At 43.5% G+C, this 125,610-nt stretch overlaps 2 protein-coding genes across 3 annotated transcripts; one reads left to right on the forward strand and one right to left on the reverse strand.

Annotated features, from left to right (window-relative positions):
* Nucleotides 1-52,426: 52,426 nt before the first annotated feature.
* Nucleotides 52,427-87,993, reverse strand: HSF2BP (heat shock transcription factor 2 binding protein). Its single transcript, XM_068395391.1, has 8 exons — nucleotides 87,947-87,993; nucleotides 84,935-85,085; nucleotides 80,034-80,137; nucleotides 75,737-75,886; nucleotides 71,341-71,479; nucleotides 70,038-70,155; nucleotides 61,667-61,770; nucleotides 52,427-53,089 (listed from the first exon to the last, which is right to left on the reverse strand). Exons 1-8 carry the CDS (start codon nucleotides 87,980-87,982, stop codon nucleotides 52,881-52,883), a joined length of 1,011 nt encoding a protein of 336 aa, XP_068251492.1. The 5' UTR covers nucleotides 87,983-87,993; the 3' UTR covers nucleotides 52,427-52,880.
* Nucleotides 87,994-88,556: 563 nt separating this feature from the next.
* On the forward strand, nucleotides 88,557-113,977 carry RRP1B (ribosomal RNA processing 1B). 2 transcript variants are annotated; one of them, XM_068425542.1, is made up of 16 exons: nucleotides 88,558-88,772; nucleotides 93,789-93,871; nucleotides 94,741-94,798; nucleotides 95,543-95,628; nucleotides 96,657-96,718; nucleotides 98,940-99,069; nucleotides 100,543-100,607; nucleotides 101,168-101,331; nucleotides 101,926-102,020; nucleotides 102,837-102,934; nucleotides 103,444-103,463; nucleotides 103,878-104,003; nucleotides 104,813-105,555; nucleotides 108,541-108,687; nucleotides 109,443-109,509; nucleotides 110,621-113,977. In XM_068425542.1, exons 1-16 carry the CDS (start codon nucleotides 88,640-88,642, stop codon nucleotides 110,809-110,811), a joined length of 2,268 nt encoding a protein of 755 aa, XP_068281643.1. In that variant the 5' UTR covers nucleotides 88,558-88,639; the 3' UTR covers nucleotides 110,812-113,977. The 2 variants fall into 2 exon arrangements, with proteins under 2 accessions (XP_068281644.1, XP_068281643.1); XM_068425543.1 differs by lacking the exon at nucleotides 109,443-109,509 and having other exon boundaries at nucleotides 88,557-88,772; nucleotides 110,621-110,737.
* The last annotated feature ends 11,633 nt before the right edge of the window (nucleotides 113,978-125,610 follow it).

The following is a 125,610-nucleotide window of genomic DNA, read 5'->3' on the forward strand; positions in this document are numbered from 1 at the left end:
ATTTATTGGCTAATTTTGATTAAATTTACTGAGAAGCAATGTTATCAAAGATGATTTCATTCCCATAAGAGTTGCCCTGGCCAGGCAGAGAAGAGAATTCATCCTATTTGAGAGACCAGTATAAGCTCACCATTTACCAAGAACAGAGAATCCATGTGTGCACATGCCTCTGCAGAGATGAGGAAGAAAGAGGATGAGAGAAGTGTCCAAACACCAGTAACAGCTCTGGCCAAGCTCAAATGGTCTTAGACATCAAGGCCCATCAAGCACTAGACACACTGTCTTGCTGGTAATGTCTTTGGGAGACATGCGACTTGCAATTGCACAAAACAAGCTCTCCTTTTGCTTGCATGTGCATCACAGTTTTCAAATTGTGCCCTCAGATAGGGTCAGTGCTTCTGCTAAGGTTGGGGGAGCACTGCCCTAACCCCTAACCACCCACCTGCCCTTTCTACTGGGGGGCAGAGCCCTTTCCTGCCTCCAAAGCACAAACATGAAGCTCCCACCTACAGGCGAGTGGAAGGCCATTCGACACGAGTGCTCTCCTCCTGCTTTTTGGCTGTATATAGGCAGTGTTAAAAACCAACCTGCATAAACCACCAGAATAGGAACAGAAAGCGCAACAGAATGATCATATGCCTGGGAGCAGGCAAATGCTGACAGCAAAGAAGCCTATACGGGCTTGTTAACCTACTAAAATAACATAACTCTTTCCCCATCAGCACATTCATACATGACTTTTGCCACAACAGGTCAGTAAAGATTTAATTACCAGGTCTGTGGCACAAAGGGTAGGGAATGTTAGCTGGACCCTGCTGGGAGGCTGGAGAAAAATGCAGTAAACAGCAGCAAACTGTTGTGCTGGTGGTGAGTGTAAGTGCTTCGGTGCTTCTTCTCTTGCTGAAACCTCCGATGGCAGCTATAAACCTTTTGCTGCCACTTGCAGTGGGCATTTATTAATTACAGCATCAGCATGTCTTGTACCTGTCCATGAGTGCTCGGGATAGCCTAGCAAAGGAGCAGAAATAGTTTTGCAACGAAGGCACGTTCAAGGAATGAACGTCTCAGCACTGATGTCTCCACTGCTCTGGCAGCAGTGCTAGGAAACCAAGGATCACAATACAGAGAACAAGGATGTTAATTCTTCCTAAATAACAGACTGCGTTTCCTCTACCCGGCTGTTCTGGGGAGCTAATTACACAGATTCTCAAATCAAAGAAACATAAAACAGTCTGCAAACGATTGCAATGTTGATGTGTTGGCAGTCCAAACCATAACATATGGTCCTTCAGTATGCCATCCCAGAGAACAGGCTCACGAGCAATGCTCTTTACGCAAAATAACGTCGTAAATAACACAAAGAGGCTGATTTTAGAAACATACTTGAGGTGGCCTCCCTGCTTAGCCCCACAAGAAGACAGTGTTTCACAGAGCTGCTGCCAGCCTGGTGATAGGTTCCGAAATGTACATCCCTTGAGGGGGAAGGAAGGTGAATCATACCCAGACAGGATCCCTGCTCAGTCAATACCCACACACAAACTTTGCTAAAACAGCGCTAAGGTTGCAAAGTGAAGTTTTCAGCACCAGCGCTCACTGAGCGCTGTGTATGTTAGTGCCATCAGCCCTGTTCGGGACCACCTTGCGGCAGTGTGCCAGCCCTCACGCCGCTCATCAGCAGGATTCGGACCTCGAAGTTCACCACCGGGACGCCTGCCATGGACCTTGTGGAGTAAGGGATGCCTGCACGGACCATCTGTAGGCCCGGAGGGCAGAGGGGTGAGACAGGAGCACCCCAAGGGCTTTCACACACCTTCACACACGGCAGCCACATGGACGTCTGGTGATCTGCAGTGCTGGCTGAGGAGGTGAGCATTGCTCCTGGTGGCACAGGGCTTGTGCCATTTCCCAAAAGCGAGACCCTTCCTCTCTCCTCCTCCTTCATGCTGCCCTTGCCCAAGGTCTTCCTCTTCCTCCACCCTGGCAGCACCTCACTTCGTACCTTTGCAACCTGACCCACTGTCACCACCCCACCTTGGCCCCCCAGCCAGCTCCCCTACAGGCAGCCTGGCACTAGCCCAGCCGGCACGCCTGGCCTCGAGCAGAAACCCTCAGGAACAGAGCAGCGCTCCTCCCTGGCAAGCACAGAAGTGAATTTTGCCGTGCAAAGGTTAAGGACAGAGCTGATTTATTTTCTCCTTACCCTTGGTGCAACAAAGTTCAGCTGCTCGGCAGCACAGAGCAGCATCCCGGCCTTGAACGGCTTGGGGCACTGAGATCAAGATTTTGGCCCAGAAGACAAGTAACCCAGGCTCCCCTGCCTCCATCCTCAACCCACCCTCCTCCTGCCCCATCAGGACCACAGGGCAGTAGAAAAGGCAAGGGGCAGAGCAACCGCTCCTCCCTTAAGGTCTTCGTTTTGATGCTTGTAGCCCTAGGCAATGGATTATTCTTACATGCCCGACACCTGTCCTGGACATAAGTAATTTGCTGTGGAGTTTATTATTCCAGCAAAGTCTATTATTCCCCCCAACATAAGAAGGACATGGACCTGTTGGAGTGATCCAGAGGAGGGCCATGAAGATGATCAGAGGGCTGGAGCACCTCTCCTGTGAAGAGAGGCTGAGAGAGTTGGGCTTGTTCAGCCTGGAGAAGAGAAGGCTCTGGGGACACCTCATAGCAGCCTTCCAGTACCTGAAGGGGACCTACGGGAAAGCGGGAGAGGGACTTTTTACAAGGGCGTGTAGTGATAGGACAAGGGGGGATGGTTTTAAACTGAAAGAGGGTAGATTTATATTACATATTAGGAAGAAATTAATTCCTGTGAGGGTGGTGAGACAATGGAACAGGTTGCCCAGAGAAGCTGTGGATGCCCCCTCCCTGGCAGTGTTCAAGGCCAGGTTGGATGGGGCTTTGAGCAACGTGGTCTAGTGGAAGGTGTCCCTGGCCATGTCAGGGGGGTTGGAACTAGATGATGTTTAAGGTCCCTTCCCACCCAAACCATTCTATGATTCTAAAGACTGAAGGGGGGCAGTGCCATTGCACTTTCCTGCCTTACTGCACACCAAAATCCCAAATTCTGGTGTGCTGAGGGCCCCAGGTTGCCTTCCTCTCACCCTGCCTGTGTTTGGCCTTCAAGCGGGCAAATATAACTCTGGTAACGGCATAGAGGAAAGCTCAGAGAGGCCACGGGAGCCTTGTGCCTCTTGGGAAGGAGGCAGCAGATAAACAGGATTAGGGAATTTTGCACAGCTCAACTTGCCAATTTCTGCAAAAAGGAAATGTAGGCAGTGCCTGCAGCCCTGATTCAGCGGAAAAGCCTTTGAAATGGCTGCCAGGTGAAACATGTTAAGAGACAAGCTGCTTTTCCTCCGTAACAGGGCACAGTGCAGGGAACAGCCCTCCTCTGTGGAGCCCTGGGAGCCAGGCAAAGGAGGCCTGATCCTGCGTCATGGGCTCCAGCTACTGCTGGGATTCAAACAGGGAGGTCAGCTGCAACATGTTCTGTTACAGACAAAACAAAAAGATTTCACCAGGAATTGGTTTCCTGGGAAAAATCTTGATTTTTTTTCACCTCTTTTTTTTTTCTGTTGAAAAAAAGCAGATCTGAAAACTAAAATATTTGAAATGGGGTAGGAAGGGTTGGATTTGGGGTTTTCTTTGGAGAAAGTGTTTGGATTTTCAGGTGAAAATGGTTAGTTTTCACCTTCCCATCAGAAAGGTAGCTATTCCATGGGGAAATACGGGCATGCGGCCGCTAGCTCTGGCAGTCTCACAGCAGCAGGCGTATTCTGCAGTGGTTAGGGCTTCGCTGTGCGGGAACGTGATATTAGGGGGGGCACCCTAGTGTCACATAACTCTGCCCTCAGGAATCTCGCACCCCAAGCAGGAGAGGACAGGCCTGTAACTTGCCTCGCTCTGGGACAAGGGGAGCCGCCAGTGACTCTTCTCAAAAGCAGAGCCCCCAGCATCCTTTCCCCGATCCTGGTCACGGCACCAGAGGACAAACGCTGATTTTTGAGTGAGCTTTCTGCGAGCAAGCACACAGCAAAGCCCACGAGGGCTCTGCTCATTAAACCCAAGGGGAACATACTGGGAGAAAGGGCAAGAGCACTGTAAAAATAAGTTGCTGCTGTGTGATCAGCTCTGTGGTGGTCCAGCCCAGCTCGTATGGTGTCACTGGATTGCCATGTTGGTAATATTTGGCGTTACCACTAGTGATGTGCCTTTTTGCCCCTCAGGTTGTGCTTGGGATGGTGCCTTGAAACCCCAGAGCCAGGTTAGAGCAGTTTAGTGGAGCTGGGGAGAGGGGGGAGAAGAAAATCAGAGCAGAAACCACCACAGCCTAAGCACTCCTTGTGGCACACCCATAGGGCTGCTCTGACAGGGACAAGGACCCCCAATGAAACAACAGTAACATTCACCACCCCAGCCAGAGGACAAGCAGCTCTTCCCACTGCCTCTGCCACAGAGCCAGAAATCTTCGGCAAAGAGCTGGGGTAGGGACAGAAACTGGCACTAAACGGTGGAGCTGGTCTGGAGCATGGCAAAGCCCAACCCAGGGTTTTCAAGGCAGGACCGACCCATCTCTCGGAAACACGGACGAAGGGATGTATACACAAGGTTTGCAGCAGTATATGTGTCCCCTGGGGTGGGAATGAGGTGACCCGCGCAGGTGTGGTGGTGGTGTGAGGTGGTGGAGATTTCCTGAGTGCCTGGGGTGCTCATACAGGATTTGGCCATGTCTCTACAAGCAAAGGGAGGGGGGCAGACCTTGGGCAGCTGCTGGCGATGGAACATAAGGCTGGCGTTCCCCAGTAGGGATCTCCAGCTCAAGGTGGCCAGTCCTGTCTTTGCAAGAAGGCTGTCTGCAGTCCTTGCACCTACAGGGGCAAATCAAACCCCAGCACATATAAACACAAAATAACGCTGCACTCCTGGAGTATTTAGCTCTAACCAAGTCCAGCTAAAATGAAGAATACTCCAAGATTTTAGTTTTTTCCTTTTTTTTCTAATTATTTATTTGGAGGCAATGATCAGAAAAGCTTTTTTTTCCAAGTTGGTCTGGACAGCCTTTTGTTAAAACTTACTTTTCTCCTGCACAAGTGGCACCCACCACTGGCAAGTTATACAGGCAAGAAAGAATTAAGTGAGGAATCATGTCTGGTTTCCCTGCATCTGACGTGAATTTTCTCTCTTTCGCATTGTATGATATTTGTTCTCTCCCTCAGTGTACTCTTGTCCTTGGATGAGATTTCAGTGTTGCTCTTAAATCCTGTTTGGATGGACTTCCAGCAAGCCCCAGACAGATGAAAGCTTGGTTGCACAGTGTGCGAGATGGTAGGACCATTTGGTACATGGCGCACGGAGCAGGCATGGGGAGAAGCTGCTTCTTGAGACTAAGTCTCACGTGTGGTGGGCAGGTTTCCAAAGCAGCCCACCCCTTCCCAGCTCTCCTGGGCCTGGGGAGCTGCAGGTAACCCAAGTTGTTGGCCCACTCCACAGACCCCCAAGCCCAGCCACATCACTCACCTTCATGGCCCTTCCAGGAGGTCCTTGGGGACACCACCAGCCCCGCAGCCAATGCAGAGTGTTCAGCCAGGCCCTGTTGGTTTTCAGGAGCTGGCAAGCATGATGCCAAATCAGCAGAGCTCAGCAGCACCCAGAGGCAATGCCCAGGGCTGGGAGAAAAGTGGGAGACCTGGGGTGGAGGAGGGGATGGTGGCCCTGACCATGTGGTCTGATGACATGCCCATTTTGATCCTAGCAGCAGTCATGCCCACTAGCAGGCCAAGGGATGTCCATGCTGGTTGGCAGGCCCAGCTATGTCCTGTACTGTCCCAAGCACTGATGCAGTTGCATGCTAAATGTTCATAAACATTGGACCTCAAGCTCTAGCCAGTATCAAGCCCTGAGAAGAAACTCAACTCCTTCTCTGAGTCTTTCTCTCTCAGGTATACTGTATATCAAGTTACATCTATGCAGATATTGCTTAGGACATAAGAGACAGGCAAGAAAGGCTGCAAGTAAAGAAAATTTGTCAAAGGAAAGTTAAAAAAAATATCAAATATCCCACAGCAGTCCAAAGTAATAGCTCAGCTGCTATAGAAAGTGAAATTAAACAGGTCAATCTGTAGAGCTGTGCCATTTTATGCCACATAAAGGAGCTAGTTTGTCATCTGCTAGACTATTTCATCATTTGCTTTTCCAAGAATACATCTCTTTGCTAGTAATGATGTCAAATAAATCTTGACTAAAATGTAAAAATGTTTATGATTGTACTTACTGACCCTTTCCTTTATTAAATGAGGACAATAAGATGATGCCCTGATATTTACTAATGCGTTACTCCCATCTAACCTTTTCTTGTTCATCCAGATCATCTGTTTTCATTTCATCGTACAATAGTTGCCAATAAAATTAAGTCAATTAAATTAAAGGTCTATTATGTTCTTTGAAACCAGGCTGAGACCTTTTTTCTTTCCTCAGTCAATGCTCTGAGAAAGATTTTTGATACAGCAGCTGGGAAATCTGGAGCAGATTCTCATCTGGTTTAACTAAACTGGTTTAACTTTTTTGAAATCAATAGAGCAGCATCAGCATACCCCAGTGGAGGGCCTGAACCCTGATGGGTATGAATAAGCATCAAGCCTGTCCTTGGGCCAAAATTTGGATCTGGAATTACTCCCTCATGCAATCTCAAAGACCTTGTCTACTTATCGAAGTGTTAGCAGTTACCTATACCATAGGTTCTGTAGTTAGGTATAGCATTAGCAGCCAGGTATATAGCACAGTTACACCATGATCTCTTCCCTATGTAAATGCCCCTATTCCAGTATAAAAATGACCTTTTAGATTTAACTTTAAATGTGAGCTATTCCCAAGAGGCATAAGTGAAATCAATAGAAGACTCTAATGTCACATAGTAACATCATCATGAAGCTGCCTGCTTTGCTTTCCTGATATAAAACATTTTACTGCATTTTTTTCAGTGTAGACAAGACCTTAATATCTCAGTCAGTGATTATTTAAATAAAAAGGCAAACAGAGGAGGAATGTTCTACATCCTAACAAAATCCTAAGCTTTAGCCTTGAAATGCCATTCAATTTTCTTAAGAACTAGTACTGGATATTACAACTATAAACAGTCTTAATTTGTGAACAACCCATTCACTTTGCAACCTCTTTGAAAGTGACTTCTCATTTCTGGGCCAGGCTTCCAGTAAATTTTTGCCGACATCAGCTGCTGCTTAGAAAACACCATTTAGCTATATCATCCTTAATGCAAAGGCTAAGGCTGATAAGGCAGGGTGCCCATAGTTTATTCCCCTGCCTTGCTGTGGGACAAATGCTTTGTGAACATGCCCCACAGACAGGACGTGTAAGTGAGGGGAGCCCAACTGCTTTGAATACCCCCGGTGTGTCTCACCAGCTGGTGTGGTCCCCAGTTCTGTCTCATCTTCTGTTCACCCACAGTACCTCTGGCATGCCTGATGAAAACACTATGGGGACTGGCCTCTCATGTGGTGGGGCAGGACAGATGCTTCCAGTCAGTGCCGGGCTCTGACCCATCCAAGGGAGCGCCTTGGGGGAAGACGTCTGGTAGGGGACATACAAATTCACTTGCACCTCCTAAGCAGCTGCAACTAGTAGGTAAGCTATTAATGGCACTGGGGACATGACTTGGCAAGGTTTGGGGGGCTGCAGTATGAGTGTGGGCTCTCAGCCACCAGGAAACCTTGGACTGCAGACTCCAGCAGCAGGATGTGTAGCCTGCCTGGCAGAAACCCTGCACTCTGGCAATCATAGCAGGGTGCGGGGATGGGGGAGCTCCTTCTCCAGGCACAGAGGAGTGGCAACCGCTTGTGCAAAAGGCCACGTGCTGGCACATGGTCAGGGGAGAGAGGAGAAGCTGCCAGAGCAGCTGGGGGCTTCCTTGAGGAGGCTTCCCAAAAGGTGTTGGGCTGCACTCCCATAGATTTCTGGTGGAGTGAGGGACACCAACTGGGACCAGCCAAGTGGTTTCCTTCAGTCTCATCTCATAAGGTGGGGATGACACCTGCCTTTCTATAGCCCCAAATGGCAGGCCTTGGGAAGACATAGGGTATAGTATCTGTCTTAGAGGCCCAAGATATTCTGATTAACTCTTTAGTCGGCATAGAGAAGCGAGTATGTTCACATCATTCCAGGATACATTTTCCTTTTTGTGTTTTAGTGTCTTCCCCCTAATAATAAAGAAGAACTACAGATCTTATCTGTAGAATTCTTATAGGGCTACTGAAAATTTCACAAATAGACCTAACAAAGACACCATTATCTAGATCAGGTCACAGTCTTGGATGTTTTTCAACTTGAAAGTGGTGAACCTCCCTTAATACTCTCTCTGAATGCTCTGTCAAAGTCATCTCTAAACTCTTAACTCATCATATCAGTACTGTTATTAAATTTGAATCTCCAGCCCTCCGTTAGCAACCACCCTGAAGAGCTGGTGCACAAGTAGAAAGTGTTTTAACTGTCTTCCTGCAGACTTGACGGCAAAGTTAGCACAATCCTCACCAAGCCTAGACAAACTCTGCTGTGAAAGGAAGGCAAATAAAGACCTGGAAGAGCTCCTTCACAGAGACTGAGAGGAGAGAAAATGTTTATCTGAAAACCTTAAAGCAAACTTGAGAATTAACACTGAACAGCTTTGTTTGTATTTCCAAGTGAGAGACTTTGTAAGCAAAGCTTTATTTAACTCTCTGCTGTCACAAATTCAAACAGTGAAACAGCTCCTAACCCTAATTAACTCAAAATGTTTGACATCTTAGAAAAGCTTTGAAGCATAGAAGGGCTCCCTATCAGCCAAACCTACAGTGCAGACCAGAAGTTTTCCCCCTATTCAAACTTCAAAGTTTTTCAATTTTGATCTGGCATTGTACAAACTACATGCAACCTCACACAGGATCCAGCAACATGTTTTGCTCCTAGACAGCATTTTTCTAGGATAAAAGCTTTAAAGTGATCTACACATTTCAAACTGTAAGCAGAAAATCCCTACTTCTTTTCAGACCCAAGGGACATCAAAATGAATAAGAGATACGGTCACTCCGTCAAAAGGCAAAGCAAAAAAGCCCCTCGCATGGTGTTGCAATGGGGACAGGATAAGAGGCCAGGGTCAAACCTTCCTCTGAGCTGATCTCCTCTCTGCCACTGAGCAAGGGATGGACCAGAGATATCCCAAAGTTTCTTGCCACGGCAGGCCCTACTCAGGCTAGAGACTGGCTAAGGACAGAAAGTTTAACACTCTCATTCCTCAGAGGATCTTATCATTCATTTATGGGTTTCCAACTCTAAACAGTCTCTGAAACTATGCAAACAAGACTTGGGTGCTGGTTGCCTGTTAATGACCCTGGTGCATGCAGTTTCATCAGCTCTGTGTAGAGCTAATTTTTGCTGAATATCACAGCTAAGCTACTGGAAACCCACATGTCATCAATTTCAAGAACTGTAAGGTGAGCTTCCTCCCAGGAGATCCACATCCCTCCCGTAATTGTCAAATTAACGGAGTTACACTGCGGTAAAAGCAGTGTAAATGAAGAGAACACATGCTTGGCAATCTATGTGCTGTACCAGGAAAACGTTATCACTTCTGACATATCAGGCAGATTCTCTGCTCACTGACACCTTTGTAACGCAACAGTGATTTTGATGAAATCCTTAAGTAATGATTACATCAGGAGAGTTACACCACTGAAAAAAACTACAGCATTTTCCATCTGTGGTGCACATTAAATATCAGCAATGATGACTTCCATGGGGTTATCCCTGTGTAGAAGTGAAGCAGTAGAGGTCAGATGCCTGCATTTTGTCAAGGCAATGCCTAGCTTTACAGTTACTTCCAGTCGCTCACATGGAAACAGCATCTTGAGGTGCTTTACTACGTTACAGCTTACAAAGCAAACAGTGATAGTCACAGTGGTGTCACAAGTAACTTCTGCTTCTCATTCTGTGAAGCCTGAGAGCCCCAGCCAGGAAAGCTTGGTGTCAGTCAGAGAGAAAGGGAAGTGGATGCTTATATCTGATGTGCTCATGAAAGGAATAGGGTTTGACCAACAGAAGCAGCAGCAGAATGACTTCTCCATCTCCAGATATGCATCTTGTCTACAATTCACTGATTCACTCAAGATGGTGGGTTTTGACAGGAAGTAGAAGAATAAAAGTACAAACTTGTTGAACAAGATAATCTGAGTTTGTATATAGCAACCTTTGCAATCCAGCTACCTTTTCCTTAACGGAAGATGTTTCTTTAGATCTTTAGATCAAGGTGCCCCAAGGAGAGTTAATGCTCCTTTTGACCAAAACTGAAGTGTCGCTGCGACAAGGATTAGCCTGGGGGCTGTAGCAGAAAGTGCACCATGCTCGGGATAGGCCAGGGCAGTGCACTGGGTCATGGGGCTGTCCAAAGGGTTTGCAAACAAGGGACATCTGGACTGCTAAGTCACACATATGGAGAGAGACTCTGCCGCAAGCAATGGCCTGATGGCAAAAACATACGAGAAAAGCTGTGTCCCATGCACCTCCCATACAGGACATGGGATTTGACACTATAATACAGGAAATCTGTGTTGGAAGGGGTGGCTGAGAGGCTTAGCCCTGGCTAATGGGCAAGGGGCATCCATTGCTAAAAACGGCAGAGGTGTGCGGTTCCTGCACAGCACAGGGCACGCTGCAGCGGCTCCCACTTGTGGCACCCCCGTGCATCCTGGGGAGCCTGTCCACCAACCAGGCAGCACCCCACGTTTGCTGAGAGAAGTCATCGCAGGGTATCTCTGGACTCTCCACTGGGCTCTCTTCAAGCCAGAGCTGCCTATTTGAAGAGATCTGCCTCGGCTGCTCTTCTCCCCTGGCTGCGGAGGCTCAGTCTGGGCCCTGCTGCATCTGGCTGTGGGCACCTCTGCATGGGGAAGGCAGCACTCTCCCTGAAGGCTTTCCCCTGGAAGAGTGCAAATCCACCAGCAGCTCTCAGCAGAAAGCACAATTGTTGTAAGAGAAAAGAATGATGAGATAAATGCACGGATGGGGTGGGCAGCAGTGAGAGGGAAGAGCAGTCATTTGATAGTCTGATTTACTGAGCAGGAGTTATTTACAACAAAATCCACAGTGCAGTGATGGAGCTGCAGCTTTCATGGGGGTGACGTGCCCAAGCCCAGTTCTAACAGCTGTGGGGTTCCGGTGTCACAGGTCTTGGCTTTCCTTTCCTACCAGGTAGACTGGACACCTGGAGTGCTTTTTTTTTTCACCTCCTCTTGTTTGCTAATGGGCAGAGGAATTGTATTAATCTGGAAGCAAAAGCCAAGAGAACAAAAAGCAAATATTGCAAGACTTAGAAAATCACAAGAGCTGGCAGCACTGCATAGATTTGTCTGTATGTTACTCATTCTGGAATAAATGGGAGAAACTTAACTAGGCAGGGAGAGTGACACATGGTGCCTCGTAAAATTCAGAGTAGAGAACGAAGTGAAAAGGTAGCGTAACCCAACTCCCTGCAGATGCAGAATTGCAGCATAAGAATCTTGCGGATCTAGTCTCTCTCTGTAAATGCCCTTGTTCCCTGCTGCGACCCCAAATCCCTGCAGATTTCAGCATGAACAGGTACTCCCTGAGCCTTTTACCAAACTAAAGGGGAAACAAAGTCCATGTGACAAAAGCAAGAATTAAGAAAAAGGGCTTATTAACTCCAGGCAGTTGCCAAGTCACTGTGTCTAGACCACATCCAGTAAATGCTACCTATGCCATGGGGGCAGACCAGCTTTGATTCCCACTGCCTCTGGCATTTCAGTAGTAAGCAGTGTTTTGTGGTGTAAAGTTGTCCCTAGTTCACTCACAGTTCTCTGCAGTTTTCTGGGGACTTGTCTGATATAACGTGATCTTCTCAGTGTCACCACAGTAAGGACCTGTGAGCCACATCCTGTGTTTCTCACGCATTTGATACTTTCAGGGCTACAGAAATATCCACTCTAAGGCTAACATCTCAAACAAAAAGTTCAGAAAAATGTCATGGTTGGATGCTTCGAGTCTTCTCTCAGGTCTGCAGCTTCAAAACCAGTTCCCTGTATGGAGTCATGGTTTAAAGGAGAGCAACAGCTTGCATTTTGTTTTTAGACAGGCATTCATTAAAACTGCCAAGACAAGCAACTTTCTAGGGTATCACAGTAGCCCCATTTCTGCCTGTTGAAGGAAAACTGTCTTAACCAGACAATGGTCAGACCTTTCCCCATGGAAGCACACCAAGCCGAACATCCTGCAGCATCTAGGTCTCCCCTCTTTCACTCCAGTTTGGGTTAGGAAGCATTGAACGAGGCTTGACTGATATAAAACTGTAGGAAACAAGTTATTCTTAGACACAGTGGTTACGGTAATACAGTACCTTTGCAGGACAGAAATAAGACAATTTCTTTTGATAAGAACCAACAACAACAGAACCATTGACACTGGCAAAACTGGCTGTGGCAAAGGAGTGAGAGCTATCTGACAAAGCTAAGTAAATACAACAACCAAGATAATCCCAACAATGTAGCAGGTAAACAGAACGGGTTCTTCTCTGTCTATACATACACACACGTCTATATACACACATGCACACATGCAAGTATATATATTCAGACAAAGGTCTCATTTTAAGCAGATGATGCCCATTAGTGCAAGGTGTAACCAGCAATTTGGAAGCACTTGGAACCATTTCCTTTTGTGGATGCAGAGCTGCTAAATTGCATTGTAGGAGCAGCAACAGCTCTCTCTTAGGGAGACTGTGCTGCACATCCTCAGAAAGCAGGCTGGTGCCTCCACTTCCCCATGTGCAAGTCAGAGCTAGGCTGCAAGTAGGATTTGCTGCCTTACCACCTCCTCCTGTCCCTTTCACTGGAGTTAACATCAGCCTGAACCTGGACTGGCTCACTTAAACAAAGCCATCAAAGAAAATGTCACTGTGTTTTCCTAAGCACAAACAGATTTAGAGAGCCCAGCGTAGCAAATAGCAACGTAAAACTCACTTGCTTTACAAGTACAATCCTGCTGATGTAAACCAAAAGACGTATGCCAAGGGAAAGTTTAATAGTCACCTGGAAAAAAAAATAACTTGAGTTACATCTGTTTTCTAATAGCATATTGTGTATGTAACAAAACACTCACAAATAATTTTGGGACCAGAGATGTTCCCTCTTCTAATTGTTTCCATCATGGGGGCCACCAGGGCTCTTACGTGCACTTTCGACTGCCGCTGTGAAATATGTGTTCCCTGTTTGTTCTTGTTCTGCCTCTGCAGGAAATCAGAGACTCTAGCTTCCTGTAGACTGCAGATGCTTTATTCTTTGTATTCCCCAAATAGGAAGTCCAGGGGTCATTCTGCCAAATATATGGAAATTTAATTTCATTTCAACACAGGATTAATCACTAGGAAGTGTCAGGACATTGATGGTCTGATAACAAGACAGTTACAGCAGAAACCTTTTATGGGCACCAGGACTACAGCATTTGGCAACAGGCATGAAGCTGTAAGTCTCTGCATCAAATGGGGAAGGAAGGCTACCTGATGAGAGTTAATGCCGGCAATTGTAATAGCAGAGTTTTTTTAATGCCCTGTAAACCTTACCAAACTTTTATGCCTTTTTATATTTTAAGAGGAAGGTAGATTGTTTTTGATGACTAACCCCTGTTTTTTGATGACTAAGCTCTATGTTTTTTCTCTACAAATCATAACAATCTGTGGTGAATGTCCTCTCACTTACCACAGCCCGGCAATGGCACACCTCCGCTGAGCTGAAGGAAAAACTTCTGATTTGTACCCTTGGAAGTCACAGATCAGTCCCCTACTGCCACTGCATATCAGAAGGGGTGCAGATTTCTCAGGCTAATGGATACAATGGGAACACTGGGAAAACCAATTGCTCAATTTAAGTCCTTAAGCAATTAAATGGAGTTTCACCAAGTGTGCTCAGACTTTCTGTTTAAAGCCCTTTTAAGCCCAGCCAATGCTGGGAGGTGAGCAACTATTATTATTCCCATTGTAAAGGTCGGGAAAAGTGAGGTGCAAAGACTGCGAGCTTGATCTGTGCCCATAGAGTTGGGCTCTTCGTCAGCACTCAGAGATTGACAGCATCAATTTTTATGCAATGTCCAGCTTTTGCCCGGGGCTCAAGATAGCTTGCAGAAGAGTTGCTTTACCTAGCATCCAGTTTTAACCGATCAAATCCCAACAGCATGACCTTCATAATACCTCCTCCTGTATTCCCTTCTGTGTGGGCTAGCTGTTACAGGTCCCATCTCTCGTACTGCACCCTGCTCAGCTCATTAGACGTTTTTACACTTTTTATGAGGTCTAGCTTTAGGGACAGGTACAGCACTGTTTTATCATGACACTGGGCTGTGTTCATCTTAGCTGCAACTGGGACAGAAACGCAGCTCTGTAAGGGATTAGCATGTTCTATGGCAAGCAGTTAAGGACAAGACAGGGTTCTGCGAAACACTTCATTAATATAATATCATCTCCTGTCTTAGAGGAAGAGATCTGTCTAAATTGTAGGACTTTGTGAAGACAGTATGCTTCTAAAAACATATTCAGTTTAGCATTTTCTACAAGAAGGAACCAGGGAGGCAGGAATCTCCTTTACAGAAAGCAAGAACCCCTTCACAGAGACCAGCAGGCATGTGGTGCCCTGTCCAAACTGCACTTGCCCAGTATACAAACGGAGCTGTCACCTCCTCCCTTCTGAAAACACACTGCAGCAACTGAGTATTTCAATTTCTACCCTTTTGAGCTTGTGTGAAATCTGCTATGGAAAAGCATCCAGATCAGCCCACGCTGCTTCGTGTGCCTCCTCCATCTCCAACGTCTGAAGCCAGACATGAGAAAAAACGGGTGCATAGAGGGATGCCCTCTGCATGCCACATGGGATCACCCAGCTGCCATCACCCTTCCCTCGCAGCAAAGCTGAGATGCTCACCAAGGTCTTGAGCAATCCCACAAGCCATTTCACCTCGCATATCCAACACTACAAAAAGTCCCTTGAGGAGCGAGACAAAAATATCAACATTGTGCCCTGGAAATAAACTGTTGGATGCACAACTGGTGGAGGGAGAAGCCTTGGGGTAGGACTGCACCACTCTTCTGTCTGAACCCAGCTCACCAAAGCTCCCCCCTCCTTGTAAGTAATCCCCTTCTCATTCAGTGATGTAGTGTGGACATTCACCTAAATCCAATAATAAGCCATAGGATTTGAGCATGAGTTTAATATTAAACACATGGTTAAACATTCTGCTGAATAGAAATGGAGCCAAAAATTGGCTTATGTGCTTTGCTGTATTCAGCACAGCTTGCTGCAGTTCGGCCTTGGTGGAGAAGGGAGATATTACTCTGTGAGGATGATTCACTTCACTCAAGCCCAGACAACCTCAAGCTCTGCAAGCCAGATCCCACCCTGCTTGTAAAGGAGACTTGAGAACACGAGAGGCTGGAATCGAGCAGTGATGCATATGATGACTGCCAGAAGACACCCAGGACGTGAAAATAACAAATGCAAAAAGGTTCACTGCAGAGCGTCACTCCCTCGGGGGTCTACATGAATCTGCAGACACACTGGATGAATAAAGCGGTGACCTTACCTAAGTGACGTACGGCAATTGAGTCAAAGCACTGGCACTTCAGTCAGCTTCACTTAGGAGCACTTGTCTACACTACAAAGCCTTTCCCAGCAGCTAAGCTGGCTGATTTATGTCAGCAGCGTCTCCTAAAGCAGACTAATCTTATATTTGGAAGGGGGTGATTTGGAAGATTTATCTTAATGTTCTCCCTGAACAAAATAAGCTGTGTTCTTCTTCTGGTCTAAATTCTGCTTATTCAGCAGGTTTTCCTGACCTACCTAACCTGGTTTGGGAAATAGATAATCTCTTTTCCCCAGAAAAACTTCAGAACATCGGCTTGACTGAGGAGACCGATGCAGCAGCAAACACACATAAAGAGGGCAGCCTAGGAGAAATGAAATATAAAGATGACAAGAGGTAGGAAATTTGGGATAAAAAACAGGCAAGGAAAGGCTTCTTAATGGTAAATCATTTCTGTTACAGACAAAACCCAAAGGAAAAAAAGCTAAACAGCTTATCACAGAAAGAGTCACGCTAAAAGCCTGTCACAGAGAGAGTTTATATCAGGGGACAAACAAAAGACATCAAGAAAGGCGTAAAATGTTGCCCTGAAGGACATGTCCTTTTCAGAAATGACTGGGCTCTGGAGGACAGAGCAATTGGAGGTGAGAAGGAAGCCGAGAGACCGGGATTAAAGGATCCTGCTGAAATTTGCTGCAATATTTGTTTCAGTATTTAAAGTCTGAACTGGAATAGCCCCCAAAAAAGCGAATAACGGCATTTCTTCAATTGAAGGGTTTTGCTAGAAGCCCTCTGAAGATTTATGGTGTGCGCCTGTGTAGCCCAGGGCATGAGTTGGCTACAGCCCCCAGTGGTGGGTGCGAGTGGGCTCCAGCTGGCCTCCATGCCAGCCAGTTCAAGCTGTGGCAAGCAGAGATCTCCTGAGCACAGGAGCTGGCACCAGCGAGGTGCCTTCGGGGCCAGACCAAGACCCTGCGGGAGGCTGTTCTTGCAACGTCACCGACATCTTTGTGCAGCTGTGCAGAGCTGAGCCCGGGGAAAGGGGCGAGGGGTGGAGAAGGGGATATACTGAGAATAAGACGAGCAGTGAGCAAGAACTGCATTTCGCAGAAAAAAAAAAAAAAAAAGGATTTCAACCCTTGTTCCCCACTCCATGCCAGAGCAGGAACTCAGTTTTGGATAACCCCAGCATGGGGATAGGAGGGAGGAGACAGGAGCAGGGGAAAGGGCGAGGGGAAAACTTGGAGAAAGCCAGAGAGGAGCACCTCAGCAGCAGGCGGCTCGGGCTGGGGTAAAGCCATCATGCCTGAGGTCAGGCGTGAGGAGCGCTTGATCCTTAGCATGGCTATTCATTTCCTCGCTGTTTAAAAAAACATATATTTACAGGACCTCTCAGGGAAGGGAAGTTCTGTGAATCAGTGTCTGACTATTAATTGCCGACTTAGATGAAGGCATTAGCAACTTGGAGGGCTCCTTTCACGTCGACTCCCCAGGCATCCTGTTAGTTGTATGCCATTAGAGCTAACCTCACCCGACCTTGCATCACTGTCATGTTGACATAGCACTAGTAATGTCTCTCATGGACCTGAGCTCACCTCCCACAGCAATTTACAAGGGCTTTCTCTTCCTGCCTTGAAACTCTTCTTTCAAGGTCCTCGGCTCATTGAAGCGTAAAATCTTTCAGCTTCACGATAGGAAATTCTTCAAAAGGAGGTACTTTCTCTCTACGCCACACTGTCCTTGGAGCTTCTCGCAGCAATCAAGTTCCTACCCTAAGGTGCCTTTGATCATACCACTGCTCTGCACAGCATCCCAAAATATATACTGCCAGTATCCAAGAATTACGGATTGCTGAAGGAAACCTTAAAGTTGCCCACGTCCTGCTAGGTATTAAAAAGGCACTCCTTTCCCCTGCGAGCTGCCATCAGGCTCCGCAGCGCTTCTCCCAGGCTGAAGGGTCACATCTGATTTCAGTCTCTGTCAATGAGGCCTTTCCTGTACACCACAGCCCTGGCCCCGGGCCAGAGAGGGGTGGTGTTCAGGCAGCGTGGCCGCTGCGGCTTCCCCGAGTTCCTCATCCCTGCAACGAGGGAAAGCCCTGGAGGAGAAGGGCCATTCAGAGCCCTTGTGAATTAGACAAGTCCTAAGATTTCTTGACAGCATCTTCCAAAGTGCCAGGCAAAGGCATGCCTGGGAGGTGAGGACCAGCAGGTCAGCCCAGCCAGGGGAAGCATGGCCACAGGGTAAGGTGACGTTCGAGTCTGCGGAAGTGATGGAGAAACTTACAATTTGAGTCATTTCTGGTGAGAATTAGGCACCCGGAGGCACATTTGTAAAGACGCCCAGTGAGGTTTTCCCAATCTCCCAGTGCAGTTATTTCAATGGAAGTTGGGGACCAAGGGGCTTCCCAAAGCCCCGTTGCTCCTCCCACCACCTGGAGCTCATTGCACTAACCCAAATCTAATTAGGTTGGATGGGGCTTTGCGCAACCTGGTCTAGTGGAAAGGTGTCCCTGCCCATGATAGTGGGGTTGGAACTAGATGATCTTTAAGGTCCCTTCCAACACAAACCATTCTATGATTCTGTGATTCTATGATTCTATGATCTGGCCTTCGAGAACCCCCTGGCATCACCCACCAGCAGGCTTTCGGCCCTGAAGTCTGCATCTCTGACATTGTCAGCATCAGCTCTCCATGCTAGCAGGCCACCTGGCAGGACAAGGCTGAGCCCAAGCAGTCATGCTCACACGGTTGCCTCTCCATTGAATTAGCCACAACACACGGCCTGACATCTGTGCAGCTTTGTCACCCTGGCCTCGTGCCAGCTTCAGGAGGACGTGTAGCACCTGATTTAGCATGAAAGCTGCTGTAATAATGTTAACCCATCCAAAACTGCGTTGTCCTGTAAATAAGAAGCAGCAGGGGGATTCAAAATAGCAGCCCGCTGTTTCGCGTTATATGGTTGCAATGGATTTGGGTCAGCGCTAAGTGCCCCGAAAGTTGATTTACTATCTCACTGAGCCATGGCCTCTGCTACTTGGGAAATTTGGAATAACATTTCCAGAAGTACCTAAGTGCTCCTGATAAATTTTACTGCCAAAAATTAATTTCCTTCATTTCCTCTTTTTCCTCCCACTTTCTCCCCTTATTCCCATTACTGTTTCAGGAGCAAAGAATTGGTGTCAGTGCCACAAATAGCTCTGAATTCATTTGCTTACAGCTTTAGGTGGGGAGATTTTTTTTTTTCATCATAAGGTTTTATTGCATTTATTCTCTCCTCCTCCTTTCTTGCACCTGTGCCTGGTGCCTTCCTCCCTGCACTAGCATTTCAAGACTCCCCCTCAGCTGCTCTCATAATGGAGGCATCACTACTGAGTCATCTTTTCACATCCAGCTCGTTGCTGATCCACCTCTTGCTGTTTCCTTCACAAGGGTTGTTGGCTTCTTCTTCCCCATATCCGTCCCCAGCAGTCCATGGTTTGGGCATTCCCACCTTCAGTCTCTCCTGTTACCTCCTCTCTGAATTTTCTCTCTCTCCTTTCTCTGGATTCTGCCTTACTGAAGATAGCACCCGCTCCTTCCCCCTACCTGCTGTTTATTTGAATGCCTTCCTCAGATGTCCTCTCAAGCTTCTGGCCTTTCCCCCTCCCTCATGAAAGTAGCTACCTTATCCTCATCTTTACAGTCACTGCAGATACATCAGGGATGTGCTTGGCAACCTTTCGTTTTGATAATTTTCCATGGGAAATAGATTTCCTTGTTTTGTTTTTGCTTTTGTTTCTCTGCTCTGGCTATCAGAATCCTCAGACCTCCTCCTCTTTCTCCTCCTCCTTGTTCTACTCCTCCTCCTTCAGAGGCAGCTCCAAAGGTGGCCTGGCCACTCTTGGAGGCTGGCGATGCAAAGTCAAAGCTCTCCAAAATCCTCTCTGTGCCTTGTGCTGTTGAGACTGACTCAGGAGACAGCCCTAAGCAGAGCTCCTGCATGAGGTGTGGGAACAGGGAATGGAGGAGACCGTTCCCTCCCTGGTGCTCCCAGACAAGACAGCTGAGGTAGGGCAAAACCTGCTGTCCCTCATACCTCAGTGTAATCAAAAGAATTGTTATTTGCAACATTACACACACTATTTAGCACATTGCAACAAATTTATGGGTGGGTTGCTTGTACTTAACCAAAACCCTTGTTTTTTCCTACCTTCCCAGGTGTCACGGTTTAAAGCTGGGCCAGCTATTAAACCTGTGGCAGATGCCCTCTGTTATCCCCCCCCCCTCCCCCCAGAGGGAAAGGGAAAAGGGAGAGAGACTTCCGTGTTGGAAAGTTAAAACAGCTTTAATAAACTATAATAATGAAAAAGAGTATAATAATAATAATAGAAATAATCAAATATATACAAATATACATACAAAACCAAGATTGAGCTCCCCTGAAGTCAGCCACGTCACCACCGGCACTGCAGGGCAGGCTCCAGGAAGGCCCAGGCTGGGCCTAGCGACGGTTGAGAGCTGGATTCAGGGATGCACGGATCGGGATCGGGGGCAGCAGGAAAACAGACGGAGTCCTCCTTGGACACCGGCCATAGCAGAAAGAGAGCGAGACCCTCGTGATCCCCCCCCTTTATACCGAGAATGACGTGTATGGGATGGAATACCCTCGTTGGTCAATTTTGGGTCACCTGCCCTGTCTGCTCCCCGCTGCAGCTGCAACCCCCCTTCGGCTCTTCACTTGTAAGCAGTGAGGAATTCAGCAGTGACCTTGGTTTCTCTAAGAATAAGTACAGCAAGAGCCTTACTGCACAACATCCCTACCAGTGCCTCAGCGATAACTACAAACTTCGGGCGTTATCAGTCCTGGAGGCAGACACTGTCTGCAAACATGCAGTTAGTTTCAGAAAGTGCAGTTACTTAGAGGAGACTTAGCTGAAAGCAAAAATCACTGAAAGGAAAATCGGCCTGGTTTAGGCCAAACCAGGACACCAGGGAAGGAGAGGACATCACAGTCCTTCAGTCCTCCAGGTCCTTCCCTCTCCCCTCCTCTTCCTGCAGCCCTCTGCTTGCAAGCCCAGCCACAGGGTTGGGGGACCCTGAGGGTTTCTTGCTCAGGCTGCCTCTGCTCAGGTGTCTGGGAGCTCAGAAACACCTCGGATGAGCATCACGGGAGGAGGGAATCACACCAAGCATCTTTCAGAGAGAAGCTGGGGCTCCTTTGAAGCGTTTGAGTCCCCATATCGGAAGCTGGTTGTTATTACTACAGATGAAACACACTTCAGAGGAGTGGGCTGCACCAGAGACAGTGATTGATAGCTGACATTTACAACACAGGAGGCTGCATGCTTTTCTACATCAGGGTCAGGATCTTTCATACCACATTCTCGGGGAAGGGCTGAGACCACGGTTGAGATCAGACCCTTTCTTGTCCAAGCAGCAGCTCTGCCCTCCAGCACAGTTAAAGCCTCTGGAACAGGAGAGACTCCCTGTGCATGAGCACATCAAAATAGTCTGTCACACCACTAAGCGTGCCTGTACTGGCCTCTTCACGGATGTCATTAGAGAAGTCCAATGTACAAAACAGAGGTAGAAGAGGGACAGGGAACAGGACACGCTCCTCTTCCAGCTCATTCTTTCAGAGGTATATGAATACAGTCCACATGGCCAGGACACCAGCTGGGAAAACTCAATCACCCAAGTAAAAGGAAAAGTTATAGGACGTTTTGCCAACAAAAAAAAAAAGGAGGAAATAAATAGGTTCAAGTACCAACAAATAATTCATCTAATAACAGTGACAAACTTTCAGCAACTTGCTGGCTATTCAGTAGATTTTGGTGCCATTTTTATTAGCCATATAGGATGGAGATGACATGATCCTATCTGGGTAACACCATTAAACCAGGAAAAGATACTACAGCAAAACAGTCTTTTCTGTGGCTTAATTATATGGCCTTCATCCAAATTCCACTGAAGTCAATAAGAATCCTTGCCACTGACTTCTAATGACTTTGCACAACTGAATACTCCCATCAGGGCTTTAATAGGAAAAAAAGTTTAAGCTGCAAAATACAGGATATAATCTGTACAGCAGAAAAGCTGCCAACATACTTCCATGGCATAGGCAACCGTCATTGATGGGGAAAAGGAGATTCTGACCTAATGGGAGAGCTTTAGGGCTTGCATCTTCGTTTTCTGTTGATGGACTCAAGGAATCCTTTGAGATTTACATTAACAAACCAGTGCCTAACTATAAAACGTACACTGTCAGAGGGCCAAAATGCACATCTGTGCATCTGGGAGAGGTAGAGTATGTTAACACCCAGAGCTTGTTTTCTTACTGTGCCAAATCTTGATTAAGTTGAAGTGAATGGAAACACTTCCACAGGCTTCAGCAGGACGGTGATTTAGCTCACTCCCTGGAAAGGGCTGGCACTGTTCAAGGAGCACTATTGCACACTCTGGACTGACTGTCGCTTTGCAGAGTCCTTTTTATAGATGTTTCTTGTTTATAAGCAAAAGTACTTACATTAACATTGCAAAAACAAATAGTCTAATGTTGTTACATTTTAAGGGCACATTAACTTGAAAGAGCAGCCAAGTTTGTTGACTAAAATGATTTACACAACTCTAAGGCCACTAAACAAGTATTTCTCAATGTCTCATCAGCAGCGCAAGGGAGCAGAAGCTAAAAATGCCACAGCTCAACAAACAGTTTTATGTTTCTACTGTTGATAAGTACATCATGTTTCTTTGCAAATAAGAGACTGTCAGGGGTTGCTTTAAGAAAAAAAAAAAAACAAAACCAAAACAACAAACCAACCAACAAACCAGAAATAAATAAATAACGCGAATAATTTCTAAGTACAGACAGTTCTCTTTCCCTTCTTCCATTTCCCTCAAATAACTCCGTTACAACAGCCCAAACAAATCATCTGCAATATGCCCAGGATTCCCTAACTACCTTCAAACAGGCTGCTGGCTAGCCAAGAGGCAACCCCTAGTGTGGCTGCTTGGCAGCGACAGGGAAGTCCAGGTGTCAGCAAACTCCATTTAACCAAGTTGATCATCCAAGGTGCCTAGGTTGCCTGAGAGATGCTGAATGTCCTCCACTAGCAAATATTTTCATGGGAGGTGAATATGTTCAGCACCACACAGACATGGTAAGCATCTCACAGGGGCCAGCCCTAAGAGCACAAGCCTACGCATGGCCATGGGGCCTTAGGCGTAATTCCAGTTTGCAGATGCACCCCCTGATCTGTCAAGTTGCAATGGGAATAGGTCCCTGTCAAAGGCTGTCATCGATTAAGAGCTCAGTCAGGATCTTTATTCAGCCCACCAAAGGAAAGTGTCCAGGCCCTGCCTTAAGAAGGAAGCACTATAAAGTGGAGATGGTTCTTTAACAAAGCAGGTGAGGGAGTGGCAAGATGAACAGCTGGAAACTGAATTCAGGAAAGCCTTATGCTACTGAGAGCAATCAATCAAGGGACTTACTACCAAGGGGCACTGTGCAATCCCCATTACTTGATGCCTTTACATCTAGACTGGCAAAACTTTCGTAACAGACACTGTTCAACCAAAAGCTGTTGTGCTTGATTTTAGGAACTGAAGGATAAAATTCAAAAAGTCCTCCATCACACACAGGTCAAGCAAGGTGATCACAAAGGATCTGAAAACATTGAAGACTATGAACCCAATCATTTAAAAGATTTGAAAAGCTTTTGTCTCTGTCAAAATACAGGAGAAGCAGATTGGGAGAGTGTGCTCTGCAGCTGGACTGCAGGCAGTGAAAATACCAAGAAGCACTACACTGCTCTGTCAGTTTTAGTAATTTCTATGGCCATGGTTGCTGAACAACAAAGATCCTCACTGATGTGTTGACTTCAGCAGGCCTAGTGAACCATGAACACAGCCAGCTTTCATAGCTACAGAAAGGGATGAGAACCACTGTTTTATGTCATCCAGTCACATAAAACATAAATATGTCCTAATGGAGGCATGCAAAGTACTTGCCTTACTTCCTCTGCTAAGCCAGCTGAGAATATGTTTTGCTGTTGCAGTAAAAATGGTCAATCAGTCAAACGTCACATTTAGGCCATACATCTTCCATCTGTCTTTTCCCTGGAGTTTCCTTCTGTTCTCTGTAAGGTAGCAAGAAAGCTTCATTGTGAGTCATCAGACATCTTTCAGACTTGATTCTCACTCAGGGCCTATATCCTTACCACACATATTCATTACACAGATCTATTCTGCCACAAGAAGATGGCTGGTCTTTTGCCTGTGATAGGATCATTTGCCAGAAATTATTTTAAATAGAGCAGACAATGAACCTGTTACTTAGAAATGTTTTCTGATAATTATGTTCTGTCACCCTGAGCCAAAATGATATAACATCTGTGCTCAAACAGTTCCTATACAGATGCTGCCTGAGACCCGTTTTCCCTCTGAACGTTTGGTGAATAGCGCAAGACAGAGCAGGAAAACAACACTTTGAGTAACATTTTGCAGTATTTCCACGATGCAGGGAGAAGTCCATGAACTGAACTCTCTTTACATAAACACCAATAGGGGATAAGTCAGTACTCTTGAAATCAGTATGTCACCTTATTTCAACATCAAACTAAAGCTTGATGTGAAAGTTCAGTCAGAGCTGAATCTGGCTCCAGGATTTATAGTGTTTATTTAACTCAGGAGACAGCATGGTAGTAAAATATCTCAGACATCTCTTTAATTTGGATAGTTTATATCCAAAATTACATTTAACTGTTGGAGGATGGGAAGCAGGGAGAGTCACAGTTTGGACCAGGTTTTGTTGGGCGCATCGGGAACTGCCTCTTGGATGCCCGTCCTGGGGAACAAGACCCAGAGAGCAGCTCCAGAGCAGGGATGAACTCTGGCCTTGGAGGCCAGAGGAGAGGCAGGAGAGGAGCAGGGAGTGAAAAACATGTCGGTACAGAAGGGCAAAGGAACTTGGGATTTTCCCCCAAAATGTATGCTTCAAGGCAGGAGGCTCAAATGAGAAAGGCACGGGCCAAACCTGGCACAGGAGACACCTCAACCAACCACACTGCCCCAGGAGGAGACGGGAATGGCACACGCTATCTGCACTGCTTGGCTTCCTCTCCTGCTCCCTCCCTTCGTGCCCAGGGATGACACACGTGTCCTCTGCAAGAGATGCAACCCAAAACCTGGGGCCGAGCTTTGCCACTGTGAGAACATGTTCCCCTCCGCAGGCTGTGAAACGGGGTCCTGTCACCGCGGGACTGACCCCTCCAGAGAGAATGCTGAGGGGCTGGCTGGGCACGGGGGGCACTGAACACCCCCAGGCGTTCAGCGTCTGGCTATTGAGCCACACAGAGGCTCTGACGTAAAGGTTGCTGTTATTTTGGATTGCTAATGACTGGGCCAAAAGCCGCTTCGGTAAGGAATTACATCCAATTCATCTTCAGTTCGAGGAAGCCGCAACCAAAATCTCAGCAATTTGCAGATTTCCCCTCTGGGACACATAGTTATACATCTGGATTTCTAAATATCAATTTGCACGTTATCTATAATATAAACATACATTAACACACATATGTATATAAAACTCAGGAGAGTTTTGCCTTTTTAAAAGGCATTTAAGTGCGGTAGAAAGTTATCCCACTTCCCTCCAGGCAGGGCCCTGAAATGCCTCTCATGGCCAGATGGTATTCCCTGCCTTTCTCCACAGAAGTCTCAAGAAGACAGCAGAGGTTTGTGCTTGCTCGAGAGCCAGAGACCCTCAGAAACTGCAGAGGGACTCGTGCTGCCCACCTCATGCAGGCTCAGCAGGGGATGGACCTGCCATGGGTGAAACTGGGCGAGGCGAGGCCAGATGACCCCAAGGCAGGAGTGCTGCTGTGCTTTGTACAAAAAAAAGCGAAGCTGTTATCCAGAGGGTGCTGCAGCTGAAGTATTTGGGTGCAACATCAGGGTCGGCATGTCTCAAAACTGCCACAGGTCCCAACAGAGATCTGCTGTGGGTGGCACAGGCACAAAGGTATGCTTGGACCAAAACCACATCCACCCACAACCACCATGTTGAATGGTTTGTTTTGTTGGGATGGTGACAAGACCTAACGAGGCCTGAGGCTTTGCTTGATCTGTTTGCTTGGTCTTCGTTAGCCACTGCCAAGATCTCCTCCAGGACACCGTGACAAATACCTTGTCTAATGGCTCCCCCTGAAAAGCCCGGATTTTCTGAGTCCTAAAACCCATCATTGCCGGACGGTCTAGGAGGCAGACACAAGTGATTCAAACAGCAAGGAAATGTCAGAAAGGGCATGATTTCACTGCATTATTGAACACGCATTAGACAGCCAAGCCTAGCAACAGGGACCCTGTCTGCAGGCTGACTCCCAACAATCAGCTACTGCTATAGCTCCCTGTCATTCGACTGCACTGCTGCAAACGCATGAATAAAGAAATAACCTCCTATAGCATTTGTGCAATAAGCAGAATATTAGCATGTGGCTCCCAAGATGACCTTTATCAAAGGAAGCAGCATCAATATTGGAGAAACTTGTCTAAAAATAAATGATTATCACTCATGTATGCATAGAAATACCAAGGGCAAGATATGACTTTCTATAATGTGAAATGACTCATTTTCCCCCTGAAGTTTCACTGAGTGTCGAAGATACGTACTTCTAAGAGTGAATCACTCCAAATGGCCACTGGGTGACTGGCTGTTTGAACTAATCTTGGGGAGGAGAGCTGACGTAAGGGCCAAGGGCCGTGGGACTTGGAATGCATCGGCTATTTGCAGGGCAAGGATGGCAGACATTAGCACTCAGTTGTCACTAGTAAATCTCAAATTGCTTTGACAGGTGGCAGATTGGGAGACTACAGCTACAGCTTGCAGGGGAACACTTCTCTTCATGGAAAGTGGGAAGAGGCCAAGGGAACGGCCCATATTTCTTCTTTATATATATGTGCACATGCACACACAACACACATATATAGCTGTAAAAAATAAAGCACCTCTTTTATGGATCAGTAAACTAACTTGAACCCTCATTTATACTTGCTAGCTCAACCCCAAAGTAAGAGCTCAAGCTTTCTGGAAGTGTAGTTGGATTGCCAGCCTCCAGAACAAACCCCAAAAAGTTCTGGTGAGTTATCTACAAACTTCGTAAGCGTGAGAGAATTCAACAGCTCTGCAGATATTCACAGGGAAGGGCAGAGCCTCCTCTCACTGGGTTCAAACCACTCCTGGGACAATCAGTGACCACAGTATGTTGCCTAAGTGTTTTTTTTTTCAGTTACGCCAGTGAGGTTTGCCCTCTCTGTCATTCCCAGGTGTTCATGTCAGCACGAGTGCTAATCAGAACCCCAGGAGATGGCACAAGCCCTAGGGAGGGGTGGCATCCCCTGTCTTTCTGGACGCAGCCAATCTGGCCAGCATGTTAGTTGTGACAGCACCAGGGGAAGAGCTTTCTTCTCTCTTCCCAGTGGCATAGATGGCAATTGAGGGTGGCAGGACTGAGCAGGCACAGCTGCAGTGTGCTAAATGGGCACACGACAAAGTCCTGACTCACTTAGGAGTGCCTCCCCCAGGGCACAGGCATTACATACACGTAAGTATCAGCTTCATATTGGAGACATGTCCCAAAGAGGGAAATGAAAGAGAAGCAAGCCTTGACTTTACAGAGCAGCTCACAGCTTTTTGCAGTCTCCCTTTAAACAGTTATTAGAGCAGCCTGACTGCTGAGGAGGGAAAGATCCCCAGAAAGCTCTGTCTTCCAGAGGAACTTAACAGCCTCCTTAGGCAATGTAATTATAACTGGTCTTGGCGATAACACTTGCCAGCATTGCAACGTGTCACACGGTTAAAATGGGCTGAAACAGCAATGCACTGATGCCTCGAAAATGGCTGCACATCCAAACTCATACGCTACAATCCACTACGCATGGCTCCTTGCATATAGCCCGGTGCCTGATGCATGTGTGGGGTCCTTACGCCCAGTGAACTCAGTTGCTGAACACGGGTCCCACACAGGCTTTACACCTTGCTGAGGGACTGGCTGATGCAACTGCGTCTTTCATTTTCCACTCCCATGTGGATCAGCCAACACAACGTGCTCTGTATTTTGTAGGGAAGTTCGTGGAAACTAGTTACACTGGGGTACAATTTTTGCTGAGGGCTGTGAGAAAAAAATAAAATCAAGTAAAACTGATTCAAGGCAGACTTGTTATGAAGATGTGTTTCCTCAGAGGACAGAGCTGTCAAGCAGAAGGTCTTTCAGAAAACAGAAGAAACCTCTTTTGACTAACACAGTCTGCCAGAAAGGAAGAAATCCTGGAAGGATTTTGAAAAGGAGGGGGAAATGTGGATATTTACAGTACTGCCACAGAGATTTTGTGTGACCTTGGAACAGTGGTTTAACCCCAATTTGAACCATAACTTCTCCCTTCCTCCAAAGACAGAGAGATGACAGGAACACCTGCAGTTCCTCCCACTCTGTAAGGGCATCGGTAAGTCTAACATACCAGACAGGTAGGGATTTTAAGCAGATGAATTATTTGCTATAAACATTCTTTTCCACTTTTCCAATTATTCACATACCTATTTGGATGGCTATAAATTCATTCATGATTATTAAACAAGAGAGGCATGCAGCTGTACCTCATCCTGCATAAAAACTCTTTGCACAAGAAGGATGGAGTCAGCCCTTGTCCTGCTGCAAGAGCTGTGCAGCTGCACAGACACAGCCAGCTGCTGTTGGGGGAGGGAAAAGGGTTGGGATGCCTTATCCAGACTCACACAGGAGTAAAACAGGAGAGCAAACCACTCATTTTTTTGCTGCCATGGAGTTATTCAGTTGCACTTCCTGGTCCCATAGTACCTGATGGCCAAAGCCACAAAGAAATGTCAAACTAACCCTATGAACCCTTCAAAATATTGATATATTTGCATTTCACCTTCCTGAGAACAGTCTCAAAAAAAAACCCATATGAACTCCTCAAGGAGGTGGAGTCCTCAATAGCTAGTAACTCATGTGGTTCCTAATGAAATCAAGGTTTATGGGTCCTTTTGGGAAGAATTTCAATTGCTCTGCTCTTACAGTGATGCAGCTTATCTAGAGGAAAAGATACAGTATAAAAACACAGATGTGCTGGTTTCAAATCCCACCATACCCTGGCTCTCCTCTGTGATTTCAGACAAACTGGTAAGCATTAAGTATAGTTTCCATTTTCCGCCAGAGGACATTCAAGGACTGTTATACCAATGACTGAGAAGAACTCATAAACTATATAGATGAGATCTATAACCATTTGCACAGGTGAGGCAGGAGACTTCAACATGACATGTTTATTTAACAGAGAACCAGGAAATAGTTGATACCTGAAGAACAGATTCTTGCATGAAGAATTTTGATAAGTATATTCCATTTTCAGTGGCTGAGATTCTCCTTTGGAGAATAATTAAGTATGCAATATATGGTCTAAAACAGCCAGGAAAGAGAATGGAAATACAGAAAATTGAAAGGAAATTATTTCAAACTGGAGTGCTCTGACTCTGGAAACTAAGTTACAAATGCTTTTGAGAACCTGCATTTATTACTTGCAATAAATAACTTTTCTTCCAAATACGCTTTTGTGTGAGAGACAGATTAGCAGTGCAAGTGGAGCATATTTCTGCTGTGCAGAAGTTACTTATTTTAGAATAATGGACGTCACAAATTGGCCCTGCATAGCAACACTCATTGGAAAAAGATCACAGTTCCACTTAACACAAAAGTGCAATCTTGAAGCCCATTGAAACTGAAGTCTCTTCACAGGGCAAACACTGAAGTAGCTCCTCATTTGCGTAAAGCTGGACAATTGCTCCACTTTCATACACCAAAAATTGCTTAGATATCTGCTATGCATGGGGAAAGGCTCATTAATCGTATGACAGCAAGTGAACATCCCAAGGTTAATCCTGCTGCTGTGGAGTACTTCAGTGCTTTAAAGTCATCTAAACGGGATTTATATCTGCAAATCTTCATGGCGCGGTGAAGATTTGGAGCTCACCTTTAAACTTGGGGCGATTCTTTTTCCCTGTAAGAAAAGCATGGTTCTGAAAACAAATTTAGATACATAAGGTCTGATTCTCTGCTACATTAAGCTTGTTTTACAGCTGTGTTACTGCAGTGAAAATCAATGGAGTGAAATGGAGTGACACTGGTGAAAGAAAACAACTTAATGGCGAGGAGAACTAGCCCAGGCTCTTTAAAAGGCAGTTCATGCAGCCATTCCCTCAGCTTTTCTTCAAGTCCATTTTGCTAGCTGCTATGTGGCAGGAGGATGTAGGAAAAAAAGGCCATGAGATGGCTAACCCTTCCACCCTTACTTGCTTGTTTTATGGCATTCCTGTCTTTCTGCCTTTGCATCATAACTCTGCTTTCCTTCAAGGAAAAGAAAACAATGAGACCGAATTTATCCTCACTAAGCGAGCTGCCTTTCCTTAGAGTTTTTTCTGTGAGAAGCAATTACACCTGAATTTGTTCCACTGCTTCTTACCGCCCTGGGAGGACAGCTGGGAGCACGGGCTGTAAGCCAGCGTAGCTCTAAATGGGACCAAGGGAACTGTGCTGATTTACACCCACAGAGGATCTGTCTCATGAGGTTTGCCATCAGGCATGTTATTTCATTTCCGGAGTCTCCACTGGCAGACACTAAGTTTCTCCTTAAAAGCCGGCTAAAACTGCTCAAAAATCTTGCAGACCGCTTCAAAGTAATCTTGAAATTGCTTGTGAGCAAAAAGGGGGTAGCTCCTCTGCTTGTCACCGGTCACATGCGTCCCTCCCAGTGCCTGCTGCCTCCCACCCAGCCCATACCAGCTCTCACCCGCACTCCTCCAGGACATCCGGTGCGGGGCCAGACGGAGCCTCACCACCCTGTCCCAGACCAGAGCCAGCTGATAAGGCACACGTATTGGGGTTTCTCCTCATTCATCACACCAAAAGCTGCTCTTATGTGGCTGGGGCCCAGACACAGGAAGCCTTCATTGGTGTTTAAATTTGCTACGGACTCCCTGCATGAGACTAGGGAAGACAGTTGAGCCCTCTGTGTCTCAGTTGCCTGTCTCCGATGCTGACACCAGGGTTTGTTTTCTCATCCACCCTCTGTCCAGTGCATCAGCTTTTGGGGACAGAGGCTTTTCTTTTATATGCCCCTCCTGGTAGGACCTGCCCCATCCCACTTCACTGCATGAAACTCCATTCAGAGCTTGAACAGCAAAGGTGGGTTGCACACCTGTGCCTGCATTTGCTTTCTCAGAGCAGACACTTTTCCAGAGTTTGGGTATAAGGTGGCCGAGTGGCAGGCAAGCTGGCTGGGTGCTGGGACTCTGCTCAGCAGAATTGCTGGCTGAGGAGGAGGCTGGCACGAGACAGCTGGCAGCAAAGAACTGACCAAGTCAGGGGAGCATCTGAGCGAAAGAAAGTGTATATGAGCACAAACTTCCTTAAAAGAGGGAGCCGCACCTGGGGCCATAGCCCTGGAGAACTGAGAAGGGAAAAGAGACGGGATGACTGAGCAAAAGCCTGGAGAAGAGTCAAAAGCCATGTAGGCACAGGGCAGCACAACACATCAGCTTGAATTTTTCACACCTCTCCAATTTGGCCGAGAAACGTTATTCCCCTTAAGCACTTTGTGTCACACAGCTGCATCATTCTTTCGTCCAGAACAAAGCACTCTAAACCCGTATTTGCCACCTCCCAGACACAGGGACCTGCGGCTGTGCTCATGCTGGAGACAGCCCTGGGGAGGGGGGATCAGGGATCCCCCTAGGAAGGAATAACCCCACACCCCAGTAACGGGTTGCGGGTTGACCTGCTGGAAAGCAGCTCTGCAGAGGACCTGGGAGTTTTGGTAGACAAGTTCACCATGAGCCAGCCATGTGGCCTTGTGGCCAAGAAGGCCAATGGTATGCTGGGGTGCATTAGGAAGAGTGTGGACAGCAGGTTGAGAGAGGTTATCCTCCCCATCTACACTGCCCTAGCAAGGCCACACCTGGAGTACTGTGTCCAGTTCTCGGCTCCCCAGTTCAAGAAAGACCAGGAACTACTGGAGAGAGTCCAGCAGAGGGCTACAAAGATGATCAGAGGACTGGAGCATCTCCCCTATGAGGAGAGGCTGAAAGAGCTGAGCCTGTTTAGTCTGGAGAAGAGAACACTGAGGGGGGATCTTATCAATACTTACAAATACCTTAAGTGCAGGTGTCAAGAGGGTGGGGTCAGACTCTTCTCAGTGGTGCCCAGCGACAGGACAAGGGGCAATGGGCACAAACTGAAACATGGGAAGTTCCACCTAAATATGAGGAAAAACTTCATTACTTTGAGGGTGACGGAGCACTGGAACAGGCTGCCCAGGAAGGTTGTGGAGTCTCCTTCTCTGGAGATATTGAAAACCCGCCTGGATGTGACCCTGTGCAACCTGCTCTAGGTGAACCTGCTTTGGCAGGGGATTGGACTAGATGATGTCCAGAGGTCCCTTCCAACCCCAACCATTCTGTGACTCTGTGATTCTGTGATCCCTGCGCAGCAGGGTAGCTCCCCAATCACATCTCTGATAGGCGCTGCTGCAGCTGCGATGCATACATGTGACTGGCAGAGCTAAATCACCCTTCGTTAGATTAACAACCGATTCAAAGGCCACGCAGCTGTCATATCATCCATCCCATTCCTGGGGTCAGACTGTTTTAATTTTAGCAGTCCCACATACCTTCGGGGCTACTTATAAGGTTAGAAATGGGGGGTTTCCAAGTGAAAGCGGTGGGTAGCCAGACCCACCCAAAGCTTCTTCATTCTGGAGATGACGCAGCTAACTGGACATCAGCAACTGGAAGACACAGACAGCTCCACGAGGTGGCTGTGAGTCATCTGCCTGGGGTTTCTGATTTGGTCTCCCTTTGTCTGGAGGTATAAGTGAAGTGCCATGATTCCCAGTAAAATGACAAAGCACAAAGATGAACTGCAGGGATTCAACCAGTGACAAAGTAATGAATGAGGCAGGGAGGAAACTCTGCCTGGAGGACTCTTCTGTTAATCCGCAGCTGGATGAATTACTCCTCCTGATAACATGCACACATTGTCCACTGACAACTGGGTGGGCTTGAGGTTTTCTGCAATGTCCAACAAAATACAAGATTCAGAACTAGTTTGTGGGGACGTGAGGCTAGGTAAAGGAATAAGGTGAAGAAGTGACATATCAGGAATAAAACAAGGTAAAAAGTTAGCTTTGTCAGTGGTGTAGCCAGAAGGAAACACAGGTAAACACGGCTTACCCATTTCTAATTCAGACACCTGTATGAGGAAGCAGCCAGACAAGTGAGTTTACCTACCTCCTTCATTACCAGCTCCCACCGAGCTACACTGTATTATATTTAGGTGAACTGCCGGCTCCAGCACTGACCTTTAAAGCACTATAAAATCCTTTGTAACCCCCCTGTAAAAAAAAAGAGCCTTCTATCCTAAGGACAGGCAGATGGAGACACCCAGGCTATGTCCTTAACAGTGTATCAGACATGCCCAGGTCTGTCCTCTGGCACTAAGGCCAGCCACCATTCCAAACTATTGAACTTTCTTATCTGCCAAAACAAGGCAGTTTCATCTCAAATTTATCTACCGAGAATCGTCTCCGGGCCCTGCTGGCTTCCAAGCCATGCCTGGGAAACATCTGAAGGACCACAGACGTGCTTCAGACATCCTAACAACTTAACAGCATAGATGACTTAGTCTTAATGTCTGTGAACGTGCCCTAGCACCATTTAATTAAGTAGCAGAGAAGTAGCTTGAGGTGCTGAAGCACTGCAACTCCAGCTAAAACCAGGGGACAGTTTCAGGCAGCCACTGGTAGCTAGACCTTCAGTGGTTTGAGCTGAGCACCACCATCTGAGGCACCAAGAACAAAGCAGCTTTCTAAAGCCTCTTTGTTGTGATTGACTCACTGGAGTAACACAAGATGTGTCAATATCACCGCCCCAGAGAATGTCTTGGATGTCTCTACTCTCCTACTAGAGAATGATGGAGTGAAAAAGGAGTGAAACATCCTTTCTGCCATGCCCATTGCACCCTAGCTCCCACACAAAGGAAACTTGAGTGCACAAGCTGAGCTAGACCCATGCCCCAGCTTGTGGAAAGTGTAGATGCAGCTGCAGTGATCCAGAAGAACCACTGGGAAACATCCTCCTAAGAGCTCTACCTCTCCTCTGCCTTTTGCCCCAACTTTCTGGACAGTCGTCTTCTGTGGCTAGGGTCATGTAATCAGCCCTGAGCTTAACTGCACAAATGACAGCATGTAAGTCGCTAATTAACAACAGACATGTCAGTCTGCTTGCATGGAGCTGCACACATGCCGTGCATTTTTAACATTGCTTGGAAAACAGTGGTGATGAAATGTGATAAGGAATGCCAAATGTTTAGCACTGATACAATGCCCAGACAGGTTTGAGTGCCTTTGGCAGACAAGGGAGAGGGTGAGCTCCTTTTCATTGCCATCACAATAACCCAGCGGTCTCACTAGAATTGTATCTGAAAGATCTCAGAACTAAGCAGGATGTCCTGTTCATAAATCAAATCCCAGCAGACCTCTCCCTCGACAGGCTTTTCCCTTCCTGGACTGGACTTTCTGGAAACTTAACATTCAAGATTCTAATCCTACAAACATTTGTACACATTTTCCTACCAAGAGGTCCCATTATTGAAGTTAAATCTATGCACAAATATTGACAGTACAGGCCCATGCTTAGGAAGAGATTTTGTAATGTTTCTTTTCAGCAAGTTACCTATTTCTAAACAAGCATCTGTATTTTTCCACATGACCTCATAACTCTAGGGCAAAATGAGAACCGTATACACCCACCGAGTGACATTATAATCAGTTGTCTTAGCAGCGTTGCCCTATACCAGATTTGGGATGTGCCCTATGGAGTATCTCAGATATTGCTCAAGTCTGTTGCACTTCCCTCCCTATTATTTAGGCAATAATAGCTGAGGGGGAGGGTATTTCCTGAGAGTCATCTGGAGAAAATGAGGTCTCTGCCTTAGGCCCATAATTCAGTGAGGAATGTACCACCAGGAAGTAAGTCCCACCCTGTCCCCCTACACTGGACCCATCGCTATTACAGCAAGCCAGCAAGTGGCTGCTTGGTTTGGAGTTTTCAGGTATAAAAAATGCATCAGACCTACATTTGTGTTTCCTTCAATGAGCTATTTCTCAGATTTCCAGAGTGACTGGTGATTCTGGAGACATAGAAGGCTGCTCCACTTCCAAAGGGAAATTTGGCCCAAAGGGTCAATGAATCTTGGGATGTCAGGCTGCAAAAGGGGAGACATACAACAGACGATAGACAAGATACACAATCAATATATGATTGCAGTCATGTGTCATGTATTGTTTGCTGCAGCCTTCAGAGGACACAGAGGAAGGCTTCACAAGCAGCAGAGGGCTGCACTCCGCATTTGAAAAATCTCTGCTTTATATAGGGACAAATTTACTGATCCAGCTACATGCTCCGAGCCACTGCTCCGAGCCATAAGCTGCCATCCATAAGCTGGGTTTACGGCTATATTGAATTGCTGGAAAGCTGCACAGCAATCAGAGCACACAGGGGAATCTGCCACTATTATTTTATACCAGCATTTCTTTGACTGATGTGTTCTTTGCTTTTCATAGAACCTTTTCTTGCTTAAAATTGATATGATAGCAGGACTTATTCTTCTCAGCAGTTATATATATACACATAGCTACATATGCTTATGCATATATAAGTATATATTTTCTTTTTTCCTAACAGAGAAATAAAAAAAAACACCACAGGGATTTTAAAACATTTGGATTCAAACCTGGAAAAATGCCAGTAGTGGATATGCTGGGGAGAGTATTGTTAGCTTTATTAAAGTGAACTGTGAGAAAGTGAAAATTTTTTTTTCAGATCTGTACCTGTACGACTACAAAGACAGCACAGCTCCAGCAGCCTGCAGAACGCGTTGCCACAGGACAGCAATGTGTTCACAGGCTGAGTAGGACTGATGTGGGGTACTTGGAGCCACAGGATATTCTCTAAAATAACTTGTTGCTGATGCAAATTAGCACACTTCTCTCCTAACTTTAACAGAGAGATGTTACCATCAGCTGAGGTTTTAGCTGCAAAGGTTCCTGTGGGCATAGTAACACCAGGACTAAAAGGCTATGCTTTCACAACACAAAGCCATCAGTAGCAACACTGGCTGGGGCAATTGACACTGCCCTCCCTTCTTGTCCCCTGTGTCATCCCCTCAAACTACCTAGCACCACTGTCTGTGGGGCCAGGTTTTGAACTGGCTTAGAGAATGGATCCAGCAGAAAAGTAATTTTAAAAAAAGCACAGCAAAGAATGCTTGGGTTTTGACCCAGCTCAGGTGTCCCACCTGCTTGACAGCACTGGCCAAAAGCAGGTGGGTAGCACAACAGAATATGAGGGTGTCCACAGCTGAAGCCAGTCATGCTGCCAAAGACGCGGCTCTCCATGAACAGGGCAACTGTATACAGTGCCTTTCCTGAATGCACTACAACCACTTGTTTCAAGGATTCCCTGAGCCAGCTGCAGTGTCTACAACCCTTCTGGTGGCACTCAGTGGATTTTTCTGCACAAACTTGTCCAACCTCCTCCTGGATCCACGAGCTTCCTTAGCATATACAATACTCTCAAAAAGGAGGGAGCTGCTCCACCACCAGGTCATGGTATGAGACCACCTCGCCGTGTGATGGAGAAGGCCCAAGTAGTGAGCATGTGCCTCTTGGCAGGACTCAGCAATGCCCTGCTGAGGGCAATGCAGCACAGACGATGGGTCAGGCTGACTCCTCGCATCAGGCATAGTGGTAGGGGGTGTTATGGGGCAGGAGAGATGCCGCAGTGCCTTCTTCTGCCAAAGCACAAGGTAGTGGCCAAAGAACACGTCGCAAAGGCCAAGAGTACAGATCAGATCAAACAACGGGGTCAGCAACAAGTGCCCTGTCTCCCTCATCCTCCTAAGAAACGTACCTATTCCCCTGATTTTCACCATTTTCCTTGGAAGCATCTGGTGGTGTTTCCTGATAGAGATGGGATTCTGGCTTACGCATTGTGATTTTGCCTGATACAGCTGTCACTCTCTTTGCACAGTCCACATCACAGTGGAAACAACCTTCCTGTGGAAGATACAGATCTTGCTGATCAATTGCACATTTTGGGTGGGAATGTCTAGATTACTGTTGATGTGAGTTATGGCAGTGTCAGGTCATTAAGCATCCAGAAGGTTTCGACATCTTGCACCTGCCACTGGGTCAGCAAATCCTGGCATTTTACATTTCTACTGGACAAAACTTTAAGCCCTTTACAGAAGCTGGATTTTCAAAGACACCAAATCCTCTAGCATGACAAAACTGACAGCATTTCTATATTCACTTTAGTTTCTCTCTTTTTATTTGAAATTGCATCTGCACCCTAGTATGGCTGAAACTCTGGATGTACAAATCAATTGAAACTGAGTCACTGGGCTCGATAAAAGCAAACAGACGTCATCATAATGGGAATGAAGCCCCACTTCAAGCCTCTACCACCCTGCTGAGTTACAAGAGTAATTAAAGAAATGTGTGAAACTGTAATGAATGAAGCAACCATGAAACATGTTGCTAATATTTAAAGAAACTTGGCTGAAAAGAAAAACTAGCTAGTGGACTAATGTTTACATTGTTAAATGTAAATTTACAGTGTTAACTTTCTCCAGAATGAACAAACAAATATTTTAAGCAACCAAAAAAAAATGCACATACTTTCAGCAAACGTTGACATCTTCTTACACTGGGGAAATTCTTGTCATACTTAACCCAAGCGTGACACAACGCCTTGTAATAATTATCCATTACTGAAGCTTATCTGGGCTTGCTGATAGCCTGGTGTTCCTGTAGCACATAAAAAGATGTGTATTTCACCCCATTTATCTTGGACACTAAGCTTATTTAATCCACACGCCACCTTAGGAGGTCCAACTGCCTGTATACTCAGCATAAACCAAGCAACACTTGGGTGCTTTGAATAATTCACTTGGGGCTCCAGTCAGTCTTTGGAGAGCTGACAGATCTATCAACTCAGATGCCTAAAGTAGGGCAGGGTGTGTATTTACTAAATATCCATCTCAGGAGCTGAGGGTTTGGGCCCCAACTTATAGTTTCACCAATGGGAAAGTCATAGTAAGTGACTTCCCTCAAATCTTCAACAAAATTACCCAGAAAGAAGTCAGGGTTTCTTTTAAATCTGTGAATCTGTGCTGCCCCACAAGCAAATGCTCCAGTACTGCTGGAAAGTGTATCCTGTGCTGAGAATGGGGGAGAGGAAGGGTAGATAGTGACAGAGGAGGACAAAGCCTCTTATTCGGCTATATACCGTGCCCGGCTTTCAGGCACCCAGGGAAAAGCAGAAGAGGTCTTGTCTAAGACCACCTTCACAGCCCATTAAGAGTGTGCCAGTGCTCCCAGCTGCTTTCACAGTGGTGACACCCTCCCTTGTTGGAATGGACCGATATGGGCCACAGGAGAAGGTTTTACTGGCAAAACCATGCTGTGTCCTGAAGCTGTGGTGACACCACTATTCTGATCTTCAGATATCCTCTTCAGGGCAGCTGAAAGGCCACCTAAAGGGAAGCCTTTTTCTAGACCAAATTAAAATGTACCAGTGACCACAAAATACTTGTGGCAAAGAGCCAGGCAGATGCTGATGTTCCAGCAGCAGCTGGGCTGGGTGGCCTCTCCCCATCACACTGCATAGCAAGTGCACCCCACAAGGCAGAGCTGATGGGGACACAGAAGGGCAGGGGGCTTACAGTCCCCTCGCCCACATTCCTCGTTCCCCTCATCTAATCCCTAGCAAAGGAAGTATCTATGTGTCTTTCTACTGATTTTCCTGCCCTAATGCCCATTTGTGGCCATGGGTTCAGGTTTGCCTCCACAAGCAAAACACTGGCAAACTTGGAAGTCAGTTTTAAGTGTAGTTATTGGCAGAACAGACCTGATTCAAGAGACAAAGCTTTCACCTGTTTCTGCCTTTTTTGGTTTGGAGAACTTTTACATCAGGTTATTTGTCTTTTCTACTGATGTGGAGAAGGGATAACTCTTCCCACTTAGCCCAGTTCCTTTTATTGGGAATAGCAGCTAAAAAGTATTAGTTATCCTCAGAGCAAAAAACACTGTTATCAGAGCTCAGCAGTAGAACCCGAAGTTCTTTGGTTAGGCCTTCAGTCCTAGTCTGCAGCCCAAGAATTTAAAGACATTGGTGAATAAGTCAAACAGATGTGTGCATGGGGAACAATGAGGAGGTAGGGAACAGAGGAGAGAAGATAGACAACCACATTATACTCTTCTCACTTCCAGCAGCCCCACATTTTCAAGCCACAGAATGTAATTTTCATGTTGTCTCTAGACATAAGGATAACTCCTCTTCAGGAGCTACTTTGTGTGTTAAACAAATATGACATTTACAGATTGTTTTCTCTCACTATTTATTTGCTATGTCCTGAGCTAATGACCTTAAAAATTGCTCTCTCTGATGGCATTAGTGTGAGACGATTTCCAAAAAGCATGAAATTGCAATAAACTGTCAAGTTTGCACAGGTGCATTAGAGATTAAGAGATCAGCCACAGAGCCATTAGGATCTATGGCAAAACGCCCAACGGGACCAAGATCAAACCTTCAGAGTGTTTTTAAAAATGTCATCATTAGTAGAGAGATGCCTTGCCTAGCAATCCCAGGAGTCCAACATAATGCTGGATTTTAACCATACCCTTCTGCAGTACTCCTCTGAGATGGCAGCTGCTGGAATTTCCTATTCATCTCAAAACAGATGAAGCAAATATTAATTCTGCTGAAGTAAAGAGCAGTGGAACAGCCCCACTGAGACGTTGGTATATACTACAGAAGCCTTCAAATTCTTCCTAACCTGCAGCAAGAGGGCATCTTACAGGTGCAAGAAGGCCATTTACCCTCATTGGACAGGGACATATTTTTACCTACTATGAAAAAAACTAAGGAGCCAGCTCTTGTGAAAAATCACACTGGCCATCAAAAGGTGGCTTTGAGATCACAGAATCACAGAATCACAGAATGTTAGGGATTGGAAGGGACCTCGAAAGATCATCTAGTCCAATCCCCCTGCCGGGGCAGGATTGCCTAGACCATATCACACAGGAACGCGTCCAGGCGGGTTTTGAATGTCTCCAGAGAAGGAGACTCCACAACCTCTCTGGGCAGCCTGTTCCAGTGTTCAGTCACCCTCACCGTAAAGAAGTTTTTCCTCAAATTTAAGTGGAACCTCCTGTGTTCCAGCTTGCACCCATTGCCCCTTGTCCTGTCAAGGGATGTCACTGAGAAGAGCCTGGCTCCATCCTCTTGACACTTGCCCTTTACATATTTATAAACATTGATGAGGTCACCCCTCAGTCTCCTCTTCTCTAAGCTAAAGAGACCCAGCTCCCTCAGCCTCTCCTCATAAGGGAGATGTTCCACTCCCTTAATCATCTTCGTGGCTCTGCGCTGGACTCTCTCTAGCAGTTCCCTGTCCTTCTTGAACTGAGGGGCCCAGAACTGGACACAATACTCCAGATGCGGCCTCACCAGGGCAGAGTAGAGGGGGAGGAGAACCTCTCTTGACCTGCTGACCACACCCCTTCTAATACACCCCAGGATGCCATTGGCCTTCTTGGCCACAAGGGCACATTGCTGGCTCATGGTCATCCTGCTGTCCACTAGGACCCCCAGGTCCCTTTCCCCTACGCTGGTCTCCAACAGCTCTGCCCCCAACTTGTACTGGTACTTGGGGTTGTTCTTGCCCAGATGCAGGACTCTACACTTGCCCTTGTTATATTTCATTAAATTTCTCCCCGCCCAACTCTCCAGCCTGTCCAGATCTCTCTGAATGGCTGCGCAGCCTTCCGTTGTGTCAGCCACTCCTCCCAGTTTGGTGTCATCAGCGAACTTGCTGACAGTGCACTCTAATCCCTCATCCAAGTCATTAATGAATATATTGAATAGAACTGGTCCCAGAACCGACCCTTGCGGGACTCCGCTAGACACAGACCTCCAACTGGACTCTGTCCCACTGACCACTACTCTCTGGCTTCTTTCCTTCAGCCAGTTCACAATCCACCTCACTACCCGATCATCTGTATCTGCCTTCTCTGCAGTCACACAAGTTTTGTTCTTACCCCACTATCTTTCCACACAGAAGAACTCCAGCCTGGGAAGCTTCTGCTAGACGGTTATGTCCTGAGCTGCCTGTCTGCACGGAGAAGGTGTGGAAAGAAATCAAGCAAGTGTACAAAATCTCCCACAGTTTCCCCTGATCTCTTCCTAGAAGGGACAGACAAGTTTCCTTTTAATTGCCTGGGAAAGAGCTATAGAGCATCTCAGCCCAAAGAGCCACGAGAGACGTGGCATACACAGACAAAAATGCAGAAACATTGGTACTGCAGGAACATAGGCGAAGATTTGCTTAGCAATGCTCACGCACGGGTTGACTCTGCATACGTGATAGGTAATGAGCAGTGTTTACAATGGCTTGGGAATGCCTTTCAGTGCTTCTCATCCAAAAAATGACATCATCAATGCTGAGGTTACATTTTGCTTCAGTTCTCTATTGGCCAACTCCCATTTCTGTTGTTTTGTACTGTTGCTTTTGCTCCATATTGTAAGTCTTACCCCACAAAGGAAAACAAAGAGAGAAAGAATAAAAACAAATCCAACTTTTTTTAAAAACTTTCCATATTGCTTTTCCCAGGAGAAACCCCAGGATGTTCACGAAAACCCATACCCTGTATCATACCATTGAGCACATACTTCCAGTTAGTTCTTCAAATATTTTTGTAAGACAGAAAAGTCAAGCAGGAGGTGGGAAATGACTAGATCTGAGGGAACACATGCTTAGCGAGCTGAGTCACCCCTGAAGCCAGCCAGCTGCCTGCAGACAGCTCCTCCACTGCTCAACTGCAAATTAGTTCTGGCCTTGTGCAGAAGATCTGTTAAACAATAGATAATAGGTGTTACTTCTGTAACACTTTATTGTTGCTGATGTTGTCCTTGTCCCCTCCCACCACGGTACAGGCACCTCAAGCCCTGCGGTTGATAGCATTATCTGCATGGTACTGAAGGTGCTTTCTGCATGCCCGTTTGCACAAGTCCAAATCTGACAAGCATCAGCTCTAGTACTGCTGACAAGAGACAGCTATATCCCAGCTGCTACAGCAGTTTTCAGCCTTTTTCAATACAAAGACCCATATGCATTTTCTAGTGCTTAATGCCCAGGAGAGGAAAGAGGGCAGAGCAGAGGAAGGAGCCCGTCTTTGTGGAAAGGAGTGAAAAGGGCAAGAAATGGAAAAAGATTCCCACCATCAGTCACAGACACCTAGGAGACCTGTCCTTGTTGCATCCTCGGCCTTGGCTGCTATTCTGAATTCAACGACAGTGAGATTTTCAAAGTAAAAAGACAAAGCATCCCCTGCAGGGCAGAGGAAGGAAGGGAACCACAGTGAGCCCTTGGCAGAGGGTCAGGATAAACAGAAAGTCACGGCACCTACCTGTCTGCCTCCCTTCCTCACTCTGCAGGCTGTGGCCATGGAGCAGATAGAAGACAGCACCCTGACGCAGCTGGGCAGCTCCTGATGCCCTGGCTCGGTTCCTGAAGACAGGCCAAGTAACTTTACGCAGCACTCCCGGTCGCTGCTGCTGCTGCTGTTTTCCCTTCTCAATTCTGCTCTATCCCCTGCAGCAATCCCACGCTCCTTGCTGATGCAGAGAAGCTGAAATATCAGCCTGCTTGGTTAAGACAGGATTTGCAGTCCCTCGGGGACAGCATCACTGCAGCTACCCTGCTGTCAGTTTGTTAGATACGGTGTCCAAAGCCACCAGCAGGCTCAGCAGTATGGGGAGGTTGCTCTAAGACCTTGTGAAATGAAGGAAGGAATTTCTCTGGGAGCTGACAGGGAGATGAGGGCTGCAGGGGCAGCACTAACACATGCTGTGCTTGGCTGAAGGTCTGGGAGATGTGCTGATCCGCAGCCAGAACGATGCCACAGACCCAACCAGCTTCTCCAGGCTCCTGCTAGGAGCAGGAACAAAACACATGGGACATTTCCCAGTTTCCAAGACACCCTCCAAGTCTTAGGTTGCCCGCTCTCCCACCGTATCTTTTACTTTCCAAGGAAGTTGAGCTCTTCAAGAATAAACAGATTCAATACTCAAAAAGCGTCCTGCCCTGACCCTCCAGGGTAAGGAAGGGAGCCAGGCCTGGCTGTGTTGCATCATGAATGAGTGCACACATGGGTCTCCTCAAAGCCTGGCCCACGAACAGCAGCACACCTGTGCCGTGGGCAATGCAGCCATATGGTGGTTTCTGCTTCTGGGAGATGAGCTCCCCAGGGAACAGACCTACCTCTTTGCCCTGCCCCAAAGGACAAGCTTTTGTTGGCAAGCTGCTTCTTCCTTCCTCGCTCTTTAATTTCCTTTCTCACTTCCTCAGTAAACAGAATTTCCTTCTTTCTACGTCACTGTGCTTAAGGGTTGAATCCTTGGAAGCAAGTTTCTTTTTTCTCTTCCTCTTAGTGCCAGAATGTCCTTTGTCCTTTTGTCTTCCCTCGAAGTATCCAGAAAGCATTGCTTCATTCTCATTTAGGATATTAGCATCTCATTTAGGATCTTAGGATCCTCACTTAGGATCTTAGCAGTCTTCCATCTGGAGGGGCAGAGGAGCACAGGGCTGGAGTACTTCTCCCTCCCATAACCTACCATGGTGAGAGCAGGAACAGCAGTTTTAGCCCTCCCTGCAATATAGGAGCTGCTCCTCTTGGCACCTGCATCCTGCTTTCACAGCATGAACCCAAGAGAGCTCATGCTGCCCAAATCCAGACTGCTGTGTGAAAGCTGGGCTGCACATAGGCAGGAGGAGCGTGCCCAGGGCCTTCTTTTCCAGTGAGTTCTCTGTAACCTGGCAGGAGCAACATCTGGGCTGGAAAGGACTCGCAGAACTTTGCAAAGACAGGTCCTCTTAGCAGCTTCCCTGCGTCTCACTCATTACCCATGGGTGAACTATCAGGTCCGCAGAGAGGCCATGTCACAGCTATGCAACCGACTGAGCCATGAGCCAGCTGGAGGCTGGGAGCAGTAGCCTGGGTATCCTCAACACGTCAGGCTCCCTCTTCTCCTTCCCTCCACCACCTACTACTTGGACTGCAGTACTAGCCAAGCGAGATGACAGCCCCTTTGTGTCTGCCAGGCACTTTAGATACTTATCCCAAAGACTTTTGCAACCCAAATAAAAGTGGTCAGACTAAGGGAGAAAGGAGGGGAGTTACATGAGAAGAGAAGCAAAGCAGAAATCTAATTTGGAGGACTGAACCCTCCAGCATACTCCTTCTGAAATCAGGAATTCTCCAAAAGAAGCTCAGCCCCTTGGCAAATTTTGTCCATGTGGCTTACCTGGGTACACAGGAGGTCTGTGACTGCACAGGGAACTGAGTCCCCATCCCCTGAGTCCCAGATGAGCACCCCAGCAGCTACGCCCTACCTCACCCTGGAGGGCTGCATCTCAGGCCCCAGCAGGAACCATGGAGACAATACCTCCTGTCCACCAGTGGAGCACAAGCTGTACAATCTTCTTGTGCCCAAAGAAACTGAAATGCAGGTCTAAGAAACTATAATTTAGTAGCAGCAGAGCACTTCAATGGAAATGCTCAGTTTGTGTAGTAATGTTTCATTTTTTGTGGCATTATAGCAGTGCCTTAAAAACATTTCCCAGTCCTTTCCTCTGTGTTCCTCTTGTGACAGCCTTATCAGTGAGAAGGTTGCCAGTGGGCCACCCCCTGCTGTAGATAGCCTATACAGTAGAAACTATCTATCACTACAGAACACTCCATTATAATTAAAAATTAATGGCAAATGCATTTTCTCCCTTTCTCCATCCTGAAAAATGTGTATCGTTCCAGAGCCAAAGGCTTCTGGGATACCAAGCCCTTTCTGTTACAGACTCAGTACATAGCTCACAAGCTGCCTCCTCTGTGGCAGCTTCTACATCAGTTTCACTGTGCTCTCATACTTGTAATCTGCCCTTGAAGCCTCCCCTCTCCCTAGGCCACTTACAGCAGCACTATTGTTTTTAGCAGCTCAGCTTTCCAGCTGAGTTTAAGATCCCCAGAGGCAGTCTCTTTTTTTCTGACTGTATTCCAGGTTGCCATCGGTGCTCATGAAACGACTCCTGCACCTTTTGGTCCCTTGCCATTTACAGCCAAGAGGGTACCGCCTTTCCCTTGGCTTCCCTACCCAAGATCTGTCTGCTGCTAGATTAGCTGCTTGGGCACTGGAGACACTAACTATGCCTGACAAGCAATCTCTGAAGGTTTCCGGGGCAGTATTACACACTGTCAGCATTGTTAAAGCTGAATAGCTCGGTGGCGGATCAGGGCGGCACAGGACATCATTGCTAGAGAGGCTTCCTGAAGGGGCTTCCTTACTGGAATGCGGGTGACTCACTCCTACTCAGCTGCTCTTGCTTCAGAGAGATTAAGCTTCTGCTGCAACAGGGTAGTAATGATGTTCATGAAAATCACTCTGCAGGAATAAACAGTTACTGGAATAAAAAGAAGAGAAAGGATATGTTTGGGAAGAGCAGCAATCGCTATCGGTAGCTTCTTGCTGCTGAACAATTTCCGAGTGCATGGAGAGCTCAGTGCTTCTTTGTGTCAGGCACAGGACGAAGCATCCACTGTATTTTCCAAAATACAGCTGCACCCAGCCAAGCTCTGAAATGCAAAAAACAGTCACAAGAGCATGCGTATTTCTGTATGTGCATGCTGGGGATCTTGCAAGCACTACAGCAAGCCTGCACAGGCAAAGCAGAGGTAACCACCTGCCCATCTGCCACACAGGTGTTGTGACTATGGGCCCGTTATGCATTACAGATCCCTCAGAAATCCCCTGTTTTCCCTGGGAGCAGTTCTGCCTTCACACCTCCAATGCCAGCAAGGTCTGCTGGGGCAGGCAGGGGACCCACCGGGGGCTGGGTGGAAAGTCTTCGCTTGCCAGCACTCGGGTTTACAGAGTCTGCCCTTCAGGTTGGCCACCCTGTCCTTCGCCCCAGGTTCATTACTCTGAAAAGGCACCCCGCATAATGCTAGCACCATTTTCTGGCACAGGCAAGGCCTTGGTGTTCTCAGCCACACCCTCAAAGTGAGACAGCTCAGGAAACTCATTCAGTATCACATGCACCAGTGCCCCCCACCTGGGTGGAAAAAAGCCTGCTCTGCTGCTGCGAGAAGAGCCCGGTGCATTGCTCAAATCCCAGGCACGTCCGTCCCTGCCCTGCTTGGCCGCTCTGCCCTGCCCTGCCCTGCCCTGCCCATCACCTCCACAGAGACTTAGCTCCCTCTTATCGCTGGTGCCCAGCCCACTTTCAAGCAGTGGGGTCCAGCCACAGCCTGGCATGGCGGCAGGGGTGCCTGGCTGCTGACTGCTGGCTTCCCAGGGCTCTGCTGGGCCCATTATGGCTCATCTTAACCCTCTTCTATGGCCATTCATGCTGTGGAGGCAAGAGACTGCTTGGCCTGAAAAGCTTCGGACAGCTCACCCACATGCGCAGTGGTCCTTTTGTCAGAAAGCCTCCCTGATGTTTCCTCTCAGTGCTGTCAACAGAGGCGTGGAGGAGCACGGAGGAGCTGCCCTCAGTGCACCAAAGCCACTTAGCCCAGCCCCAGGGTGCTGCTGGCCACGTTTAAAAGTGGCTGAGGAGGCAGATGGAGCCGGAGCGAGGCCTAGTGGGCCCGTGGAGGCACATGTGCCAGTTCACCGCCGCCACACCACGGCTCGCTCCTGGCCTGCTGCGGGGCTGGGGCAGCAGCGCAGCTCTGCTCCCCAGCAGCAGGCTGGCCCTGTGGAAACCTCCCTTCTGGCAGAAGCTGCCTTGCACTCACTCACCCACCCACAATCAGTCTCTTCCCCATTTACTGCACCCCTCAAGCCAGGCCAGTGAAGCCCCAATGTCAGCAGGAATGGTCTCGCGTGGCTCCCGTGGGGCCCATGCCTCCCTGCCCTGCATCCCAGTGCTCTGCTCCCCACTTAGACCAGCCTGAAGACACCTCCCCATCCGTTCCTCTTTCCTTGCCATCACCGTGGCATCACCTCATAGATACTCCACCTCTAACTAAATGTTCTGGCATGTGCCTGGGAGTACTGAGACAGATCCAGGCTCCCATCACAGTGACTTGGAGGATCTCCTACCCTAGCAGGAGGTCCTGACTCTCTTTGGCCTTTGAATGCCCACCACCTTCTTCCCCAGGCCAGCAGCTCCCAGAAACCCACAGAACGAGCAAATGGAAGAAGCCCTCCTGAAGACCCATCCTTGTGCTGCACCGAAGGCCCCAACAAGCCCCATGGGAGCTGTAAAAATGCCAGGACCACAGTAGCAAGTCCTCCAGTAAAGTTGCAGTACGCTGGCAAGCAGTGAGGGGTTGGTTGCATTGATCAGCTTTCGCACATGTCACGGCTAAGCCAAAGTGCCCTTGAAATTATTCTGGACACCACAGATGCTGCTCAGCAGAAAAGGGCACAGACCCAAGAACTGGGCGGTTTTTCCTACATTCTCCATTTTCTGTTTTGTGCTGATACAGGGTGACTCCTGCACTTTATTTGACCCCCAACAGTGATACAGCTACAGAAGGAGGCATTTATCGCTCTGCAGAGAGCTTCAAAGAGCTCACCTGCTTTCCTAATGCCCCACCCATTTCCCTGCCTCAGTTCAAAGCAAGACCCAGGTGGCGTGAAAGCCACTTAGGCAGCTCAGTCGGACCTGACCCTCCCCATCCACCTGGCAGAACCCAGGTCACACAACATCTTACCCTTCCCCAGCCCTTGCTGAGGCCCACACCAGCCTTGCCCTCAGTGATTGCTGCCTCTCATGACTGCAGCCCAACAGCACAGAAAATGAAAAACATGCATCTGAAAAGACAGAGCACCTAGCATCAGAAGTGCTTTAACTGCAGTCACACCCACAGTAAAAATTATAGTCCTATAAATTACATGCGGAACTATAATTTGATCAAAGACTTTTTAAGGTTTCCGACCGAGCAAGTTATGGGTTGTAAAGGTCATCATAAAGCACTGGAGAAGTTAAAATATGTATGACCTCAAGAGTTTTCTGATTACTTTTTATCAGCTGTACCTTGTAACTCACATATACAAGAAGCAACTAGCAGTTGCAAAAGTTCCTACATACAAATCAGGAAAATTACCTACAGAACAACACAGGCATGACCAGATGCAGCTGCAAATTAGATGCTAGGAAGGGAAGAGAAGAGGCAGCCATGCTTTGCATATCCCTTAACTTGTAGCGCATGCATTGGGCAAGGATAACAGAGGAAACAGAGGTTCCTTATTCTCCAGTAAAACTCTTTTCTCCTCACCTCCAGCACCCTTGCAGGACTGGAAGCAGTAGAGGAGATGAATCATACAACACGTGCAAGACTTGTAAAATCTTATCAATTCTGAAGTTCAATTTGTGCTAATCAGTGCGTATCGCAAGTGCAAATGTTAACCCAAAGGAGCATCTGAACGACTGGTGCAACCAGCTGAAATTGAATCATCTGGAAGTTCACTCATGGCCATATCATCAAATCGTCACCCTTTCCCATTCTTCCTCCTGCTTACTTCCCTCCCTTAAACAACTGTAACAGGATGATATCTCTTGAACTCTAGTTCACCACCTTTGTCATGAGCTCCTGGGAGCAGGCCAGTGTCGGCATGCAACCAAACACCAGCTTCCTTCAGGAACTGGGCAGCTGGTTGCTGTTCTCATCCAAGACCTCAGTCTCCAGAGATGCCAGGCCACTTGTGCTGCCATGCCTCCCACTCAGCATGGAGCACAGAACTGCCGGGGAAGGTCTGCCTTTAGACTGGGCCTTACTTTCTTCTACTGAGGTTTTCCAGTTTCTTTTCAGCCAGCTCATAGTCCAGGCCAAACACCAACCTAAGATACCATACGAAGAAATGATGGGGCAGTACCTTACATACCTAAACTTCTTAAGTTACAGGGAATACGTTTAGGGGCTCCTCATTTATTTTTCCTTTGCATCTAATTGATCATCAGCACCAAATATGAAAAGCCAAGAGTGCCAGGAAACTGACGTCATTTTGGCGGCTCTGTACGCAGTATATAAAACTGGAAGGAGTAAAGTTCAAAATTGTGCAGCTGATACTGTGAAGTAAACAGGCGCTTTCTTCTAAGGATTTTTAAAACAGATTTTTCATCTTTTGAGACACCTTAGCATGAGTCAAATTTTGCTTTCAGTTATATGGGTATAAAACTGAAGTAACACTGATGATCTCAAAGCAACACCAAACTCATGTTTTCTTCTTCACTGAAACTCTGAGACTGTGCAACAGAGGAAATGGCAATAACAGAGTAACTCTGGACCTTGAACAGGGCTAGTGAAACTAGTGCTTCGACTGTGTGAAACACCTTTTCTCCTGCAAGCTAGTGATGCAATTAATCAATTACTACACAGAAGAATCCCAAACAAAATCAAGAAAAAGCAACATTCTATAGCCTGTTTTTTCCAAAGTATACGCTGAACTCTTGATTTTAAACCAGTAAAACTTCCTAATGGCCCACAGTTTCAGCCTGAAGCAAAACTTCACAGCAAAGTAAACCCAGAGATTTATAATGCTTATGTTAACCAGTCTTTAACTGCAGCAGCACTTTATAGTGTCATATTGTGTTCTGTGTATCACCCATTGTTCAACTTTGTAAATAAAGCCTTGACAGGCTCTAAGTTTTTGGAGCACCACCTGTATTTAGAAACTTTATTTTATTCATAAACTGTCAAAAAAGATGTGTTCCAGGGAAAAGGGAGACTCAAAGGAGATCCACAGTTACTTAACAGCCTAATTTCTGGCACTAGCTACATGAAGATAAATTAAGAGTTTAAATGTTCTTCTCCTCCAAATAGGGATTTCTCAAGCTTACCAACAAATAAGATTCTAAAACACTGTCTGCAAACAGTAGGGTAACCTGAAAACTTGCTCTGTATCTACTATTGCAAAATAGACACCAAAGGCTAGGACCCTTCTCACCTAATTTTAGCCATCTAAACAAAACAGTGGGCACCTTGTCTCAGCAAGTCACTGGAGCTTCCTCTACAGCCGATGGGCACGAGACTTCCACCAATTTTAGCATGAAGAAAGAAACAATAAAGAAGGCATTGATGCCGCTGATTGGAGAGTACAGATCATTAGTTTATGATAGATGCCAAGGTCTGGGAGAATCCCACCATGACATGTCCGACAGTATGCACAGGGTATAGCAGAGGCCTGTATGGAAAGCTGCAGGCTTCTCTCCCACAGCAAAAAGGTTCAGCTAATTGCAACACAGCCCTAGACCTGTAGAAGAGCAGGAGGAGGGGGCTGGTCCCTGGCTCCATCAAATGGGGGATTGGGGGATAAAGGAACTTGAAAAACAGCAAAAAGATATAACGGCTTATAATGCAATCTGCAACTAGTAATGTCCGACTTATTTTAATTTAAGTATGAGAAACCTTAATGAAACTTCAAATACTCTGAAATGTTAAGGGGCCAGGCTTATTCCTGGCTTCTATCCACTTGCCTTACTTCAGCACAATTTGACTCCAGTGGCCCTTTTTTTTTCCCAAAACAAAAAGTATTACGAATTTGCTTCCCTGTGATAACAAGTTCCCCTCAAATGTTTTCTTTTTCTTTTCCATAAACCCAAATAAAGAAATAAAACTATAGCATTAACTGCAAACACCTAGACAAAGCGAATTTAGGGAAAACATAAAGACCTTCCTAGAGGCCTGTTTGTCACAGGTTCTCTCTGATGCTTCCGATATTTTTGCTCTATGGCATTTTTGAAGATACGCTGCGTTTCACAGATGAGGCGACTTTTACTTATTTATCAGTCTTGCATAATGAAACACTTAGTACAGAAAAAAAGACTTTCTCACGGTTGGTGGATCATGGATGGCTTTATTCTGAAGAAAGAGTCCTGGTGAGCTACACCTGAAAATAAAGTCATCTGGGAGACATTCAAAGGCTTACCATCAGACCTGAGCAACTTGCTGGGGAAAAACTGTAGTGTCTGCAATTACCTATTTTAACATGGCTTTTAAGTGTCAACCATGCCAGTGGACACACAATTAAAATGAATGGTCCTGAGTGCTTTGTCTCCTGATTTCATATGGAAATGAGGTGCAATTGCATGGCCAGTCTCTCTTCTAACATTTGAATCTGACAGTCAGTTCCCAGCAGACTTGACAGAGGGAGAAGACTTCTCAAAAGTAATGAACCTTCCTCAAGCTCCATGACCAGCTAAGGTAACAGCAGAAAAGACCTAAATTAAAACCTTCATGAGGGCAAAGCTGGCAGAGTGGCATACACCCTGCTTGGCAGCAGCTAACCAGCCCACCAGCCCATCGCCACAACTTACTAACCTGGCCACAAGCACCCGTGTCACCCTCAGCTCGTGCACTCCATGCTGCCCCTTGGGTGGACTTGGTTTCAGGGGGAAGGGCTGGGAAGGACAGGGAAATTTTCAAGAAATAGCTCAAATTCACAGGACATGAGGCTTCACCAGCTCTTCTGCTCACAGAACTACTTTTTTCTTTTTCTCTTATTTACTGGCTTCCAAAAGTTTGACGAAGGACATTCATGAGCAGATATCCACTAAACAGAAAGTGGATGCCCCTTAGTGTTTCTTAAAATTGAACACTTTACATGAGTTGATATTCCAGGAAATTACTGATTATCATTTTGATCCCTTTAGGATTAAACTCTAGGAGGTTTAACTAGAATAGTAAGATAAGAAAAATCCAAAGAAAGCATGCTTTAAAGATTTAAAGCCTTCCAAAATCTTACTTGGTAAGTTCAATGTAGTGTTGAATCAGACGCTGCAGAACCCCATACAACCCTTTTCTGAATGTGAGATCTGTATCTTAATCTTCATTTTAGACAGTCCCAAATCAGACTGCTACCGTTTGTAGCATTTGAGCCAATTATTTCAAGTAATTTTAAGCTGATTTGTTACATTTCTAACTCCGAACATTCATCATTCTGCGAACAGCCTAATGGGAGATGACCTATTCCTTAACTTGTACATTTTACAATGGTCTTCCTCTAAAACTGTCTGCCAATCACAATATTTAAATCCTATTAAGTTTACTTTGTGTCTTCTATACATTTGGATTAGAAGTCCGCATTGTATTTTGTTAATACATTGGGTTCACAGCTGATGTACCATAATTTTACTATGGAAAAAGTTGCTACCACAGCATTGTATTTCTCATTTGCTATTCTCTTGAACAGCGTCACCTAACAGGCTGTGTTTCTGTTATCACAGAAATTGATGCGCTTTTTTTTTTTCAAAAAAGCATGTAAATTCTACCAATACAAAGCACACAAATTTTGTATTTACCATGGAGGTAAGCAAGCTGTACACAGAAGCTCTAACAAACACCGCAGTTGTGAGGGAATGCAAAGCTGCTCACAACAGAGCAGCAGTTCGTTTTAGCCTCTTCAGTGCACAGCCAGGTACCACGAACAATAGTGATTAATTTCCTTTTTTCAGGGCTTTTGAAAAAACAATGGCTCAGTGTCTAGTATGCCTGGCAGCCACAGACCGGGTCGACTTGCAGTTCAAGTGAATCTGAATGCAAATTTTGAAAGCAGAATCCATCACACGCTACAGAATTTAAGTTTTATTTTATTAGAATAGAAAAAGAGAGGTGAGAAATAACAACAATAAAACTGGAACTTGGGATGCATTCTGACATAGAAGAGTTATGAAAAGCAACGAAGTTTTCCTCACAGTACAATAATTCTTAAGGATGGACCAAAAGGATTATTTACCACTGCAATAAACTGTATGTTATCAATGAATGAGATGACTACTTTACTCCCTATATACGGTAAATAGACAACATAACCTGGATCATTTTGGAAACATTATCAACAAAATCCTACTCAAAGAAATTAAGTCTGTCCCATCTCTACCAGATTACCTAAGATTATATTTGGGCAGCTAAAACCCAACATGTTTTCCCAAGTATTATTTCAGTTGGGTTACCTAATTTCCAAAAAGGATTTTGTCAGAGGAACTTAGGCAGAGGATTTTTCAGTCAAGCCCATCTCCAACAACTTCTGCAGCATAAAAACAGAGGAAAGACGTAAGCAGTTGGTGCCACAGAGCTCTGCTATGCTTCATACTCAAGTATTTTAAGATCTTCAAGTAGTTCTTTTGCAAGTTCTTGCAGATCTGCATTGCGGCTCTTTGACAGTGCAATGATACGCTGAAATGGCAAAGTATCACGCATCTCAGAGGCTGACTTGGCTAATACTTCTGGCTCCAGAATCACAGACTGGAGGAGCCGCAGAGCATGAAGACAAACTTCTGTATCCGGGTCTAAAAGTGGGGGAGGAAAAAATCCAGTGCTTATTAGAAGAAAGTCCAAAAAAGTAGCATTAAATTTCTACGGTGCCATTCCTCATGACCCACTAGGCGGACAGGGAATAACTGTAGTTTCACAATCCACAGCTGCCATTTGGTGCTGGCTGGCTGGCTCTAGAAGGAACCTGAAAACAACATCTTTGCCCTCCTCAGCAGCTTGTGCTCAGCAGTGTTTGGGAGGGAGAGATAATCAGGAACATTTCTCCTATTTTTAAATGTTGAAAATGCTATAATTCAGGGAATTTATCAACTTGAATTGATCCAGTCAGTAGCCAAGATGGACTGTTGGATGCAATCCGATTTAAGAGCAGAACAAGCTATATCCCTTGACTATTAAGACTTAAAAACCAAACAGACCAACTAATCAAATCTGCAGTAAATCACCAGGCTTTTCTTTAATTTCTTTGTATACAAGCCTTCAGATTTCTTCAAAGCTCAATAAAATGTTAATCTTTATAAAACTTTCTGGTAATGATGTATCAGCCTTCCAAGTGTTTAATTCAGTCTACGCGAAACTGAAATGGTACCGAAGCTAAGCACTGCTGCTTAGGAATGCGTCAGAAAAAGGTAGCAAAGACCTTTGACTGACTTAAGCTAAGAAGACATTTAGTAACTCTACTCTTAAGAATACAGGATGCATTTTTAATTACTGAAACATTAGGATTTTAATCATTCACAACAGTCCATTTGCATTTAGTTGTTTATAGCTTTACCAAAAGCATCTGGTAGAAAGCCCCATTTTTGCACTTCTCTATTCTGCATATTCCAAATGAAAAAGTATAATATATTTTTATGGCTGAAGTAGTTATTTGTTCCACGTGTCATGCATTTTTTATGTGTTTGTCGTTAGCATACCTAGTCTTTGATAGAGCGTTGTACAGAAATGTGGAGAAAAATTAATTCAGATCACTTCGCACACAAAATCACCACAGAGACCAAAATCTCACTGAGGGAGCGTAAATGCAGTGCAGTGATAAACCACGCTGTGCTGAATTTGAAGGAAGCATTTGGCGGGCTGAGGCAAGTTCTTTCCTTTCCTGGCTTATTTAATACCTACACTAATGACCTGAAAAAGGACTATGGAGAATTATTCATTAAAGCATAAGGGGAAACGTTGAAAGCACCCAGGGGAGAAAAGGGAATTGGATGGACAGTGAAGACGACTATGGCTTTAAACATGAAACTGACTGTCAAGATGGGAATTTTTAAGTAATTCCCACTAGCACATGGCTGAAGTACAATATTAAAGATTGTGACATCTGACCTACACCCACAAGCTAGGCACTCTCTCTCCTCCATTTTCCATCACAAATGAGATATGTAGGTCTCTTCTAACATACCTTCTTCCCTATTTAAAGTGTAAACTTCTTATGAAAGGAATTCTACTTCCTCTTGGGAAACTAGCAGAGTGAGGTATAACCTGAGGACACAGGAATTGTCCAAAACCAAACAATAACATGCATTTTCTGATTTTCTGTGCAACGAGAGCCTTAGCTATTTGGGCATACTGGACAACTTTAGACATTCAAATCAGCGTTTTAAAAAAGCAATGATTAGTGCTGCACACCCCGCAGAAGTGGCCATACCCATAGCACAGTCACTCCTATTGCTGCCACCTCGGCTGAAGGCTCTAAGGAGTCTCTTTCCATCATCATCTCCAGCAATACCTGCAGGTGCAATTTTCTGAGTGATGAGCAGTCATAACTCATGGAGAAATGCTGCAATTCAGCCTCACAGACAGCAAGACTTTATGTCCAGTTTCTTGGGCAGAAACACTTCAGTGAATCCTTTTGGAAAAACCTGGGTGCAAGTTCTGGTTTTCAGATTTATTCTGACCTAATCAAAATATGTCTAAAAGCCTTGAATTCGTCCTCCCATTCCTTCCATTTTTGTCTTCATGCCCGCCAGAGGTTTTTTTAATCCCTTTTTTTTTGCCAGATATAATGTTCAAGCTCTGCACATATCACCTGCCCCCTTTCTCTGTACTTAGTATTACTCTACGTTTATTCATCAGAAATAGCAGCAACAAACCATAGCCCAAATAGGTAAGAAGAAATAAGCTTTTGGGAGTGAAATCGATGTAGTTCATTACAATCTTCCTCCGTGTGACATTATTCCTCCATGAAATAAAGCCATTAATACTTTTAATGGCTTGCAGTACTGCTGGGAAGCTTCATATATGTAAAATGTTTTAAATCCCTGGGTGAAAAGTGCTTTGTTATTAGTACTGTTAGAGGCATCTATGTTACCATTATCTTCAAGTGTTTAAAGGCTGTAGAAAGTAAAGAATTGATCAGGGAAGAAGCGTTAGCAGGGGAGCCAACAAAATTAGGATCTGTAGGAGCTCAGGAAATGATTTCCAGCTTGATGAGCAAAGAGGTTCTAGGAAGAATCTCCAGCAGCAGCTAGGGAAGCTCAGCAGCTTGAGTCACCCAAATGAAGAACAGATTAGGCACTCGGGCATACAGCGAAGGAAGGAAATGATCCTGCACCAGAAGATGACTTAATATGCATTTAACCTCTGATTGCCATTGTTTTGCATGTATTCTGAGACGCTTCGAGTTAAATAAATACATAAGCCTTAAAACATACTCCCTTAGGATTACATGTGGTTTTGAGAATACTACTTATTACGGATAATCATGTTTTCTAAGAGGATTTAAAAAAAAATACCCTAGAAGTCTTTCTCTTGTCTCTCCAATATCATTAGGGATTTTTTCTACAAACTCTGTCTAAAGTATACTCTGAAGAAATATAAGGTATCTTCATTATTCAGCATTATATTTATTTCAATAGCTTCCAGATTTAGTCATTTCTACACTAGCTGAGTAACATTTTGTTTGTACAAGATCAAAAACATCCTTTAGCTGTAATCAAACCACTGCATCATATCCTCACAACAACTAGCACACGCATCTCTTCAACTAAAATTTCAAAACTGCAATCATTATTTCTGGGGAACAGGGGAAGAAATCAAGCTGCTTGCCTCTGTTGGGGATCACAAGCGTAGCGTAAGCCTAGCACCATCATAAAATGCTGATGCAATTTTAACAATTGAAACTGCTGGAGTTTGCTGACGTTCTGCTAGCTGCCAGCATTACCATTTGATGTCACTAGCTTTCAGTCACTGACAAAAGCAACTGATAACGTGGACAGATTTTAGTCACATCTGTCATTAGCACCATGCTCTCAGATGAACTGTCCCCTACAGCAGGGTTTATGTAATTGCATTACATCAGTGCTAAACAGCTTATCTACAATTGGCTCCGAGTTGTGTGAACTCAATTTACACGTGCCCATACCATTCCCTGGCCACCTGAATGCAAGATTTATTACCAGCAGCTATGTCTATGTACAAGAGCAATATTTCAAAAGCTTCCCACTGCTGTTAATGTCATTTAATTCAATTATTGTCTGATTGTAGCATGAAGGGGTGACCTTTCACTCCCCTTTTCCTTTTTATGAACATGTCAGACTACCGATGTTCACAGCAGATCTAAGAGAGAGCTAGGGCCACAGCTTGCCCCATGTAAGCTTTCCACTCCCAATGCTGCCGGAGCCGAGCCAGTATCTGCAGCAACAGAGAGTTTTCCGGACATTTTCATAACACTGATTAAACCTGAGGAGACAAGAGGTGTTGCAATAAAGACACCATGGGGGGAAGGAGCAGAGAGAACACCATGGCAGAAAAAAAATTGAGTTTTACTGCTGTATTTCCTACGACACAAATGTACTTTCTCTCTGCAACATATTTGCCCCAGTTCGTGTATAACAGCTTGGTTTGCTTCAGTCTCCTCACTGGCAAGGTGACTGCTCTCACTGTCAGATATTCAGCTAACCAGAATTCCTAACTCTCCTACAGACACATGCTTGTCACACTTTTATCAGGGAAATCCTTTAGAGGGACTCTCAGGGTCCAGATCAAAGCAGCAAATTCAGTCCCTATTTGCCTGACTGCTACTTAGGGGCTACGAGTGAAAAGGAGCTTGCACAGACATCGCTCTGCAGCTGGCAGATTTGTGGTTGAGCTGTTAGGTACGTTGCGCAGCTCCCATCAATCCTAGCTTCAGCTTCTGAGGATTCCCACAGTAGCTACCATACAAGAGTAGCAATGTGAAAACAAACCAATGCTTTACAGTGACAGATGCATTCACCAGAGTTAAGGTTTCTTACGTATATTCACAAAAGGAGAAACACTGTGCTCCTCGGGAGAACGTCAGTTTGCATGAATCAGCTGTTAGGCAGGGTGAGCACCTAGTCAAGAAACTCCTGCTCAGATGGCAAGGACTGCTGGAGCTCCATCTGGGCAAGTATCTTTTGCAGCAGCTGCTTAGAGAAGAGTATGGAAAGGGCAAGCATTCCGTGAGACTTCCCCCGGCCACTCTCCCAGCCTCTCAGCTAACTGTGGTTCAGGGACTTTCCGCATCAGAGCTGACATCTTTGCATTTAAGAAAATGGTTGTAGTCTTAAAGGGCGAGAAGGGCAATCCTCTTTTTAAGACTAGTTTCGTAGTCTGAAGGGTATGGAGCTGTTGAGCACTTGAAAGACTGGTAACTGAGGTTTTGGTTTTGATTTACCAACAAATTTGCTTTAATACAGACACCAGTTTATAAATAGACAGGTTCTGTTTGTCCAGATGTCTTTTAAATAACATGCTGCCATGCAAATAACCTGAATTTTCAAAATCTCTCACAGCCATAACCAATTCAAACAGAAAAGCAAGGCATTAGAAACCTTCAGGGTTAGTCATGAAAAGCAAATATTGAAGGTTGCAGGCAGCATTAGCAAAATGAGAATGTGCTTCATACAGGCATTTATAATAAAGACCGTCATTTGCAAAGAATTTGGATAAACAAGGTTAGATTTCCGTGTGGAACTGGGGTGGAGGAAACTGAAGGGCAAGATCTAAAATTAGTCATACTTCTCTTGTTGTCTTTTGCTTAATGAAGTATCTGGAGCAACTTCCCAGCTAGAGATGAGAAATCTCACTGACATACTCTCTCTGAATTCCACACTTTCTTATATATCCAAGGAGAGCAATTTTTTTAACTGCATTGAAAGAAAAGAAAAGTGAGGAAAGCCAAAATACAGACATAGGATAGTGGGAAAAAACCCAAACCAAACAACAGAGAAGAGCCTAGACCCATTTTCTCCAGCACCCTTTTGATGGCAGATGTTCTGTATGATCAAAAATGAAAAACATAAATCTAGGCTTTATTATTAATACCTGAGCTGACTGTGTCTTCTCATTCTTCAAAAGATCCTTGGCAGAAAAAAGTCCCAGTCTATCTCTTTGCGAATTACATAATGAAAGTCTTATTGCATCTATAGATGTAAAGCACCAGAAAAAATACTGACAAATCTCAGGTGGATTTCTACCCAAAATTATATAACTTCTTTTTCTATTGCTGAGGATGGGGCTTCTTTTAATCTGAAAGTTATGCGAAATCCTTAGCCAAGACATCAACACAGGGACAGCAGCTGACGGAGAAAACTAAAGCTGCCTATTTTCTCTAAGATGGGAACAGCTGCTCTGCAAACAAATGGTGCTCCACAAGAAAAGAACTCCACTGATCCCACAAGCTGCTCCACGGACAGAAATCTGAGTCATCATTCACGTGTTTTATGCTGGCCCCAAGCTGGGAAGTAGAGGTAGGCACAGCTGATAGCTTTGCAAGAATACGATAGCTACGTAAGCTATCAGGGTATCATCTTCTTCAGTGATCAGTGTTGCTTATTAAAGGACGCCCATCTTTTAGACAGTGTTTAAAAAGGCAGAAAGAAAAAAACAGCCCACCTCATAAAGTGCTAACACTACAGAGATCTGCATTACTTTCAAAAAGTGTGTCAAACATTTGTTCTGCTGCTATTATCAGTACAGCCTCTAGCAGAAAGAGCTATTAAGAATTCTTGTTAGCGAGTGTGAAGTCATACTGGCTCATCCAAATTTTCCAAAGACAGTAGGACAGATGAACCCAGTTTACTGGTAATATCCTTATTCCACTAGAAATCTTTATTAGATTTTTCCTCCTTCCTCTTCCAATCCATGTATTCAGTGTCAAGACATATTTCTGTCTCTTCAAAAAGCTTGCTAGACAACCTGAATCAAATCCCTCTTTGCTTCAGACACAATAAAGCGGAATAAAGAAAACCAAGTTAATGATTTGCTCTCTTCACTTAATGGGAAGGACATTCTTCTTCAGGGGACAAGAAGACTGGGCATGGACTGAGAATTCAGAAAAGGAATTTGAGGGATTTATCAGCTGCATACAAGCCAGTGGGAGAAAAAATGGCCTTGATGTATAGGCTGAGGTCACAGACACTTGTGGATTGATGATGGAAAAGCAAACAGGATGATTCTCTGAAAATAAAAAAGAAGTCAGAGGATGATTTCTGGGGCCTCTCTTAGCGAGAATGCTGATAGAAGCTTAGAGAACTGCGGAAAGCTGAATCATCTCATAAGCCTTAATCAAAACACTCTTTGAAGAAGCTTCCTGCAGGAAGACAGCATATACAGGACACCCTGCCAGCAGAGTGTAGTGCTCTACTCTCTTACATGGAAAACACCATTAAGACCTTATGCTGTAGCAGCTCCAGGTGTTTATTAGCTGTATCACAGCTAGCAGAAGCTGAAGATGTTGGCTATGGAAACAGGAGAGGAGCAGGACTGGGAGGAAGCTACTGAGTTTTACAAGTCGAAACATTTGGAAATAGATTAAATGTAGAGAAAACTACAGAGATCTCATAAAAAATGATGGGAACAAGATTGGGTCTTGGATCTGACCTCTCATCTGATATACAAACCAGTCAGCCCTCTCCCTTGACAGTAAGCAGACTTCCTCCGAAGTCAGAAATCTGAACCAGCAGATGTGGCTTATCTGAGAATCTTCCTCCTTTGCTGTAACTAGAGAACTTTATTATCAAGAAGTGAAGGAATTAGGCATGCCCATCCTTCCTACTACAACCCAGCCATACACAATTAACACTTTTAAAATGCAGAGTAGCCTTTCCATTTCTTATTTCCATCACCAGCTGCAAATTAATTATAACTGTGCCACATTTCATCCTCTTACATGACCTAGGAGCCTTCTTCAAACAACAGAATGCATCAAACGATTAGCTGCTTTGTTTTATCACAACATTTAGAAGGGCACATTTGGGAACTCAGAGAGGGTTTTTGAGGGTGTGTTGGTTTGGTTTTTTTTTTTCCTGCTAAAACAACAGCTTATGTATATATTAGCCAAACAAAGTAAAAGGAAAATCTAGACTAACGTATGTTAAATTTCTAAGCACAGCAGAACAAAGGACCACGTATTCAGAGTTCTCTGAGAACACAATTTCCCCCAAACTATACTAAAAAAACCCCTATAAAACTGGTGTTTTCCAACAGTCTTACAAGGATTACTTAATTTTCTGAGATCTCAGAAGAGAGAGCCTATGGCACTGCAAAGCAGGAAATTACTTGGTGAAAAGCACGAGTACCTACATCTTCTGTAAAACAGCTGAGGGAACTGTGAGCAATACAAGTAGCTTCCAGTTTACCAGCCCAAATCAAAACTTTTCCAAAACTTCAATATCAAATTAATTCCTTGAAAAAGCAGATGCAACCTTTCTCACTTCAGCTGCTGTTAGTATTTACTAGTTGTATTTTAGCAGGGTTTTGTACAGCAGCACAGAGTGCCGGGATGACTAATCTCCCCAGCCCTATGAACTGCACACCAAAATCTTCTCACGGACAAGCCACAAAAACTTGAGAAAGCCAAGACAGACCACTTCTAGGAGCAGTTCATAGGCAGGACAGTGTCATGGCTCTGTCCTTACTGTTGTCTTCACTGTCCTTTACAAGCTGTGGACACAGCTGCCAGCCAAGTCCAACGCACACTGGCAACGTCAATCTCTGCTGGCTCCTACGCAGGGATTTGAAGCCTCCAAAAGCGCAGAGCCTTGATGTCACTCATGTACCTGACAATGGCAACAGAAGTCCTTGACATCCTTGAAGTCCTGCACTGGCCAAAGGCAAAGCTGGGAATAGTACTCAAGCCCTGCAAGCCCAAATCCTCTTAGAGCACAAGGCCTCTCTTCAGCTGTAGAAGGGGTCACGTTCGTCACGGGTGAGTGTAGTTACAGAGGTTGGCTTTCTTCCCCAAAATGTGCCAGAACACAGTTACATTTTCTTTTGTTAAATGGTAGTGACCTGACACATAGTTTCCCTTCAGGTTTTATTTTAAAATTGGTACATGAAGATACAGGTGGCTTTTTTTAATCCACTTCATCAAATTTCTCCATCCCCTATCTTTAATAGCACCACCCATAAATTTTATACTAATGGAATATGGCATACATCGCCAAAATCATTCTGGGAAATGCACATCTTCTCCCTCTAGCTATTTGCACTTTTTGTTTACTTTTCATCTGACAAAAGCTATCCATAAACAGGTTACAGATACAAATTTCTGTTCTGTTCTTTGCAACACCTGTTGCCAAACTACAATCCCCAAAGTCACAATTCACAAGGTTCTTAGAGCAACTTACCATTCAATAGCCACCAAAGCAAAGGAATAAAACCTGGACTTTCACTGATGTACTTCAAGCCTTTCAAATTGATGCTCACATTGTAAAGTGACATTAGCATTAGCCTAGAATTGAAAGAAAAAAGATGTTATGTCCTTTGATTTCTTCGCATGTTTTGGCATCTTATGCTATTTATGCCAAGCATGTACTGATGCAGAACCCTATTCTAATAATTTATATTTTGATAAAAGTGACAAGTCTCAAATTATATATAAGCAATGTTGTGCAAAACCTTGTTTCTAGTGTTAAATCACTTATTTCAAATACATGGAAAAATATCGCATGCAAGAGTAAGAAAGTCTCATCAAACTCCATGAGATCCATTACATGAAACGTGCAAAACCAGGACTTGGCTTTACATGACCATACAACCTGTACAATAGAGCTTTTATAGTGACGATCCCCACTGGGCAGATGATCATCTCAAATAAGCTGTCTGCCCTGACAAATAAAAGGGCCGCTAGGAAACACAGAAAGCAAGACTGTATACTGAGTACTAGGAACAATGGCAAAGTCTCTGCTCCATCGGTTGCGCAACACCGGCCTTTCTGTACACTGACCCTCCAGCCAGCTGAAACACAGACACATTGCTAATGCCGTCCTCTTTCAAGCATGCTCCTGTTCCTCCTGCAAATGGAAACACAGGCAATATATAGCCAGCGTACAGCAAACACCAATGCGGTCTCTCTCCACTGGCAGGGGAAGTTACTACACCTACAGAAGCATTTGGAAGAAGGGGACAGGCCTGAAGGAGGGAAAAGGAATGTATTAGTAGACCCAGCTCAGCTTAGCACATTGCCTCCTAAGCTACTTGTCCCTTCTGCTACAGGCGCAGGGCAGAGAACTGTCTTGCTCTGCCTGCTCTCCAGCCCCTCGCAGTCAGGCAGGCCCATACAATCTGGGCCATCGAGTGAGACCCTGCTGTGAAAAGAATGACTGCTTGTCTCTTAAATCATCATCATGGACTTTCCTATTTACTCTGCCTTCAGGAATCCAGATTATGTTCAATGTACAAGTGGAAATTTTCTTTTGAAAAGTCAATAACACTGGAATTCAATTTGGCTGTGCTCTTGTCTTAGCATAGATCAACACCAGGATAACACAGGCCAAATGGTACTCTTACCTGCACCTCTTCAAAACTGTTTCCAAATAACATTTGGGCCCACTCAAAGCCATAATTTTTATTTTTTTTTTTTTTTACCCCAGAACATGATTTCTTTTGATCTTTTATTATGGTCATTGATGTTGAAGGAGGACAGAACCCATAACCTGTCTTCCAGGTAACAGAGAAGGTCTATGGCCTGGCAGCTAGAAAACTTGGGGCTCAGAATGAGTCTTCCTTTCCAAAGCTATCCAGAACAACTGCTAATACTCAATGCGGAGGACTTCATTGGGATTACACCTTCTCCTGCAGTTTCTGCTGAACTAAGTTCTGCTTTCAAACACTTGATGTTGATGTTGTTACATCGACTTCCACATTTCTGATACAAGATTTTATGGGTTTGGTGGATAAAACTCTTTTTTGCCTAAGCAGAGTCTCAGTGGGCTTAATGCAAATTATTTCCATTTCCCTCTAACTTCCAATAGGAACATGACCAGATACTCAAAAGCAGAAAGCATGCAGAAAAAAAAAAAACCACTGACTTTAACAAGACAAACTAATGCTGTGCCTCTTTCAGAAAAATCAGATCACTGCTGTACTCTGAACTTTGAGCCAAGAGGCCCCTGATGTTCGTGGAAAAAGAGCTGCACTCTGGAGTCAGAAGTTGTCTTACAAACTCTTTCACCCTTCTAGCAATGTTCTCCTGTTCTGCCTTTTATGCAGATCATCTTTACAGCTGTGGAGCAGCTGGGGGAAGAGGGCATCAGCACACTTTATGATGTGCTATGATGGATGCTATCACTTTTATTTCTTTTCAAAGATGGTAACGCACAAGTCAATTTTCTGGACAATGAAAAGGGAAGATGAATGAGCAGGGCTCCTATAACATTTATGGAACATGTCATCACACCCACTCACAGCGGGGTGCTCGGCTGCATACAAAACAATTACAGAGAAACAGGAACAGGCTGGAATGCTTTCCTCCATTCTGGGGCCAGCTTGGCGACTGCTATCTCGCATGACTGCGATGAACCTGCGCATCACTGCACTGCCACTATTTCCAAACAAGAGGGAAATAACGTTATTCCAAATGGACTTGACACCTCACATCCCATTCTCAAACAAAGTTATCATGACTTAAGTTACTATGCCACCAGCAGACTTTCAGTCTGCATGCATACCCTCAGAAAGCAGGAACAGAAAGTAACACAACTCAGTTCAGCCTGCAATGGAAGAGGTATAACTTATATTATGTGCTGCACCATTGAGAGTTTGATCACCTAGGCCCTTAAACAGCGGGAAGAAGAAATAGCAGATTATTAAATCTACTGCATCAGTGGCCAACTATAAGCAGTAACGAGTGCTGTGGAACTGGATGTGCAGCTTGTAAAGCCCGTTCGCTCCTTTTCATACAGCCTCTGCAGCTCTTACATAGGTTCCAGAATCCAAACCCTGACAAAGGAGCACAGCCAAAGTTACCTACAATCAGCCAGAATGAAAGTGATCAATAAAACAGTATCTTATGGAAAGTGTTAACATTTCTTGACAATGTCGTTCATCCTTAATCTGTTTGACATTTGCAGTTAGAAATAAAGTGACGTAAAAAGATACTGCTATGTTTGTACTTTTATTTCACTTGTTTGCTTTGTGCAGACAAAATGGACTGGTGGTGGTGATCCAAGGAAGTGCTGTGGTTTTGCAGTGTCAGAAGACATAACCCACCCCACAAGCCAATGCAGTAGCATATTGTTACTCATTAAACACACTCACCTGAGCACAACATAGAAGCATTTCCAGGCCCTTTATACCACCTTCACCTCTGGTACTTGCACATTCTAGTAAGTATTTTTTGTGATAATTATTGCAAAAGTGCTTATTGAAGCAAACCTGACACACACCATTACTGGATAAACATTACTTCCTGTGTTTTTTCTCATGTGGAGGGCTTTTTAATTATGCGCTTCATAGTCTTCCTATTTAGGCAAGCCAAATTTAATTAACATCTTGTACTACTACATCTGTCAATGCTTTCTTTAAAATCTAGAGCTAAAGCCCTTCCTCGTCTGCTTAATAAATGGGCTTAGGACATAAAATGTACTAATATGTACTAAAGTAATTTTACTGGCTACTTTCAACTGCTACATAAGCAAAGTTGAATATTCCTAACAATTTAATTATAGCTACGAACACTTGTGTAAATGCTTATTGACTTACCAACAGTTACAAATGTTGAACAAACCCTACACCAGTGAGAGGAAAGCCTGAAGTCTTTCACTCCACTGCTATTTCAGAAAGGCAAAGACACCCGTGAGATTTCAGTCCCAGCACTCACATAGATGCAGTTAGTTTCAGAAAGTGCAGTTACTTAGAGGAGACTTAGCTGAAAGTAAAAAATCCTGAAAGGAAAATTGGCCTTGGATATATTTATTACATACCCATGGACTACAATGTAGCAGTGCTGGAATAAATGACAGCTTTTCCCTGTATGTTTATATGGCAGTAGAAGTAAAACACAGGATTGCTAGAACTAGAAGAGGAAAGAGAACTCTCTCTATCAGCGTATTTGATACTGCTGTGTGTAGAATTAGACTCTCAGTTTCCCCTAATTTGTCACCAAGTAAAGAAAATAAAAGCTAGAAAAGAATTGTAAAACCTCAAAACTGAGAAAAGGACAAACATATCCTTGAAAACAATAAGCCAAATTTTTTCTTTAACTGATTATATTTTAAGTTGATGATGTCCTTCCATGTAATACCATGGTGACGTTTTGAGAAAAAAACATTGCATTTCCAAAATTTTCATTCATGAGGTATAGTTTTAAAAATGTGTCTGTCTGTATATGTGTATGTAAGTGCATGTGTGTAAATGTTATTTATGATGACTCCAGTGTCTGCTATACATAACTTTGAACATAGAATCATAGAATGGTTTGGGTTGTAAGGGACCTTAAACATCATCTAGTTCCAACCCCCCTGCCATGGGCAGGGACACCTTCCTCTAGACCAGGTTGCTCAAAGCCCCATCCAACCTGGCCTTAAACACTGCCAGGGAGGGGGCAGCCACAAGCTCTTTGGGCAACCTGTGCCAGTGTCTCACCACCCTCACAGTAAAGAATTTCTTCCTAATATCTAATCTAAATCTATCCTCTTTCAGTTTAAAACCATTACCCCTCGTCCTGTCACTACTTGTCCTTGTCAAAAGTCCCTCTCCAGCTTTCCTGTAGGCCCCCTTCAGGTACTGGAAGGCTGCTATGAGGTCTCCCCAGAGCCTTCTCCTCTCCGGGCTGAACAGCCCCAACTCTCTCAGCCTTTCTTCATAGGAGAGGTGCACCAGCACTCTGATCATCTTCGTGGCCCTCCTCTGGACTCGCCCCAACAGTTCCATGTCCTTCTTATGTTGGGGGTCCCAGAGCTGGATGCAGTACTCCAGGTGGGGTCTCACGAGAGCGGAGTAAAAGGGCAGAATCACCACCCTCGACCTGCTGGCCATGCTTCTTTTGATGCAGCCCAGGATGCAGTTGGCCTTCTGGGCTGCAAGCACGCACTGCCGGCTCATGTTGAGCTTCTCGTCAACCATCACCCCCAAGTCCTTCTCCTCAGGGCTGCTCTCAATCCATTCTCCGCCCAGCCTGTATTTGTGCTTGGGATTGCCCCGACCCACGTGCAGGACCTTGCACGTGGCCTTGTTGAACTTCATGCGGTTTGCACAGGCCCAGCTTTCAAGCCTGTCAAAGGTCCCTCTGGATAGCATCCCTTCCCTCCAGCATGTCGATCACACCACACAGCTTGGTGTCATCAGCAAACTTGCTGAGGGCACACTCAATCCCACTGTCCATGTCGTCAACAAAGATGTTAAACAGGACTGGTCCCAATACCAACCCCTGAGGAACGCCACTCGTCACTGGTGTCCACTTGGACATTGAGCCGTTGACCGTAACTCTTTGAAAGCGACCATCCAGCCAATTCTTTACCGAGTGGTCCATCTGTCAAGTCCATGTCTCTCCAATTTAGAGACAAGGATGTCGTGCAGGACAGCGTCAAATGCTTTGCACAAGTCCAGGTAGATGACATCAGTTGCTCTTCCCCTATCCACCAGTGCTGTAACCCCGTTGTAGAAGGCCACCAAATTTGTCAGACACAATTTGCCCTTGGTGAAGCCATGTTGGCTGTCACCAATCACCTCCTTGATTTCCATGTGCCTCAGTATAGTTTCCAAGAGGATCTGCTCCATGATCTTGCCAGGCACAGAGGTGAAACTGATTGGCCTGTAGTTCCCTGGGTCTTCCTTTTTCCCCTTCTTGAAGATGGGGGTTCTGTTTCCCCTTTTCCAGTCAGCAGGAACTTCCCCAGACTGCCACGACTTCTCAAAAATGATGGATAGCGGCTTAGCAACTTCATCTGCCAGTTCCCTCAGGACTCGCGGATGTACCTCATCAGGTCCCATGGACTTGTGCACCTTCACAGCACTCAAACTGATCACTGACATAGAGCGCAACACCCCCTCCACGCCTCCCCCGCCTGTCCTTCCTAAAAAGCCTGCATCCCTCCATTCCAACGCTCCAGTCATCAGAGCCATCCCACCATGTCTCTGTGATGCCAATAAGGTCGTAGCCTTGAAGGTATGCGCGCATCTCTAGCTCCTCTTGTTTGTTCCCCATGCTCCATGCGTTTGTATAGAGGCATTTCAGCTGGGCCCCCAACGAAGCTGCCTTGCTGCCTGAAATTCCTATCCGTGGCTCTTCTGGCGCTCTCCTGCTGACCTGCCATCCTTCTCCAGTCTCTGGGCACCTATTACTGGCCCTGGCATCAGACTGGCTGAATTGGGATGGACTGAGGTTCTCCTTCCCCAGCAAACCTAGTTTAAAGCCTTGAAATTTCACTACAATTTCTGTTATCATATCCAATTGTCTTTCATTTTGTACTGCCTTATGTTCCTTATGGTAGGGAGAAAAGCGAGCTCTTCTAACACATCTGCTTATGAAAATGTTGATTATTTAAGATCAACAAGCAGCTAAAAAACCTTACATGCAGAGAACAGTTTAAAAACAAACCAACCAACCAACCAACCCCCAAAACCCTTCTTTGCTGGGCTGGGAGAGTGGAAAATCCCCAAACAGGGCAGGAAAGAGATCTAGTGTCAGTAATGGGTTTTAAGAACTGAACAGCGACAAGACACATAGGGAGCTCGTAGACAGAAAGGAAACCTGACCACAGACATGAAAGACAAACACAAGGGAAACATTTTGCACTAAAACATCTGAGCAAATTAGGATCCCTCATTCCACGACAAGGCCATGAAGAAATCTCCTTTCTGGCATTTGCTCTAATGTTATAATACAGCCATTTTTTTAACAAATGGCAAGTTCAAAGTAGGAAAAAGAAAATGTTAGTTTTATGGAACATCATTGCACTGAATTCAAGCTATTGTAACATATGCTTAACATTTCTCATTTATCAAATACCTTGTGCAGCCTCTTCTTTAAGCTTCACTTAATTTGTTAGCCTAAGAGGCTGACCCCTGTTGAATCCCTAGCAACTTCATGGGATTGTTTTATGTATATTTTATCAGTATTGCAGTATGGCAGCCAAGTTAATATCACCATGTGTAATTCTTTTGCAAAGCAGGCAGATTTTGAAACATAATTTAAAAAACACTCAAAACATCAATTCAAAAGGCAGGCCCTCAAATCCAATTACATTGTGCAATTACATTAATACAATCTGAAATGATAAAAAATAATTTATCTGGACCCATAGACACACATTCGCTTAAAATTCAGAGTGTGTGTTTGTGTGTGTGTGTTTAGGAACACTTTACTCTCCCTCCTCCTCTCAAAATAAAGTCCTCTTGTTATTTTTTTTCTGTACAGATTTTGAAACAGGATAGGTCCTCTTTTCATGGTTTTTTTTTGTTATGTACATGAAGGCACAAATTACCTTTTCCTTCTTAAGCTGAGATTCTCATACAAATCTTTTAATTGGGGCTTTACAAAAAAATCCCACTGTTGCAAGAGTTAACTACCCCATTTTGAGTGCTGACCTTCAAACCCAACACTTGGGAAACACAGTCAATGACATATCAAAGTCTCTAACCACTACCTACAGCACAGGCTATTCAGCTTCCCCCTCGCTACCCAGTGGGGAAAGGCAAGCACCTTGAGAGGGCAACTAGTTCCCCCTAAGACAGGCTGAGCGAGTGATCATCTGACAGCACCATCTCCTTCCACTGACTGTGGGAAGAAGCCCAGAGAGCAGATACTTGACATCCAGCTTTCTGATAGCTGAGGTTAGGCAAGATAAAACCTATCTAAAGTTAAGACCGAGCCTGATTTCATGCCTATCACGTACAACCTGCCTAAATACGTGCATAGGCTCAGTCATGTTACTGTGGCTGACAGGGCTGCTGTTTGTCAGCTGAGCTGTGACAGCTGCCTTGGGTATGAATTCTCAGTGTGTGCTCCCCCCAGTTCATGAAATAAAGTCACATTGGCTTAAGCCATGTTCACGAACAAATTAACCAGGTGTATGGGGCAAGTGCCCACAGCTTAGCGGATGAGCAAGTACTTGTTAAACCGTGGTAATTTGCTCACTCAAGGCCATATATCCTCAGCTTATAACAGTTCTGAGAAAAAGGCAAAGATGATAGTTTATTTTGTCTCTCCATCAGCTGGAAAGTACAACTTTTCCAGCGTCCAAACTGTGTAACACAGCCTTTTCTTTACAATGCTGTATCATAAGGTCCCTTTACAAACATAAGTCCATGGTGCTTCTGGCTACTAAATAGCATAAACTAATTTAATTTTTGCTCTTAGCAGATATGTAACTCACTTTTTACACTAAGCAGATGATGTATTTTACAGTCAGTCTTCATATTGCAAGGGGATAATAAGTCCACATTTCCCATGTTCTCTCAGTTTTAACACCTGACCTCACACCTTCCTCATCTGACCCTCAACTCATGAGCCCCTCCCTAAGGTAGAGTGCATCCATCCTCATCTCTACAACATTATGGTGCTTAAGAGACTTTTGAAGAGACACAAAACCTGGATGAAGTTAACCTTGTAGCCAAGCTTGATATATCTGCAAGGAATGCTACTATGAAAAGTTTCCAAAAAACTGTTTCCCCTCCAGGAAAAGAAATAATGGGAGAGTGGAAAAACTGCTGTCATCACTGTGACCTACACTGCAAGACAATGCATTTCATTTGAAAGGAAAATAAAAGTCATCATACACTTTAAATTTGGTACAGAGTCCCGGCTTCATGTCTCCCAGGAGGTGCATCATTGTGTCCAGTAATTCACGACTTGAACTAACCAAGAACTCACGGCCACATGCCAGCGCAGCCACATCTGTGAGAGAACACAAAACATCACCATAAAAATCATGTTTCAAATAAAAGTTTATGCTAATTATCAGGACCACTAAAAAGATATATCAGCCGTGAAGAATGAACTATGGCATCTATATAAATTTCAAACTATATTCATCTACATAGCAAATACTGAAGCAGCAAATGATACTGGTCAAACTCCTTCATAATTCCACTTCAGTAATTAAAATATTTATTCAGGGTGGCCAGTATCCTGATAGTAACAGCGAATTATGAAACAAAAGGTTGGATTCATCTGCAAATACTGTGGGACTGAAGCAAAGCTGACCATTATAGGTCCCACTTTAAAGAAACAAGAATCCCGCTTTGGTACAGCGGCATAATGCATCACATACTGTTTTTTATGACAGAACCTTTAATGGCATCACAACATCCAAAATCACACATTCAAAAAAGCTGTTAATCCAAGATTCACTTATTTGTACAAATACCCACTATTTCATCTATCTTGCATCATGTCATTAACTAGTGTCATTCTGACAGTTCCACGGTTTCACAAAAATGCAGATGACATCAATTCCATTTCTCACAGCCTTCCAAGCCAAAGGCAGCAATACTAAGATAGATCTGTGGCTTCCTACTTATTTTCTGACCCTAAAAACAAACGTTCAGTATGGAAGTCAGGTTTATTATCTTTTACTTCACTTAGCACTATGGACTCAGGACAGTGAAGGTGGGGTCCATCTGGCAGCAACAAAATTCTTAAGCAGTTTCAAAACGCTGAGCACATACCTTTAAGATGGGGCTGATCTATTCACATCATCTGCAATTCATACATCTTGAAGATGTTAGCATTATTGGTGATTCAGAAAGTAAATCGCTGGGCATTTACCAACTAAGGTGAGCATACATGACTAGTAAAATGGCCCTTGTTTTACACCAGATTGAGGGGAAGCATTAGGGAATTTCAGAACTGAATGGCTCCTACCCATCTAATCCTTAACTGCATCACAGGCAGTTCAATCCCTCACAGAAGTGTCAATGACAAAATCTGCTAGAACTTTAAGACTAGAAAGCCACCTATGATATTAACATTGACTAAATACCTGACTTTGAAAAGCTGTATTTATGGCAGCACATATAAGGCAATACAGAAATTCCCAGTACCCGTGGAATGCTATTCCAAGAGATAACATTAACTTACTTGTTACAATCCCTGCCAAAGCTAACACAAACTGATTTTCATCAGAATCCAAATCCTGCTGCTTCATGTCTTCACTTAAAGACTTCACAAAGCTCTCCATGGTCTGTGCAGTGATTGTGAAAAACTTTACTGCTTTACTCTGCGAGTGCAGAGGAGAAAAAAAGATTATACACACTGCACCAACTACAATTATTTGTAAAATTATTAAAACATCCAGGCACTTCAAAAAAACAACAGAAAATAGCAGGTATGCACTAAGTGACATGTTTGATCCCTTATTATTTGAAACCATTACCTCAGAATAACATGGGAAACTACTCAACGCTACATTTATTTGTAAAGCTATACCATTGCGCATTTACCTCCTAAACCCACAATAATACATATCAAACAGCAGAATTAATGCTTATTTTCAAAACTGAGGATATTATCTCTTTGCTTTGCAATAGTTGCATCAGGTGTTTCACGTTGACCTGGGCTACTACAGCTGCTTTTGTCAAAACCCTGTCCAGCTGAAGACCAGAGAGCAGCCTGATGTAGTGGCTTGACATGAATTTCCTAAGAAAACGAATGAAATAGCCAGAAAAAAAGCAGAACTCGATTGGATCCTAAAAGGATTCAGGAATTGCTCCTCAATACAGGATGGAGAAAAAATGGCAGAACTGGAAAACAACTGGAAAATACAGGATGGAGAACAACTGGCTAGGTAGAAGCTCTTCAGAAAAGGAAAGAGAGGTCTCTTGCCGGGTCACAGGTTGAATTTAAGTCAACAATGTCACTTGAGAAAGACGAATTATGTTACACAGTCCTCTCCCCTCAGGTGGAATGCTGCTCCATTTGGGGTACCTCAATTGAAGAACCAGCCACCTGGTACAAAGCTCAGGGCAGGTCAAAGAGCCTGGTCAGAGATGCAGACAGAGCCCACAAAGGACAGAGAACCGTTTCAATTTATTAACAATTCTGACCTGTAAAACATTGATGAATGCTGGTTTTCATAACAAAAATAGCATAGCATAGCAAAGAGCCCATAAAGCCAGGTTTCCTGGTGTCCTTAATAATTTTGCCAATTGTTTCATGAAACAGCTGAAACTTTTAGTCATTCCTGGCAGCGACCCAATGGGACAGCCCAAGAAATACCTGAACTTTTATTCATTTTGCAAAGCAACTGAAAATTTTAATATTTTGTCAAAACTACTGCTTTCACAATATGTGTAAAGCTACTGGTAACATTTATTTATTCCTCCACTGCTGCACATTCACTGCATCAAAGTTGTACAGTTCCTGTAGGGTAACTCCAGCAACGGGATGTAAAAAGCAGGGTCGGCCAATACTCAGAATCTTCACAAATGATACTGTGGTCCCAGAATAACAGGAATGAAGGGAACGTGGGGAAAGAGAGGAAAAAAGTGCACTTTGGCATGTGCTGGATATACTTTATATACTTCTATGGACACCACACCTCAAAGACGGCAATTTTAACATAAGCAGTGACTATAGTTCAAGAAGAAGAGAGCATGAGAGAAAATGAAGAGAGCTTACTGTAGCAGACTAGTATAAGCTATTATGAAAATATGTATTCACATGGGAAATAATAGACTACTAAGCAAACCCAGTAGTTGGTACGTTGCACAGAAAACAAGCAAAATCTTCTATTTGCTGGTCTCTTGAGGTGCCGCTGGTGTCCCCTCTGCTGAACCTTCTTTCCAAATAGCCATTAATTAACTAGTGATGAGGTCTGAGGAGCTGGAGCAGAGACCAATCAGGTTTATAAATAGCAAACATTACGTAGTCTGCACAGTTTCTTATTAGCTTGACAGTATTTTCATGGGACTTAAGAATGTCTCACCCACAGACATCGAGATAAGGACAGTTCTGAGAGCAGCCATTAAGGTCCTTGAGCTCAGATGGTGCAATGAACCCTTTGCTGTACAAGTAACTCCTGTGTGAAAACATCAGTTAACGTGCAAAACTGCTGCCATAAAATATAAAGCCGTTTGTCACCACAGCAGATAACTGAAGTAGCAGACCACCTTGTAGGATCCAAAATTTCTCATGTTGAAGCAAGTCTTGATGTTTTTCTGAAATCAAACCTTCAGTCTGCATTTCCACGAGTGCCCTGTCATGTGCATATGTGGCTGAAGTTGTTTGAAAGACATCTAAAACAATCTCATGGGAATTAATTTACTTCTTTTTTGACATATGCAGATAGGCATCCTTGAAAACTCTTATACTGCTTCTCTGAATGTCTCTCTAGAAACATTAAGCGTGGGCAGAAACAGTAGGCATCTCTCCCCTACTGCCTTGAAAACTGCTTGTGTCACAGTTCAAATTTGCTGCTTGAGTTTTGACTTTCCCAACCCGTATGGACACAAATGGTATATTGGTCTCAAACATCATTTCAGTCAATCTGCATTATAAAACTGTATGAAAGACCTACTTCTGTATCTGTGCAAAGATAAAAAAAAAGCTTGAGCATTGTTCCCTAAGGCATGAAGTTATTTTTAATTGATGCTACCCTCCTCATAGGCTTAAATATGAGCAACAGTTTTGAAGAACTCTTGATGTTCTTATACATTTCTGTAGTTCTCAGCACCTTCTCAGGGGAGGGGGGAAGATGCTACAAGCTGTACAACTTGTCCAAAAAAAACCCAAACCAAAAACTTTGTATGACAAATCTCCATCATGTTTTAATAACCTGACTCATTGCCAGTTGTAATCTGTGGTTGATGCAATGCCATACAATCCATTTATGTTTTTCCTAGCAGTCTTGTTGCAAACCCAGGCACGTTTCTTGTGTTATGCGCATCATCACAAGAAAATGACGCCCAAAAACGTTGCTACGACCTTCACTAAAAGTATAGCAGTTCAATGGGCTCTAATGATTGCTGGGAATGACTATAGTAGAAGTATTTTGCATTTCAAACAAACTTAGAAACAAAAGTATTGCAGTCACCATCTCTGGATGTGTTTAAGAAAAGAGTGGACATGGCACTTAGTGCCATGGTCTAGTTGACAGGGTGGTGTCAGGGCAATGGTTGGAATCGATGATCCCAGAGGTCTCTTCCAACCTGATTGATTCTGTGATTCTGATTCATAGTTGCGCTTTTTACCCTTATACAAATCATCAGGTAACGGTTTTATTTTTACTTAATTCTACTTAATTTTTATACTAAAACTGTTTTCGACAAGGTTTCTACTAATTCTACTCTCATCTTGTAGAAATACGGTCATTTTAATCATTGCTAACGTTTTGTTTGTGGGAAACATACCATTTCAATATTGTTTCGCAAGTCAAATAACAACAGCCAGTCACTAAATATTGTTGACTCTTAGTTATAAACGAAGAGTTCTGAAAATACAGCATGTAGTTTTATACTGTTTTTGTTGCTATTTGGAGGCTCTGTAGAACCCGCTTGCCTGTCTTTTTTTTTTTTTTTAAATTGCTTTATACAGTGTTTTTACCGACTTTTTTCCCTTACTAACTGCCGCTGCTTGGATCTTGTATCATCAGAAGTTATCACTGAAAGTATCACTGTACAGCTTTCTAATATCCAGTATAAAGTTATAGTTGTATTTTGGTGCACCCAAACTGGAAAACCTCTTACAAACACACTAGTTTACCACTTACTATTATGAACTAATCCTATTCACTCAGCTGTTCATCACACTGCTGAAAAAAAATCAAGCCAGAACAAACTGTGGCATCAGTTCACTCAGATTAAATACAATTCCTTCTCATGTTGGCTGTGACAAGACTGAAAACTGTATTTTTATCAGGTCTGTTCTTCTGATCCTTCCTAATTCCACCAGCTGCACTTGCAGTGAAACTGTGTTAGTTGTAGTATGACTACTGTCTTTAAGTGTTGTTGTTTTGGTTTTTTTCAAGTAAGCTACCTGCCCACGTTTAACACTGAAGACTTAATAAGATTCACTAGTCTCAAAGCAGCTAAGCTCTCTAAATTTCCAAGACTCATGCGCGTATTAAGGCAGTAAAAAGATTTAAAGGAACCAATGGATCTGTCTTCCTTCCACAGAAATAGCTCCTCCAAGCTCTCTACAGGCATAGGAACTGCTGCAGGTACCCAAGAATTATTTTCTTCGTCTGTTAGCTTGCGAAGATATTTACATGGTGCTAGCTGTAGCCTTGCTTCCAGTTTAACTGTGTGTGGTGGAAAACAGATAATTAATTACTGCATTTATTCCCAGCCTGCTCCGTAACACTTTACAGTTCCAACACTTCTTAAATGAGAATGGATGGTTCCCAAAGAATATACAAGTCAGAAAACATTTTTGTTTCTGAAATATATCCTTATACTAAATTGTGTTACAGAGCAAGGTCCTTATTTTAAAGACCTAACAGCATTACCACCGGTAAGTATTCACCTGCCATACTTACTCCTCCTAGAATGGTTTTAACAGCTTCCTCATTGCTAGATACACCCCACAACAATGTACACACTGCTGCACCCATTTCTGTGCAATACTCTGCTTGCTGCAGGAGCTGCTGCTTGGCCTCATTCAGCTGCTGGCGGAGGTCTAGTTTGTCCTGAAATAGCATAAGGAAATTTTGGTTGCACTTCATATCAGCCACAACAAGTTTCTAGGCTAAGGGACAGAAAAAGAAACAACATCATGCCCATATATGAAATGGGGGGAGGGAGAGGAGGGGGGCGGCAAACTCACAGCAGTTGCAGATACATACCTTCTCTCATGAGCTATCTAAGCAATAAGTACATTGTGGAGGCTGACAGTAACCAGAAGCCTGTCCACAAGGTCAGACCAAGTGACGCACCGAGACCGAGTGGCACCTAGAGAAGGCTGATAGGACAGTCTACTCCTCCTAAGCAAATAGCTACATGTCTTTTCGAGAGAGTAGGGATTTCAGCATCACAGGTCAGCCTTTCCAGATATCTTACAAAAGATACTGGATACATCTTATAAGAAGGGAGGGTAGTTTTGTTTTTCAAAACAGACTTCTGCCTTAGCTAACGTGGTAGAGTTGCTGGATATCTAGGATAAATACTGTTGTCTCTTCCAACTTTTTCTATTGGCATATTCCTGGTCAGCAGTGGCAAAGTAATACAGAGTCCCTGGAAAAACACACCTAAGGTTTGAAGTTTGGAGGGCTTTTCATACCAAGAAAGCCCAGGCACCATCATGCATCCATCACCGAAGTGAGCTGCTCAGTGGTCCTTGCCACAAAGCATAAAGGGAGAACAGAACAATCCAACACCACCAGGACACAATTTCAATTTGGCAGTACTTCTTCCCAATCACATGGGAAACTGGCCAAAAGAGTACCATGAGATTAGGTATGATTCTAGGTCTCACTGGCTTTCTACCAGCTGCCACAGGATAGTGAAGCTGCTGCACTTCTCAGCTTAGAGCTTGAAGCGCAGCTAGAGTATGGACAGTGAGATAAGGCAGGGATACCACAGCCTGCAGTCTCTCAGGGTGGGTCAGGGCTCCCTGCTGACTCTGAGTGTGGTGGTATTAGACAGTGCTGCAAGCAAAAAAGGCGAGTCAAGAAAAGTGATGCTAGCTCAAGTATTAAAAAGAGAGAGAGAGAAAGAATCACAGATCACATGATGTCAAAAGAACAGAAGGATCTTGCTCTGCCCATGTTGTGGGCACAGGATTTTCAGATTTCACTGCAGAAAGCACCCTCCTCAGTCCAGCCTCCCCTGTGTGTTCAGCTATCAGGATGAAGTCTGGGGAAATGAGAAAGAATCTTTTCTGTGTCAATTTTGAAAGCAAGTAAACAGAACAAAACTTCCAACCATGTATTCCCATCAATACTCTAAAGTATCTTGTCATTTTAGGGTTTCACCTCAATGTTTTATGCTGAGGGTTTGGAAAGAATAGAAACGTAAACTCATCAGAAAATTTACATAACATGATATCAACCAGTACAAAGCTGCTTGTATTCTGTCATTAATTACCTACCTAGCCTCCTGTATCACACCTGACAGCCTGATTTGCATTGCTTTATCATGCTGCTAATGGCACACACAGGCCAGGATTTGTAAAGTTCAAATTAAATTTATCAAGCAGATTTCTGTGCATATTTACTCTCTTGAGTCTCTTTCACCTTATAGTTTAATATATGCAAAAGACTGACACTGCTGATTCCCTAGGCATAGAAGTCCCAGGAAAAGTCTCTTATTTATTAATACTTCGATCATTTTTAAGCATTTTTAAGCATTTGATCATTTTCTTTTACATAACTCACTGCCAGACCTATCAGGTTTTCTGCCACCATGTGCATCAACAAGACGTCCACAGGCATCTTCCTGTCTAATCCCTGTATTGTCCCTGTCTTTCTTTTCTGCACTCTCCTTATCTTAGGAAAATGTATTTTTCAATACATTTTATTTGCATTTTGCTTTTGGATGCTAATATTGAATAGTAAGACATAAAACTCTAATATCAAAGCTAGATCCCCCAACAAGGATGCAAGCCAGCACAAGAAATGCCAGAATTTTTAATAAATCAAAAGCAACATCAGAACAAAGGTACGAAGCAAGGAAAAACAAAATAGTACATTCACGAGCCAGGAAAATAAACAGACCCTGCAAAAGCAAATAACCTAGCTGGAAGCAACACTCCTGAGAGTTCACATTACGAAGCAATCACTGTGCTATGCAACACCACCATCTTCAGGAAAGGGTCAAGGCACAAGAACACAGCAGTGCTTAAGTATGTAACTATGAACAGACAGATAAAGAAGACATTAGCCAAGAATAACATGTGCACTTCAAGTTTTGCTCTGGTTCAGAAAGCACGGCAATTACCTAGTCAGTGATACAGCACTGCCCAGAAATTTTGGAATGCAAAAATGTTGATTCATGGTCCCCTAAGAAAAGGGCACTGCTCAACTAGAAAATGCATTTATTTTATGTTTCTTTCAGTGAATCATTTCCTTTTCCTTCAGAAGATAAATATGTAGAAAATAATTCAGAAACTATATGCGAGGATGCCTATAGCAGAACAACAACCAAATCAAAAACACCATGCAAAGTGATTAACATGAACAAAAAATCACACATACACATACACCATCTTCCTTTATCCCAAAGAGCTAAAGGATTTCACAATGCACATAAGCACAATCCACTCGGACAAATACACCTTTGTGGCATATAACAGAAGCCATTTAGACAACCAGCGTACACAGTACAACAGTAAAGATATGAAGAGAAGAGCTTTCATCAGGAACACCAAGACAACAACTGTTCTTAGTAAACTATCTATGCTTTAAGTAAAACTTTAATCCAAAAGAAATCACAAACCTAAACCACCTGCCATGTATTTTGTAATATTAACATGAATAAAGCATGGGACCCACTTCATTAATATCTAAAGCAGCAACATTAAATCTTACAGAGGTTTCATCCTGGATGCTTATACAACTAAAGACCCCAGTGCACAGCAAAACTAAATGAGTACCTGTTGCTGGAATAGCTATCCCAGAAGATACTTATTTTGAAGTAAGGAATATCCAGATAGACAACTATTCTATCATACTTTACATTCATACCAAACTTCATTCCAGAATGACTTGACCATGCAGATGTGCCCTAAAACTGCCTGATTGAACTCTTCATTTATTCCTTTTCAAAAATGAAATAATTTCTATAGATTCATCTATCTTTGTGCAATCCCAAGGCTGGCAGATGCTAATTCTAGAACCTCAACAAAGTGAGTTGCTGCTGGCTACCAAAAATAGCTATCAGCTCCAAGGAAATAAACTTTTGCAGCAAATAATCACAACCAATTCTCACACCGCTCTCAAAAATCAAGCTGCTAGCCTGTGTGATCCTATTTGAACCCCAAGGGCTTCACAGAAGACCCACAGTCTGAGAAGTTCCAGTCTTTGCTATTCCTTCATTGTCAAGAATCTCCCCTCTCATAATCACTAAATACGATATTGACAGAGCAAAAGGAGCCCTGTAATTGTTCTTTGACTCACAGCTGTACATCGCAATTGGATCAATAGGTGCATTGAGAAAGACCATTAAAACTAAACAAAGGTACACAGCTCACAGCAAGCCAAGAGAGAAGCTGGTTTCAGTTTGCACATTGTGTTGCTTACATTATCTTCTACCGTCCTCTTTGAAAATATGTAATAGTTGCATTAAATTCAAAAGAACTGATTCCACGAAGGACCTTTTGATGCCAGTCACCTCACAATCTTCCCAAATACCCAATGTTTTACTTCAACGTGCTAATATAAACAAAATGCTAATAGTTGATTTTTAACTTTAGAGAGACCAAAACGAACCCTGCCAAGCAGCCTGTAACGCAGCCCCATACAACGGCACCTCACACAGTATGGAAGTTATGAGAGATCTATGCCATTATGCAAGAGTTATGTATGTAAGCGGGAGACTGACTGTCAGTTGTACCTCTATTTGTACACTTTGAATACTTTTTGATACTGTATAGTATTATACTTTGCGTAGTTATAATATCGACCCTTTTGCTCTAGAAATATAAAGGGGAAAAAAAACATCAGTTCTGAACTTATAGGTAAGTAATTTACGCATTACCTGACTATACGAATAGAAATCCCAGATTGTTTTTCAGGCTGAGGATGTATTTTGTGACATGAATATGAAAAACTGATCATTACTGCTTTTGTTATTAAAACTCAAGCATATAGATAACCAACATTCCGACAGCAAATATACCTTCTTCTCTCTCATGCAATCTGCCTGGGCTGTTTCCAGACGGGCTCTGAAGTGTTCACAATCCATTTTCAGCTGCTCTATTTCCTCCTCCTTCTTCTCCATGTCTGTGATAGGATAAATCAGATAAACAAAGTAATAAGTTATGACCAACAGATTTGCACTAAAGAAAAAGGAATCCACGAAGTGCAACATTAATGAGGTTCTTCAAGTATTTCGCTTGTGTTAGACCACCTCCTGGTGGCTAAACTGCTATATTGCAATTTGCCACATTGCAACAGTTCTTGTAAGAAACTAAACAAACATGATGTTTCTGATTTAAAACAGGGAAAGGATGAAAGAGTCGCATCTAGCTGTTAAATATAGTGTGCTGATAAGATACCATTCTGGAACTGAGCTCCAGCTCCTCGGGGATTTAAAAAATCTACTCAGTTTTCTACTTTTTTTTCTTTGTTTTCATGATGGTTTTCATGTCTAGTATCTTTGAAATTCAGTGAGTAGCGTGAAAATCTAAGAAAAAAGAATACCAAGGTCAAAAGTGAGTGTTTCAATACACAAGGTACAAATTATATGAATAATAAGAATGAAATGCAACTACTCCAAACATTTCATATTAATGTTTATAAAATATTATGACACTATAAACTATTTAAACATTAAGTCAGTGACAAGCAAATTTTATGATTTCCTTAAAAAATTATCTCTGATGTTATCAGAAACACATTCCAACTCAGACACCTTATTTTAGTGAATGGAAATCAAGTTAAAAGTATTATATTTCACGATCATGATGTCTGTTTTAAAAAATTCACTTTGAAGGCTATTTTTAACAACTGTTGCGTATTGTATTTTACTTTAAAAAACACAGTTCTGGATGCTAAGTATTTATACCAAAAAAAGGAAACACATTTCAGTAATTCCAAAAAGTAATGTCCAAACAGCATCTACTGTGATTTCCATTAGCTTAAAAGCCAAGTCACACCCCACTTCGAGCACCATACCCTTGATCATGAGAATATGGTCTATGGCTTAACATACTTCAAACACCTCCCCTTACACGTGGTCAATATTTTTTAATATATTTACCAAAAAGCATATCAAATTCAATCATAAAAAGATAACATCATTAAAAAAAACAGTCCTTATTATCCAAAGAGCTTGGATTCTGGCACTTTATTTAGTAATTCTACATTGTTTGGAAATAAATTCCTTTCTGTTTTGGTCCTAATTGACAAAATGTTATCGTCTCAAATACAAACACATTGCTTTGAGCAGCAGGGATAAAAGAAGATAATCTAGCCACAAACAGCTTTTCTAAAGAGGTGGAACATATTTCCACTCAGCCCTTCTGTGATTCTAAGCCACCAACACTAAGACTTTTTAACAGAAACCGAAGAGGCAAGGCAAGGGTCCACTCCTAGGAAATATGTGTGTGCCAGGGCACGCTCTCTGAGCGTTCAGTTCTTCTCAACCTGCAATCCAAAGAAAAGAATAAACGGGGGAATGGATTAATTGAGTTTTTGAGGAATAATGCTGGTCAGTGGTAGGAAACTTACTTTCCTTCCATCATGTAAAGAAAATTCAGTCCCATGGACCTATTACTATTTGGGTGTTAGTCTTAAGTACTTGACAGAAAGATGCCTTAAGCCAGAGTAGGGCATGCTCTGCCTATCAATGGCAGACCAAGAACTTGTTTATCCTTGCCAGGTAAGTACATCCAGTGGAGCCCAGCTCCCAGTGAAAATCTCTCTCACTGCAAGGAACAAGCTCTCCTGAATGAGAAAAATCACTTCCAGTCTTCGAGAGGATGTATCCACCCTGCATCCAGTATTAGCACAGCCAGCAGATACACAAAGATGCCACATCTCTCACTGGCAGACTTCAAAGGTCCTGGAACCAAAACTGAGCCAGGAGAAGGGGAATAGTATTTACGGAGTTTTAATACAATGCTACCTGTATCTTTTGAAGTCCCTCAGATAAATGATGGACATGTCAATCTCCTCTAAGGTATCACAATGTTTTATGTCAAGGGAAACTAGGTCCATTCTAGAGGGGAAAAATGGGTAATATTGGAAGCTGATGAAGAGAGATCTACTTCTAGCTGTGTCTCATTCCTGGAAACTCCCCTTATTACGTCCAGTCAGCTCTCCCAGCTGTGCACACCTTTGCTCTGAAGAGAATTCAAGGCTGCATGCACCAGTCCTGACATTTGACAGCCCCTTGACACACAGCAGCAGACATTTTGCTGACACCAAAGACTGCAGCTGTGCTGCTGACTTCTGCACTCAGTGGTCCGGAGCAGAACATAGGGAAGCCCAGCAGGTCTTCCCACTGGCTGTAAGTCCCAACCCTGGGTAAGAAAGTTCCTTCCCTCTTGACACTAAAATCTTGAGGCTCAGACTGTCTGCCTCCACCAAGCAAAGCAGCAGCTTTCGTTACCAACTTGGGATGGGTAAGAAATATGAAATGGCATCCTTATACGAATGGGAAATATATGACTTTACCCCTGCAGCAGTGAATTGGACTCTGGGAAGAAGTGGCATTTGCCCCTGAGAGAGACAGCAGACTCAAAAGCAGAACATGGCAACAGGCAGCAACGAAAGGAGGCCCACATTTCAGGCCTTTTCAGGTGGGCTCATTCTCATCCATGCTGGAGGTCATACCAGGAGATTTTCTGGACTGGAGATGTAATCTCAAGCTCTGGTAGGTGGAGAAATGAGTACAATTATGATGAATGCGAACAAGTGATGGAATTCCAATTCTACCGATCCAAATGCTAGATCAATGTTAAATGCAATTTTTAACATTTCCCCAGTGGACCAAGTTCCACTAAACATACACATAATCATACAAAAAATTTCTTGGAGCTATTTTTCTAAGATTCCTGGAGCCAAACACTTCCTGAAGAGGGCAGTAAGAACAAATGGACATTTCTTTTTGAAAGGAACAATTACCCTGGCAAAAACCTTAGTGAAGACCTTGACACCAGCCGGAAAAGTAGGTGTTGATTGCATCTACCATTGCCAGCTCAGATACCACCTATGGGATGCTCCCACAGCAAATGGGTATCCCTATCGACCTAGTTATACAAGTGAAACATGCAAAGATCTCAAGGCTTCTTGAAGCTATTCAAGACTCCATCAGTCTCACAACTGAATGGGCCAGAGGTGCTGAAAGTCTCTGATTATAATCTGCACTTCTTAGGGAGCATGAGAACCTGCTAACCACTTCATGTTTACAATACTTAGAAAACTGCAATAGCTGGTGAAAGCTGATGGACAAATCACCCATTGGGCTTCTGTAAGAACAACATGAAAAAACATCTCCAGTAGCTGCCAGGACTCCTGTAAGCTTCATACAGCTTATGAAGCTGTATTTAGTTAACAGCACCAGAGAGCTCACCATTCTGGGACTGAAGACTGCTTGTGTCCCTGAAATGTCCAACCTTTTGTGAACAATATGCTCCAAAGCCTCCTTTCAGTCTGCCTTATTGCATGCTGCAGAAGTAGGAACAGATTGGAGCAGCAAAAGTCACCACTTGACTTGTCCAGCTGTAGGAGCAAACAATGGTAAGAGGCTGAATAAATATTCAGGTGACCTCATTAAGTGCAAGAGAAACCTCCACTGCAGGGATATACTCAAGAGAGTTCAAAGGCTGACTCAGCTTCAGGTACTCCTCCAAAGAACCTAGAGTGCTGGCTAGCCAGCAGAACATTTGAAGGAAAGTCTTAAAATCCCCATGTTGATGCCATAAACCTGCTGCTGGAAGGCCCTGATAGTGTCTCCTTGATGCCTGGCACAAGGAGCGTAAGAAGGATCAGTGAGAGAAATCTTGAGACTGAGCACTGATAAAAGTAGGTAAAACAAGGATCTGACTAGTTGAGGATCTTGAACACTTAATGCAACTGGAAACAGTCCTTGATGCCCTGCAATAGCATAAAGAGAACATTTCCAGATCCTACGTCACTTCTTGTGACATGGACAATGTCTCAACTGGCAGCAGGAGAGGTGGTACAGTCTCCTCATCTCTGTTCGGAAAGATTCTTCCATGCCATCAAATCCTACAAGTGGATCACTGAGGCAGCTGGAAGCTCTGCCCCAATATATTACTTGGTATCAGGAACAGGCCTTGAAGCTCTATCTTATTCTCTTAGCCAGCTGTTGCTAATTAGTTTTCAATTAATCACTTGAAATTCTAGAAGAGATACACTCTCTATGATCTGCCTCAGCGCTTGTCCCATGTCTTTTCAGACAAAACCAGTTCCTAGGAGAACAGGTGAATTGTACTGTTGCATGTAAGCTACAGGCCCTGGGGACGGAGCCAACTCAGATTTGGTCCTGGTGGCGTGTTGGGAGTGGTGCACTTTTTGAAAAAATAACCCACAGAGGATCACAACACTGAAAAACTGGACTTTGGGGACAGCAGTAAAAAGAGAGGCTGCAACTTTTTTTTTTATTATGAATATTTATGGCAATAAAAGCATACAAGCTAAAAACAAGACAAGCTAAATACAATATTATCTCTTCAACTTTTTATCCACAGCTGTTTACTATGTTTTTTTGCTGTGCATCTAAAGTGACATTTTGAAAAACAGAATGCTTTTGCCTTTTCTCAAAGAGGAATCACTTTTTTTCCTGATACAGCTTCCCTTACTGCCTGAACTAAGTATGCTTATATCCACAGTAAAATATTTTTAAAGATTAATTTGACATGTCTAATTGTTTCTAATACAGCTTGTAAATTTCTTCACTACAAACACATTAATTTACTGAAGCAGTCATTGAACATCATAGTTTAATCTGGAATACCTCCACAAACTCTGCAACTATTCATAGAGGCAGGACAGTTTGGTCTAAGTAGTTTGGGCAGAAACTGTAATAGCTGGTAACATGGTACTACTCACTTGATTCAATAGCATCCAGTTTCTGGAATGTCCCCAGGATATCCCCATTTAGTATTTTGGGTAAGAAATCCCGCAATTGCATAACCTCAGTTGTCAGCCTTTCCAAATCCCTCCTTCTAACTTTAACAAATTCCTCTTTGGTCTCAGCCTTCTGAAATAAAAAATACACACAAACAAACAAACCAACAACCGACCAAGACACTGTTACAGCCTTGCAGAGCTTTTCTGCTCGAATCCCTTCTCTCGGACAAAGTATTACATAATTTCAGAAATTCATAACCTTTTAAAAGAGAACTGTCCAGTAATAACTAAACCCAAAAGTCTCTGAGACAAACTCTTTAACTGTAATATAATTTTTACCATTCTGGCCTAAAGCAAATCACATTACTTCTCTGCATCTGTTTCTCCACCTAAAGTGTGTGCAACCTCAGAATGCTGTAAAAATTAAAAATCATGTTTTAAAATGTGAACAGCTATGCATATACCTAGCTATTGTTTCAAGACTGTTGTAAAGCATATAATGTAATTCAGTTTTTAAATTAATCCAAATATCTGCAAGATTCTCAGTCATCTTGCTGAATTACAACAGCTCTTCTAGAGGAGACTGTGTTTTTTCAAAAGAATTAATCTTCTGGGATGAGTAAAAGCTATTTTCAACCCAATGCCCCATAAAAGCAATGCAAAGTTAAGACAAAAAATGTTTATTAGTTTCCTCTTGTACCAAGCTATTGCTATAAAATAACTTTGATTCCACAGTCCAAGAGAATGTGCATTAATTTTGAAATCACAGAGAAATTTCTATACCAAAACACTCCTCCTATTTCTGATCTAAGTCCATGTGCACACTGCTGTACCTTAAAAAGGCTACCATACACACACAGACATAAAGAAGGCTTAACTTCCTTTGCCTAGAACATTAATCATCTAATTTGCTTTCACAAAGCAAAATTACAACTTCTCTTAGTACTGTTCTGTACTGCATTAAGAATGGTGCAGAAAAAATGATAACCCTTGTGTATGACATCTTCTTCCATAGAGAAGAGGGTACTACAGAACAACACAAGGAACTACCTCCCCTAAAGGTAGAAAATATGCCATCCCCACAGTCTTCTTGAGTCCAGCCGCACAAGACAAATGGAGGTCATTATCACTGGTACAGACAATGCCACCCTGGCATCGCTATCCTTTCCAACCATTTCCTACAACTCTCTCTTTTTTCTTCCCTACTTCCTCAGGTTAAACAATTCCTTTAATTTTTGCTTCCTGCTCTATTTCTTTCCCAGCTCTCTTTCAAATCCAGATGGCTGTAGGGACCGAACAGGCCAGTTCCAGCTTTCCTGGTTTAGAGGCATCAGAGACGCAATAAAGGTATGGAAAAAAGATCTTACTTTTAACTTGAATTGTATGCTCTAAGCTGCATTTAGGAAGTGCTTATGGCAGCTAGTACAGCCAAGTACCCCCACATTACATGATACAAGAAAAACACAACTCATTTAGATCTCAAGAAAGTATGGAATAAACATGTGGCAACAGGACTCTACAGAAGAATACCATCTGTGTGTCAGCAAACAGGAAGCACAGAAAGACAATTCAGTATTGCTCAAAATTATGGAGCACAATTTGGTACAGGCATAAAGATAGCTCTATTCACTAGCAGAAGCTAAATTCAAATAAAATACACTACTGAAGCACTGGGATTGAGATTTGAAATATACAATATGGAGAAAATTCTCACTTATAGTTCTGACGGTAAACACAGATCTTTGCAATACTGCAGTTCCAATAGACAAGTTTATTTTCTCTGCTTAAGCAGGTACTCAACATCCCTCCCCACTACAACAGTAAGTTAAAAGCAAACATAGACAATGGAGAACAGTAGTTTTCTGTCCGGCCCCTTACACTAATGGCAAGTGACTGGATGTAGGAAATTTGACTTTGGTCCTCACAGACCTCTTGTGCAATGGTCAAGTTACTTAGTTATGTATGCACCTCAGCTCACCACCTGCACGATCTGAATTCCCCTTCAGAATGCTGAAATACTTACACAATCTCAAGTTGGAAGGGACCCATAAGGATGATCGAGTCCAACTCCCTGCTCCTCGCAGGACTACCTAAACTGAAACCATATAACTAAGAGCATTGTCCAGGCGCTCCTTGAACTCTGACAGGCTTGGTGCCATGACCCCTTCCCTGGGGAGCCTGTTCCAGTAGCTCACTTAATTGCACTTAATTCTGCCAAGAATCAGCCAAAGGCTTTATGTTTTACCAATCTTACACTATCAAAAGCATGTGACAGGATTCCTCATCTGGAAAGACTATCCTGTGCTTAAGATTAAAAAAAAAACAAACCACTGAAGAGTACCCAAGCGAGTTCTACCCACAGCTCCTAAAGATTAGCTTAAGTTTAGTTCCTGCGGACACTGATGAACCATCACACAGGATTTTGCCATTAAAGGTAAATCCTGCTCGTAGAAAAATCAAAATGCATGCACGAGCAGGCAGAGATCCCAGCTGTTGACGAACACCCGTCAGAGAATCACAGCCAGCCCCTTCTCCCCTCCCCAGCAGCCCAGGGTGTCTCTGACGCCCCCCTACACAGCCCCTACCACGCTCCCCCCTTTCAGGGGGAGGGTCCCTCGCCCACCGGTGTATCACGAGCCAAGGCTGCGGGCAGCAGCCCACCCAAGCTGCCACCGCAGCCCCAGACGGAAAACCCCAGGGCCCGAGCTCCTACCTGCCTCCCACAGCCAGCTCCCCACGCTAGCCCTGCCCCGAACTCCCTATCCCCCCACAGGCGTCAGCTGCGCCGGCCCCGCCATCGCCGCCTCAGGGCCCCGTGAGGCCCAGCGGGCAGCGCCGCCCGCCACGCAGGGCCGCCCTCCGCCTCCTCCGCTGTGGATCCGACCCCCGCGGTGGGGTCCCCCCACACCCCGACCCCGGAGTGGGCAGGGCGGCGGGCGGGGGCTCTCCTGCGGCCGGCCCAGCCCCGCACTCCCGGGCCGGCCGCGCTACCTGCGCGTCGCCATTGAGGCCGGCGCGGCGTCGCATCGTGCCACCGGCTGCCGCCAGCCTCGTGTGAGGGACGGAGGGCGGGAAGGGCGCGCCTCTGGCGTCACGCCGCGGCACTGACCCCGCCCCTCCCGGTAGCCCCTCCCTGCCCGCTGGCGGGACGGGCGGGGGCTGGAGGCAGGGTCCCTCCCGCCTCCAGCCCGGAGCAGCCCGGGGCACTGGAGCGGCCCCAGCCCCAGGCATCGGGTACCCCCCTGGGGACGGGCCGAGATATGAGCCCGGTTCGGCGGCGCCCATGGCTGGGCAGAGCTGTGGGGAGCTGGAGACCGGCCCTGCTGCTGCGGCGTCGCCGGGGCAGGGGCTGACGGCCCCGGGGGGTGATGTGGGGTCCGGAGCCGTGGGCGGGTGGGGGAGCCCCGGGGGGGCCCTCGGGGCCCGGGCAGATGCTTCTGTCCCGGCGGTACCATCAGCTTTCACACCGTGGGAGGCGGGTTTGCCATGACACCCCCGCAGCCACCTCAGCTCCCCGGCAGGGCCGCCCTTCTCCGCTCCCCCGCCGCTGCGGCGCCCGCCCTGCGATGACGGCAAAGGCGGGAGACGGGGGCGCCGGTGACGCCATCGGGCGGCGCGCGGCTGTGAGCGGCGCGGCCGGGACGGGACGGGACGGGCTCGGACGGGAGGGGCCGGGGACAGGCCATGGCTCCCGCCGCCCTGCAGCCGCCCGAGATCCAGTTCGCGCAGCGGCTGGCCGCCAACGAGAAGCGCATCCGGGACCGCGCCCTGAAGAAGCTGCGGGGGTACATCAGCGTCCGGACCCAGCGCCCGGCCGGTAAGGGCCAGGCCCGGCGGGGCGGGGCGGCGCGGCATGGCCCGGCGCTGCCTGGGGGCGGTGGGGCTGGCGGGGCTGTAGCGGCGGGGACCGGGATGGGGCCGGTGGCCGGGACGCAGTGGCGGCCGCGGCAGGCTGGCAGGGGTGGGGAAGCACGTGCGGCGGGGAGCCGGGACCCGCTTCCTGCTCCCCGGCCCGGTTCGTCACCGCGGGGCCGCCGCCCCTGGGGTCTTTTGGGGGGTTTTTTTGGTTGTTTGTGTTTTTTTCCTTTTTTATTTTTGTTTTTAATATTTTTACTTTTACGCATATGTTTCATCACAGGACGCCGGCAGCCCTTGGCGGAGCGCAGGGCCTTTTGGATCCTCGCCCATAAAGTCTCCCCGCGGTGGCAGCGGGCAGGCCGGGGCACAGCGCCGGTGCAGGGGGCTGGGGAACTCGGGGAGCATCTGCTCGGCCCGGGGGGGTCTTGCTGGCAGCATTAACATTGCGGGATCGGAGCGGTGTAGCTCACACGCTCCTTCCCAGGAACAGGATGCAAATGCCCCGAGCTGACCCAGGCTGAACCCACCCCGGTATAGGGAGCGTATAGTTTCATTCGGCCGCACCTTGAATACTGTGTCCAGTTCTGGGCCCCGCACTTCAAGAAAGATGTTGAGGTGTTGGAGCAAGTCCAGAGGAGGGCGACCAAGCTGGTGAAGGGTCTGGAGGGTCTGACCTATGAGGAACGGCTGAGAGAGCTGGGGTTTAGCCTGGAGAAGAGGAGGCTCAGAGGTGACCTTATTACAGTCTACAACTACCTGAAGGGAGGTTGTAGCAGAGTGGGAGTCGGCCTCTTCTTCCAGGCAACTAGCGACAGGACAAGAGGACATAGCCTCAAGCTTCACCAGGGGAGGTTCAGGTTGGACATTAGGAAGCATTTCTTCTCAGAAAGGGTCATTAGACATTGGAATGGGCTGCCCAAGGAGGTGGTGGAGTCACCATCTCTGGATGTGTTTAAGAAAAGAGTGGACATGGCACTTAGTGCCATGGTCTAGTTGACATGGTGGTGTCAGGACAATGGTTGGACTCGATGATCCCAGAGGTCTCTTCCAACCTGACTGATTCTGTGATTCTGTGATTTTCTGCTGTGCCGCTTGGTGAGGTGGTGCCTGCCTGTTTCCATGACTGATATTGGGGAGCATTGGAGGGAATTGAGGAAAGCTCAGGAGTGTTTCAGCAGTTGTGTAATTGCAGTCAGTTCTCTGTTACCCATTCAGATTATTTGGGTTACTTGTTACCTCCACATTCATGGTATCAAAAGGTTTTTTCCAACAAGATTTATTATCCTACTTGGATACTGCTGCCTTAGAACCAGGAGTCCAGTGCATGGACACATCAGTGGTGAGCCTGGAGACAGCTTGTGGCTAGTTAGACATACTGGCTTTGGCCAATGAGTCTGAAGTCATGACAGTCTGAAGCTGCCTGCACCTGAAGGTGCCTCCTGTGCACCTTCTCCTCATGGGCGCAGGTTGCAGGAGGCTTACGAGGTCAGTCATAGCATTGGGTGAATGCATGGATCCAGTTCAGTAAACGTTCGCGTTGGAGTGATAAGGAGCACAGTGTGGAGATGTCCAAGAGATTCTGTGGTGTTTCTGGACTGCTTTTTCCAGAAAGCTGTGTTGGAAGCTGGACACAACACGGGAGGGAAACTGGTTATGACCATTTGCAGAGCACTGTGCCTGACCTGGTAAACCTTCCCGCAGCATTTGGGAAACTGGTATGGAGGTTTATGCATACACACTCCTTTTGCTTTGAGGAAGCCAGCCTAGACCTGACACCCCAAGAGCTAAACTGAGACTGGAATGCTGGTTGAACCTAAGTTAATTCGTTGCAAAGACACTGGGGAATACATGTTGTTTCTTCCCTTTACTCTAATCCCTTTCTAAGTAATATTTGAAGCATTAGCCACATGTAACAGAGGGATGAGCACGTAAGAACAGCCTTACAGGGTCAGGCCAGAGGGCCAAATAGCCCATTATCCCATTTCTGACAATTACCATAGATCTAGGGGATGCTTAGGGACTAGTAAAAGCAAGCGACTGTACACTGTATTCCTCCCAAGTACTCTGTGAGCCTCCAGCTTTTTTAGCTCTGGAAACTTCTCAAGCTGGACATGGCTTCTCTGTGTTCAGTAGTGCTCTGTGCATCTCATTACAATGTGTAGATTCCTGTAAGTTTGTGGAAGTAGCCTGCCAGATGGACAGGAGTGTCTGAACCGAGGGAAAAGGTTGCATGTTAAGTTAACGCCTTAAGATATTAGGAAACCACCACAGGGAAATTGTCAGTTGGGATGTGAACCTTTTTCATGTTAAGGTCAGCCCACCATGAAATGCAAATGAGTAGGAAACAAGGGTGACTCATTTCCAGTGCTCTTAGATTTACTTGCTCTTACTTAGTATTCAAGCCAGTAATATTAAAACAAAGGTTAACTTCTTTGGACTTGGAGAGAAAACATTATGTTCAGGTGAGAGGGGTTTTTTTAATTTATTTATTAAGTAGCAGTCTTGCATCCATGCAGCGTTCTGAGAGGGATGAGGCTCACGTGTTAGATACCCTACATTGAACAATTGAGCACATGCTAACTTTTGAAAGAGGTGGCAGAGTTCACCTGACACCTCAGTCAAATGTTTCATAGGTAGGCAAGACTGTTCAGTCAAGTCTGTGCTAAGGCTGAATTATAGATCATGCTGGCGAAGCTTGTTCAAAGAACTAGAGCTGTTGATTTTCAATACAAAGTTAAACTCTACAGAAGGCACAGAACTTCTGAAGCTCTGAAGTCACTGTGTGTGCATATGAACTTGAATAAGCATGTTACTCCTAAAATCCTTACCTTGAAAGAGAAGAGCATGCTCTAGTGGGCTGATAATTGGAGGGTATCTTTTATAGAGACATTGGTAAATGAATCGGTGAAAGAATAGTAAATGAAAATAACTTTTAGTAAATGAGGAAAGATTGCTGGGTGGTTTCCCATCTGACAGAGCTCTATTTACTTGGGCCCAGCTCTGTAAAGGATATATGTCATTTCCACGGAAATGTGCCCACGTGGTCCTTGGAGATTATCTAGAATAGGAAAAATTGCAACAATTCTAATGATAGCAGTGTCAAAACAGCATAACTCCCAAACAGAAATGCTAACAAGGCTTGCGTTTATGTAGCATGTCTTCAGTGGGTGGTCGTAACATTACTAATCCAAGCTCCCACACTGTACATAGGGACAGAGTTATAATCCAGGCACTAAAACCAAAATCTTTCCCAAGTTAGCTTTAAAGTAAAGATGGCCTTCAGTTTTGTGCACTGTGGTTGATAACACAACGGATTCAGGTTTTAAAATAACCTTGCTTGAATGGTTATTATTTACCAGCTGTGAATGGTGATGGCAGGGCACATAAAGTGGAAAACCCAGCCTTGGAAGTTCTTTTTGATTGACTAGGGTAAGAAACTTGCTCTAAAACATTTTGATCAGGGTCCTTTGCCAAATGGATGAAGGACTGCTTAGGACACTTTAAAAAGCCCTCTATGTACAAAAAGCAACCCCATGGAAGTCTGTGTTCCCTAGACAGGAAAGGACTCCTGAGCCGTCTTTACAGGTAGCAGCTGACATCCCCTGGACATAAGCCCAATGTCTGATGCCTCTGTAGAGTTAGTGCTGCGTGTGAGGTTAAGCCTGCTTCTTACTGCTATGTATGTAGCATATAATTCTTTTAAGAAATGTTATTAATTTTAATATTTCAATGAATATTAAATCAGTGAATCAAACTTCTATATTTAATATTACTGACAAATCTAAGTTAAATTCATAATTAATCCTTAATATTACTAGACATACTGCCTCCTACGTAGCATTTTCCATTTTTCCTTCGCTCAGCTCTGCTTCCTTTCTTTTCAGCCACACTTGACTGTAGACAATTTAACTAACGTGTTCACTGTTTTTGTCTGAGTGGAGAATGGTGCAGCAGTGATAGTTGCTTTCAAATTATTTGGTCCCAGGACGAGGTACTTGATTTAGACCTAGCACTGATTCTCAGGCTTTTTCATTGGCAGACCCCTGGAAATTTTTCAAAAGTGACAGTGATCTTTTCAGAGCAAATTTGAGCTTACTGATGATGATTGCCTTTTTAACGTGATTTTTCTTGAAATTACTTGAGAGTACTTAATAGACCATAGTTTGAAAATAGTTATTATAGCTACTTTGTAACAGTATGCCATTATAATTTTACTTCCCAGAAATGTATTTGATGTCATGAATAATCCAGTTTTTAAAATGTTCTTGAACAACTATTACTAATAGTAAAATTTTATTTTCCATCTAGTGCTTTCCTTCTGTAATGTGTGGTTTTGACTAGAATGTGAATTTTTATACTGTTAATAGTGAAAATATTATTTGCTGTTAAAATTCAGGTTTTACTGTACCTCAAGGCTAACTGTAAGGAAAGTATTTTCATTATGGTTGCTCAGGCTCTTTGGTTATGTTTTTTAATATCAAAATAAGTTTGTTGACTGCTAAAAGCTTACTCTATCGAAACAAGCCCCTAGTAAGGAACAAAACTATTGGTAAAGTGAGGCTTTATTTAAAAAAACAAACAAACAAACAAAAAGCCTTGTCAGTTATATTTGAGTATTTGCACATCACCTCTCTTGCAAGAGTAGATATGATGCTGTCATTAAAAATATCTCTCGGACTTGGTGCTAAAAATATGCCAGAGGGATTTATCAGAATTATCTTAGTATTCATCTCATATCATCTGTGATTTCTTTGAAATCTTTGTTACTTCCATACAAGATAGAAACTTACAGTCATGGAATCACTGAACTACACCAAGTTACCTTCCAGTTAGTGTGCTTACAGTAGGAACCAACGTTTGCCAAAGAAAGCATAATAAAAACAAAGAGGAAAGGAGGGAACAGAGAGCTGCATGAAAACATTTTGGTGGAAATGTGGGATTTTTCATTTTCATTCAAATGACTTCTGTATTATAGGTGGCTTCAGCCAGGAAGAACTGCTAAAAATATGGAAGGGCCTGTTCTATTGTATGTGGATGCAGGATAAACCTCTGCTACAGGTATAGTAACTGGTTTTATATTTGCTCAGGTGGGTCTTGTGACATGTGCAGGAGAGATGACTGTAGCTCAGTGATCCGCACCACATAAACAGAAGCCTAAATGGCATCGTGTTTGGAGTCACCCTCTGAATGGCAGGTGTAGCTGTTTACATTCCAAAAGCAGAACTGAAATATATACCATTATGAAGTGCATTGATTTGGTGGAACTAAAGCAGTAACAGCAGGTTGCCCTTAGCCGCAACTACAACACACGTGCAGCTTTTAGTTAGCCTAGTTTGAAAGTTTCACACTTCTTCTATTAGTTCGGTGGCACTTCTGCTACCACTTTTCTTTACTACTGACTTTTGTCAACTACTACCAGTTTGTCTCCCTACTTTCAAAAGATACCAGTTTTGGAGTACCAAATCGTAGTAACCTCACTTAACCAGTTTTCAAATCACTTGTCTGTTTGCGTGAACAAGGTTTATCTCATACATAGCACAGAGCGCTCCACCTACAATTAAGCCATATGAAAACAGTACCCCTAAAGTTTTACATCATTTGTTAATTCAAATACGTGGGATTTTTCTCCTCCTAATTTAATTTATGATTAAATCTGTGATTCTGTGATTCTGTAATTTTGTCTGCTGTGAAAAAGATGATTCATGCAGACATCTGGTGAAATGAACAGGACTTGATACCCTTGAGTCTTGTCTTACAACTTCCCCGTGGAAGGATAACTGCAGTTGTAAAGCAGCTGTTAAGAGCATATTTTTCATTTTGGTGGATGTTTCATGACATTCATACTTCTTGCTATTTTCTGGTTGTGTGTTTAGTGAGGAGACCAAGCTCTGAAATGTGCTATACTAACTATATTTATTTACTTTTAGGAGGAACTTGCAGACAGTATCTCACAGCTTATCCATGTGATTCAGAATACAGAGGCTCGTAAGTACTATTTCATTATCTGATGCTTTGTGAGGTACTTTCACCTTCGGCGATTTTGAGGCCACTATCACAGTGCCAGAATAGAGAGAGCAGATAGGGGTGCTGCTTTGGTTTTTTCCTTTCCTTTTTGTCCAGCTGGTGTGTGTGATTGGATTAAGGAAAGCATGAGATGCAGTTTGTTTCTGGTTGTTGCAGGGGAAGAGTTGTATCTCCAGTGTGATAAAGGTGAGACTTTGCAGGGTGGGCAGCAAAGCAAACTTGTCCCCTTAGTTTGCCATTCTGCATAGACTTACTTATGTAATAAGTAATACTCTGTGTATTTCCTACTCAAAACCAACCTTGTTTCATGAGCTGTTAAGCACCTAGTATTCAAAATGCACTTGAAATAAAGTGCTCAGTCAGTGGCAGAACTTGCACTGGTAACAATGAGTGCAGAATGGATCTTTTGCTCTAACTTGTGTGTATATAACACAAAGTAGATACAAAGCTGTCCCTGTAATTACACTTGTCTTTAAAAGTAGCTGTGTGCCTTTTCTTGTGTTGTTCTGAAGTTTAGTTGACTTGCCCTTGTACCTGTCTCAAGCATGCCTTCCCAGAGCTGTATCCCAGTCACTAGGCAAATCCCTAGGGAAATGCAGCCCTTTCTCATGTTGAAGTGATTTCTTGAGGTTCCTTTAGGTTAGCAAAATAAACCGTTGTGCCAGATTCTGTGATATGCAGGTGTTTTTTCTTACTCTCTTACAGGATACCTGTTCATTCAGACATTTTGGCAAACTATGAACCGTGAATGGAATGGGATAGACAATCTGCGTCTTGATAAGTACTATATGGTAATACTCTCTTGTAGATCTTTTCTGCAAGAAAAGACAGTGTGCTGGAAGGCAGCTCTGTCTGTACATGCATTTATGTATATTGTAAGAGAAGACAAGTGACTCTTTTCTTGACACGTTGCAAGAGATGCTCGTTTTAAAGGCTTTCACTCACCACTGCAAATCTAAAAGCCGTTACAGTTTATGTCATCCTGCAAGTGCTTTCTTGTTTACCTTCCTTTATAACGTAGTGATGTTTCTTATTGATTTCTATATGGAATATAAATACTGTCTCAGAGGACGCTGCATCAACGTCAGCTCTTTAGATCAGACTGTTTAAACACTTCTTTATGACTCGGTATAAAGTAGTTGTCAGTAGAATACCAGCTTTCCACCACTAAAGTATCCACTGTAGTACATTCAGCTATCAGAATTCTTTCTATAGGAAACACTATATTAAAACAAATAGTAAAATCAGTGAGAGAAGAATCTCAAAAGACCTACCTTTGTGAAGAACAAAATCACATTAATCTTTGAAAGAAGTTAATTGCAGGCACATTTGCTACTGTCTTTTTGTTTCTCAATGTTAGCAGAAACCAGGTATTTCAGTAAATGAAGTGTTTTGAGACAGTTTAATGTAGCTATTTTACATATGGTTGTCTCTTAGTACAAGTTTCAAGTAAATTAAATGATGATTGCTATCATCTGTCCTATATTGTTGTCTCCAGTTTAAGCTGTGGTTTTTTTTAGATTTGGCAGCACTTAATGAAGAAATCAGGGTGATGGAACAAGAGAAAGGTGTATAGTAGAAAAGGTCATGGATTTTTCTGGGCTTAGGATATGAAAATAGTTTATTGTCTTTTGAGCTTCACAGCATCCTTCTGTTGCTTGACACAACAGACAAGTCTGTCAAAATGTTCATATAAGGAAGCTTTCCACCTTGTTGTACTACAAAGAGGTTTACTGACAAGTCCATTCGTATTACAGTCACAGTAACTCCTTTATCTGTTTTCATGAACAACATGTGTAACAAATCTTGTACTTTGCAGCTAATGCGTATGATTTTGAGGCAATCCTTTGAAGTGCTGAAAAGAAATGAATGGGATGAAAGGTAAGCAGATTTCTGAATATAGTTGCCTCCTAAAGAAGTTGCCCAATTTACCTTTATCAAATATATTTTCATTTAGCAGATCATTTTTCGCCATAGATGGTGCTGCCATGAAGTCTTAACAGTAAGGCTTATTTGTTCTCCAGATTACTTATGATACGTAGTTTAGAAACAAAGTTAGGGGTTACGCTTCATTAAGTTAAATACACACTGCATTCGATAACTCTCGTGTTCACCCAAGCCATTTAGTGCGTATTTCACTGAAAGAGATTTGGGAAAGTAATTTGTGTATGCTTGTGCAAAACCTGAATGTAGAAGCTTGTTGTGTGGTATTCCAAGCAGTCGTGAAATCTGAGGGCTCCAAATTTACAATGGAGTTTGCTAGATCTGACTGATTTAGCCAGGAGAGCTATTAATGGAATATCACCTGTGGAGAGATTAGACAGGGAACCTGCATCCCAGAAAATACAGAAAAGGAATTTTCTTTTGGTTGTGTTGTTTTTCTGATTGGTTGTGACTTTTTAAAAATTTTTATTTTACTGTGTTTAATTATGGTGAGTTGTCTTTTGATAAGACAGAACTCCTTAATTGTAAACTGGCTTCCTGTTTGTTGTATACATCAGTGGTTTTGTTTGTATTTCTTACATATTCTATCAAATGCCAAGTAATTGCAGTCATCTTGCTCTGTCTAGAGCTCTTGTACCACTTCTAAGCTTGCTCTGTGCTTAAGGTGATGAAGAGCTTTAAGTCTTTTAACTTGAAAGTGCTTGATAACCTAGTGTTAAGGTTATCCTTTCTCTCTCTTGCCTTCTGAAATGTGGAATGCATATAGGCATGTTTTTGTGGAAACAGAAAGGAATGCAAATCTGAAGTACACCCGCCCCCTCTATTCTACCTTAATTTTGCATTGGGTAAATGCCCACAGGTTGAGATTAAAATGCCCCTTGACAGGAACAGAAAGTCTGGGAGTAGGTTTGATAAAGCCAAAGCCCTTCTTCCCCACGCATATTCCCATGGCAGAGACATGGTCACCCAGACTGATCTCTGACAATGTTTCTTATAGCTTTGGCCTCCATTTTTCCAGCTTCACTGAAAGAAGGATGGCCTGGAAGCCCTGCACCAGGAGAGGAGGCAGTGTGGGAGAAAAGATCATGATTCCTTTGTTTGCAGAGTGGGGGAGCTCAAGAGCTGTCTTTCCCTCCTAGTTGGAGGCTGCCTAGCATGTCTTCCATTTCTCTTTTCTTTTAAAATGCTTATGCAGAAGGAAGTATGATAAGTACAACTGAAATAATCTTTATGGTTTTGGAATGCTTTAAATTCTCATTGGAACTGGAAACGTTTGCTCTGGGCAAAATTGCAGGAGGTCCTGCAGAACACCAGGGGAGAAAGCATGGAATATACAAAGCTTCACTTTCGTGAAAGACAGCAAGGATAGACCTCAGGGAAAAAAAAAAAAAAGTCCCGAGTGCTGCTTAGATGCAGCAATGACAGCATGTCTCTTTGAGCCATGTCACTCCAGCAGTATTTGTTAGTACTCCAGAAGTCAGTAACCGAACAGAGCCACAGCCCTACTTGTATGCAGCTCAGTCCCTTTTGGCTTGAGCTACTGGGATGGTGATTTTTGTATGCCTAGCTTAGCCCTCGATCTGTTCTTCAGTATAATTGTTTTGCTCTAAGGGACAGTGGATAACATACTTTAACGAAGGCAAAGTCTGCACAGTTGAAATGGGTTTGAGAAGGATAAGTATTAAATTTAATCATCAGGTGTGCACCAAAATGAAAATCGTCTCATAAAATGGAAGAGTGTGAGGTGTTGCCCATCAAAGATGAATGTGACAGCTGTGTCTTTAGGAATGCCCTGCTCAAATGGCAGAAGCCCTCCTCCTACCCGTCAATCACATGGCGTAATAAACTTCAGTCCAAATTTAGGTGTGAATTTTAAAAGTGATTGCCGCTGTAGCAAACTGCGTTGAGTGGATTGTCTGATGGTACAAAATCATCTAGACTGTAAGGAGTTCTGATTATGGATGGATTTTTTTAAATTTTGGTTTAAGATGTGAAAATTGGTCATTGGATTGATTTCTTATGAGTGTTGAACAGCCATCTTAAAGAACTGGTAAAACTGTGAACAACTAGGGTTTGTTTTCAGAGCAAATAGAACATGAGCAATTAAATATGAATATCTTCTTCTTTTTTTTTCTTTTTTTCTTTTTTTTTTTGCCAGTCTAATTGAACCACTCCTGCAGCTACTAATGAAAGAAGTTGTGGACCCAGACAGCAATGCTCCGACTGGGATAAAGTTACATTTCATTGATATCTATCTGGCTGAATTGGCTAAAGTTGGTGCAAAGGAGGTTAGAAAATACATTGTAATTTTCTTCCTGATTAATGTTAACTGTGGCATGCAGCGTTTTAGAAGAAATATAATTTTTAGATTATGTATGTTTTAACAGTTTTAAATGTAACACAGCAACATTGAATAAGCGTGAAGAAAGTGACTTATTACAAGTTAGGCTTTTACTTTTGTTCATGTCTTAGTGTAGACAGTGAGAATATAGTAGTTTTTCTCAGGTTCCTGAGTACTGGTATACTGCTCCAAATTGAGGTTGGAAATAGCGGTAAAGAAGTTATACCATTCTCATTCGTTTGTTTCAACAGAAAGGACTTAACATCTTTTCCCTTGTGTGAACATGTCTGCTAGTCTTTGCTTTTGCAAAAACTGATATAAAGCCTGCTCTTGGCTGATTGTATAATACACCTGAATAGAGGAAGAAAGTGAGCTTTCAGGGTTGTCTATTACTTGCTTATTGTTGGCTTCAAACATTGTTGCCTATTCATTGAGCAGTTTACCCTCTATATCCAGTTGTTCATTTTGCTGATGACATCTGTCTTTCTCTGCTGTGTATTGGTGTTTCAGTTGCCCTTAATTTTGGTTGACATTACAGCAATGCAGAGTTTTGCAGCAACTGAAAACCTGCTACTGCAGCTGTCACTGCTGAACTTCTTCCAAAGTCCATCTCCTGCTACTCAGCTAGGGCGAGCTGCCCGGTGCCCCACACTTAGCTCCAGGCTTCTGCTCACTTACCTCCTCTTGTTTCTGGCATCTGATACATCTCCTTGCAATGGATGAAGCTGTTAGCAATTTTCCATTTGTATTCTTTGCAGTCAGTACTGAAAGCAATCCTGCCTACAGCTTTTGAGGTTCTGGATTGTGGAGTGTAAGAGAGAAGATGTCTGCCCAAGAGAAGTGCCTGCACTTGGAGCACAAATAATTTCTGCAGCTCCACAGTCAAAAAGCCCTCATTCTATGGCTAAGCCACTCACAGGAAACACAGGGAATTAGTCCCCTAGACTATTTCAAATCACAGTTGATGCTCATAAATTGAGTTTTGGGAAAGATTTTTATCTTTCGTACTACTGTAGCTGACAGTGTTTTGATCCAAGTGGTCCAGTTAAGAGAAACCCAGATCTTATTAGTGTCTGCTACAGACCTTCTTGTGAAAGAGCGCAGAATTACTGAAGTTTTCTCTGCCTCATGTTTCCATATCTAAAATAAGAAGCCTCATTATATTTCTGTACTCAGTAGATTAAAGTCTGCGAAGCAGTCAATATTTTTATAATGCTTCCAGGGAATATCTGGAAGTTAGTGGTACCAGTGGTAACAAAAAGTCACTGGATACTCCTGTCAGTTGGAATTAGACAGTATGTTAAAAGACTTCGACTTAACTTCTTAAAGAAGATCCCCCTACGCCAAATATTCAAGGAATTTGAGCATACACATACAATATTTACCGTACTAATTATTTTTTTTCTTTCTAATCATACAGCTCACAGCAGACCAGAATCTCAAGTTCATTGAACCTTTCTGCAAAATTGCTGCCAAATCAAAGGAGTAAGTTTAATGAAAGGATAAATATTTTTTAAGAATTAAGAAATTCTGCATATACCACTCCACATATGCCTTCTTTAATAAATGAATTAAAGAAGAGCCATAGTATACCTTCAGAATGTAGAGAAGGAAGGATATTTTACTAACGATGTGTGCAGTCATTTGAAGATAACTTGTGTTTATCAAAGCTATAGATAATCTTTATGGATTTATAAGAACTATATCAACCTCTGTTGGTTGGTTTTGTCTGGTTATATTTTTTTTATAAACATGCATAGAACAGCTGAGCTGTCTAGATTCTTTGTTGCTGCGGTGTAATATAAAGCAGTATATAAACACAGTGTCATTTAAGAGGGGAACATTGGCAGGACACTGTTTGGATGAAGGGACTGCCATTTATGAAGTAACAGGTTCATATTCCTCATCTGGAGAGCTAGATGCTCTTCCACTTTCTTTCTTACCCATTTCCCTGTGTCCCTTACTTTTACATTTTTTTCATGTGAGAGGGGAGGGTGTGTATGCTTCTGCCTTTCAACTCTCATCCCTGCTCTCTTGTAATACAGTCGATTTGTGCTGCATGCTGTAGCCACTGGTATCTTTGAGATCATTGTGGATCAGTCCCCCTACGCCATTGAGGACCTAATGAAAGAACTGGGCAGCAACAGCGATGAGGAGGATGTGTCTGAAGAAGACAAACAGGAAAATGAAGAGTCGCTTAAAACCAAAGGTGAGGAGGAAGTTCTAAATGGCCTTGGTAGCACTTGCTAGGATTTTAAAATCTGTTTCTTAAAAATACATTTCTGCTCGGAACCAGTCAAACACATGTTCAAGGTGGTGTAAGGATAATTGTGTTTTCCTCTCTTCTGTTTAGATGTGCTTAAACAAAGTGACTCCAAAAGAATATATCACAAAAGTCACTGGTCTCTCTAAAATCAGGCAATATCAGCTCGCTGCAACAGTGCTAGATGATAACCCCATCTGGCTTTTGGCTCTTGGATCTTCAGAATATTTTTGAAGAAGATGAGGTTTTGGCATTCTGTGTGAGTTTTAAATTAAAAAAAAAAAAAAAGAAGAAAAAAATGATCAGGAAGGTTTTCAGTCCAGATATACTCTGGTACAGAGGCAGTTTTTTAAAAGGCACTCAGATAATGCCACAGTTGTGTCTTGCATAGTGGTGCCATAAAACAGTTAAATCAGTCCAGGCTCACAAGATAGCATGAAGAAAAATGCACCTGATCTTCTGTCTATCAGAGTAGTAGTGCTTGCTATCTCAGTTTTTACAGACTAAACATTAATATTCAGTCTTTTTTTTTTATAATAGCAGACAGATGTTTGTCAAGAAAATCAGCACAGAGCTCTGAAAAAACAGAGGATGTTTATGAGAATTCTGATGATGGTATCGGGACTGTTCTTCAGGTTTGTGGCTTGCTTGCTTTGTTACTGGATCTCCCCTGCTGTTTTCTTTTTTCCTGTCCTTTTCAAGAGGTACAGAAAAGGATGTTAATTGGGTAAACATGTTACGAAATTTTAATCTCCTGCTTTAATGTAAAGTGGTATTTATGTAATATGTACTCTGTGAGTAGTTTATAAGAATATAAATCCAGGTCTAAATTCTGAATTCTTTCCTCTCCCCATTCCTTCTTTTTTCTACTCTTCTCTTCCTGTTTCAAGAGTTCAAAAATGTGTGGCAAAAGCCAAGTCACTATGGGTGGTGAAGCAGTCAGCATAAATTTCACTGACAATAAGAAGAAAAGTAATGGATGATGGGATATATAGGAGAGAGGGTACCGTGTTGCAATTTGGTTTTCTTTAGACCCACTTCCAGTGCAGTGTAGTGTTTTTGACAGATCCACCAATGAAACACACGTGCAGGCAGATATGCTTCACGTGTCTGTGGCTTTTAAGCAAGAATTGGGACATGACACACTTTAAATCTGACATTTAGCTAAATATTTGCGTGAGTTTTGAAGTTGTTTGGTTAGTCTCTTGAGTAAGAATTAAGGTTAGAAATGTTCGAGAAAGTGATACAGAGTTCAACTGTTCTGTAAATGAAGCAGACACCTGTAAAAGTCAGTATACATGTGTGAAGGGGGTGTAAATTTCAACAGAGAAAAAATACTTTGGGCTTAAGAATGTGTATGCTACTTGAAGTTTTGATAATATGGGTCATATTGGGTTATCTTGCATGAATAAGCTAACTAAGAAAAGCTATATCATACTTTCCTCCAACAGTTTGATTATAAGGCTGTTGCTGACAAACTCTTTGAATTGGCGAGCAAGAAAAATACACCTTCCCTTAACAGAAAGCGTCTGTACAAGCTGGTCAAAAAGTGAGTTCTGTTGAAATATACCTTGCATGTGCCACCTTGTCCTAAACAACTTTTACTTTGCTTTCTCCCCACCCTCACTTGTCCTGGTGACAATGTTATGAGAGCAGACTTGTCTCACAGCCCTGGATAACATGCATAAGGTGACTGAAGCCTGTGCTACTGTTCCTCTTTGGTACTAGACAACTGCAGCTAGCGGAGGTATATCTACACTGGGTGGATTTGTACTGCAGGATGTGACATTAGATTGTGTGTGATGCAAATTACAGATATGGAAGAAGTGTTAAATTGCTCTTTTCTCAATACTTTCAGTGATTTGGTTTGAGTTTTTAGATTTCTGAGGCAAATCTCTTCTGGAATGAGCTGTTTGTGATTTCCTGTGTAAAATATGTTGTTCCTATTTTGACAAAACAATAAGAAGTATAGTGATACTACACTGCTAGTGTTATTATTGGTACTAAATCAGTAATACTGTTTTGTTTTTCCTTCCCTCCCTTCCTCCCCACCTCCAGGTTCCAGGACTTAGCAGAAGGTAAGGACTGAGCAGCATAGAGAGACAGTAGTTTCTTTCCGTTAAAGGATATATAACCGTCCCACACAACGTGTATTGCAAATATTTTTTTTTTTTTTTTTTAAATGTGTATTTCAAGGATACTCTTTCAGGGGTTTTGTGGGGATTTTTTAAATCTTATTAAGACACATTACAAGTTTTTGGCGAGATGGCCAAATCCCCTTCACAATTTGAGCAACCCTGTACTTACATCCTCAAATAAGTGATTATTTTTAATTAAACAAATAGAAATCACTTGTATGATTTTCTTTTGGGTTGAATGGGGAACAGGGAGTTTATTTTCTTTCTGTGGGAGTTATGCTGTATATGAACAGCATAACTCTTCATAGAAATAGAACTTTAGTTTTCAGGTACCTTATCATTCCTCCTCAACAGGAATCTTCCCCCAAGATTTTCCCGAAGATGTTTCTACAGATGAAGATGATGATGAATTCAGCAGGGGAAGGCGAAAGAAAAAAGCTGTCAAGCCTTGGGAGAAAAGCACGTTGGAAAAAGTAAAAGGTAAGGCAAAATCAACCTTCAGAAGAGAGACAGTCTGCAGTCACTTGTGTAATTTGGCAAAGTATCAGATATAAGCTGTTCTGAAGAAGGCAAACCTGTTGTTCAGGATGTCCTGGTTTGTATCATGTTGCGATGAAGGTTAAATGTGAAATTAAGGTCTCTTTGAAAGTGTTGGGAGTTCTGTTACCAATTTTGAGGCAAGCATCACCTCAAAAATTTCAGTCAAAAGCAGAACTTGGAAGCAGTTGTTTGCATTGCTCCATTGAGCAGTTTCACTTATTGTAGGAAAACAGAAACATGTCAGTCTTCTTAAAAACAGATGACTGTTAGAATATAGGAATTTGGGGATGTTTTCTGGAAAGGTGAAGAGAGTTACTGAGAACAACATGCGAGTATCTCTAGCGTCATGGCTTATACTGACGTGGCACAAGCCCAATCACACCCCAGAATATCTCACCAAACTACTGAACCCCTGAGTTGCCGTTCTGATGGGCTTAATAGGTGGGTAATAACAACTTTTTCTAGTAATATTACTATACAAAATAGGGTTACCACAGGGAATGGTTTAGATGTTAGCTGTGACAAGGCAAGATCAGCAAAATATTAATTAGGCCAGGCATCAGAGGAATGCAATGTCCTGACCAGCTGTAATAGTAAAACTGTTGTGCTGGCTGATAGCAGGGAAATGGTACGCCTATTTTAGAAGAAAAGAAAAAACAAGGGAAAAAAATAGAATAGAATTCAGTTGTTTTAAGTACCTTTGTGTTTCATATCTGTGTTATATGGCATTCTTTTTGGCGTGAATTTAGAGGATGAACAAGAGATGTCAAGTGCAAAGGAGGCATCAGTTCCTCAGAAGAAGAAGAAAAAAAGGAAGAAGAGGGACAGCGCAAGTGCTGATTCTGGAACAGCTGATGGAAATTGTGAGGAGGGAGTAGCTGAAACATCTGGATCTAATGTTTTTAGCCAGGGAAAGGTGCCAGAAAATAACAAGGAAAGGAAGAAGAAGAAATTGCTAGTAAATGAGGCAAACGAGACCACAAATGTAGCAACTGACACCAGAGAAAATCACGGTATCTCTGCGCAGAACAGTCCAACTGACGCAGAACAGAGTAAAAAGAGTCAGTTGAAGAAAATTAATCCAAAAGTGCAAAACGTTTCTGTAAAACCAGTGTGTCAGAATGGACCAGCTAATGCCAGTGAGGCAGAGGATGTCAGCCCATCTGTCACACCATTAACTCCTAAGGTTGTGAAAAAGAAACAGAAAGCAGGGGCTGTCTTAGTGAATGGGGATGCCCTTTTGCAGCAGACTGACATGACATCCAACAAGGAGGGCTTGCTGGGAACCTTGTCAGGAGATGCAGATTCTGGATCTGCGCCCTCCAGAAAGGTCAAATTGAAGACAAAGACAAAGCTAGTTGGTTTGGAAGGGATGAAAGTCTCCAGCCAGAAAGCAGCAACCTTGAAAAAGAAGAGAAAAGTAAAGGAGGTGCTAAACTCTGTGGAAGCCAATGGAGCTCTGGAGAACACATGCAAGAAAAGTAGGAAGGAGGTACGTGTCTCTCATTCTTTTCTCTGCCGCTTTCATGAACTGCCAGGCTCTTTTTCAAATTTGGCTTTAGCTTTCTGAGTATGGGGCTTCATGGGCGGGCTGTGTGCTGATGTCATCATGCTTTGTCCCCAAAAATAACTCAATTCCCCAGAAATCCACACCCACTGCCATGGTCTTACGCCCTCCTGTGCAACAACACTAAAGCCTGCGACAGTTACTCAGCTGAAAGAACTCATCTAGCTGAAACTTGGGTTCTTAGGGTATGGGGTTGTCTTTTTTTTTTTTCTTCTTTTTTTTCTTTTTTTTGGTCCCTGGCTTAATTATTCTTTTGCATTGGGTCTCTGGTTGAGCTTACAGCATCTTCACAAAGGGCATATTTTGGCAAAAGGATGAGAATGGGAAGATGGAACATCCATTTTTCAGCAGCAGCAGCACACACTTAGATTAGTATAAGCTCCTTGTGAAATTGTCCTCAGCAATTTCAAAACTGGCTTCTGGTGGTAGCTCACTTCTCCATCTTAAACAAATTGTTAGTGCTGTATGGGGAAAGTATTTGGGGAAAGAGCGAACAGAGAATATGACACTGTGACCTTCAATGTCATCAGTGGCTGTATGATCACATTTATGAATGGTCCAGTTTCTTACAAAGACAATACTGTGTTTTTTCGCTAGGAAGGTCTGATTGTAGTCTTCTTCAAAGATTAATGTCTTGCGGTTTGGGAACGAGCTAGTTTTTTTCCCTCTCTGCCTCCCACCCCCATTTTCTTCTTGGCAATAAGTAGAATAGGGTTGATTTTGCTCAGAGTTTTGAAAGTCAATAAGCATTTTGCATTGTGCATTTTTGATAGCATGGCTAAGAGAGAGAGTTCCCTCTCCTGCCACTGAAATTCTTTTAACTGCTTATTTCCTGTGTGTATATTCACCCTAACACATTTAGGGGTTCACTTATACCCTTGGAAGTCTTGCTGACAGCCTCACTTTGGTGGAAGGAAAATTTATAAAGCGTAAATGAGATTCAGAATACAAAATGACTCCATCTTCTTTGACTAAAAAAGCGTGTGTTACTAGCCTGTCAGCTCACCTCTGTTTGACTTAAGTTTAAAACTGTATGATTAGTTAAGTAGTGCAACCTCATACATGAACTTGATATGAGTTCAAGTTGAGTTCCCCACTCAGTCCTTCAAGGGAGGAAAAATGCATTTTGAAACATTGCTTAAATAGTATTAAGATAACTTTGACATTTTCTGGTTTTTGATTATGAAGTACTCGAGGGAAGAACCAAAACATTTCTCTTTCCCCAGTATGCAGACTGCATTTTTCTCACTGCAGGGCTTCCAAAGTAGGAACCATTGGCTTTGTCTCCTATTGCCTAAATATTCCCTGTTGCATACCTCATCTTTCTTTCTCTATAAAAGCTTCGTTTCGGAGAAAATATTATTATCCCACCCCCATCTCCATTTGTAAAACTGCTGCAACTGACCAACAGGTTCAAAGACCTGCAATAGATTCAAGATGAAGTTCCTGCAAGTTTCATGGAAATTAGTTGTTGGCACAAATTAGCGTAGCCACAAGGGAAAGGCAGCAGCATGACGCCAGCACTTGTATGTTGGCTGGCTGGCCAGTCAGTGCATGGGCTAGCAGGCGACTCTTCCCATGTGTAATTCCAAAAAAACTACAGCGTTTGCTGTTTCTTGCCCAATCCAGATAGCTGTGTGTATACATGTGTGTTGAGTGGGAGCGGGGGGATGCAGACAAGGAGAGAAATTTGGGAGTTGAGTCAGGAGGAGAATGAGAGTATTGGTATAAGAAAGAAGGGAGCAGGGTAAAGCTGAAATGCACAAATGTGGAGGAAATTAGGCTTTGCTGATTTTGTTTGCATTGCTTGAGAAATAACATGCTGTTTTATTTCCTGGTTTTAGTTGTGTAATACTGGTCTTGTGCCCAGAAATCATGAGGGGTGTGTTTTGATTCTTAATTTCAAAGACAAGACACACCCCCAAAGAATTAGCTTCAAATATCAAGAGGGAGGAGGAGAGCGAGAAGGGGAAAAAAACAGACAAGTTCAGCATTATTTCACAGTTGTCTCCAGAATTCAGAACGCTAAAAGATTTACGCTTTTTCACTTTATATAAAGCAGAGTGATTAAGAAGTGACTTTCAAATTGGAAGAGGCCATATCCCCTGGACGTGTTCCACAGCATGGCTGTGAACTGCTCTCGAAATTTCACATCTGGTTTCACATTGATGTGAAGCATAGCTGAACTTCCCCTCACAGAAGTCCACAGATATCTAGGGCCCATAGCCAACAGCTTGGAAAGCTCCGGAGTGGTGCACTTCGTTAGTGGCACTGCCAGTACAGGTCCTAAGAATTGCCTTGTGCTGGAGAGAAGGATTGCTTTAAATGGCAATCCTCAGTACGAATTTGAGGCAGCAAAAAAGTAGCAATACACAAGAGCTGGATTTCTGAGAGTATAGACAGACTTCATACTCCACTTTTTTTTTTCTCCAAAGTCTTCATCTTAGCCTAAAGCTGCGTTTGTTCATTAGTTGCGTATCTTATCCATCCAGAGGTACCACAGAAGAGATTTTGCTTAAGGGCAAGGAAAAAAAAAATCAGTGCTTATGTGCAGGAAAGCTGGGTTGACTATAAGGCAGCCTCATGCACATGAAGAAAACATCTTTTTTTGCACTTTGACAAGCCAAGCAAATGTATTACAAGTTGTTCCTTCTTTGCTTTGCAATGACCTTCCTATTTCAGCACAGAGCCTACTTAAACTTCTGTTTTCCGTCACGCTAACTGCAAAACTAACTCCTGAGAGTTAATCATGATGACTAGCTTATGTGAGTGCCAACTAGCTCTCTCTCAGCTGTGGCAATATTTACAGAAGCCGCGTGTGGTAAGCTCTGAGCACTGCTCACTGTAATAGGTATAGTTAACTACAGTACTTCTGTACCGAGAGCATTTTTTCCTTTCCTTCCTTTATAGGAAAGCAGCGCTGCTTTATCACCATTCAAGAAAAAGAAAGCAAAACCAGGAAGTGATTTTGTAAAATTTGAAAAATCAACTTTACCAAAGCCAGTGTTCTTCAGGAAAGCCAGAAGCACCATCTCTTCCACCAGGGCATCCATGCAGGTAATGTGATCTCACAGACAGCAGCTGAGTCTCAGCGCAGATCTCTTCCCAAGCTACCTGCTCCAGCAAAGGACGTGATCTCACTCATGCTGTCTTTTCCACTCTGCGTTAGTCTCCTAACATGGGCAGATAAAACTGGAAATGCTCTTGCATTTCCTTGTATACAGAGTCACACATGGCTACAGAGTTTCAGAAGATGAGTTGTAGGCATCTTAAAAATCTCTTCTTCCTTCCCCTCTGCTTTCAAAAATACCTTCTTGTTGAAAGGACACCATTCAGAACCTGCTCATTTTGCAAGAAAGCAAAAGCATAAACTGACTTTCAGTCTTGCTAAGGGACTTTGAGCTTCCATGACTTCCCATTTGTGGAGGCTGGCAACAGTATAGGGCTTCAAAAGACTGCCCTCTTTTCTAAACCTTTTCAACAAATAATATCTTTTCAAGCCCTCTTTGCACTTTGAGGCCTGAGTGCAGTGGGGCCAGTGTATTTAATACACAAATATCTTTTTCTTTGTTGTTGATTTACGTAACGATGTTAAGGAGAGTGTGTGATTTCTCTACAAATGGAGTATGTTTGCTTTTGGCTAGAAAAACAGTGCTATCTTAGCAGACGTCAGTGCTAGAGGATTGGGGGAGTTCTAAATCAAATGAAGGAAGTAGGCTGCTTTGCATTGGTTTTGATGGGATGCAGGTAAAAGAAATCGTAGCATTGCCTCAGAAATCTTATTTTATTTCCTGTCTCTATTTTACTTATAGCTGAACAAGCTGCAGTCATCCAGCTCCAAAAAAGTCACGTTTGGCTTGAATAAAAACATGACTGCTGGTGAGTCTAATACATCTGTGTATCTCCACAGTCTCTCTTGTAGCCGAGAAAGGGGGAAGCTGTACGCACTGATACACACCTATACTCTTCACCTCTCTGGAACGGGATGATTTTGATCCTTTTTTGTCTCAATATTTGTGTATAGTTTATAAACCATCCTGAAGTTCCTGTCCAGAGAAGATGGTAAAGTTTAGGACATTCAGCCCAACAGCTAGACTTGTGTGATTCCAGGGTGCTGCATTGCTGACTTGCAGAAGGAGCCTGATGGATAGGAAACAGTGCTGCAGAGCGATACTCTCGTTCCTGAGCTGCCTGTTCAGCAGGGCACCTCTTAGGGAAACACATGCATTTCACAGTCTTCATTGCTCACTTCTGTTTCCCAGGACAAAGGTGCTGATATGCTGATGAGCTCAGGCTGTTGAATAGCAAAGTTTCAGTTTTATCTTGGCTGCCTGTGGTTTATTAATGGTAATGAGTAGATAAGTGTCAGTTCCCTTCTGGATCCCACATGTAAGCATGCAGTGTTTTCCTTATTAAATAAATGTCTTGCTCCATAGCATAAAAGTTTATTCCATGTATATATTTAGCTATTTTTTTTAACTCTCTGAGGTGTGTTACAGGCCAAGTTCAAATGGAGAATAGTGGGTTTAGATATATGTCTTTATGTTAATATAACACAGGTGCACAAAGAGAAAAAATTGCCTATCTGCCAGCAGAAGAGATAATGAAGAGTCTCTAGAGCAGTGCTATTTAACAGAGTAGAGCCACTTCTTACTCATGGTCACCTTTTAAACTGAAGTGCGGTGTTCTCCAGGATAGCTGGTACACTTGTTTCTGAGGAGCAGGCCCAGAGTCTCTCGTGGTCTGTGAAACCATGGGGAATGGTTCACAGCCTGTCTGTGGACTGCAACAGACCCTGTTCTCAAAGGGACTCTGCTAAGAGATGTGCTTCACCACCATCTCGCCATTTTTTTTTTTTTGCAAAGTCTTGGGCTTCTGACCCTTAGTGATGGACTTAAGGATCTAAGGCAGACTTCTAGGTCGGGCAATTCCATAACTGATTGATGGGCCAAGAAGGTTTTTTTTAACTTGTTTGCTTATTTTTCAACAGAGTTTAAAAAGACTGACAAAAGTATATTAGTGAGCCCAGAAGGACCCTCCCGTGTGGCTTTCAATCCTGAACAGAAACCCCGTCATGGGGTGCTGAAGTCACCCACAAGTACTCCAGCAGGAGAGCCTCAGATGAAGAAACCATTTACTATATCAGCTAAGAAGAGACCAACTGCTATGGACTTCTTTTAAACCAACAGATGTGGCCTACTTTTGTACAGGACATTTTGCTAACCTAGAATGTTCTCTGGAGGTATTTTGAACTTCTTTATTTTTTTAAGTTAATACGAATTGTATATACAAAATTCTGATTGTGACCTGGGTCATCACTATTTTGACACCACTTCAGCTGTATCTTGAAATACCTGTTTTGTCTGTTTACAGAAAAGAAACAAAATCCACTCTCTGCTCAGGTTTGGTCTACAAAAAGTATAGTCTCTGCCCATGTCATTCCCGAGAGACTTGTTCATTTAATTAAGGAATGTTCAGGGTTTGATTGTTCCAGTGATTTTTTTTTGAGCCAGTTTAAGAAAACTTGCACTTCATGCCATTAAACTATCTTTCATTGGACAGGGCTTAAAATGGAAAAAGACAATATAGATTTTAAATCTGCTAGTTGTTCATGTATTTTAAAATTTTACCCCATCATTTTTCATGTGTCACCCTTGGCATCCTGTTAATTCTTCTTATGGAAAGAACGATTACCTCATGTCTCTAACAAACGGCTGGACTTAAGTAGCTTTACAGATAGTAAGCAGACTTTCCCTGGGATAAGAAATGCCTAGCTGCTCAAGTGGTCACTGTTGCAAATAAACCTACACAGCTGGTTGCCTGCTGAGTTGAAAACAGTCACCACATTATTTTCGGTAACACAAGTGCCAAAGCTGGCTTACACCTGTCGTATTGCAAGCTGGCTTCTTCTCTTTACTGTAACTGAAATAATGCTCTCACACAGGAGAAGTCTTTGATATTTCCAGGTCTTCCCCCCACCCCACCACTGTCTTTCCTGGAGGTCTGACAAGACTCCTAAATTTCTTCTTTAGCAGCTGGTGTCACCATGTTTTACCAGAACTCAGATCTCATTCAATAAATGAACCTCTGATTGTCCTAAAGTGAGCTAGATTGGTGCAGCACATCTTTGGTTAGGACGCACATCTCTCTCTAAAAGCTTTGGTGCCTCTCAGTACAGGGTAAAACTTTACAGCCCAGACAGCTTGGTTTAGGTTTTGATGTAGAACCCGAAGAATTCTTTCTGCAGCATTTCCTTGCGTTAAGTTTTTATTTGGATATTTTATTACTACTGTGCGTGTTTTGTTTTTTCTTTGCTGCTTTGGTGAAGTATTAGGTGTATTTCTGTGAGAGACCGTTACTGTATTCTAAGGGGGAACTGTGAGGAAGGGGAGAGCAAATGAAAATAAAAACTTCTTTGATATGGTTGGAAGATTTGATATCTTTCTTTGGAAGTTTTGCTTATGCAAATGAGGCAAAGGCTTTGCAGCAGATCTCTACGTTAGAGCTCAGCTTCAAAGCACACCACTTGGTGCCCAGAGCAAAGCTATTCATGAAGCTTCCCACCAGTTACTTCTGTGATCCTGTGAGAGAGAGGGTAGGCCTGCTTCATTACCATGTATCATGATAAATGGTAAACATTTAGCTACTGCAGCCAGCAAAATTAAATTTTGTGATATATTTGCGTATTTCAGTACTACTTTTTACCAGTCTTTGATGCTGACTGTCCTCTGCCAGATTACTCCCCATAAGAAACTGGATTGAAACTGCTCTTTTGTAGCTCATCTAGAATTTCTTTAAAATGCTTGTGTACTTGTAGATTGCTGGTTGGTCTCAGTTGCCAAATTCTCTAATCCATGACAGTTCTTGCACTAAGTTTGTGACAGTCCATGGTTTGTGGTACTGCCATGGAAGTCTTCGAAAGTAATTTTGCTTTTTTCTTATTTAAAGTGAAGGACTGAATTTCATTTGGTTTTGTTTTAGTGTATTGGCTTGACTGATTAGTAAAGAACTCTGGAGAATACATCTGATAAAATTGATATTTGCTGGTTTGAGCAATTATTGTTCATTTCTTTTTTAAAAAAAAACTCATTGTATATTAGCATAATGCTTTTTTTCCACAAGATGCTGGTAAGTAGGATTTAACAAAGACTGTTCAATATGTTGTACTGTTTATTTTGTACTGTGAGTGAGAAGTCTTTTGTGGAATATGCATAAAAGCATTTGTTATGTGCATAGTTGTTAATGCATTAGGTTGAAGATGCCGTATTCCTCTAAGGATATAGATGCAAACAATCAGTAGGTGGATCTGGTGTGCACAGAAAAATCCAGGATCGGGACGCATCGGGGTTTGGTTTTGGTTTTAATACACATAACCTATTATGGAAATGTATTTAAATAGTTGTCTGGATCTTTTTCTATTGGTTGTGGATCCATTGAACCTGTTGTCCAAATATTTTGTTGCCCACAGCGCTAAATGGAGAGGGCAGAAATGGCAGTCAGTTTTTTATCAAAAATTTTAGTGATGTGATTGCTTGTTGGAATTCATGCATAATCCATCTGTGCCATGCAACTGGTGGGGTGTTTTGTAAATATACGTATGTGGTGTGTATTGTCTTCATTGTCCTGGAATTTCATTCAGGACAACTTTACAAACAAAACCCAAGCACTGTCAATGCAGTTTAATTAGCATTGTTGAGTTAAATTGAATACATTACCCAAAATATTTGGATAGTGACAATTCTGATTAATGATGAAGACAAAAAAGGAGAAATAAATGTAACATGTGGGATATCTACTGCACAGACACAATGGTACTGTGCAGAGAGATATATTGATAGGAAAAGAGAAAAGAAAAACTGATCTGACCTGTTTGATGTCACTTCATAGGTTTTTTCATAATGTTATTCCAACTCTTCAGCTGCCAGTCATGCTCTGAGTCTAAGTAAGTTAATGTGGCATACCTTTTAAAGGACAGTATTTTGTAATGATTGTCTCTACATTTTTGTTATGAATCTGATCAACTTTGTATTTCTCAAGTTCTAATAGTTTATAATTGTTTATAGCTTCAAGAGAACTCAAAAGCACAGAATAAATTCAGCAAGGCAAAAAGTTGAAATTATATTTAAATTATTGGGTGTGCAAGATCTATAGTCTACCAAAGCTATGTGACTTGACAAGAGGGGCATTTGATGCTTTCCATTTATTTCCTGTGCTTAGACTTAATTACAGGCAGAAAAAAAAATCCATGTGTCATTTTATGCACCTCTGCAACAGCATTGTTAATACAAATACAGTGTCTAAGCATTACATCATTTAGTCTAGTCCAATAAACCATCTTTTTTGTGGACATTGTATTTTGGGTAAATCTGTAAATTTGAGGGGTGGGAGATGGGAGGGTAGCATCCAGGGGACCACGTGAAAGTACAAAGGAAGTTGTTCCTGCATGTGTGCACATGCTCTCTCTCTTTTTATTGTGTTTTATTTTTATTGTATAAATAACCAAAACTGATGAAGACTCAGACACATGTCAGAAGTGAGTAGGGTTGTGATAGGATACACCTGTTAATACATCTTAAGTTTCTGACCTTTGTAATTGGGCCATACAGTAAATACCAGCAGCTGAAAGATTGCTCAGGAGAAACTAAGTAGATCACACACAGTCATTCCTTGACAATTAGAATTAGTAATTGAAGAGATAATGTGGTGAGAGGTGTACTTGAAAGGTGTAATTGTGCAGGTGCCAAAGTAGGTAAGTGATGGGCCCTCTGAAAGACGTTGGCGTGTTAGCAGGAGCACGCCGTATGGAGTTACTTATGTACAGCAATCCCGCACAGAGTACTGCGTCTCCATCTTGGGTACTGACAGGCCCAGCAACTGCACAGGATCGATGAAAAAATGAATCTTGTTTTCTTGACAGGCACAGAATCTCTAGAAATGAAAAAAAGTTTATTCAGACAAAGAAAAGTGACCTGTCCACAGCAGTGGCACTAGAAAATTAAAACATAAAACCTCAGGTAAAATGAAAACAGATTTCCTTCAGAAGAAAGTCCTGAAAAAGCGACATTCTTGTTACACGTTGAAAAACATTCACACACCTAAGTTTCTAGAGGGTAGTATGTTTTGACAGTGTTGAAGACCATAGTGATAGCGTACAACCGTAAATTAAGTGCTGCACGTGCTTTTATTGTACATGGCGTCAGGTGGAAATCCCCACTTGTAGTTTAGCCGTGGGGCCAAGATATGACTGACTTATTGCAGTACCTGATGCCACCTTCACGCCGTGTAGGATCTTAGTCACTCCGGTGGAGTGCTGTACAGCAAAACTTACGGTGCCTGCCCTGAACACGCTCCAAGGGATTGTTGTAAGATTCAGTGTCCCTCATCGTTCTTCATGGGATCCATGCAAGCAGGTTGGACCTGGATTGGCATTTCAGTGATCCATACTGGCTGGTGTTTCCAAGAAGGCAGAAAATGTCTGTCTGCACAACAGTCTGCAAGGTAACACAAAGATATTTTACGTTTTGTTCCCACCATGCAAATCAAGGAGAAACGTAGTGCCTCTGTCAAGAGTAATATAGTCTGTTGCAGAACTAGAAGCTGAACCATTCAAACAACCCCTCCTGGGGAAAAACTTCTTTAAAAAAAAAGAGTACAGATTTTGTTACTTCAACATAACACTGCAGCAGTTGCCACATGATATTTTGGACAGATAAAATTGTTAACATGATAATTCTGTGACCTCTAAAATAATTTCAGTGTATTTGACCAGTCTGCTTCAGTCAGGCATCTGTAATGGCTGCATCCTGGATTACACAAATCCTAACTCAGGTATGAGAAGTTGAAAGACTTTTTTTTTTCCTCTTATCCCTGAAAGGCGGGGAAAAGAGAGAGCATTTTCTGTTGTAGGACCCAAACAAGCATTTTGGATGTATAAAAGGACAAACCAGTTTGAAGAGGAAAAACAAATATTTCCTCTGCAAAAAAATTGTAACGTGTTGCAAATAATGTAGTTAATTGCTGTAAATAAAATCCAAGAGGCAGTCAAAAAATTCTTTTAACACCATTTTGCGCAGTGGTTTCCTTAATATAGCCACTTTATTGGCATGTCTTTTTGTTAGACACAGAAGAGGAAAAATCTTCAGTTCTTTAGGAAGCCTTTTAAAGAGGGTTTAAGAAACCCCCAAAACCTCTTTTTAGAACCCTGTTTACATTAATTTCATCTTTGAAGATGAATTATTTTACAGAAACTGACTTTTAAAAAAGATAGGGCTGACTGTGTTCTGTAGAAGCTGCTCATGTTCCTTATTTCTGAGAGTAAGGCTTCAGGTTTTAGCACCTCCATACTGCCTTTCTGATATTGGTCCCACATCAGAAAAAAATACAGAAATGTTGAAGGAGGCATTTGTGAGACTCTTTCCTATGTAAGAAGTCTTTTGAACATTTCTTCTTGGAGAAGAGCTTTAAGGCATAGGCTTAAAATCCTTCCTACAATCAGTTGTGTTGGCTTCTTTTGGAGAGTTAAAGAGACAAAAGCACTTACTAGTAACATCATTCCTTTAGGATTTGTACACCCTTCATTTGAAATACCACATTGTTTTGGAGTCAACACCAGCACATACTAGCCAATTTCAGAGTTGTTTTTTAAAAAAAAAAACAAAACCTCCACGGCTTCAGCACAAGCATTTTACAACGCTCCACACAGAATATGTAACCCAGTGCAATTACACAGTTACTAGGCTAAAATGTTCCTTATTTACATTTCTCTTTCAGATGTTTGTCTTGCATAATCAAAGTAAAGCTCTGGGAGGTTTGAATTCTGCTCACTGTGTGGTTTTGACTGTGGGTAGAAGTTCTGCAGTCTTGGAAACTGTCTCCTGCTTGCATTCCTGCAGTATTTGTTGCTGAAAGGCTGCTGTTGCTGTTTATATGGTCCACCTTCCCCAAAGATTAACAGGTCAAACACGATGGGTGAATTTAATACTCAGCACAAAAATATGCATACAAGGTCAGAAAGACAAAGAATTAAAACAGAAGGGAAAAAGACTGAAACTGGAGTTCAAGATCTTGATAACAAAAAAGCCAGACTTCTCCCCAAAGTCCAGTAAGATTTCTGGGTGCATAATTTCTTAGAATTTCCTTCTGCTGTTGAAAGCTTTAGTTTAATGAAGGCTTGGTCGGGCTCCAGCCTGGACCATTCTCTGTGATCCTGCTCAGAGGAGGATAAAATACTAAAATAGCTCTCAGTGAAGGAAATTTTGCTCCTTACAAAGCAGTGGGGATGTGGAAAGAATCCCTGATTAAATCCTCCCTCTTTGAGACAGATTTGTGAAAAAAGTGGAAGTGCCAAGAGTTAGGCTCCCCAGGGAATTGAATTCCATGCTCAATTTAGGGAGCAGATCTCATTCCAGTCTCAGCTCGCATTTTCATAGGCTTTGCCACTATGGTAAACATCTGGGAGGCATCTGTTACAAAATGAAGGCTGAAACTGTAAACACTCGTATAATCCAATAGGGTCTACTTGTCTCTGCAGAATATTGCCACGGAGTAATTTTGTTTCCAAAAAGAAAGCCCTCAAGTCTTTTCCCCTCGTTAATCCCTTTGAAAGGAAGAACTGGAATCAGTGATGAGATCTGCACTGCCTTTAAATAGACTGACAGGAGAGTGTACCCATGGTTTCTTGCTTAGAAATCCACTCAGGAGCCCTGTATGGCAAGAGGGGAAGAAAATGCTGTTTGACATTTGCAGGCTGCAAAATTGGCTATCGAGGGCCTGAACTCCAACACAGTGGTTAGCCAAGAATAGGGGAAATATTGTATTGCATTGTAATGCCAGGCACGGGAACTTGCAGTTGACCATTGGCATGTTTAGGGCTTGCATATGATACAGACGTTTTTGCTATTTTTGCAAGGTCCTGCACATGGGTCGGGGCAATCCCAAGCACAAATACAGGCTGGGCGGAGAACGGATTGAGAGCAGCCCTGAGGAGAAGGACTTGGGGGTGATGGTTGATGAGAAGCTCAACATGAGCCGGCAATGTGCACTTGCAGCCCAGAAAGCCAACTGTATCCTGGGCTGCATCAAAAGCAGCGTGGCCAGCAGGTCGAGGGAGGTGATTCTCCCCCTCTACTCTGCTCTCGTGAGACCCCACCTGGAGTACTGCATCCAGCTCTGGGGCTCCCGACATAAGAGGACATGGACTTGTTGGAGCGAGTCCAGAGGAGGGCCATGAAGATGATCAGAGGGCTGGAGCACCTCTCCTATGAAGACAGGCTGAGAGAGTTGGGGCTGTTCAGCCTGGAGAAGAGAAGGCTCCAGGGAGACCTTATGGCAGCCTTCCAGTACCTGAAGGGGGACTACAGGAAAGCTGGAGAGGGGCTTTTTACAAGGGTGTGTAATGATAGGATGAGGGTTAACGTTTTTAAACTGAAAGAGGGTAGATTTAGGTTAGATATCAGGAAGAAATTCTTTCCTGTGAGGGTGGTGAGATGGTGGAACATGTTGCCCAGAGAAGTCGTGGCTGCCCCCTCCCTGGAAGTGTTCAAGGCCAGGCTGGATGGGGCTTTGAGCAACCTGGTCTAGTGGAAGGTGTCCCTGGCCATGGCAGGGGGGGTGGAACTGGGTGATCTTTAAGGTCTCTTCCAACCCAAACCATTCTATGATTATTTCTAAGCAGCCATGGTCAATGATGTTAATTTGCCAAGGAGCCTGCCATTGCTGCTGATAATGATTGGCAGATCATGTATCTGCCAGGACTAGATGGCAACTTTTATTTTTTGCCCATCTATCTCATGCACTCTTCATATCTTTCCTGTATCAGTTTAGCTTATTTAAATATAAAGGTTGTTAGTTGTCCTGAAGAAAAAACTTTGCTATCAAACTTACCGGTATCTTGTTGGATGTTTTTCACTATGTGGTGTTGGAAATTTTTATGTAAGAAGTTTTCTCTCCTTCAGTCCCTGGATATGAAATTAGGGAAGATGAAAGGTCCTCATAAGAAATAATCTTGTATGAAACATCTTGCTTTCACCTAGGTGAGAGACAGAAATGAGTTCAAAACAACGTTCTGGTTTTTGGCCCTCCCTTTCCAGAAGCCCGAATCCAGATTCTGTGGCTTGCACACAATTGCGCTGCTCATGTTATGCTAACGCTCTGTAGTCTTAGGTTCTCATTTTATCCCTTTTGCTAGAGTTTTCGGGGGCTGCCTTGGAATTGCTTCTGTTTGCAGCAATTTGAGTTGTCCCTTAATAGCACAGGCAAAAGCAAGAGCAAATCAGAAAGGAATTTTCAGCCTGGAACAAAATTAACGCCTCTCAGGCTCCTGAAATCTGTCCTCTATTATCACTATTCTGCTAATTAGTGAAATGACGCTAACTGGAAAAAATTACATAGTTTGTGAACTTACTGAACTTAATTCAGATTTTTAAAGGTTAATTTAAAGTAGAAAATCTTTTTGTAACCACTGAAGGAAAAGAACAAAATGAAATTACCATTACCCAGGTTACGGGACTAGAAATAGTTGTAGTTGCGATATTAGTCAACTTCGCATGTACTCCCTGCAGCTTGAACTCAAATGCAAATCTGTTCTATTTCCAGCACAGCAGTGGCCTGACTTCCCACTGCTTTGTGTGAACGTTTCCCCAGGGAATAAGCTGTGTAGCGACATAGCTTTGCCAAGCCTATATCCCTGAGCAGTGGGAGCTGAAGCAAGTGACTCATGACTGCAAGACGACGACAGCATGTGATGTAAGACACGCACAAGACAAACTGCTGAGAGGTGCAGTTCATGACTGAAAGGTTTATTCCCACTGCCAGGAAAGGCCTTGTTCTTTCCCAGCTGTTACCGTGTTTTATAAAACAAATATATATAGTGTGGCATTTCTGATCCCAAATCTATATCAAACAATATTCAAGGTGAAATATTAAAAACCAGGCACAGAAGTGTCTGTGAAGACAAAATTAAAATTTAATTTTAATTAGCAATGAAATAACATCGATTTCTTCCCTCTTTCCCCAAAAGTGCCTTAAAAATGAAGCAAAAGTAAAATGAAAATATTTGTATGCATTTCTCTAAAGCTGTTATCATGACCACAGGCCACGTTGTACTGTATTGCACCATAACTGCTTGCATCTCCTACCTCCTTGCTTGTCAGAGCAGGGTTTTGGTCTGCTGCTAGATACGGTGGTTGGCAAAGAGGTATGTGCACTTACTCAGCTACCTCTTTAATGCTGGTGAATGGTTATTCAAGGAGAAAAAAAGGTACCTAGGATTAAACTCCTGATAATAATGAGTTACTTTTCCCCAATGTTAGGTAGTAGATACTAAGCGCGATAGGACCAGATCCTGAGGGTGTAAGCATGAGCATTCAGGACACAACTGCAAGCTGCTCCTAAGCACTGCAGCTCCCTTATCCAACAAAAGGAGGCCGTCTGCTTCCTTTTCATTAACTCCAGCCATTTTGTTGAAGGGACACTGTAACCAAAATGTGCAGACATCAGCACCAACCAGAATATTTGTGTACAGTTACTGGGAATTGTACCACTATAAGGGGTGTTTTAGCTTAGAATTTCAGAGCAGAGTGGTCTTGCATTGTTTTAAAAAGAGGAGTACTTTTAGGTTTCTGAAGGAGATGAGGATCAAGAACGCCTCGCTATACAGCGCCGTTCAACTGTGACAACGTGACGGTGATACTGCGTTTTAAAAAGAACTTTGTTATCGCTGGCCTGTCTCAGCTTGGCACCTGGCCCTTTGCATGTTATTCATAGGGGCAGTTCCATTTACTTCAATAAAACAATTGACATGAGGGTTGCAAGACTGGGCTTGACATTTGGAGGCTGATACCTTGCGTGATCTCCTCCCTGAGGCCCCATTTTGCAAAAACACGTAGAATATATGGAGCTTTGGCAAGTCAGTGATAGAGAACAGATTCGAGTCACGCGTATAAGAGAATGGATAGTCCACTGTTACTCTTCTGATCATGTTATCTCTTAATATATAAAATGACTTTTTTTTTTTAAATGGCTACAAAGCCAGGCTACTGTGGGGTGTGGGACAGATCATCTAGGTCCTTGTTCTGCAAAGTTTCAAAGGCTGTAAGAGAAGGAAGTGCCCGGCAGTTTCTGTGATTGTATCTGGAGTACAGAATTATACATACCACGTTCATTATTTAGTGCCTATTATGAGGACTGTTTCTCTCAATTGTGTTTAAAGAAGTTGGGGCATCTATGAGTACCATTCTCTGCATTATAATCGCTAGCGGAGTCAATATGCACTTAGGTCCAACAATTTTTCTGCAGGCTGTTTTTTCACCAAAGCTGAAAGCATGTCAACCCTGCTAGTTTGCAGTTCTATTTTGTGCTAGGTTTTGGAGAAACAGCACTGGCGGGTGCTCTTTTTTGTACCAGAGACAGCAGCCCCGCCTGCCTGCCAAAAGGTTTAGAAAGGCCCGTCTAATTCCCCCATGCAGAACAGCTTTGATGGCAAGATCAGTTTTCAATAATCTGCTCTCTTTTTCTAAGAAAATGGTTCCTTCTCTGCCATTATTGACAATTCCCGACAAAGTTAATCATTTTAATACAGGCCAAGTGAAAATTTGGGCTGAAAAAAGAATAACAGTCTCCTCTTAAGTCAGATGTTGCTAATACTTTATTATTTCTATTGCAATCGTAAATTGGTACTTTACAATATCTTAGCAAACGTTCAACTGACCAGCAAAGATCAGTATCTTAAATACAGATAGTCTTCTGATTGGGGAGTGCACAATAATCCCTCTGTGCTGTTCCTATTCTGCCACCTTAAAGGCTTGTTGAGAAAAGAAAAGGCTACTGATACGACTTTTACATAACCTTGACCTTTTATTGTCTGTCTAAGCCTATGATGATTTAGAGAATCCACATACAATGCACAAAATCTGATTTCAGATCCTCTCTCTATGCATCTTTTATCAAGCTGAGCACGTTGTATTCTTGGCAGTCCCATATCTTTTCTGTTGTGCTTATGTAGAAAATCTGGACTTTAGGAGACCTTGGTAGTTAACATAGTCTGTTCTCCTGCTCCAAGACAAACTTAAATACAGCTATCAATATTTATAAAAATATTTCTTCTACTAGCTATGAAAAACAAACAAACTGAAGATAAAAACTCCGCAATCTCCCAAAGCAATCTTTTCCTGCGCTTTTCATAATCCTTTGCCTAATGGAGGTAAACCCTCCATTATGGACATCAGTTTATTCTCTTCTGCTCCTTCATAGCTCTGCTGTTATATGTATTTGCAGGCTGTTATCTGAGTTGAGCTTTCATTAAGCTAAAGAAACCATTTCCTCCTTGGTTGTGTGTCCTGAGCCTTGGATCCTTCTTATGGCCTCTTGCATTGTGTTTTCCTGAAAAGGTGGTCCAAAAACTTGACAGCTCTCCACCAAAGACCCGACCAGTGCTGAATATGCTGCAAGGATTACTTCGTCTGTCTTGCAGACTATATTGTTGTTTATGGAGTCCAAAAGGTGATTACCTTTTTTGCAATATTGTGACACTGTTGACTTGTGTTAAGCTTGCTATTCACTGTAATCTCACGATTTCTTCACACATAGTGAGCTGGAATTCCAAAGGGTAGCAACACAGACCTAGGAATGCAGCAGCCTGTGGAATAAATGTCCCATAAAGATGTTTGTCCTGCCTGCCCAGGAGCAAAGGTAGGTAAAGATGTGTATCATCCTGGACTGCTGGCTGGCCAACTGTTACATGTATTGCCTCAGGTCTGCCACAGGGTGTATTGCTTTTTGGTCTACTGACAGGGCTGAGACAACTGGGGGAGATGTGAGAAGGATTTAGGGGAATTGTAGAAGGAAAGCATAGGAGGAACAAGGAACATTTGTGGAAGAAACCTTGCCAGTTGTTCATAAACTCTGGTCTTTCTGACGATCCTCTCTCTTCATCAAATTATGATAATCTTCTACTCAAAATTCACGATTTCTAGGAAACATTCTGCTCTGACCAAGGAAAACTGGCTTGAGAGGTCAGGTTACCTTAAAAAATAAACCACAAAACTCTATGCATAGTCCAGTGACAAGGTCAGGAGCTTGAGAATGTATCATCCCAGTAGCAGTACAGCAGCAGCTGTTGTAGAAAGCCTAGGACAGCTTCTCTATTGCCCACATTAGATCTAACCTAGCCTGCCTTTTTCTTTTTTCCTAATGAAGCCCTTTGTCACACATTGAATGCTTATTTGCTCTTTGAATAGTGCTGGTAAGGTAACTCCCAGATTTGGAGGAGCACCTGAGAGTTAATTTTTTCAAACAGAATTAATTTTGAGAAGGAGAGCGTAGCAGAATGCATGATGACTCAAGTTGAAGTCTATCTTTACTTTTTCTTCTGACACACATTAATTTTTATGAGGAAGGGGCCTGACTTCTTATAGAATAAATATGGCAAAGCCTGTAAAAAAAACACTGCTCAAGAACTAGGTGCTCACATATAGATGAACTGCTTTCTGGAAGGGAAGGAGAATTGGTTTGTAGTCTTCGTTTTACTTATGGCAACTTTTTTAATGTATAGACACATAGGTTCCCCCATATTTTGAAAATCTTGGGGCTTAATACTGTTTAGTCACCCCCTTGCTTATGTTTGGTTGTATATGCAGGTTCTACACCTTAATCCAGGAAAAACACTTCAATTTTTACAGCTTAGAGTGTAAAGGGAGTCTTCAAATGTTCTTCTGGGGTAAGCATAAAGATTGCTAGGAGTAAGAAGGTAGCAATCCTGCATAGAATGGGTTTCTTCACTTGCTTGGAGAAACAGCATGTGTTCCCCTGTAACAAATACTCTTTCACTGCCAGCAGCTGCAGAGGAAAGCAGAGCTCTGCATTTGCACCCTCCCTGCCTTCCTACGAAGGGCCTCAGCGTTGCTACCCATGCTATAGTTTCCTCACTCAGGTGTACAAGCAGCCTGGTATCCACTATAGAATCATAGAATTGTTTTGATTGGAAAGGACCTTTAAGATCATCGAGTCCAACCATTAACCTAGCACTGCCAAGTCCACCACTAAACCATCTCCCTAAGCACCACATCTACACATCTTTTAAATACCTCCAGGGATGGTGACTCGACCATTTCCCTGGGCAGCCTGCTCCAATAGTGCAATATGAGACTGCCTTGAGCCTGTTCCTTGCTTTGCCTATGTGGTCTACTAAGTGCAGGAGTAGCGGCTGTACAAAACCTAAGGGCAGGCATTAATAAACATATGAGGTATGCTTTCCTTCTTGGGGGAGGAACTTGCTCCCATGAGAACGTCAGATGTGCTTGGGCAGTTTTTAGAAAGAACAGCTGTAAATGCCAGAACACTTTCTGGCATCTTCTTTGGACAGTATATCGTTATCAGGAAGGGAAAGATACAGTTGGCATAGGTACTACAGAGATAAACCATTAATGTCACTGCACAGCTGTCTTATTAGAGGCCCAGTCTCAGCTGACAATGCTATGGGACCCACAAGATAGATCTTCTTGAGTCATCCCCAAAAGGAACATATGCCAGTATGTATGTATGTATCATATGCTTACAAGGTCAAAGTGAAGCATTAAGCCCTATTGCTGGGAAGGCAGGAAAAACAGGAAAAAAAAGACAACATCTGTATTCCAACAATTGTCCTCCAAGCTAAAGGAAGGCCAGAGAAACTTTATCCTTCAGTGTATTAAGTGCTATGGAAAAACAGACCGCTCCAGCATTTGTTGCATCATGTTTGTGGAGGGCTTAAGAGCAGCCAAATGGAGGCACAGATGTCTTCTGTTCCAAATAATATGCAGTAGCCACTCCCTTGAAAAGCAAAAGACACGTGCAGCACTTGCTATTAAATTAAAAACAGTGGCTGGACTTCAGGCTGAATGAACAAGTTGTAATTAGGTTTCATGTTAACTGCTTGCAGTGTGTATCTTGTACAGGTATGTATTACAGAACAGACTGTGTCCTTTGGTTGTGCATCACAGGAGTGGCACATGGATGCGGCATACGCCTTACTGCATGTATACGTTTTTCTTTATAGTGTGTGCATTCTGCTGGAAACTTCTCTACGGCTGCCTAGTATTTTCCATGTGAGACCTTACTTTTAGTTGTTAATAAATTTGCCAACGCTTGAGTGTTTTCTGTCTCAGGTTCATTTTGGGGTAAGAGAAGGAGAGAGGACAGAGGGAAAGAATATTAGCTAGAACAATTGAGTCATGTCTGGAAATCAGTCTTGCAGAAGATACAGAATATCCTCCCCTGTATTTTTGGCAACCTTTCTTTTAAAAGCTTATGACATCTTAGGCTTTGGAACCCTGGATTTCTTATTTGGGGGAAGACAATGCTTTCATATCAAGAACGTGCATTTTGCTCAATTTATGAAAAGCAGCCCCAAATGTAACCTGGTTCTGTTAGCCTTTGTGGGGAGAAAAAAAAGTCATTGTCTAAGCGCTGTTAAGATTTGCTAATGCTTTAAATTCTTCAAAGTTTTGTCTTCTTTAAAGTAAATGACCTGCAGCTGCCAGTCTGGACTGTGTCCTATCTGGTCTCAGCACTGCAAATGGAAGCGGGGAGCCTTGCCTTTTCCTCCCTTGTGAGTCCAGAAAACATCGACCTCAGTCAGGTTGCCTGATTTGGACCAGAGCAAGACATCTGTTGGTGGGAAGAGTGCAAGTGAGAATGGGTCGAGGAGTCAGAAGCAGGAGAGGAAGGTAAAATAAAATGACACTAGGTTAAGAGTGATCACTGCAAACTGAGACCAGATAGTCAAGGACATGGACTTGAAACAGGGAAGGAAAAAAAGAAAGAAAAGATGATGGAGTTGCTGGGGATAAATGATGGAGGTATTGGGGAGGGAAACAGAATAGCTCAAGTCAAAAGAAAAATAAGAGGGAAGACTGGCACAAAAAGTTAGAGATGCAAGGAACATGAAAAAGGTAACAGACCTGGCAAGCAGCTTTGGCTCTGAGAATACTAAGAAGATGAGAGGAG

The sequence above is a fragment of the Nyctibius grandis genome, chromosome 2 (assembly GCF_013368605.1).
Source record: "Nyctibius grandis isolate bNycGra1 chromosome 2, bNycGra1.pri, whole genome shotgun sequence".
Taxonomy (NCBI): domain Eukaryota; kingdom Metazoa; phylum Chordata; class Aves; order Nyctibiiformes; family Nyctibiidae; genus Nyctibius; species Nyctibius grandis.

Excerpts from the sequence above, each read along its gene's own strand:
- HSF2BP (XM_068395391.1), bottom strand. The coding sequence starts at position 87,982 with ATGCGACGCCGCGCCGGCCTCAATGGCGACGCGCAG. Across the intron at positions 85,086-87,946 it reads GCCTCAATGGCGACGCGCAG|AAGGCTGAGACCAAAGAGGA; the intron begins GTAGCGCGGCCG and ends TTTTTATTTCAG. Across the intron at positions 80,138-84,934 it reads ACTGGATGCTATTGAATCAA|ACATGGAGAAGAAGGAGGAG; the intron begins GTGAGTAGTACC and ends ATCCTATCACAG.
- RRP1B (XM_068425542.1), top strand. The coding sequence starts at position 88,640 with ATGGCTCCCGCCGCCCTGCAGCCGCCCGAGATCCAGTTCGCGCAGCGG. Across the intron at positions 102,935-103,443 it reads CTGTACAAGCTGGTCAAAAA|GTTCCAGGACTTAGCAGAAG; the intron begins GTGAGTTCTGTT and ends CCCCACCTCCAG. Across the intron at positions 105,556-108,540 it reads GCAAGAAAAGTAGGAAGGAG|GAAAGCAGCGCTGCTTTATC; the intron begins GTACGTGTCTCT and ends CTTCCTTTATAG.